This window comes from Suncus etruscus, chromosome 14 (assembly GCF_024139225.1).
Source record: "Suncus etruscus isolate mSunEtr1 chromosome 14, mSunEtr1.pri.cur, whole genome shotgun sequence".
NCBI lineage: Eukaryota > Metazoa > Chordata > Mammalia > Eulipotyphla > Soricidae > Suncus > Suncus etruscus.
The window spans coordinates 66,616,800-66,728,776 of record NC_064861.1 but is presented as its reverse complement, the minus strand read 5'-3'; the positions used below and the strand labels follow the sequence as shown (position 1 = coordinate 66,728,776).

At 41.8% G+C, this 111,977-nt stretch overlaps 1 protein-coding gene, 1 non-coding gene and 1 pseudogene across 2 annotated transcripts; all 3 read right to left on the bottom strand.

The window, feature by feature from the left end:
* Positions 1 to 9,519: 9,519 nt before the first annotated feature.
* Positions 9,520 to 111,255, bottom strand: AP1G1 (adaptor related protein complex 1 subunit gamma 1). The gene is made up of 24 exons (XM_049786488.1): positions 111,130 to 111,255; positions 82,598 to 82,801; positions 61,774 to 61,898; positions 51,282 to 51,423; positions 48,174 to 48,270; positions 46,206 to 46,282; positions 44,997 to 45,005; positions 42,221 to 42,316; positions 41,447 to 41,527; positions 41,191 to 41,289; positions 38,343 to 38,398; positions 37,011 to 37,124; positions 31,822 to 31,962; positions 30,456 to 30,510; positions 26,849 to 26,971; positions 26,630 to 26,719; positions 25,238 to 25,365; positions 23,209 to 23,313; positions 21,328 to 21,469; positions 21,001 to 21,127; positions 16,095 to 16,202; positions 15,825 to 15,985; positions 12,792 to 12,890; positions 9,520 to 10,827 (listed from the first exon to the last, which is right to left on the bottom strand). Exons 2-24 carry the CDS (start codon positions 82,796 to 82,798, stop codon positions 10,726 to 10,728), a joined length of 2,478 nt encoding a protein of 825 aa, XP_049642445.1. The 5' UTR covers positions 82,799 to 82,801; positions 111,130 to 111,255; the 3' UTR covers positions 9,520 to 10,725.
* LOC126028911 (uncharacterized) lies at positions 30,999 to 31,098 on the bottom strand (annotated as a pseudogene).
* On the bottom strand, positions 36,650 to 36,734 carry LOC126028836 (small nucleolar RNA SNORD71). The gene has a single exon (XR_007502535.1). It is a non-coding gene; the product is annotated as a small nucleolar RNA SNORD71 (small nucleolar RNA).
* Positions 111,256 to 111,977: the final 722 nt, after the last annotated feature.

Genomic DNA, 111,977 nt, shown 5'->3' with positions numbered 1-111,977 from the left:
GCAGCCCCGCGGGACCTGCCTGCGTAGCTGCAGGCATCGCAAGCGGGCTGCCCCCACGCAGCCGCCGCCGCGGAATCGCGTCCTCCCGCCCCGGGCACACGGCCAAAGGGAGCCCCCGCTGGTCTCGCTCCGGCTCCCCCTGCAAGGCGGGGAGCTCGGCCGCCGTGTGGAGGAGGGGAGAGGAGCTGCGTGGGTGTGTGTGTGTGTGTGAGGGGAGGGCAGAAGGAGCAGCTGGGCTTGCACCTGTCATACTAGATGGACCCTGCCCTCCTCCTCCGAGGATCTCCTTAACTCACCACCGCTCCCGGACTGATTTCAGTCTTTTTTTCCTTCCAAAATCGACTTCGGAGATGGCTCACCTGACTCAGCAAGCCCCCCCCCCCCCCTTTTTTTTTTTGGTCTTCCTTCTCAGATAAGGAGTTTGCCTTTTCTTCTTCAGGCAAACTCAATGCCCAATCTCTGGATAAAAGGCCAGCTCACTTCCCAGTCCTATGTTTTCATGCCCTTCTCTGCCGTTAGTGAAATGATCCCAACTGTCCACTTAAAGCTGTGATCCTCTCTAGAGCCAGGCTATTCTTAGCAAGGCTAATGCAGAAAATCTTTTATAGATGATCACTTCAGATCCTGCAGTGATAGAAGTTTTGGGAAGGGGCAGAGTGGTCAGCCAACCTAATGCCAAAGATCAGGGCTACTTGAATCTCCCTTCATAGTTCTCTACTCAGTCTTTCTTACTTACCTATGCAATTGAAATTTATATCTGCCTAATAGGAAGATTTTGTGCGTGCATATCAAGTAGTACATATAGTTAGGGGCTCAATAATATAATTCTGAATTAATAATATAATTCTCAATTCCTAAATTATAAAGTTCACTAAACTCATGTTAGATTCCTTGCTAATTCCACTATAAATCTAGAAAACCTTCCGGTTTGGGTGGTTAGTTTTGTTTTTGTTGTTGTTATTGTTTTGCCTTTTTTTTAATTTTTAAATTTTTTTAAATTTATTTTGGTTTTGGGGCAATGCTCCAGAGTTACTCTTGGCTCTGAACTCAGGAACTACTCCTGGTGGGCTGGAGGGACCATCTGGGATTCCTGGGATCAAACCGGAATTGGCCACATGCAAGGCAAATGCCCTACCCACTGTACTATCTCTCCAGCCCTATTTTATTTTAGTGGTATCTCACACGAGGCTACAGTACACTTGCTTTTAAATTTAGATGTTCTCCTTTCACATGTGTGTTTATGACTCCTCATTTATGAACGTGGAAGGTATCAAGTAGTAACAGTAAACAATTATTGAACTTTTATTTTTTTAATTATTGAACTTTAATAATTGATAAAGATGGTATAATGCTATCTATTTGCTAACTATTGCTGCTTCAACTTGCAATGTTTATTGCAAGTTATGTTTACATGTTTACAATATCTGTTTACATAGTTTACATAATCATGTTTACATATGTACATACATATGTATATATACATATGTTTACATATACAATATACTATATGTTTACAGTATCTTGCTTTTTGGATTTTGGAGTCATTACCAAGGGTGTTCAAGGATCTTCATTCAGGACTTACTCCTGGATCTGCACAGTGATCTCTCCTGGTGGGGTTGCCAGAGTTCGAACCCAAGTCAGCAGTGTGCAAGGCAAGTGGCCTTCTTACTATATCATTACTGTGGGCCCTCCCTTGTTTACAGTATTTTAATTTATAAGTTTAAAAAAAGAGGGCCGGGGGCCGGAGAGATAGCATGGAGGGTAAGGCATTTGCCTTTCATGCAGAAGGTCATTGGTTCGAATCCCGGCGTCCCATATGGTCCCCCAAGTCAGCCAGGAGCGATTTCTGAGCATGAAGCCAGGAGTAACCCCTGAGTGCTGCCGGGTGTGACCCAAAAACAAAAAAAAAAAAAAAAAAAAAAAAAAAAAAAAAAAAAAAAAAAAAGAGGGCCGGAGCAATAGCACAGCAGAAGGGCATTTGCCTTTCACATAGCCGATCCAGGACAGACCTGGTTCAATCCCTGGCATCCCATATGGTCCCCTGAGCCAGGAGCGATTTCTGAGCACACAGCCAGGAATAATCCCTGAGCGTCACAGGATGTGGCCCAAAAACCAAAAAATTAACAATAAAAAGTATGAACTCTGAAAATGCAGACTTTGCCCATCTCTAATCTAAGAATTTAAGTCCCACGACATATTTGACTATTACAAAATTTCTATACAAATTAATTCTTCCACAAAGTTTAGTACTTACTTCATTCCATCGCTTGAATTAGTATGTATATATCAAAACTGTGACCTCCAGGGGATGGAGGATACATCCCAGGCTAGCTATAATCCAGTAGTAGAGTATCTGCCTTGTCTTTGTGAGACTCTGGGTTGGACCTCTGGAATCATCAAAATTTAAATAAAGCATCTAGTAGTCTTCATTTCTCTCATTTAATAAAGTAAAACTTACTATCTTGGTCATTCTGGGTACAAAGGGTTTTTTTAATTTGTTTTTTATTTGTTTGTTTTTAAAGAAAGCTCATTCCAGGGGACAGAGCTATAGCACAGCAGTAGGGAGTTCGCCTTGCATGCAGCCCACTGGGACAGACCCGTGTTCAATTCCCGGCATCCTATATGGTCCCCCAAACCTACCAGGAGCGATTTCTGAGTGCAGAGCCAGGGGTTACCCCTGAGCACTGGCTGGTGTGGCACAAAAATCATAAAGAAATTTCTGGGCCCAGATGGATAGCACAGCGGTGTTTGCCTTGCAAGCAGCCGATCCAGGACCAAAGGTGGTTGGTTCGAATCCCCGTGTCCCATATGGTCCCCCGTGCCTGCCAGGAGCTATTTCTGAGCAGACAGCCAGGAGTAACCCCTGAGCACCGCCGGGTGTGACCCAAAAACAAACAAACAAAAAAAAATTCTTTCTAGGCTGGAGCAATAGAACAGCCGGTAGGGCATTTGCCTTGTATGCAGTCAATCCAGGTTCGATTCCAGGCATCCCATATGGCCCCTGTGCCTGTCCAGAACGATTTCTGAGTGCAAAGTCAGGAGTAACCTTTGAACACTGCCAGGTGTGGCCCAAAAACAAAAACAAAAAAAACCCTACCTCTTTCCTATTTTGAAATTAATTCAAGAAACTTAAGAGCTTATAAACTTCTAGCAAGAAAAGAACATAGTTACTGAGTTATGTAAGGGACAATACTAATATGTAGAGAGAAGAAAGGCTTGACCAAGGGCTGACAGGAGATAGAGAGAAAATTGCTTCAGAATTAGTGTTTCTAAAAGCCAATTTTTTGAGGAATGACAAATAATCTTTCCCAGATCTCACAAGCAGTGGCTTTAAATAATCACCTAAAGAGGAAGCATCTTGTCCCAGGACCAAATTTACATTTATGCTGGAAAACAGCCATAGCGAATGACTGTTTTTTTGGTGTTTTTTTTTTTAATTAATGAGATGGGGGATTAAAACATAAATGCAGAATACAGAGGTCAGAGCAATGGTATAGTGGTTGAGGTACTTGCCTTGCAAGTAGCTGATTCAGGTTCCATCTCCAACAAATCATACAGAATCCTGATCCCCTCCAGGAGTGATCGTGAGCAACACTGAGAGTGGCCCAAACACAAAATAGAATATAAACATATACTTAAAAAATGGGGCCAGAGTGAATAGCACAGCAGTAGGGCATTTGCCTTTCAAGCAGCCAACCTGGGATGGACCTAGGTTTGATTCTCAGAATCCTATAAGCCCCCACCTCCACCCCCAGCTTGCCAGGAGCGATTTCTGAGTGCAGAGCCAAGAGTAGCTAACATCTGAGCACTTGGTGTAGCCCATAAATCAAAACAAAAGTATGTATCTATTGCTTTTCCAACAAGAAAAAAAGGAAGATAAGCAGAATAGCATAGCAGTAAATTGTTTTCCTTGTGCAATTTGTCCCAGATTCAATCCCTAGTACCATATATGGTCACCCAAGTCCTACCAGGAAGGATTCCTTAGCACAGCCAGTGTAAACCAAAAAAAAAAAAAAAAAAAGTGTAAAGTCTAGAGAAAAGTTGTTCAACTTTCTTATGCCTGCAGTACTTTGGTCATAGACCAAAGTGGTTGACAATCACTGTCATAAAGTTCTCTGTAAGTCAAGATCCAATTCATAAGTTGTGAGTAGTTGATTGTTTTCTTCTCAAACCATGCACTGCCATTAACATTTTATACTGTTTCAAAGGTTACATATTCATGTTCTTCCCAGTTCAAGGCAGTGTGCATTATGGGTGCCAAGGGTTATGTAACTATAATTTCTGGAAATGGTAAACAGCTGAGGCTAACCCTAAAAATAAATTCCTCTAGGATTTTTTTTTTTGTACAAAAACCCATCTGCCCTCACTGTAGGTTCATCATTATAAAAATCGCTACTAGATCAAGCCAAGACAAAAAGTCATTAGACTCCCTCCTTTATGTCACCTTCCAATAAATGACTATGCATACCTCTTTCCACTTGCAGGCAAAGTCAAAGGGGGGGGGCTCACACAGACACATAAGACAGACACACATGCATATATGTGCTTGTACATTTACTCCAGCTTTTTCCTAATCCTCATTACAAAATGGAAAGTCTGGAAAGGGGAAGTTCACTTGGGGAGGAGGTATAGGGTACATTCTGCAGTGCTCAGGGGTTACTCTTGGCTCTGTGCTCAGAAATCGCTCTTGACAGGCTCAAAGGACCACCATGTGGGATGCTGGAGTTGAACCCGAGTGGGTCCCAGGTTGGCTGTGTGCAAGGCAAATGCCCTCCCCGCTGTGTTATCGCTCTGGCCCTCACATCTGAGTTTGGAAAGGGCTTTGAGAGCTTACTATAATCACTGATTTATCAAGCTACTTCCTACTCCTTTGATGGGAACAAAGTGACCTTTAAGTTTGAGTCTTTTTTGCCCAGGCTGAGCAAATTTAGAAGGCTCTAGTGCAGAGTCACAACCTTGACTGATAGTTTTGGGTTCAAATTAAAAGGCAGTTTCTGGGGGGCCGGAGAGATAGCATGGAGGTAAGGCGTTTGCCCTTCATGCAGGAGATCATCGGTTCGAATCCCAGCACCCCATATGGTCCCCTGTGCCTGCCAGGAGCAATTTCTGAGCCTGGAGCCAGGAATAACCCCTGAGCACTGCAGAGTGTGACCCAAAAACCACAAAAAAAAAAAAAAAAAAAAAAAAAAAGGCAGTTTCTAACCTGACTTCAAGGTCTGAAGTCACTTGTTATTTCCCCCCCCCCCGGGCCACACCCGTTTGATGCTCAGGGGTTACTCCTGGCTAAGTGCTCAGAAACTGCCCCTGGCTTGGGGGGACCATATGGGATACTGGGGGATCGAACCGTGGTCCTTTGCTTGGCTAGCGCTTGCAAGGCAGACACCTTACCTCTAGCGCCACCTCGCCAGCCCTCATTTGTTATTTCTTCAATATGGAGACAACACTGAACCTTGGGAGTAAAATAGCATGGAAACCTTTAAAAATGATCAATATGAATTTGGTCTTTCTAAATTGAAGTTCAAAACTGAGTGTATTACCTACTAAACTTGGCTACTGCAGCTTTTATATTTTCATCTAATTACATGTAGATGAAGTTGTCGACTAAGTTTAATATTAAGAAAAAAATGAATATCAACTAGGCCATATATAAGGAAAGATTATAAAAATGTCACTTATCCAAAAAAAAAAAAAAATGGGGCCGGAGAGATAGCATGGAGGTAAGGCGTTTGCCTTTCATGCAGGAGGTCATCGGTTAGAATCCCGGCGCCCCATATGGTCCCCTGTGCCTGCCAGGAGCAATTTCTGAGCCTGGAGCCAGGAATAACCCCTGAGCACTGCCAGGTGTGACCCAAAAACCAAAAAAAAAAAAAAAAAAAATGTCACTTATCAAACAGTACCAAAGGACACATCTGCATGAATTAGATAAGTGCCAAGGCCTACAAGCTTCCCCAGTGAAAGGACTATCACCGTGTCTTCTCACTCAAGGGACTGAAGTACTCTCGGTCACCTTCCAACTTCCAAACTCCTCTCACTTTTAGAGAATGGTTCATATAAAGTAGATCTTGAAATAGTTTGTTTTGGCTAGTCAAGCCTTCTTCTTCCCAATGATAGAAGCATTTGAATAATTCAAAAATAGAAGCTTATAACTTGAACTGATGATCAACCCTTATCCAAATTTCACCTAGATTTAGAACTTGCCTTGAGAATGGATTTTCTGGAGCAATTAAGCAAGAAAATAGGGGGCCGGAGAGACAGTACATCAGTAGGGCGTTTGCCTTGAACGTGGCCAACCAAGGACGGACCTGGGTTCAATTCCTGGCATCCCATATGGTCCCCTGAACCTGCCAGGAGCCATTTCTGAGCACAGAGCCAGGAGTAACCACTGAGTGCTGCCAGGTATAGTCCAAAAACAAAAAGGCATGAAAATAATAACAGACTTAAAATTTCCAACTGCACTTTTCACTGTAGGTAACTACAAGTGTTTTAAGTTGGTCTAATTCTATTCTTGGTGAGGTTTCTATGTAAAAGATCAGAAAGTTTGGCTCAGAGCTCTGGAATAAGAATCCAAAGCTTCTCTAATCCACTTATAAGAAGCGAGGAAGCAAATTTTAAATCATTGAGTATTGACTTTTTATTATTAGTCCACTGTTCATAATTTGTTTCAACCGAAAGACAATACACACAGCAGAATTCTAATGCATCCCATGTAAATGTTTACATCCATTTTATTCCTCACTCGCCTCTAAAGAATTACCATTTAATTTAAATTTTTTTACATCTCAAAAATATGTCTGCAATAATTAGAACTTCATTAGCTGTCCCACTTGAAACAGCCTTTTTAAAATTTTTACAGTAAAGATGTGATGGGCTTAATGAAAACACAACTTACAACATTATGAAAGAAAAGGGGCCTTTACAGGGACACAGCGGGAGCTCCAAAGGAAAGAGTTCAGATGCTCTTTCCCAGGAAACCCCAAATAGAGAACAAAAACAAAACACACAAAGCGCAACAGCAGGTTCCAAAAACAAAACAAAAAAAAAAAAAAAAAAGAAACTCCAACATGCCATCTTGAAGCCCAAATCAACCTTGTGGAAGGAAGTAATGGTGTGAACTGCCTTGGCATTTGCTTCAGTTTGAGTGTTTCCACATCCTGGAACTCTTTACAGGAGCCACTCACCACTATTGCTTGAAAAGAGTCATTCATATCTGGCTCTACGCACAGCCCCTCTCCCCGGCTGGCCAAAGTTTTTCAAACTTCAGGACTTTCTGAGTCATTCTCCCTTCAGTGATTCTCCCCAGCTCCCAAATTCATGAGTACACAGACCTGTACCACACTCCTGGCCAAGACACAAAGTCCACGACTATCCACTCCTTGCTCTCTACATCCCTGTCTTAGGACAATGTGAATAAAATACATTCATGAGGGGAAAAAAAATAAAACACACATTCAAATTTTCTTTCTTTCCCCTACTTCTCATGACAAGTTATTTCCCAATGCGGAAGGATAATGAAGATGAACCTCAAAAAAACAGTAACTATCCCCTAACTTCCAGCCTACTCTATAACATAAAAATAGAAAGCAAGTTATACAGTAGGTTGAAATTATTCCAATCGCTCATCCTGGACAGTTCGAAAGTCTATATGCTTAAATGAATTGAACAAACAAGGGGAAGGAACCACATTTTCAAGCTAGCAAGAGGAAAAACTCCCCTCTGAAATGTCACTGTGAGGAATGTTTCTTTAAACAAGAAAGGCCTTAAAATGCACAGATGACTGCTATGAGATCTCCCAAGGCTGTCCAGGCACCTCCAGGCAACAGCACTGTGGGAGATTAGATGTTCCTCAGACAGAGCAGAGCCCACGCCAGCAGTTTTCTGAGATTACTTAGATGAATTCTCCCTTAGAAACAATGAGAAAGAAAGGGAGCATATCAGATATAAATTACTCTGAAAGAGGTGGGGAAAGTGAGGTAAAAGTGCTTGTGAAATTGTCCGAGTGTGTGGCCTCACTGCTTGTCACCCCGGAGGTATTAAAACAGCCATGGAACTCACTCTTCTCAGTGGCTCTAAAGGTGTCAATCTATCCAAATCCACTCCCTCTTGGACAGTTAGACTAAGGAAAGAAATTACTAAATGTGCAAGTATCCACAGAAAGGAAGAGGCTTCTCCTTTTTGCAGGAAGACCGAGTGAAAGGAGACCTCATTCTGATCCTAGAAACTAAGGCACGCTGAAGCTTTCAAAGGTCCAATCATTTGGAAAGGTCTTCACACCCACCAGTCTCCTCGGCAGTTATCAGGCCGCCAGTCCTTCAATATGATGCTCAGTTTCATGCTCTAAAATCATGTCAGATTCGCAGCACCCTTGGTATTAAGGCCATGATTTTTATTCCTTCTAGACAAAGCTACAGCTGATCATATAACTCTACCTCAAAAACTAGATCACCCAAGGGGATGCTTTGATACCAGAGCAGACCTTCCAGCCCCATTAGCTAGCACTGTCTTATGGCATAATCTTCAGCAGATTTCTGAGATTCAACTTTGTTCAACTAAAGAAACTTGAGCTGGTTAACTATAAACAGAAGAGAGGAAAATAAAGCCTCTACCACAAAGAGGAATGTTAGACAAAAATCTATTCAAGAAATCCACCATATTATGTTAATCCTATCAAGTTTCACAGCATTAAGTATCCATCCAATGAAATGTCTGCAAAGAAAACTTTAAAGGCTATTTTTTTTCATTGCACAGGCAGAGCAGTTGTATGAAATATAAACTAGTCCACACTTATTTTACTAAAAACTATGCACAAGATAATATTTCATTCTTGAGTCAGTCAACCAATTTACCCAGTGAAGTGGTTTTAGCAGATCTTGCTCTTATATACTATCAGTAAGACCAAAAAATTTCCCCTTTGGAAAAAAAAAGAAAAAATTTCCCCTTTGGAGCCTTTAGGTCAACTCCAGTTTGTCAAATGTTTGGAATACACTAGCATCTGATACAGAGCTAGATTTGACCAGACACTGAAGACTTCTAAGTAAAGGCTTAGTGAAAAGGAGAAAAAAAATGGATATTTTTTTTACCCAAGTTTAAGACCAAAACCAAAGTAGTCCTTATACTGTAATCATACAGTAATGATTGCAAACATTTTAAGAGCAAGGTGGGCCTGATTGTTCATTTCTTCTTCAGAATATCAGACATGGCACCGGTGGAGGAAAATGTACACAGTACATTCAGCATGGAGCACAGGAGTTACCTCACCACATTCCAGCAACTCAAAGCTAAGGTTGAATAATAAAAGGAACCTGTCTAAAAAGCACTCAGCATTCTCACTAGTATACAGAGCTCCAGACCTCAAGACAACAACAATGCAGATATTCATGAGATTAGCCTCAAGAGACCAATTTTTCAGAGTCAGGGAAGGATATTTCTTCCCCTATGGTGTCTGTAAGACTTCCTCAGACATATGGGTCAAGGAAGCTGCAAGGCTCTGTTCCAACACCATAAAGTACAATATAGGAAAGATTTCTTTAACCGTGTGGTCTTTATTTCAGTGCCAGTGTTACAGATACAACACAAATGTTCCAGTTAGAAGAAGGAATTCAAACGGAATGCCAAGGTCCAAGCTAGGCTCAGGAAATAAAAAGGGAGGTTTGCAGTCATGGAGAAGATGACTCCAATATGCTCAGGATGAGCTTGATACTCATTCCTCTTACGGGCAAAGGTGCTTTTGTAAGGAGTCTGATCTTTAAAGTGGAGACCTCCTCTTTCCACCCTTTTACCATAGCTCAACAGGCCAGTTATGGGCTTAAGAGAAACTCAAGGATTTGTGGTGGGAGTAAGGGGATTAATTAATAATTTTGAATAAAATCTTTTAGCCATCGTGTCCACTTTGCACTTTAAGGGAAGTCGATTTTGAAAATAATGGAGAATAATGATGACTACTGCTAAAGAACGGAGAAGGCGCAGGGGGTGGGGCTTGGAAGAGCCTTGAAAATTTCTGTTACAAATGGAGCACCATATCCTTCATGCCAAGTCTCAACCAAAGCTCTTTTTAACTGCATCTGTCCAGTGTTTACAAATAACCTTTCTAAGTCTGACCAGTTCTTGGTAACATACATACATGTGTGTGTCTGTGTGTATACAGCAATGCACAGAAAAGGCCACCAGGAGCCTAATGCCTCTTTCAAACATTGGGGGAACCAGTAGAAAAAGGCGGGGCTCCCTAATGTCCATTGTTACATTTTCTTTCTGAATGCCAGATGTAAAAAGCGCCTGAAGATGGTGACCCAGCTAGTGAGGAATAAATGTCCCACCTTGCCCAGTTCACAGAGAAACACAGTAGAAAGAAGGGGCAACTCTTTGCTGCAGAGACAGAGTGAGTGTTTTCTTGCCAGGTCCTCTCCTCCAGACCAGCTGCTGATTTCCTCAGGGGCCCAGGAATGTTGATTCTGGCTATAAATGTGAGAGGGGTGGAGAAGTACGGAAAAGAAGAAGAGGAAAAGAGTGCAAAGTAGCCTCCAGAAGCAGCCGGCCTCAATAGTGGAGGAGAGGAGATCAGTCTTTAACAATGCTTCAAGATCAGCAACAGCTTTAGGAAAATCCTCCTCGACAGTTCTCTTCAGCTCCTCATGCCCATGGTACAGTTGGGGGGGACTTGCCAGCGATCACAACCTCCTTCCCAGAGTTCCGTTGATTGAGTGGGATAAGAATGAGAATGGTGCTGGACTCTCATTGCCAGGACTGAGGGGGAAAGTTGTTCACCTCTGCTAGATCTTGCATTGCTGAGCCCTTGTGATTATATGTGAGCTTGATCCGCATTCGCAGCTGTTGCTATGAAAAGAAAATTACAAATTAATCGTTGAAATCATATCTCTAGGATCTGGCTAGTTCACACTGACTTCTAATTTTAAGAAAGATCAATTACTATCAAGCAGAGCTTCCCCTTTAAAAAATATTTATATCTGGGCCTGGAGAGATAGCACAGCGGCGTTTGCCTTGCAAGCAGCCAATCCAGGACCAAATGTGGTTGGTTCGAATCCCAGTGTGCCATATGGTCGCCCATGCCTGCCAGGAGCTATTTCTGAGCAGATAGCCAGGAGTAACCCCTGAGCACCGCCGGGTGTGGCCCAAAAACCAAAAACAAAAACAAAAAAAAAGTATATCTGGGCAGGGCCGAGTGATAGCACAGTGGATAGGTCATTTTTTGCCTTGGACATGGCCAAGGCATCCCATATAGTTCCCCAAACCTGCCAGAACTGACACGAGTGCAGAGCCAGGAGCATTACTAGCTGTGGCCCAAAAAAACAAAATATAACAAGAAAGTGTAGATATGGGAAACAAAGACAAAAGCCACCTCATCTTTGGTTGTTAGCTGAAAGGTCCACTAAACCATCTGGGGAAGAAGAAGAAATGCGTCTCCAGAGTATCTCCAGCCCACAGCATGGGCTTTGTCCCTAAATCACACTAGAAGCACAAAGCCTCTTGCAGTTTTAGAGTGACATTTGATGAGAGCGTCACAAAAAGGTATTACTCTCGTATCTAAGTTTCTAGGAAACTATGGTAAGCTATACTTATCTTCACATATACAGACTACCATCAACTCAACATTCAGATACTGTCGTTTTGTTTGAAAAATTGACAGTAAATTTGAACATAGACTTGAGTTGTTCCCAAAGCACAAAAAGAGGGAAAAAAAAAAGAGAGATAACCTTTAAGTGAATGTATTTTTTACTGCAAGTGGCAGATTTCAAAATTGCACTTAAAAAACTTCTACTCTTGTAAAGCAATAGTAGGATAGCAAGTAGAATGTTTCCCTTGCACATGGCCACCCTGGGTTCTGTCTCTAGTACCCCAGATGGTCCCCAGAGCCCTGTCAGGTTTTGACCCCTGAGCAGAGAGCCAAGAGTAATCCCAGAGCACCACAGGGTGGAGTCCAAACCCTAGCCTTAAATAAAAAAAGAAAATTTCTGCTCTATCAAATCATTAAAGGAATTTGTGCTTATATTCTAGGCAGATATTTAAAATTTAGTAAACATCTGAAAGACAAAGTGTTACAAGAAAGACAAAATTATATATTTATCAGATTATTAGAAATGTTTCTGGTTAAGAAATTCTCTATACTATCTTCAAACATTGATAAATAGCTAATTACTATTAAGTGAAGTTAATTTACAGCTTTGAAAATACAAATTAAAATACTGTTTAATTTATATTTGTCAAACTTTTATTTGACTGTTTCATCTAAAACAGCTTCCATTTTACTATGCACACTTAATAATTACAGCTGTAAAAGTGGATCACTGGATCAACAAATGTGTGTGCCACATTTTGCAGCTTATGTATAATCTGGGTCAGAGCTATAGCACAGCAGTAGAGCATTTGCTTTGCACAGAGCTGACCTGGGTTCAATTCCTGGCATCCTATGTGGTCCCCCATAGGCTGCCCTCAAGCGATTTCTGAGCGCAGAGCCGGGAGTAACCCCTGAGCACTGCAGGGTGAGGCCCAAAACAAACAAACAAACAAAAGTATAATATTGCTCCCTCCCTTTCTCAAGAAAAAAAAAAAAAAACCCAGATTGTTAAATATCTAAGTAGGATTTACAAGCTGCATTTTAATAAGATGCCACTTAAACCATTTACTGTATTTATATTCTGTTTATTATCTACAAAAGAACAAAGAGTTCAGATTAGACATTTTCATAGTCTCTTTATGGCTATGAGTCAGAGAAAGTCAGGGAAACAAAGCACAATTTGACAAAAGGAAAATGATTGCACCTTGCTCAAATACTAACTCACCTTCTGTGGGTTCAGAACTTTAATGACTTGTGTGATGGTCCCCGTATTAAATGCTGGGACAACGCTACTGCTAGGAGACAGAAGCTGCAGCTGGAATGTCTGGAGGAACAAAAGGACTCTTCAGAGAAGCAACACACTCAGTCCCATGCCAGTGATGTCAACAAATACAAAGTAAAAGATGCAGACAATGGTTAATGAACCAGATCTGCCTCCTACTACCACCTATTTATTTTCCAGATTCCAACAAATTCATAGTACATCAGGTATCACTTTGTGTTATTTATAAAACCCCACTGTTGGGTTTTTCACCATGAAAACTAGAAACATGCCATTCTCCCCCCTTCCAGTAATAGGAACTTGAGCCTGCCACTTCTCAAAAGTTAACCAACTCTTGGCCTAGCAACTCACTAAGTAGTAACTGATCAATTACAGAGGGGGTAAAAATGAGTCTCATGGCTTAAAAACCCAGAGAAATCTGGTGAGGGCACCTTAAAAAACAAAACTGCTTAGCAGTCATCAATTACAGATCTTAATCCTTTCTGTGTATCTATCTGGCTGGTTGAGATCTACAGATTGGCACTTTGTTTTATATAGCCTGCATTGACTCAGGAGAGAAGCCAGAGAGATAGCTCAGTGGTAGGGCATATACCTTGCACAAGGCCAATCCAGGACCAACCCTGGTTCTATCCCCAGAATCCCATCTGGTCCCCCAAGCTTGCCAGGAGCAATTTTTGAGTGCAGAGCCAAGAGTAACCCCTGAGCACTACCGGATGTGGCCAAAACACATACACATACACAAAAGTCAGGAAAAGTAGGGTACTTAACTTGTACATGGCTGATATGGATTTAATATCTGCACCACCATCCCTTATGGCTCTCTGAGCCCACCAGGAGTGATCCCTGAGCACAGCCATGAATAAACCCTTGGATAGTGGCTGGTGTGACCCCAAAACAAACAAACAAAACCCAAAGCACACATAATTTGTTTAAAGTATGGCCAGACATGACAGAGGCGAAGGAAGGCTGCAGTAATCCAGGATGAGGGGTGGAAGGCTGGGGGGGGGGGGGGTGGGAGGGGAATCAAGTACTGTTCTTTTGTTTGTTTTTGTTTTGTTTGGGGGTGGGTTTTTTTTGGGGGGGGGGTGTCACACCAGTTGCACTCAAAGGCTACTCCTGGCTCTACGCTCAGAATTAACTCCTGGCAGGCTCGGGGGACCAAATGGGATGCCGGGATTCGAACCACCATCCTTCAGCAAGGCAAATGCCCTACCTCCATGCTATCTCTCCAGCCCAGCTCCCAAGTACTGTTCTTAATTTTCATTGTTTACAGGGAAAATTGCTGCAAGCCTGATAAGACAATAAACCATATTGTTACCACAATATAGAATGTGTGCAGATCTTCTATATCAGAGGTTCTTTAAATCCTGGTAGCCTTCTAATTATTAATGGAAGAGAGAAGATAAAAGCAAAGATGAGGGGCCCGGAGAGATAGCACAGCGGTGTTTGCCTTGCAAGCAGCCAATCCAGGACCAAAGGTGGTTGGTTCAAATCCCGGTGTCCCATATGGTCCCCCGTGCCTGCCAGGAGCTATTTCTGAGCAGACAGCCAGTAGTCACCCCTGAGCACCACCGGGTGTGGCCCAAAAACCAAAAAAAAAAAAAAAAAAAAAGCAAAGATGAGGGAAGGCAGGAGATAAAGATGAAGGAAAAGAAGGAAAGAGGTGAGACATTTATCTGATCTTACAGAAAATCCAACAATTACAAGTGTAGAGGTTTTTGTTTTGTTTTTTTTTGTTTTGTTTTGGGGCCACACCTGGTGACTCTCAAGGTTTACTCCTGGCTGTGCACTCAGAAATCACTCCTGGCTCAGGGGACCATATGGGATGCCGGGGATTGAACCCAGGTCTATCCTGGGTCAGCTGCGTGCAAGGCAAATACCCTTCCACTGCACTATAGCTCCCACCCTGTGTAGAGGTTTCTTTTTTGCTGTTTTTTGTAGTTCAGGAATTCACACCCAGGGTTGCATAGATGAAGGCAAGCACTCTACCAGTGAACTATTTCCCTGACAGAAGACATTTGGCCTGTATCTAACGACTATTAGTATGTCCTTTCTTTACTCTCAATCCTATCAATTATAAATATTTATGACCAAGTGAAAAGTATTTACCAAAACGACACTTTGATAAACCACATTAGCTGTAATTTAGTTTAAACTCTAAGAATTAAAATAAATCCTTAGCAAATACATTAAAAAATAAAAATAGGGGGCCAGGCGGTGGCGCTAAAGGTAAGGTGCCTGCCTTGCCTGCGCTAACCTTGGACAGACCGCGGTTCGATCCCCCGGTGTCCCATATGGTCCCCCAAGCCAGGAGCAACTTCTGAGCACATAGCCAGGAGTAACCCCTGAGCGTTACTGGGTGTGGCCCAAAAACCAAAAAAAAAAATAAAATAAAATAAAATAAAATAAAATAAAATAAAATAAAATAAAATAAAAATAGGGCTGGAAGAACCAGCTCACCATATGAATCTCACCACACAAAGTGTAGTGAATGCTGTTAGGGAAATAACTACACACTAACAACTAGCATGACAATGTTAATGAGTGAGAGAAGTAGAATGCCTGTCTCAAATACAGGCAGGAATGGGGAGGCAGAAAGGGGGAACTGGTGGTGGGAAGGTTGCACTGGTGAAGGGCAGTGTTCTGTTTATGACTGAAACCCAACTGCAAGCATGCTTGTAATTATGGTGCTTAAATAAAGATTTTATAAGGGGCCTGGAGAGACAGCACAGCAGTGTCTGCCTTGCAAACAGCCGATCCAGGACCAAAGGTGGTTGGTTCGAATCCCGGTGTCCCATATGGTCCCCTGTGCCTGCCAGGAGCTATTTCTGAGCAGACAGCCAGGTAACCCCTGAGCATCGCCGTGTGTGGCCCAAAAACCAAAAAAAAAAAATTTTTTATAAAAGAAAAAAATAAAAATAAAAACTAGTTCTATCTTTAAACAAAAGAGAAAAGGCCAAGAAGACATAGTGGTACCTTTGGTACTGCAGCCTGGAAAACAAAATCCGTCATATCCAGCTCTGTGCTGTTGGAGGCCTGTATCGTTATCACCGTGACACTGGGGTTGGTGTTTGATCGTTCAAAGGTGAACTCAATCTTCAAGCCATTCTTACTGTAAGCAGTGATGGAGGGGATGCCTTGGAAAGTCAGAGTACGTGTAATTAGTCTAACGCCTGCAGGACTATTTCCTTTCTTTCACGACCACCTCCCCTCACTGCTCAGTGATGGAAACTTTGGTGACCATACCTGTAGCGATGTCATTGAAGAGAGGCTGTGATGAGAGCCCATCCAACAAGAAGGGGGTCTGGGATACCTGTGAGACTGGGGCAGGGGAAGGAGCAGCAGCTGGAGCACCTAAAGATACATTCACACATAAAAACATGTCTTAGTAGCAGGACAAAGCTCACCAATAAAAGGGAGAAAATTATCACAATAACAGGTTAAAGAAAGAAATACCTTATGCAAGTTGTAACAAGCATAAATCATGAAGGGGAAAAAATCACTGAAATGAAAACCCAAAGACTTTTCTTGTTTAGTTTTTATTTTTTGAGGGGGGAAGCACACCTGGTGGTGCTCAGGGGTTACTCCTGACTCTGTGCTCAGAAGCTGAACCTGACAGGCTCAGGAGACCATATGGAATGTCAGGGATCGAACCCAGGTCCATCCCGGGTGAGCAGCGTGCAAGGCAAATGCACTGCTGCTGTGCTATCATTCCGGCCCCTCTAAAGACTTTTTGTTTGTTTTGGGACCATACTTGGTGGTGCTCAGCAATTATTCCTGGTTTTGTGCTCAGGGAACCAGGTGATGCTAGGGATAGAAACCAGGTCACCCACATGCAAGAAAAGCATCCTACCAGCTGTTTAATTGCTGACACACACATATTTCAACACTTTAAAATGAATACTTAAGTTAACTGATACAAATGTAAACTATTTTTTTCTTTTTTTAGCCAGAAAACAAATTTTGCTATAATTGTATGAATATCCAGAATTAGAGGTTACTGTTTACACACCAAAAGGATGAAAAACATGACAGAAAGCAATAGTGTAAGAAATAAAAAGAAACAAAATACTTGTGGTTAAGATGGAAATCTTATAAAAAGATGTTCAATTTTACAGGGTATGAGGAAAATGGAATTTAAAACCACAATGAGCTAAGATACTGTTTTGCAAGAGACAGTATCAAACAATGATGACCTCTTGGTCTTGGATTACAAAACTGAAATTACCAAGTGGCTGGGGAAGGAAGGATATGATGAGGAAGAGACAGTTGTGGTGCAGGGTCTAGAGTATTTTGGTGGTGAAAGTTAAGCGTGCAGTAACTTTGTTTCTTGTTGTTTTAGGGTCATACCTAATAATGCTCCTGGCTCTGTGCTCAGAAATTACTCCCGAGCATTCTTAAGGGAGCATGTAGGATCCAGAGGACTGAACCTAGGTCAAGCAAGACAAGCATCCTAACTGCTGTACTATTACTCAGCCCAAAGATGCAGTAACTTTGTACATCAAGAAATGTAAACAGGGCCCAGAGAGATGGCACAGCGGTGTTTGCCTTGCAAGCAGCCGATCCAGAACCAAAGGTGGTTGGTTCAAATCCCGGTGTCCCATATGGTCCCCCGTGCCTGCCAGGAGCTATTTCTGAGCAGATAGCCAGGAGTAACCCCTGAGCACCGCCGGGTGTGGCCCAAAAACCAAAAACCAAAAAAAAAAAGTAAACATTAGGGGTTAGAGATATAATAGAGTGGGTAGAGTGATTGCCTTGCACAAAGCTGACTCTTCTATCCCCAGCATTGCATATGGTCGCCTATGGCCTCCCTCCCTCCTCCAAGCACAGAAAAAAGAGTAAGCCCTGCTTACATAGCACTGCTATGTGTGACCCAAAAACCAAAGAAAAACCTAGAAAAACCACTGTTCTACTGCAGTGCATATCAATCACCAGTCCTTAGAGCAGACCATGCACGAACTGTCAATCTGTATATATTAAGATTGAAAACCACTGGGTTAGATTATTATAGTATGGGGGTTACATGGAGTTTAAGGTACTTGCCTTTCTGTGATTAACTCTGGTTCGATTCCTGCCACATTAGGTTCCCTGAGCACAGAGGCCAGGAGAAGTCCCTGAGCACTACTAAGTGTGGTCTCAAAACCTTTACCTCCAGATAAAAGTACAGATAACTTTTTGTTGTTTGGGTGAGGGTCTTTGTGCACTCCACACTATGATTTTCAATAGATCTACCCAAATAAGAACAGACTGACGATCCTATGATAGACGGCAAGCATAGAAGAATATGACTAAGAATTGAGAAATCGGGGACAGAGCAGTGGCGCAAGCGATAAGGCATCTGCCTTGCCCACACTAGCCCAGGAGGCTAGCCTAGGACAGATGGTGGTTCGATCCCCCAGCATCCCATAGGGTCCCCTAAGCCAGGAGCGATTTCTGAGTGCCTAGCTAGGAGTAACCCCTGAACATCACTGGGTATGGCCCAAACCAAAAAACAAAAACAAAAACAAATAAAAAAAAAACATTAAAAAAAAAAAAGAATTGAGAAATCAGAATTCTGAAAGACTCAAGAAAATTCAGCAAGGGTCTGGAGTAACAGTACAATGGGTAGGGTATCTGCCTTACTTGTGCTTGATCTGAGTTTCAACACCAACAACCCATATGGATCCCTAAGTCAAACAGGAGTGATTCCTTAGTGCAGAGCCAAGAGTAAGCCCTAAGCACTGCTGGGTATGTCCCCAAAACAAGACCCAAAAAAAATTCAGCACAATAAAAGAGAATCCATTTTATATTTAAACAATTTCAAGTTACATACAAAATTAACCAAAAGATTAAAAGCATTAACAGGGTCAGGGAGGTGACTCAGAGGATTGAAATATAAGCTCTGTATGCATAAGCCCTGCTTTGATCCCCAACACTGAATGGTCCTTCAAGCACCTCAGGAAGTGGCTTCTGAGCCTTTCACAAGCACCAAAAGCACAAATATGTATATCCCAATCCTATCCTTAAAAAAGTACTAACAAAATTAAAGGTAGGATAAACTATATTTATTTTTTTTAAATCTATTTTGGTTTTTGGGTCATACCTGGCAGTGCTCACTCAGGGTTTACTCCTGGCTCTATGCTCAGGAGATGCCGGGATTTGATCCAATGTCCTTCTGCATGCAAGGCAAACGCCCTACCTCCATGCTATCTTTCCGGCCCTGGATAAACTATCTTTAAAAAAGAACAAGCAAGGGACCAGAGTAATAGCAAAGCAGGTAGGGTATTTGCCTTGCACACGATATCCCATATGGTCCCTGAGCCTGTCAGGAATGATTTCTAAGTGCAGAGCCAGAAGTAACCCCTGAATATCACTGGCTGTGGTCCCAAACACCATTCCCCCTCCCCAGAAAATAAAATATCAGTGACAGAAAATATGGAAAGAGCCAGGAGTAATCCCTAAGCATTGCTGAGTGTGGCCCCAAATCAAAACAACAATAAAAAAAAATAGGCAGTTTGGGAAAATTCCAGAAACTGACTGCTCCATTTCTCTATAACAAAGCATGTAATGGGGCTGGAGAGATAGCATGGAGGTAAGGCGTTTGCCCTTCATGCAGGAAGTCATCAGTTCGAATCCCGGCGCCCCATATGGTCCCCCGTGCCTGCCAGGAGCAATTTCTGAGCCTGGAGCCAGGAATAACCCCTGAGCACTGCCGGGTGTGACCCAAAAACCACAAATAAATAAATAAATAAATAAATAAATAAATAAATAAATAAATAAATAAATAAATAAATAAATAAATAAATAAATAAAAAGCATGTAATGCTTCTTTCCTTATATTGAATGATTTAAATTACTTTGTTCGGGATAAAATTGACATGGCATGATGGATTAAAGAATCTAGAGATAAAAATTAATTTAAAACAAATTAAAGACTTAGTAAGGGGACCAGAGAGATAGCACGGAGTTAAGGCATTTGCCTTGCATGCAGAAAGGCGGTGGTTTTAATCCCAGCATCCCATATGGTACCCTGAGTCTGCTAGGAGTGATTCCTGAGCGTAGAGCTAGGAGCCCTGAGCACTGCTGGGTGTGACCCCAAATAAAAGACTTAGCAAGACTTGAAACCATAAATATGAAAGAGCTAGCCTAGAAGTGATGCCATCTACAACACTGGCTTTAGTTAAATCTCAGAGGACTTAACTCCTGAATTAACAAAGACATTTAACAATAACAAGAAACATAGAAGCCAAAAAAGTAAACAGGAAGATAGTAAACTTAAAAAAAAAAAAAAAAAAGAACATGGGGGTCAGAGTGATAGCACAGTGGTAGAGCATTTGCCTTGCAAGTGGCCAACCCGGACGAACCTAGGCTCAATCCCCAGCATCCCATATAGTCCCCAGAGCCTGCCAGGAGCGACTTCTGAGCACAGAGCCAGGAGTAACCCCTGAGCGCCACCAGGTGTGGCCCAAAAAACAAACAAATACACAAAAATATGAACATGACAAGCATTATCTTTTGGGGGGATTCAGGGGCGCATATAGCAATGCTCAGGGGTGCACACAGATACAACATTATCATTTGGAGGGATGAAGGGGTGCATGTAGTAGCGCTTAGGGACAACATACCACACACACACACACACACACACACACACACACACACACACACACACACACACACACACACACACCCCTTTGAAATGTTTCACACCATATGAACCACAATTATGGGAGCCTACTGTTCTAGGAAAAAAATGATTTATAGGGCCCGGAGAGATAGCACAGCGGTGTTTGCCTTGCAAGCAGCCGGTCCAGGACCAAAGGTGGTTGGTTCGAATCCTGGTGTCCCATATGGTCCCCCGTGCCTGCCAAGAGCTATTTCTGAGCACACAGCCAGGAGTAACCCCTGAGCACCGCCAGGTGTGACCCAAAAACCAAAAAAAAAAAAGAAAAAAAAGATTTATATTCTATTCTTTTCAACACACCACACACACATACATACATCTTTGAAATGTTTCACACCATATGAACCACTGCTATGGGAGCCTACTGTTCTAGGAAAAAAAATGATTTATATTCTATTCTTTTCATCACTTCACCTTTCCCACACTCATGTGTCAAAAGGTCATTAGGAATTTTTCCCTACCCAAGCACTAACTCCACTCTGACTTTACCTGTAAGGTTGATGTCTCCCAGTAAATCAAGAAGTTCTCCACCAGCGGAAGCTGGTTTGCTTGTAGGTGCAGTTGGAATAACAGGTGTTATGTCATTTCCTCCCAACAAATCTAATAAATCATTGGCCTAAACAAGAAAATAAAATCTCAATTGACTTATCAGTTGTCTAATTTACATTTAACGCAAATCCCATTGACACTTAAAAATGAGGAAATGGAAGTAGTAATCAATCCCAGAAAAGTAAAGGGACTCAGTATGAGACACATTACAAGGAACCAGGAAATCATCCTTTCCTTGTCTCCCTGGTTAAGCAAGTGTCAAGTTACCTGGCTGGTGGGCTGAGGTCCAGAGGGCGGAGGTTTGGTCTCTAGGGGAACTGGTTCTGTCTCTCCATTTGTCTGTACAATCTCAGTAGGGCCGTTGGTGGTTAGTTTTTCCATGACAGGCATTCTCTCAAGCAAGGCAGACCTGGAAAAGTCTGAAGTGGTTACATTCTAGGCAGTCAACCTAGAGTTCCTGCCCAAAGTAACTAGGATGAAGCCAACATGAAAGACCATCTTCTCTCTCATTTTCCATACACTAAAACAGAAAATTACAAGAATTTCTGGCTACATTAAAAACCAACTTTAAGGAATTTTGAGCAGAAAACTTTTCTACCTAAATAATGAGACTGGAATTTCTCACTGATTGGAATAAGAAAAGTAAATTATAGGAATCACTCTATTTTTTATTTATTTATTTATTTATTTATTTATTTATTTATTTATTTATTTAGTTTTTGGGTTACAACCGGCAGCACTCAGGGGTTACTCCTGGATCTACGCTGAGAAATCGCTCCTGGCAGGCTTTGGGGACCATATGGGATGCCAGGATTCGAACCACTGTCCTTCTGAAAGCAAGGCAAATGCCTTACCTCCATGCTATCACTCCGGCCCCAGGAATCACTCTTAAAACCAGGCAAGAGGAGCAGGAGGAGGACATATACCAACTGTTAATAATCAAATGAGATGCTCATGAAAAAGTACACTTCCCAATGATTAGCCAAATAAATAAAAAGCAAACTTTCCAGGCCAAAAGAAAAAGAGGGGTTTAGAAGATAGCCCAAAGACTAGGACTAGGGAGCACGTTTTTCTTGCATGAGGTCCAGTTCTAACCCCTAGCACTGTATAGACCTCTGAGCATTTTCCAGAGTGGGGAAACAGGAATTTGGCTCATCCATCATGCCATCCCTTCATATGTGAAATACTGAGGTTAATCCATGTCACAAGAAGAAAAAGGGAAATGGAGGGCAAGAAGAGAGCTCAAAATGAAAATCACATGTTTTGCAAGTGGGAAGACCTAGTAGTTTAAGCCACAAAGCTGCTGGGGATGGCCCTGGATACATCATGGTGCAAAAGAAAAGGGGACACTATTAACTTAATTCTTTAGAAGCCAGGCTTAAGAGCAAAATGGACAAAATAGAAGCAGCCAACCAATCAGAACTAAGTAAGATTGAGAAGTTCTGCTAAGAAAGGATATGGAGGGGCTGGAGAGAGAGCACAGTGGTAGGGCGTTTGCCTTGCACACAGCTGATCCAGCACCGACAATGGTTCAAATCCCAGCATCCCATATGGTCCCGAGACTGCCAGGAGCAACTTCTGAACACAGAGCCAGGAGTAGCCCCTGAGCACTGCCAGATGTGACCCAAAATCAAAACAAAACAAGAAGGATATGAAGGGGGATGGAGCAATAGAACAGTGGGTAAGGTGCTTGCCTAGCAGGTGGCCAACACTGGCTTAATTCCTGGCATCTCATATGGTCTTGCCATATGGGATTCCTGAGTGCAGAACCAGAAGTTGTAAGTATCGCTGGGTGTGGCCACAAAACAAACATAAATGTATCTGAAGGGGCCAGAGTGAATGGTATAGCAGATAGGGTGCTTGCCTTGCATATGGTGAACCCATGTTCAATCTACAACATCATATAGGATCCCCCAAGAATTGCCAGGAGAGATCTCAGCACAGAGTCAGGAGTAAGCCCCAAGCCCTGTAAGATGTGCCCCCTCCCTCAAATAAAAAACCAAAACAACAAAAAGAAAGTATTAACATAAATTTATGAATTATTTATTATGAATTATTTATGAATTATTAATTCACCTTTATAAACTACCATGACAAACTCTAAGATGCTAAGAGGCACACATATTGTTCCATTTCTTTCATGCTTACCTCATGTGATCGTATTTCTTAAAAAGTGCATTATATTCTACTGCCCTCTGCTGGAGTTCCACATCAATGCTGCTTCCATAGATTGAAACCACTTTCTTAATTCGGCTTTGGGATAAAAATAACAAAAGAATTCAAATACACCTCCAAAAAGTTCACAAAGAAGCAGAAGCTTTCTGGCTAAAATTATTTAAATACTAGCTTCCTAACTAACATAATCTTACAAAAATAAAATATCATTATTCAACATTACCATTCACCCATATATTTTTACTCAACTGTAAGTCTAGTTCTACAATTTTTTTTTTCTTTTTATTTTAGGGCACACCATGAGATGCTCAGTATATGGTGAAGATCATTCCTGGATATGTTCCAGGGGCCACATGCTAATGAGGATGGAAATCTGGTGCCTTGCACATAAAGCTAACTCTCTAGCCTTATTTCTTTTTTTTTTCCGTTTGTTTGTTTTGGGCCACACCCATTTGATGCTCAGGGGTTACTTCTGGCTAAGGGCTCAGAAATTGCCCCTGGCTTGGGAACCGGGGTCCTTCCTTGGCTAGCGCTTGCAAGGCAGACACCTTACCTCTAGCGCCACCTCTCTAGCCCCTTTAGCCTTACTTCTAACCTCAGATATATCCCATATTCAAAGGTTTGCTAGAAAAATCAATGATTATTTTTTGCTATGAAAGAAATTTTAATCTTTAATTTATTTATTTATATTTTTGGATTACATCCAGAGGCGTTCAGGAATTACTCCTGGCTCTGTGCTCAGAAATTGCTCCTGGCATGAGGGACCATATGGGATGTCAGATCCCTTGTAAAGCAAATGCCCTACCACTCTGCTATCTCTCTGATCCCTCTTTAAATAACTTTAAAATAAGCTTTTCAGGGCCAGAGTGATATAGTTCAGCGATAGGGTGTTTGCCTTGCACACAGTCAACCCAGGAAAGACCCTGATTCGATCCCTGGCATTCCATATGGCACCCAGGAGAGATTTCTGAGATCAGAGCCAGGAGTAACCCCTGAGTGCTAAAGAGTGTGCCCCCCAAAATATATAAAATAAGTTTTTATCACTAAAAAATGGCACAGTACCAGCCTTTTATCAACAAAATCCATGGCTGACATCAAATTCTAATTACAATTTGAATTATTTTTCATAAGGACTTTTACATTAAAAGTAAAACAGATGGATCATAATGCTCCTGAATACTACCAGATCTAACTGTCAATAAATACAGCCCTTGAGTACCATAACACATGAGTAGCCCATGAGCACCACCAGACACGATCCCAAAAAAAACAAATTAATAATAATAATAATGATGATCCTCATGACATCTCAGATTACAATAAATGAGCATCCTCATATGGGGAGGTCATTTCTCTACTTTAAAATAAAAGGCATTAGAAATCTGCTTTTAAAAACAAAACCTGGGGCCGGCGTGGTGGCGCTAGAGGTAAGGTGTCTGCCTTGCCTGCGCTAGCCTAGGACGGACCGAGGTTCGATCCCCCGGCGTCCCATATGGCCCTCCAAGCCAGGAGCGACTTCTGAGCGCATAGCCAGAAGTAACCCCTGAGTGTCACCGGGTGTGCCCCCCCCCCAAAAAAAAAGCCCTGAACCTTCCAAATAGTCAATGGTAGGGAAGGGGGCAGAGAAAATGAAAGGAAATAAATATAAATGAAATGAGAATTAAGCACAAATTAATCATTACTTTGGAACTAGAGGTATATGCTATTCATCTATTCTACTTTCACACCTGCATGAAATTTTTCATAATAAAATGTTTCTAGGGGGCCGGGCGGTGGCGCTGGAGGTCAGGTGCCTGCCTTGCCTGCGCTAGCCTAGGACGGACCGCGGTTCGATCCCCTGGCGTCCCATATGGTCCCCCAAGAAGCCAGGAGCAACTTCTGAGCACATAGCCAGGAGTAACCCCTGAGCGTCACAGGGTGTGGCCCAAAAACCAAAAAAAAAAAAAAATGTTTCTAGAAATCACTAGACAATTCTGCAGGCCCTACTTTTCTTCATACTCACTTTACAGTACAGGTGAAGCGAGTAGAAAGCTTCATAATGGCAGTGAGGGCATAACCTCGGGTCACAGAGGTGGACATATTAGAGATCAGGACACTTTCTAAAATATCCAATACTTCATCCTCTGTAACCTGGAGAGAAATGGAAAAGACAATGTATAGTGTATAATAAGTAAATACCGAACTCTACTATCACTCACAGTATGCCACTAGAAAAACAACCCGGCCACTAATGAAGCTTTTTTCTCTATTTTTTTTTTTGGGGGGGGGGGGGTTGGGTTATATCTTGCAATGTTCAGGGGCTACTACAGTTTCTATGCTCAGGAATCATTTGTGGTGGTGCTTAAGGGACCATATGTGATGCTAGGGATAGAACAAGGGTTAACCATGTGCAAGGACAGTGCCTTAACCCCGAAACTATCTCTATGACACCCATTACCTAAACAAGAGAGAGAGAGAGAATTTATTGAGAGTTGAAAAGCACTCTATACAGTTTCAAGAGAAAAGAAGCTAGGAACTAGTACAGAAAACAGATGCAGGTTTGATTCTTGACACCACATGATCCACTGAGCATCAATAAGTGCAGCCTCGATGCCCCCTGCACCACTGGGTGGCTCAGGTATTCCTGACACTACAAGGCCTGAGAGTGGCATTCATCTATCAAGATTACCATTGGGCTCCTGTACCTCCTTCTCATCACTTGAGAGCACTGCACCAAATTAAGAAAGAAGAGAAAGAGTATAATACATAGAGTTCAAGTACTGTAGCCACACTTCTAAAGCACATCCTTTAATTAGCAAATGAAATATAATGGTCTCATTTCTTGTTTATCAGCTACTGTATAAGAGAAACATTATCAACTGGTCTGATGGGATGAGAGCTGGTCTGCAGTGTCAATTTCTATTTTGAGTCGACACTTAAATACCTTAAGAAAGACCTTATGATGCAATACTTAGAAAAACCTTATGGTACCAGGGATCAAACTCAGCATTCCCCAATATCAAAGCATGATTCCAGTCCTGTGACCCATCTCCAGAGCCCATGTGGTTTTCAACAATCCAATAAATTCATCCAAAAATTAACTATACTTCCTAATTCTCTTGATTATTTAAAAAGTTTTCAAATTGAGGCCAGAGCAGAAACAAAATGGTAGGCCATTTGCTTTGCATGCAGCCAGGCTGGGACAGATCTGGGTTTGATCCCCCATACATATGGTCCCGAGCCTGCCAAGAGTGATTTCTGAGCACAGAGTCAACCATGGTAGTGGTTGTGGACCCCAAACCCAAAAACAAAACAAAAGGCTTTCAAGGTATCAACTTTGCCTCCTCATTGAAAGTTTTCCTTTTGTAATGAAAACATTGTTTCTCCCCTCAATTTAAAATGTGCCCAGGCAAACCTGAATAGGTTCTTCCTCCTCACATTGGCCAGATACAAGGAGGTCACCATATTCTCCTATACACCATGCCGCTACTTGTACCAGAGGTTGCTGTTTAAAAAAAAGAAAGTCACCATTAAAATCTGACAGATTACCTAATGAGAATCAAAGGCATAACCTACAGTGTTGGTAATAAGAATCTACCCAGACAATAGAGAATAAATCAAATGAAGTACTTACTTGTGAATAATCACCAAGAATTGCTTTGTACAAGCGCTGGACAGTATAGGCATGCATCTCCACACTATTGGTTATTAACTGGATCAAATTGGGGACTGCATCATCACGAACATAGCTTCCTGCCTAAAAAGAAATGAACAGTCACCCCAGAAATACACAATCATGAGGGGCCAAAGAGGCAGTGCAGAGGGTTAAGAGTTTGCCTTGCAGAACCAGAGAGGTGGCGCTAGAGGTAAGGCGTGAATGTACTTAATATTTTTGATGATACTTTGGCTACACGTGGTACTCAGAGCTTATTCCTGGCAGTGCTTGAGGGAACATATGGGGTGCTGTGGATGGGACTGAGGTCAGCTGCACATAGGCCAGAACCCTAATCATTGAATGTATTTATCTTCTAAATGTCTCACAGGCCCCTAAATGCATTTCAAAAATTTGGAAACTTAGGGCTTATCTGCTTCCTTCAAATTTTACCTTTTATAGTTTACCTTTACTTAGGACAAAGAGGATATTATTCTGTTTTCTTTTCACAATAAATAATAAATAAATAATAAATAATATAAATACATAAATAAATATAAATAAACTTAAAGGAGTTATGGGGAGCTAACCCAAAGATTGAAGTGCATGCCTGACTTGCACTCAAACCTGGATGTGATCCCTGGTAGCATGTAGCCTCATCAACACCTCTGGTATAGCCTTGATAGCCTCTAGCACCACTGGGGAGATCCCCTCAAACTAAAAAGAAAAAACACCCTTGGACGTAAAAATAGCTGAGAGGCTAGACTCTGGCTAGAACCAGAGTCCTGAGTTTGCTCCCTAGTACTGCATGGTTCCCCCAAGTATTGCTGAGAGCAATTCCAAGCGCTGCTAGGCATTGATTCTCTGCCTGCCCGTGCCCCCTCAGGCCCTTCCCCAAGATTTAAAACTTGGAGGTTTGGGAGTGTAGTTCCGTAGTTAGAACACCTGCTTCATATTTTTGAGGCAGCAGGATCCCTGACGCACAAAATTACAGAAAATTCATATAAGTATATGAGTTAGAGGTTTGATCTGCTTCTAAATCTGGGAATTAGTGCAAATTATATGTTTGAGTACTGTTTTGTGATAATCTTTTAACAAAAGCAATCATATTTAACATTTGTTTTCATGATTGTGTTTTTTGTATGAATTTTTTTGGAGGGGGCCACACCCAGCTGTGCTCAGAGTTTACTCCTAGTTCTGTTCTGAGGGATCACTCTTATCGGTGTATTAGGAATAGAATCTAGGTTAGCCTCATTCAAGGCAAACTCTTTTTATTTTTGTTTCTTTTTTGGGGGGGGGGGGCCATACCCATTTGACACTCAGGGAGTGCTATGCGCTCAGAAATCGCCCCTGACTTGGGAGGACCATTTGGGACACCTGGGAGAATGAGCACTAAATTATCTCCCTTCCCATAAGTCTCCCACTATCATCTTAAATATCATATTAGAAGGTCAGGAAACCAGCCCAAGAATTGGGCATATGCAAACCTGGGTTCACTACTCCTGTATAACATAGCCTATAAGAGTCATGATAAGGGGCCGGGTAGGTGGCGCTGGAGGTAAGGTGTCTCTGCCTTGCAAGTGCTAGCCAAGGAAGGACCTCGGTTCGATCCCCCGGCGTCCCATATGGTCCCCCCAAGCCAGGGGCGATTTCTGAGCACATAGCCAGGAGTAACCCCTGAGCATCAAACGGGTGTGGCCCAAAAACCAAAAAAAAAAAAAAAAGAGTCATGATCAGTGTGGAGTTCATTCTCTCACTCTCATTCTCATTCTCCTTCCTTCCCTCCCTTCCCTCTCTTTCAATACAAACTACTTAGCTTCCCTAGGCTGGCCGGGTGCAGGACTCAGTAACCAAAAGCACAAGGCCTCAAGCTGGATCCCCAGGCCCAGACCACAATGTACCATCCATTCTACACAATTGTGCTCATCACTAACTTTATTTCAGGAGCTGGGAAGATTTATGTACATGAACAGGAGGATAAAGGGCATTTTAATTAGAATAAAGTAGACAGGAAGAAGCTCAAAGGTTTTAAAGTGGGAGGCCTAGTTCGGTCCTATGGTACCCCAACTAGACAAACAAAAATAAAAGTAATGAGTGAGTGATGGACTAAGTGACAGAGCACTTGCTCACATGTGTAGGGAAGGGTTTGACTAAAAAGTGTTAAGTGAAATATGGTATCTCACTCATATTTGTACTACTTTCTAAGCAATCATTTCTTTTTTTGTTTTTGTTTTTGTGACACACCCGGCAGCCCACAGGGGCTACTCCTGGCTCTACACTAAAGAATCACACCCCTTGGGGCCGGGAAGGTGGCGCTAGAGGTAAGGTGTCTGCCTTACAAGCGCTAGCCAAGGAACGGACCGCGGTTCGATCCCCAGGCGTCCCATATGGTCCCCCCAAGCCTGGGGCGATTTCTGAGCACATAGCCAGGAGTAACCCCTGAGCATCAAACGGGTGTGGCCCAAAAACCAAAAAAAAAAAAAAAAAAAAAAAAAGAATCGCACCCCGTCCCCACAGACCAGGATTCAAACCACCATCCTTCTGGATGCAAAGTAAATGCCCTACCACTGTGCTATCTCTCTGCCTGCTAAGCAATCATTTCTTTTCTAAATTAATTAGTCCCAGTAAATCTTAGCTCTGCTATAAAAATTTGAAGATTTACTTTTTTCTTTTCTTTTCTTTCTTTGGGGGGTTTTTGGGCCACACCCAGTGACGCTCAGGGGTTACTCATGGCTAGGTGCTCAGAAATCTCTCCTGGCTTGGGGGACCATATGCAACGCCAGGGTTAGTATGTGCAAGGCAAACGTCCTACCGCTTGCGCCACTGCTCTGGTCCCCTTGAAGATTTACTTTTGAAAAATCATAATTTCAGGGCCGGAGAGATAGCATAGTGGCGTTTGCCTTGCAAGCAGCCATCCCAGGACCAAAGGTGGTTGGTTCAAATCCCAGCATCCCATATGGTCCCCTGTGCCTGCCAGGAGCTATTCCTGAGCAGATAGCCAGGAGTAACCCCTGAGCACCGGCGGGTGTGGCCCAAAAACAAAAACAAAAACAAAAACAAAAACAAAAAAAAGGAAAATCATAATTTCATGTCTAAAATAAATTTAATGACTAGAAAAATCCTTCAATGGCTTTAGATAAAAGAACAACAAAATTCCAACTCATGGAGATCCTTTGTAATTAGCAGCTACACTGACTCTCACTCTGCTGGCTTGCTTGCTTTCCCGTTGCTCTTAGAGCAGACCAGGATCTAAGGATTCGGTAGCACTGATTCATGCTAACTAGCACACTCTGCCCCCACATATTTACATGACTTCTCATTCCACCAAGTTCTCCATTCAGATATTACCTTCATTGAATGATATGACTTCAATTCTCTGCCTAAAATACTTGACCCACTGCTCCATTCTCATCCTCCTCCGCCACACTGCTTTAGTTTCCTCGTAATAGTGTCCCCTGGCCTGACAGAAGAGCACATAACCCTGGTTCTTCCTTCCCACAGAAAGCAAGTAAGCTTCATAAGAACAACATATTATTAACCAACATAACTAGCACGCAGTCTACGCAGACAGAAAAGGCTACTTACTCACCGTTGTCAAAACACGCATAATCGTATCTATATGCCACCGTTTAGAAGGTGCATACCTGAGAAAAGAATGGAGCCATGAGAAAATAATTGGGCTCAAGGACATTATATACTATCCTATTTTTAGTCTATTAGATTAAGGATTATACTTAGATACATTTCACCTTCAAATTTAGCCAAGTTCTTCATTTCAAATGTTTTGACATAACACAAGAGCTAAACCTTGATGTTTCACCTGAACTAAAAAATGAGACTCAGGGGTAGAAAGATGACAAAAGGAAAAGAGAGACTATTCCCTCACCCATGCCATACCCAGATATGGGGGGAAATTACCTTAAATTCACAAGGGGAAAAAAATACACTACTAAATTTTTTGTTTTGTTTTGTTTTGGGTCATACCCGGCAACACTCAGGAGTCACTCCTGGCTCTATGCTCAGAAATCGTCCCTGGCAGGCTCGGGGGACCATATGGGATGCCAGGATTTGAACCACCGTCCTTCTGCATGCAAGGCGAACACCTTACCTCCATGCTATCTCTCTGGCCCCCAAATTTTTTGTTTGTTTTTTTTGGATAGAGGACGTATCAGATATTAAACTGATAAGAACAGATACTACACTTGATCTTAGCCAAAAGGCCAAGAAGCGATTGTTTGTTTTTTTTTTGGAACTACTAAATTTTTATATACCATTTCCTATAAATTTTATGTGGACAATTTAAATGATAAAATATTTCTTCTTCATAAAATGGGATCATGGGGTCAGAGCAATAGTACAGTGGGTAAAAGTGCTTGCCTTGCATACAGCCAACCCAGGTTTGATCTCCAGCACCCTTTATGGTCCCCTGAGCCCACCAGAAGTAATTCCTGAGCACAGAGACAGGAATAAGCCCCGATCATTGTTGGGTATGGCACAATAAAACAAGCAAACAATAAAACAGCAAAGCAGATTTAGATGGAGAATTTTTATAGATCTTTTTCTATAAAGTAGGGAGGAAATCTTAGTATAAATTCTAGCTATAATAACTTGCCCAAAACTCATTTCTGAGGGCTGAAATAAATCTTACATTTTAAACATTTTTTTTTTTTTTTTTTTTTTTTTTTTGGTTTTTGGGCCACACCCGTTTGACGCTCAGGGGTTACTCCTGGCTATGTGCTCAGAAATCGCCCCTGGCTTGGGTGGACCATATGGGACGCCGGGGGATCGAACTGCAGTCCTTCCTTGGCTAGCGCTTGCAAGGCAGACACCTTACCTCCAGCGCCACCTACCCGGCCCCCATTTTAAACATTTTTATACATAACTCTAACCCGATGTTTTAAACATGCTTTCAAAGTACCTAGCACCTTTTTGCAAAGATAAAAATCCAATCTTACTTTTCAGCAGCAAGAAAGATTCCAGATGCACAGTCTGCTTTAAATTCTGGTTCACATGAATCCAGAAAATAAAGTAATTCCTTCATCATGCCTCGGATATTATTCCCATTTACAAGGGCAAAACTCAATTCCATTGCACGCCTTGCAGAGAAAAATAAAGAGTTATTATATTTACAGAAATAACAAACAGACTAACAAACAGACCCAGGTATATTCTCTCTGAACATCAGCCACTGGTAGATGTGTTATTATCTACATATGCATAATTCCCAATCCTGGTACATTAGGTATCAGTTATATTCTGAATCCTCAAGCTTTTCTAGAGAAATCAGAGGAAATACTATTAATGACCAAAAAAGACAATTTGAATTTAAAAATCTAGACTATCGGGGCCGGGCGGTGGCGCTGGAGGTAAGGTGCCTGCCTTGCCTGCGCTAGCCTAGGACGGACCGCGGTTCGATCCCCCGGCGTCCCATATGGTCCCCCAAGAAGCCAGGAGCAACTTCTGAGCGCATAGCCAGGAGTAACCCCTGAGCGTCACAGGGTGTGGCCCCCCCCCAAAAAAAAAAAAAAAATCTAGACTATCAAACTAAAACTTAAAAAGGCTCAAAAAGGGGCCGGAGAGATAGTACAGAGGTAAGGGGTTTGCTTTAGATGCAGCAGGATGGTGGTTCAAATCCCGGCATCCCTTATGGTCCCCCGAGCCTGCCAGGAGTGATTTCTGAGCGTAGAGCTAGGAGTAACCTGTGCGCTGCCAGGTATGACCTAAAAGACAAAACCCCCCCCCCCCAAAAAAAAGAAAGAAAAGAAAAGAAAAAAGGCTCAAAAAGAGAAGCTGCAGAGGCAGTACAGCTGGTAGGGCATTTGCCTTGCATGCAGCTGACCTTGGTTCAATTGCTGACACTATGTATGGGCCAGAGCCTGCCAAGAGTGAATATAGAGTCAGGACTTCATGAACACTGCCAGGTAGGACCCAAAAAGTAAAAGGATTCAAAAGGAGAGGTAATTAAATTAGCCAATGATGTATCTGTGTTATACCTTAATAGTGATAAAGCCAAAGATGGTATACATCTAAATCAAAATGAATTACAGAAAATAAGAATGAAAACAGATTCTGAGGGCATTCCAGCATACAAAAGGCAAATAGCACATATTTGTATTAGTTTTCCCATGAGAACAAAAATGCTGACTGCACAGAAACAGAAATATTATACTGTAATACCAGTTTCTGGAGGAGGGGAAAGAGAGATGTTAAGTTGTTGGTGAGAGACCACAAACTCAGGCTATCAAACAAATGCACACTGAAGATCATTTGGTTAGAGATTATTGTAGCACAATATATTCATTAGTTAATAAAACTGCATTATGTACTTCAAAATTGCTGAGAATAGACCTAAAATGCTTGTAGCCACACATATACACAAATTATGTGGTGTGGCGAAGCTTTTGACTAACAATAAGATAATCATTTCACATTATATAACTCACTATAGTGATATATATAGTTAACTATATATATAGTTATCACTGTAACTATATAACACTACTCACTGTGTACCTTAAGCAATCATATAGATCAATTATATCTAAATAAAGCTGGATATAGGAAGGGGAAATGGAGAAAAATGAAGGTCATTAAAAAAAAAGAACATGTACTATGAGGGCAAAAAAAGGTTGCTAAATCAGAAAGAGATAGTACAGTGGGAGGGTAAGGTGATGGCATGGCACGTAGTCAACTCCAGTTCGATGACAGCATTACACATGATGATGAAGAAACCCTTGCACAAGAAAGTCAGGAGTAAGCCCTGAGCATTGGCAAATGTGGACCAAAAATACAAAAAAAAATTTTTTATAAAGAAATGACTTCTAAATGAGGAATTGGAAGCACTGGGACTAATAGACATATAGGATTCTACATCCAAAACTGCTGAATACACATTCTTCTCCAGTGCACATGGAATATGTTTCAGGAGAGAGGACATGCTGGGACATCATCTGGATATCTCAAGAGTCACAAAAATAGAAATTTTGTTAAATATTTTTTTTCAGGAGGCCCAAGCAATAATAGAGTCAGTAAGATGCTTGCCTTGAACCCAGATGACCCTACTTTGATTTTCAGCATCACATATGGTCCCTAAACACTGCCAAGAGTGATCTCTAAGCATATGTAGAGTCAAGAGAAAGCTCTGGGGCTGGAGAGATAGCATGGAGGTAGGTAGAGAGTTTGCCTCGAATGCAGAAGAAGGGTGGTTCGAATCCCGGCATCCTAATTGGTCCCGAGCCTGCCAGGAGCGATTTCTGAGCATAGAGCCAGGAGTGACCTCTGAGTGCTGCCGGGTGTGACCCAAAAACAAAAACAAACAAACAAAAAAAACCCAAACAAACAAAAAAAGAGAGAAAGCTCTGAGTACTATCAGGCATATATTCCTAAAACCATAAACAACTAAGTATTTTGAGCCATAATGCCATGAAGATAGAAATACATCATAAAAAGTTGAGGAAAGCACAATTTTTGTTTTGAACCACGCCCACAAATGTTCAGGGTTACTCCTATTTTTGCACTCAGGAAATAATTAAAATAAGGGCAGAAATTAATGATGCAGAAATCAAGAAAATAACAGTGAAAGAGAAACCGGGAGCTAGTTCTTCTCCATAAACTAAACTAAACTCGCCCATACATACTACTAAACTGACAAATCTTTAACTCTAGTTAAATTATCTAGTTTTTGGGGCTAGAGAAATAGAATGAAAGTAGGGTGTTTGCCTTGCATGCAGAAGGACGGTGGTTTGAATCCCAGCATCCCATATGGTGTCCCCCCCAGCCTGTCTGGGCAATTTCTGAGCTTAGAGCCAGGAGTAACCCCTGAGCGCTGCCAGGTGTGGCCCAAAAACAAAAAAAGTTTTCTAATTTTCCTCTTCATGAAAGAGAAATAAACCATATTAAAAAATTTGGACCAGAGATGAAAGGGGAGATATTACAACCAATACCTTAGAAATACAAATGAGTCTAAAAGGTTACAACTTTGAACAACTCTGTCACTAAGCAGTCGAGAAACAGATAAATTCTCACAGTCATACAATCCCCCAAAACTGAATTAGGAGAAAGTGGAAAACCTGGACTAGTTACAAGTAAGAAAATAGTAATAGTAACTTCAAGATTCCCCAGCGACAAAAGCCAAGCATTCACCTACAAATTCTACCAAACCTTTAAAGAAAACTTCCTCCAATTACTACACAAGGCTGTTCAGAAGTTCAGAAGTGTCCTAGAAACCTGAATTCATTCTAACAGCTTCTATAAAGTCAAAATTACCCTAAAACCAAAAACACAGATATTACTTAAAAACTATACATTAACATAACTAATGAAGATCAATGCAAATTAATCAACAAATTATCAGTGAATCCCATTCAACAATATATCAAAGGATCATATATCATGATCAAGTGGGATGTAATGATGGATTAATATACACAAATCAATTATCACAAGAAGCTATTAACAAAAGGGAAGATAAAACCATATGATCAACAAATGTAGAAGAAACCTTTTGACAAGATTCAGCGTCCATTCATGATATAAACCATCAAAAAATTAGGGATAGAAGGATCGGACTTTAACAGTCATTTACGACAAAATATAGCCAACATCATACTTAACGGCAAAAAAAAAATAAATAAAACTATTGACGGTTCGGAGGATAGTACAGCAGGTAGGGTGTGTGCCTTGTACGTAGCCAACTGAGGTTCAATCCTTAGAACTTTGATCCCCAGAGCTCTGAAAGAAGAGATCTCTGAGTGTGGAGCCAGGAATTAAGTCCTGAGTACCAGTAGGTGGGGCCCCAAAACAAATTGATTTAAAAAAAAATTCCTTTGCAATCAGATACAAGAATGAATGTCTGTCTACTTTCTCCTCTATTACTCAAAATAGCTTTAAAATTCTCACCATAGCATAAGGAAAATTTTAAAAAATCAACGTGATTCAACTGGAAAGAAGAAGTTAAACTCTCGCTACTTGTAAATGACATAATATTTGTTCTATTTCTATATGCAAATAATGAAATGGAAGTAACAATGACAACCCATTTATAATTATGTTCAAATACATCAACAAAGGACATGAAAATATATGCAATAAAAACTATGTCACTACCAAAGAAAAGAAGATACCAGTAACTGAAAAAATATTCAATTTTCTTGGAGTAGAAGAATTAGCATTGTCAAAATGACCATCCTACCCAAAGCACTATATAGATTTAATGCAAATCCCATAAAAAAGAACATATGAAGGGATTAAAAATAAAAAAAAAGAAGGGCCCGGAGAGATAGCACAGCAGCGTTTGCCTTGCAAGCAGCCAATCCAGGACCAAAGGTGGTTGGTTAGAATCCCGGTGTCCCATATGGTCCCCCGTGCCTGCCAGGAGCTATTCCTGAGCAGACAGCCAGGAGTAACCCCTGAGCAATGCTGGGTGTGGCCCAAAAAACAAAAAAAAAAACAAAAAAAAAAAAAAAAAAAGAAAGAAAAAAGAAAAGAAAAAGAAATTGGTATTTATTAGTCAAGTAACTGTTCTCTGCAAATAAAAGAAACTGAATGCTAATATTTAAGCGAATGGTTTCTGTCATTTTAACATCTTATTTGTTCTGAACGTGTTTTGAACCAAGAGTTCATCAAAGCCAATATGGCAGCTACCAGTAGAGTTACTCAATTGAATAAAAAAATATAGATGTCTTTTGAAAATGATATTTTCTGCCTAATAGTCACACTTTCTTACACTGTTTTAAGAAAAAACAGCTACTTCTAGTACCCTGGGACATAAGTACTGTGAGAAAATGTGTGCTGTCAGCAAGCTGAGTTTCAGCATTGTGATAAAACACTTAGCCGATGGATCACTCCGTACTTCATCCTCCAACACACAAAAAGCACAGTACCTCTGCTGGGTAAACTTTTACTAACTTATCTGAATGTGTTTTAATTACCAAAGAACCAGGGATAATTTCAGTGTACACTTCAGCATTACTAGTGGTCTCCTAGATTCACCTGAATGTCTCCCTGCCATCCTTTCTGAAAATGAACTAGTAGGTAGAGTTCATCTGTAAAAATGACTGACTACATAGAAAGTAAAAATTATCACTCTCAAAACTATTTGCTCATGATCAAGTGAAGGGGCAGGGATATATCAGTAATCTGTTACCGTTTTATTGAGACATCCAAATCTTTTAGACAGTCCACAATTGTACTTCTGTGTCTCTGTACTGCATTATGATCTGTCTGCACAGTCTTCAACAAAGACGTCAGAGCTACATATCTAGATGAAGAAAAGTTACAGAAAAAATTTTAAATGAAATATTCTCTCTTTCTCTTTCACACACACACTCCCCAGTTCTCTCATTCTCAATCTGAGAATTAAAGTGAAATATTCTCTCTCCCCCCCTCCCTCTCCACCCTCTCTCTGTTCTCTCTTGCTCTCTCATACTGTGCTTAGGGGTCACTCCTGGCAATCTGGGCCTCCCACATTTAAAGCATACCCACAGTGTCTGAGCTGGTGCTCTTGCCCTATAACATCTCTCCCTGGCTGAACTGGGGGGCAAGGTAGAGCTCAGGAACAGAATGTTTGTTTCACCTGCATGAAACCCTAAGTTTCTCTCTCTCTCTTTTTTTTTTTTTTTTTTTTTTTGGGTGGGGGAGGCTTTTTTGGAGGGGTCACACCCGGAGAGTTCAGGAGTTACTCCTGGCTCTGTGCTCAGATATTACTCCTGGCAGGCATGGAGGACCATATGAGATGCCGGTATTTGAACCACAGTCGATCCTGAATTAGCAAAAGCCCTACCAGTGTGCTATCTCTCTGGCCTGTGAGGTACAGCATTTCTTTTTTTTTTTTTTTTTTTTTGGTTTTTGGGCCACACCTGGCAGTGCTCAGGGGTTACTCCTGGCTGTCTGCTCAGGAATAGCTCCTGGCAGGCACGGGGGACCATATGGGACACTGGGATTCAAACCAACCACCTTTGGTCCTGGATCGGCTGCTTGCAAGGCAAACACCGCTGTGCTATCTCTCCGGGCCCCATGGGTACAGCATTTCTTAAAGGGAAATAAAAAGAGCAGAGACCAGGAATCTTGTTCAAAGGCTCGGAGCACAAATCCCTGTTTTGATGACTCCCACCTAAGCACAGTATAGCCTCCAAAAAACAACCAGGTAGTGCCCTCAAGGCAACTAAGCACCACCAGATATGACCTTAATTGCCCTCTTGTACTATCTGGGTGACCCTGATATCCTCTAGAACTGGCAGGCTGAGTAAGGAACCACATGTCCATTAGGATGAGTATTGCTGACAGAGCATCCACACCATGGAAATCATTAAAAAAAAAAAAAAAAAAACACAAATATTTTAACTTAAACATTTTAAAACACCAGGCTAAAATTAAAAATTCTAAACCACTCAATAGAACGTAACCTTAAGCAAAATACCTCTTAAAACCTTTGAGTTTAATAACACCAAAATATAAAACAGCTTTTCAATAAACATACCTAATATTCTTGTCATTGTTTAATAAGAAACGACCCAGTATGTTTATGGCAAGGACCTAAATAAAGAGAAATAGCATGTTACAAATATGAGGGAATTAAATGTTTAGATTATTTAAGAATTACAACTTAAGACTTTGATAACAAGCTATTCAAATGTGATGGCACTTTTCAGATTGCTGGGGGGGGGGGGAATATCTAAAGAAAAACTCAAAACTAAATTTTATCTACATAGTAATAGCTGGAAGACTATTTTTTTATTCTAGAGTTTAATAGTTAATATAATATTGTAACAACTTTTGAAAGGGAAATCTGACAATAATTATAAGTATTTCAATAGAAATGAAACCTCTTTCAGCAACTCATTTTCCAGGAATTATATAACAAAATGTACATAATTTGTATGCACACATAAAATTCTAATGCACAACTACTAAAACCACAAATGACAAAGGAATCCTAAATGTCCACAGCAAATATGCCAAACAAATAAGACACAGCCATTCATTAAACTGATTATTATATAGCATTTTTTTTTAAATGAAGGAAAAAATTAAGAGGGTTTGAAGGCCCAGATAGCAGTGCTACCAACCCCAAGACTCCTGACTCCTGACTCCCACCTATCATCTGAGCTATTAATCCAATTCCTAAGCAGCATTGAAAATAAAGGAATTTGGGGCCGGTGAGGATGTGCTAGTGGTAAGGTATCTGCCTTGCAAGTGCTACCCAAGGAAGGACTGCAGTTAGATCCCCCAGAGTCCCAAATGGTCCCCCAAGGGCAGGGGCGATTTCTGAGCGCTTAGCCAGGAGTAAACCCTGAGCAAATGGGTGTGGCCCAAAAAAACAAACAAACAAAAAAAAAAGAGAGAAAGAAAATAAAGGAATTTGAGCAGAGTTGCACAGCAAAGCGTTCATAAAAAGAATAAATTTGCTTTAAAAAAAAATTAATAAAAAAAATAAATTTGCAGGGGTGGATTTGAAATTAAAATACTGAATGCCTAAAACTTTGTTACCAACAAATTTGCAAATCAAAGTGAATAAAAAATTTTTCTAAGGTCAGAACAATAACACAGTGGGTAGGTTGTTTGCCTTGTATACAGCCAACCCAGGTTCCATCCCTGGCATCCCATATGGTCCCCCAAGCCTGTCAGGAGTGATTTCTGAAGTACAGAGCCAGGAGTAACCACTGGGCATCGCCAGGTGTGGCACAAAGACAAAAAAGAAACAAAAAAAAATTTTTTTTGCCTAATAAAAAAAATAAAGTTTATGGTGTAGGGCTATAAGGTCAATGGTTAAGCTCATGCTCTTCATAATTAGGAGGGTTCTGGGTTTAAATTCCCAGCACTGAAAACAAAAAAATCAGTTTTGATAGATGCTTTAACATGGACAAACCTTGAAGACATTATGATATAGGAACTTTATCAGCTATAAAAGGGCAAATATTGGGGGCCAGAGAGATAGCATGGAGGTAAGGCGTTTGCTGAGTGTAGAGCCAGGTGTGGTCCCTGAGCACAGCTGGGAGTGACCCAAAAACAAAAAAACAAACAAAAAAATCCAAAAGAACAAAAAATGTCATAGGTGATTGTCTTGAGTTAGGGGACAGGGATAATATGCAAGAGTCCGTTTGATAGGTGTGGCCTTTCAGTTTGGGAAGAAAAAGTCTAAAGGGGCCATGGAGACAGTACAGGGAGTAGGGCACATGCTTGCCCCAACCTGGATTTGATCCCAGGCCCACACGGCCTCCTGAGCACTGCTGGTTATAAGCCTGGAGACACCTGAGCTCCATCAGGTGTGGCCTGGTGGTCCCCAGCAACAAAGGGCTCCAGCAGCACCCCATCCTTGAGCCTCAACACTGAACCTCTGGCCCGATTGGCCAAGGATCACTGGGAGCAACCCAGACGCTCCATGAATGCACCTGAGAGGCCTAAAACAAAACAAAAAAAGTTCTATAGATGTTTGAATTCTGAGGTACTTTTGTAACTTTCCTACATTCTAAAATTATTTCAAATAAAAATAATTTTTTAAGTGGAGAATAATATAGGTTGGAGAGATAGTACAGCAAGGAAGGTGCTTGCTTTGCACGTGGCCAATCCAGGTTCAATTCTCAGCATCCCATATGGTCCCTCAGCATCACCAGGAGTAATTCCTGAGTGTAAAGCTAGGAATAAGCCCTGAGTATCACAGGGTGTGCCACCCCCCACCCCACCCCAAAAAAGGAGAATAATATACTGGGGCAAACCCTGGCACCCTATATGGTCCCCTGATCCCCACCAGAAGTAACTCCTAAGTGCAGAGCCAGGAAGAGTACTCCCTAAGCACCTCTGGGATAACCCAAAAGTTAAAAAAAAAAAAAGTGGTAATATACACATACAGACATTTGAATAAAATACCTTTGAAAAACATACATTAGAAAATAACTGTACTTCCCACTAAGAACTGAGACATGTACAAATTACAAATTTCCCTTTATTCCTTTTTATACTTCTTTGAGTTTATTTTGTATTTTTAAAATATCTAGCTACTTAAGATATTATCTCAAATATCATGTGTAGTCTGAAATAAGGAGTACAACTGAAATCTTGGCTGCAGTAAAGCCTTATTTTGAAATATTTCCGCCACTCAGTATCTGTGCTTCTAACTATACTATAAGATCTTTCAAATTGTGCCATCAACATTAGATTTCAACAGGAAGAAATGATACTTCAAACACAAAATCAGAGAATTAGACACTCTGCAACATTCTTTCCTAAAAATTCATTTTTCAAATAAGTTCAATTCTATATACTAGATTTAAATTCATTTTATTTAAGTCACATGTTAGTAGAAAGAACAGATTTAAAAAAAGACTTACCCGCAGTCCACTCTCTGATTTAATGTCCATTATAGTCAAAACCGTTTCATAAAGAATAGCATTTCCTACATTTTTACTAGTCTCTGTATTAGTGGCAACCTGAAAAGATAAAAAAAAGTGGTACATAAGGGATAAAGTGACCTTCCACAAAATATCCAAAAGTAATAAAAAAACATTTTCTGATTACAACCACCGAAGAGGTGACACAAAAATTGCTTCATAGAACCATTAAAGAATAGAAGTTTGATCTAGTCACCTGTGCTAAAATATCATTCATAGCTTCACTTGAGTCATCATCATTTCGTCCTAAAATTCTTAGTAACCGCAAAATTCGTACCTAAGATGCAAAAATATGAGACATATCAACAAAACATGCCAATTAAACAGAAATTATGTTTGCCACCAAGGGAATTTTATTTTGCGAAAATTTTTTTTTTTTTTTTTTTTTTTTTTTTTTTTTTTGGGTTTTTTTTTTGGGCCATACCCTGTGAGGCTCAGGGGTTACTCCTGGCTATACGCTCAGAAGTTGCTCCTGGCTTCTTGGGGGACCATATGGGACGCCGGGGGATCGAACCGCGGTCCGTCCTAGGTTAGCGCAGGCAAGGCAGGCACCTTACCTCCAGCGCCACCGCCCGGCCCCTATTTTGCGAAAATTTAAATAGCTTCAACAAGGGTCTTGGATCACATTATTAACAGTTTAAAAAAAATCAAACAATTGTTTTTAATATTATCACTAGATAAGTTATACGTACTTCTGTATCTAAATGATATTCTCAGACACCCCCATGCCTCACTCCATACCTAAAAATACAATCACCTATAAAGCTTTATTAGATTAATAAGCACAATTTTAACTATCACCCTTAATTTTATGTTATTCATCTAATAACATAATAGAATTATAACTAATCATTTACTAAATAACTAGTTTAGTTAACTACCAGTGTTCTACAAATACTAATTTAAGAAAGAAAATTTATCCAATGGTATTAACTTTGTATAACATTTATCCAAAAACTTTAAACCTCACCTGCAAAAAGGGGTCACTGATCCCAGAAACATCATGTTCTGGAGAATATCCGGACATGATGAGATTCTTAAGAATACGAACTAGTTGGGGCACAAGCTGCAGGGAAGAAAAGGCATGCTTAGTAAGTAATTTGGCTTAACAGGTTCAAGCTAAGTCCAAGCAAATAATACAAATAGTAATACAAATAAATTTAGTTAACATTTGATGAATATATTAAGAAATGTTTAGACCAGGAACTCATAAAGAAATATTTTTGCTTTGTTTTGTTTTGTGGTGCTAAGGAGCAATGAATGACTGAAGCCTTCACACATACATCACTTGTACAGAGCTATCAATTACTTTTCTCTCATTGTGTCTAGACTCTCCTTTTCCTATTCCCCAATCCTAAAAGGGAACCAAGTCTGAAACAAAGTCAAGCTATGTGCTAGACGTGCACTCAAATAGAACTCAAAAGAATGCCATTTCTAAATACAAGTGAATTTAACTAATTATGCAGTAACATTTCAGCATGATGTAATTCATAGTTACCTAAATAAAATCTAATGTGAATATCTCCAAGATTAAAACAAACATATGTCATGGAGTTCTGTAAATTCTATAAAGAATCTTTATTAAATCAATTAACTCCGAGCAGATTTATATTAGAAGTAAAAATAGGGGCTGGAGAAATAGCATGGAGGTAAAGCGTTTGCCTGACATGCAGAAGGTCAGTGGTTCAAATCCTGGCATCATCCCATATGGTCTCCAAGCCTGCCAGGAGCTATTTCTGAGCATAGAGCCAGGAGTAACCCCTGAGCACTGCCGGGTGTGACAAAAAAAAAATAATAATAATAATAACAATAATATAATTTTTCTTTCTTTTTGTTGGAGGAGGGGCTTACACCCAGAGATTTTCAGGGGTAAATCCTGACTCTGCACACAGGGATCACACCTGTCAGGGCTAGGGGTGCCATATGAGATGCTGGGGACCAAACCCAGGTTAACCATCTGCAAGGCAAGTGCCCTACCACTGTATATTGGGGCCTCCCAAGTAGTGCTACAAATAAATAAGTAGCTGGGGCTACTACCTATAACTCTTTGTCTGAAGAACTAGAAGCTCAGTCATGGTGATGGCTGGCAGTGCTGAGGCTTCTAGGGTTATTGGCTTCTAAACCCAGCAGTGTTTGGGGCCACATGGTACAGATGTTCAGTCTTAAATCTCTGTATGAGTCCTTGACAACTAAATTGTCTCCCCAGTCCCCCAATAAGAAAATTTCTTTTTTGGGGACAGCACCACTGGGAGGGAGGGAGGGAGAGAGGGAGGGAGGGAGGGAGGGAGGGAGGGAGGGAGGGAGGGAGGGAGGGAAGGAGGGAGAGGAGGGAGAGGAGGGAGAGGAAGGAGAGGAAGGAGAGGAAGGAGAGGAAGGAGAGGAAGGAGAGGAAGGAAGGAAGGAAGGAAGGAAGGAAGGAAGGAAGGAAGGAAGGAAGGAAGGAAGGAAGGAAGGAAGGAAGGAAGGAAGGAAGGAAGGAAGGAAGGAAGGAAGGAAGGAAGGAAGGAAGGAAGGAAGGAAGGAATACTCCTGGCAGACTCAGGGGACCATATGGGATGGAGGGGACTGAACAAGAGTCAGCAGCATGGAAGGCAAGTACCCTACCTGCTGTGCTATTACTCTGACCCCCAATAACAAAAAATTTAAAACTGCCTTAAAATATTGTAATAATAAAAGAAATAAATTAAAAAATGTAATAAGGTGGGGCCGGAGAGATAGCATGGAGGTAAGGCGTTTGCCTTTCATGCAGAAGGACTGTGGTCTGAATCCCGGCATCCCATATGGTCGCCCGTGCCTGCCAGGGGCGATTTCTGAGCATAGAGCCAGGAGTAACCCGAGTGCTGCTGGGTGTAACCCAAAAATAAAAAAAAAAAAATGTAATAAGGTAAGGATCATGTAGTTAAAAAGCTCTACACAAAGAGCAATTTACTATCCTTCCCAATGGTATGTTTTTATACTACACTTATCTTTCATTACTTCTTTACAATCTGCTTTCTATCTTGAGAAGTCCTTTTCTTTAGATATTAAATTCAGACATTGTTTTATTCATAACCCAAAAGATCAGCACACCAACATCACCCTGAGACAACAAAGCACAAATGTTGGGTGTTTAGTGTAATAAATTCTCAGAACTCAGCTTTATTTTTTAAACAATAATGTAGGTTACTGAAACTGATGACAAGAAAAATTAATATGAACGAGAGAAAGGCTGCAGCCAAGAAAATCAGTTGATGCCCATTCTATCTCAAAATTCTTTTAGGCTCCAAATGTTCTAGACAAGACTCAAAGTGGGGACAGAGAATTAAAAGCTCTAAGTCTCTCTTGAAAATTTAGAAGCACACACGGAGTTTTTTAACAGTGTGAGGTTACCGACATAATTCTAAGAGATCTACTTCAAAAGAAGCAGTGTTTTGTGTCCAAGCTTCAAACTGATCTGGAATGGCCATCACCAAAGCCACTAAAAACACTTGAAATTTCTCAAGTGAAGATAAAGGAAGGCAGGGAAAAGGCTTACAATTCAAGAAAGGCTGCAACTGAAATCCATGGCTGATTTTAGAGTCAGGAGTTTGTGACAAGACAAAAAACAAACAAGGGAGTTAGCCAAAACTGTGGGAACAAACAACTCCTAGTGTTAAACACAGCTTGAGCATCAATGTATTTTTAAAAGCTAGAACTGTGGATGGACACGCAAAAGCTCTAAGGATCTAATGCCAGCATGCACCATCTAAAAGAGGGTTAATGCTTACCTTTTCATTCTAACATACAGCAGGATTCCAAACAGATAACAGGAACAAAACATACAAAGCAAGCATTAGGGACAGATAAAGGTCTTGTTCTATTTTATAATAATGTAATCAACAACTAACATCTAAGAATGTCTAAGAGGAAATGAACCCAAATAAGGGACCTTTAAAAAAAAAGTCTCATTAGACCTGAAATACAAAGTAACCTCACACCTCTTTTGGGGAAATCAGCACATTATATAAAAATTAAATGCATAACTACTCAAAGGAACAGCCTTGTTGAGTTCTTCTTATCACTAGAAATAAGTAGAAAAAACAAACTTCCCACTTTAAAATGCTGTAAGAAGGGCCTGGAGAGATAGCCCAGTGGCGTTTGCCTTGCAAGCAGCCGATCCAGGACCAAAAGTTGTTGGTTCGAATCCCGGTGTCCCATATGGTCCCCCGTGCCTGCCAGGAGCTATTTCTGAGCGAACAGCCAGGAGTAACCCCTGAGCACCACCGGGTGTGACCCCCCAAAAAAAAATGCTATAAGAAAAGGAGGGGTGTGGAACTAGTGACAAATTATACAAGTCAATAGCTTGAAAATGAACAGTGGGGGAACCCTAAGTTAAGTCAAAGAAATTTCAAATTTCAGCTTGCATTTTCCATCTTAAAAAAGATCAAAAGATGGGCCGGAGAGATAGCACAGCAGTAAGGTATTTTGCCTTGCATGCAGAAGGACGGTGGTTCGAATCCCGGCATCCCATATGGTCCCCCGAGCCTGCTTGGGGGGCTGGGAGGATTTCTGCGCATACAGCCAGGAATAACCCAAGCGCTGCTGGGTGTAACCCAAAAACCAAAAACCAAAAACCAAAAAAAAAAAAAAAGATAATAAAATGGCAATATAACGCCTGTTTATAGTTTAGTTCCAGGTTACATTTCCTGCCTAGTATATGAAAAAAACACACATACACACACACAGGAAAGATTGGTGTGTTTGTCAATAATAAGAGAAAACTTCTATTATGAAAGAGAAAATAACTGTACAATTGCCAGTTTTTATATGCCAAATTCTGGCTTCCAGCCCTATGACATAGCAGAGCTGATTAAGTCCTTTTGTCAGCTCCCAAGCTTCCTTTCAAAAGAAAATTCTTAAGTCAGAAAGTCATGCATTGTTGGGGAAAATTATTTTTTAATCAAGAAAGGCTTAAGAAAAAACAGAATAGCACCTACCTTTCTGAAATGTGCAAGCATGTCAGGGCTCCGCTCACACATTTCTGTGAGGAGGACTACAGATGTGTGAAGAACACCTGGAACAAGAGAGAACATCACATTTTTAAAATGAGGCTGGATTATTCACCTTCAAAGAACAGGGATTTGAGTTCTGAAAGATCAATTCCAATGGAAGAGTAGCTACCTTTGTTTTTAATCTCTCAAAGAATGTAAGCAATGAGGTAAATATAAAAGAGGAATTTAATAATGACCAACTCAGTCAAGTCAGAATATTTTAAACAATTATGTGACCAAAATTGCTGAAAACCAGCAATACAGGTCTCTCTGAGAGTATCCACAGAGATGCTGACAGTCATAAACTAAGTTATTATCTGCTCCATTATAAATCAATAAGCTCTGATCAAGATATTTAAAGATTATTTCTAGGTAACTCAAAATTAAAAAAAACTTTGGTCAGGACCAGAGTGACAGCACAGCAGGTAGGATATTTGCCTTGCATGTGGCCAGTCTGGGCTTGATTCTGGGCATCCCATAGGTTCCCTGGACACCACTAGGAGTCCCACTGGGTGTAGACCAAAAAACAAGAAAAACGAATTTTTGTTTTGCTCATGGGACCAAGAGACGGTTCTGCCCTACAAGAAAGAGGCCTCTGGTTCACTCCCTAGCACTGCACTGCTGCCTGGTGTACTGTACATGATCCTAGCAACTCTGCAATCTGTAATCCTTGGCACCACCACTCTTTTCTGGCTTCATCGCAACCAGGTATATGGAAGCACCACCACTAGAAAAAGGTGTAACCTCAGTGAGCACAGAAAACAAACAAACATCAAAAAAACTGTGCCATCAGAACATGTGTGATCATCACAACTGAAGAGTCAATGCCCCAAGCAAGCACCATGGCCTGTGCTAAGAACACAACCAGAAGTCCGAGCATAGAGCTAAAGGTGATGTGAGAGCGGCACAGTCATGTATATCTTCAGAGCAACAGAGGGAAAGGAAGGTTAACAATACAGATCCAAATAGATTCAAGCTCCAAAGTAAATGGGATGAACAAAATGAATCTGCCTTTTCTAGTATGAGTGAAAGGAACAATAATTTCACTAAACAGACAAACACCCTAAAAATTCATTTAATCACAATGTTTTGGGTTCTGTTCATTTTAGTTTGATTTTGGTGCCAAGAATTGAATCCAGCGATCTGTCCATGTGTGGCAGGAAGTCTAACAATGAAATGCATCCCTGAACTCTCAAACATACGTTTTAAATTTTCTAGAAATAGGAATAAAGTAATCAATTCAAGTATACCTTACTATAGATATATGTGTGTGTATATATGGATATATACACATATAATATGTATAAGTACCCACTATAAATTCCTACAATTTATTTTTTTTAACTTGATTGATTGATTGGTTTTTAGGCTATACACAGCAGTGCTCAGGGGTTATTCCTGGCTCTTCACTCAGAAATCACCCCTGGCAGGCTAGGGGACCATATGGGATGCCGGGAATTGAACCAGGTCCCTCTCGGGTTGGTTGGCCGTATGCAAGGCAAACGCCCTACTACTGTGCTATCTCTCCGGCCCCAAATTCCTATAAATTCTTAAAGGATTTCATAAATTCAATCTCGTCAATTTTTTAAAAATCACTTTTTCTTTTATTTAAAAATAGCAAACAATCAAAACTTTATACATAAAAAGCAAAATGTACAATACATGGAATTTAATAAGTTAAAATAGCACTATTAATAAATGCCAGTGATCAAAATAATTTTCCACTAAGAATAAATCTCTCGTTATAAAAGTGCTATTAGAGTGAAAGAATGATTAGATCAAGGAGACCTTCCTGGAAAAATGCTTAAGCACAACAGAAAGGCAGCTCCACTGGGCTGAGACTGAAAGGCAACACTGCCCGAAGCCTTTTTTCTCTTCCCTCTCCCTGAAAACTCCCCAAGGGCATCACATTACCATGGTTCTTTTCATTCAATAAATTTTTTGTTGCTGGTAAAAACATCTCCATAAGTTCAGGAACCTTCCTGATGACATGAACAGCACACAGTGCTGCCTATAAAAAATAAAAGGACAAAAGATTTATTTCAAATAAGCCAAGACAACTGATTTTAGTTTTTAAAATCAACAACTTAGGAAATAAAATTTATTTCAAGTAAGCCATGACAACAAATTTCGTAAAAAAAAAAAAAAAGTATCAAATTCAACTACAAGGAAAAATAAAGAACAAAGATATTAGATATTAATTTTTAATTTATTAACTAACTGGTTAGCACTTTCCAATTTATACACCTGCACTAATGAGAACTTATAGCTCAGCTATTCCTTTGTCACACAACACTCAGTAAGTGGACACAAACTTTCTAGACAATGGTTAACATGAAGCTGTCAAACCAGTTAAACATAACTACGTGGATCCTTAGGGAAAAGAAAGATAAAAAAAATTCTATCTGATGATAATCATTTTGAGAAAACCAAGATTTGTTAATTTAACCTGCTCTTATTTAAATAGTAGCTATATCTTTCTCAATTTCCTCCTGGCTGGAGAGATAGTACAGCAGGTAGGGCTTGGACAAGGCCACCTCAGGTAATATCCCCAGCACCTTTTTGGTCCCAGTGCACAAAACCAGGAATAAACTATGAGCACAAGGGGGTATGGCCTAAAAACAAAAGAAACAAAAAAGTGCCCTGCTGGCATCAAGAAACCCATTTGAAAGACACTTGTCTCTATTATCCAACTATGAATATCTTTATAAGTCACAAATATTAAAATAAAAATGATTCTGGTGGAGATTTTGGTTTTTGGGTCACACCCAGCGACGCTCAGGGATTACTCCTGGTTCTACACTCAGAAATTGCTCCTGGCAAGCACAGGGGACCATATGGGATACTGGGATTCAAACCACCTTCTGTCCTGAATAGGCTGCATGCAAGGCAAATACCCTACCGCTGTGCTATCTCTCCAGGCCCCCAAAGTAAATTTTTTAAAAAGATGGTCTTACAACTAAGGGAGGAAAATAGTACATGCAAAGATTTGGGGAGGGAGGGAGTATTTTGATCATTCCTTCAATAATGTAACCATAAATACCATGTGTTGGAGTTGAATAGCATTAAAATTCTACCATAAAAAAATCTTTTTTTTTTTTACTACCTTAAAATTCTTTTTTTTTTTTTCCCTTCCAGTTTTTGAGTCATACCCTGCAGCGCTCATGGGTTACTCCTGGCTCTACGCTCAGAAATTGCTCCTGGCAGGCTCGGGGGACCATAAGGGATGCCGGGATTCAAACCACCATCCTTCTGCATGCAAGGCAAATGTCCTACCTCTATGTTATCTCTCCGGCCCTACCATAACATTCTTTTCTTTCCTTTTTTGGTTTCTGAGTCACACCCTGTGGTGCTCAGGGGTTACTCCTGGCTCTTAGCTCAGAAATTGCCTTTGGCAGGCTCAGGGGAATCGAACTGAGGTCCATCTGGTTGGGTTGGCTATGCAAGACAAACAGCCTACCGCTGTGCTTTTGTTCTGGCCCCATAAATTCTTAATAAAAGGAAAAGATTTCAGCTAATTCTTCCTATTTTGTTTTTATTTTGGAGCCATACCCGGTGACACTCAGGGTTACTCCTGGCTCTGCGCACAGAAATCATTCTTAGGCAGGCTCAGGTGGACCATATGGGATGCCGGGGGGGGGGGGGGGGGAATCGAACCTGGATCCATCGGGGGCGGCTACATGCAAGGCAAAAGCCTTACCGCTGTGCTATCATTCCGGCCCATAATTCTTCCTATGTTCTAATGACAATTTTTTTTTTTTCTAAGCCACAGGAATGCTCTATTTAATGTGATATATGCCACCTGGAGTAGTCCATACATTCTTTAGAGAAAGAACTGGTTTGTAGCCAGCACTAGTGATGTATAATCCTGGAAAACCCTTGAAAATACCTTTCAACACCTCTCCTCTAATCTTACACTGTTTGTTTAGACATTTACTAATACCAACCAGCTGAACGAATGTGTCTGCATTTATTTGTGCACTTACATTTATTAAAGTAACACTGCAGGCTCGCTCTTCAAGCCATGATTCTCTAAGTAATATCTTCCTTGCTTGTTGCATCTACCCATGCTCTCTCTTGAACACTTATTTCCTCTCTTTTTCTCCTTTCATATCTTTCAGAGCAAATTTCATCAAACAAAAAACTATCTCACATCACTAAAATAAAGTAACAATGCAAAGCCAGAGAACTAATTCCACAGCTGAGAGCTCATGCTATGCATGTAAATTGCCCAGGTTCAGTCCTCAGCATCTCATGATCTCCTGAGCAGGGAGCCAGAAGTTAATTGTGGAGCACTCTCAGATGTGGTCTTAAAACCAGCACTATATAAATATACACATTACATAAAATTTAGTCATAAATCATAGAGTCACTTCCTATTTTTAAACTTTATAGCCACCTTATTTAAAAAGGCTTTAGGGGGCCCGGAGAGATAGCACAGTGGCGTTTGCCTTGCAAGCAGCCGATCCAAGACCTAAGGTGGTTGGTTCAAATCCCGGTGTCCCATATGGTCCCCCGTGCCTGCCAGGAGCTATTTCTGAGCAGACAGCCAGGACTAATCCCTGAGCACCGCCGGGTGTGGCCCAAAAACCAAAAATAAATAAATAAATAAATAAATAAATAAATAAATAAATAAATAAATAAATAAATAAATAAATAAATAAATAAATAAAAAAAAAGGCTTTAGGGTCAAACAGCAAAATAATAAAATACATCAACAAATAACAGATAAGTGAATAAAATCATTCCACTGAGATGAATTAATTTCAGAAAGTGGATTCTTTATTATCTCCTAATGCTGGGAACAATGACTGAGCTGGAAGTAAACCTTAAGCACGGCTAGGTCTTATCCAAAAACAAAATAATTAACAAGTAAGCTGAATACATTTACTGCACTGCAAAAGGTCTACTGCACTGTCATTGGTGCTTTCAAACATAAATTTGTAGTCAGGCTGAATTCTCATTTCTGCTAAACAACGCATCCTAATCCAAGCAAAGCTATTTAGTTTCATTAAAAATTACCTTTTTTCTTAAGTAAGAGTTGGAGGTTTTCAAGAGTTTCTCTACTTCCCCTGCAAGATCTCTGCACATCTCTGAGGAGCCCATGCAGCCGAGGGTACAAAGTGCTAGCCCCTGTACATATTGCGTGCTGTGGTTAAGATCACTGCAAGAGAAAGGAAGATGGTGAGAAGGAATGTACTCTGCCCACTGCTCCTATGAAGACACTTCACAAAGTCACAATGCGTAAGACTTTCTCCAGTACAGAAATAGAAGAACTGACTACTGGTTAGAGGCCAAGCACAGGTAGGAGACCTGGATCTGATCTCTGGCATGGAATCAGACCCTACCCTGGCACCACAAGAAGTGACCCATTGACAACCATGTGGGGAGTGCTGAGGTGACTGAGGTCAAAAGCAAACAAGTAAAAAAAAAGATCAAGGTTTATTCCAGCCTTTTCTCTTTTTTTGGTTTTTGGTTTTGGGGTTACACCCAGCAGTGCTCAGGGGTTACTCCTGGCTCTGTGCTCAGAAATCGCTCCTGGCAGGCATGGGGGACCACATAGGATGCCGGGATTTGAACCACCATCTGTCCTGGATGGGCTGTGTCACAGCAAGGCAAACACCCTACTCCACTGGGCTATCTCTCTGGTCCCTCCAGCCCTATTATTAAATCACCAATTCAGTAAACTGGAAGTCCCTCGATAGGCAGAATTTTTTCTTTCTGGTTTTGGGGCCACCCAACAATGCTCAGATAGCACTCCTGGTGGTGTTTAGGGGACCATAGGCAGTGCCAAGAATCCAACCTGGGTTGGCTCAATGCAAGGTGAGTCACTGCTGCCTCACTGTCTCTCAGGCCTGAGATCTATAACTTGAAATGTCTTGAAATACCAAAGCAACAGAAATTAGAACAATTGGGCCCGGAGAGATAGCACAGCGGGCCCGGAGAGATAGCACAGCGGTGTTTGCCTTGCAAGCAGCCGATCCAGGACCTAAGGTGGTTGGTTCCAATCCCGGTGTCCCATATGGTCCCCTGTGCCTGCCAGGAGCTATTTCTGAGCAGACAGCCAGGAGTAACCCCTGAGCATTGCCGGGTGTGGCCCAAAAACCAAAAAAAAAAAGAAAAAAGAAAAGAAAAAAATTAGAACAATTAATAGGAAGTTAGTAGCAGTTCACCTTAGAAAACTCAACAAAACATGAGGTCAGAGAGATAGCACAGTGGTAAGGCGTTTGTCTTGCAAGCAGCCAACACAGACCGTAGTTCAATTCCTGGCAACCCATATGGTCCCTCCGAATCTGTTAGGGGCGATTTCTGAGCACAGAGCCAGGAGTAACCCCTGAACGCTGGTGGGTGTGATCCAAAAACCAAAAAAGAAAACTCAACAAAACATAAAAAGCAAAATAAAGGAGCTGGAGAGAGCAGGTAGAGCGTTTGCCTTGCATGCAGCTGAACAGGTTTGATCCCCACCATCCCATATGGTTCCTGAGCCTGCCACGAATGATTTCTGAACACAGAGCTAGGAGTGACTCTGAGCCGCCACCAAGTGTGGCCCAAAACTCAAAAACCAAAAACCAAAAAAAAAAGTAAGATAAAAGTCAAAACCATCTTTGAAAAACATTTTCAAGTAAATCAGTTATATTTTGAGAAAAGAGAAAAAAAGTAGTGAATTAATGAACAAAGATGGGCTTTCTAGAGGAGAAAGGCAGAGTAACATCCCAGGCTGAGAATGGAGCTAATCTCAATGACAGAGAATGCACCTCTTTAGAAGATTTTTAGGTTTTTTATGACAATAAAAGGTATGCACTAATTAAAATTTTGAAGTGTTTTTATTTTGAAGGGGAACACAGTCCTCAGTAGTCCTCAGGGGTTTCTCCTGACTGTGCACAGGAATCACTCCTGGCAGCACTCAGGGGACCATATGGGATGCAGGGGATCAAACCTGGGTCAACTATGTGCAAGGCAAATATCCTATCCACTGTACTATTCGCCACAGCCCCTAATCAGTTTTATTAATACCAAGGATCTGACCCTGGTCCCATGCATGTAATGCATGTACTTTACCACTGAGCCACATCCCAGTTCTAATTAAGATCTCAAAAACCAGAATATGCTTTAATGCTGCTAAAGAATTTAAGATGACTTATTAAAATCAAATAATAAATAAATAAATAAATAAATAAAGGGGGGGCGGAGAGATAGCACAGCGGTGTTTGCCTTGCAAGCAGCCGATGCAGGACCTAAGGTGGTTGGTTCAAATCCTGGCATCCCATATGATCCCCTGTGCCTGCCAGGAGCTATTTCTGAGCAGATAGCCAGGAGGAACCCATGAGCACCGCCGGGTGTGACCAAAAACAATAAAAAAAAAAAAAAAAAAGATGACTTACTGATATAACACTCAAATTATTTACCTTATATTATAATCTCAGTGTTATATTTATGTCTTCCAAAGAAGAAAAATGTTTACTAAAGTTAGCTAGTAAGATTATATCTAGTGGGGCTGGAGAGATAACATGGAAGTAAGGCGTTTGCCTTGCATGTAGAAGGATGGAGGTTCAAATCCCGACATTCCACATGGTCTCCCAAGCCTGCCAGGAGTGATTTCTAAGCAGAGAGCCAGGAGTAACCCCTGAGCGCTTCTGGGTGTGATCCAAAAACCAAAAAAAAAAAAAAAAAAAAAAAAAAAAAGAAAGAAAAAAAAATTACATCTAGCAAACTAGATATTTAGCATGAATCCCAATATTGGGTGATATATACACCCAATAGAATTTTATGTGTACAAAATTTGTCATTAATTACTATACAAAATTATGTCTTAAAAAGCTGAAATATGAAAACTTGAACTCATATATACATAAAAATCAACTCAATTCAGAAGTGGAAATAGTATATCAATCAGCATTTTTGGGGGGGGAGGGAGTCACACCCAGCAGCGCTCAGGGGTTACTCCTGGCTTTATGCTCAAAAATCGCCCTGGCAGGGGCCGGGCGGTGGCGCTGGAGGTAAGGTTCCTGCCTTGCCTGCGCTAGCCTAGGACGGACCGCGGTTCGATCCCCCGGCGTCCCATATGGTCCCCCAAGAAGCCAGGAGCAACTTCTGAGCGCATAGCCAGGAGTAACCCCTGAGCGTCACAGGGTGTGGCCCAAAAAAACCAAAAAAAAAAAAAAAAAATCGCCCTGGCAGGCACAGGGGATCATATGGGATGCCGGGATTCAAACCACCATCCTTCTGCATGAAAGGCAAACGCCTTACCTCCATGCTATCTCTCCAGCCCCATATCAACCAGACTATTTCTAAGACTTTAATCTTAAATTTAAAGCTTCTTAAACTTCTTCCACTTGCAGCTCTTTCTCACATAAGAAATATAACACGAGGGGCCCAGAGAGATAGCACAGCGGCATTTGCCTTGCAAGCAGCCGATCCAGGACCAAAGGTGATTGGTTCGAATCCCGGTGTCCCATATGGTCCCCCACCCCCACCCCGTGCCTGCCAGGAGCTATTTCTGAGCAGACAGCCAGGAGTAACCCCTGAGCAACGCCGGGTGTGACCCAAAAATCAAAAAAAAAAAAAGAAAAGAAAAGAAAAAAAGAAAGAAAGAAAAGAAAAAGAAAAAGAAATATAACACAGGGCTGAGAGATAGCATGGGGTTAAGGCAGTGTTTGCCTTGCATGTACAAGGATGGTGGTTCAAATCCCGGCATCCCATATAGACCCCCGAGCTTGCCAGGAGCAATTTCTGAGCTCATAGCCAGGACTAACCCCTGAGTGCTGCCGGGTGTGACTCAAAAACAAACAAAAAGAAAGAAAGAAATATAACACAGGGGCCAGATTGATAGCACAGTGATACCTGGGTTTAATCCCAGCATCCCATACAGTCCCCCATGCCCAGTCAGGAGTGACCCCTGAGCACAGAGCCAGGTGTAAGCCTTGAGCATAGCTGGCCTAAAAAGGGCCAGAGAGAGTAAATTCAACAGGTAGAGTGCTAAACTGGCACATGGATAATTCAGGTTTTATCCCCAGCATACCATATGGTCTCCCAGGCCCAAAAGAAGTGATTCCTGAATGCAGAGCCAGGAGTAAGCCCTGAACATAGCTGAATGTAACCCAAAACAACAACAAATGGAGCCAGAGAGTTAGTACAGCAGGCAAGGCACTTGTCTTACATGTGGCCAATCTGGTTTCAAACCCTGGCACCACATATAGTGCCCTGAGCACCTCTAAGAGTAAACCCCTGAGTGCAGAGCCAGGAGTAATACCACCAGGTGCAGCTTCAAAATAAAAAAATAAATAAAAAGAAGAAATACAACACAGGCATCCTGGAAGCTGGAGAGATAGTATGGAGGTAGGGTATTTGCCTTGCATGCAGAAGGACGGTGGTTCGAATCCTGGCATCCCATATGGTCCCTGAGCCTGCCAGGAGCAATTTCTGAGCGTAAAGCCAGGAGTGACCCCTGAGGGCTACAGGGTGTGACCCAAAAAACAAAAAAAAGCATCCATAGAAACCTCAGATTCATTAACATATTCAATTTTAATTAATTTTATTCCAATGCATATTCAGGAATCTTTTACTGCCACCAAAGTTTTCACAATATCCACATTTAAACATGCAATCCACAGTTTATGAAGTTAGGTCTTAGTTCATATATTCTAAAAGTGAGATTCACAGACAGGTATCTACAAGTTCCCAAGTGTATTTCAAGGGGCCCGTGAGTTACATACTTTTTTTCACAAAACACATAATCAATTGATATGATCATGATGGTACAAGTATGATGCAAGATACTACTGGTACATTTACACAAATCATAGCAGCGGCACCAAACCATACAAATAGTAATTGTATTCAATGCTACACTCTCACCATGGGGGATAAGGGAGAACAAAGAAAGGGAAGAAAGGAAGGAATGGAGATGGGAAATGAAAGAAGGGAGGGAGGGAATGGAGAAGGGAGGATGGGAGGAAGTTGGTTCATTAGAAACTGTCTGTGATGGGTTAAGGAGATATGCTTACATGTGTAAAGGCACTGGATTTATCCTTGGCACCACACTATCTTCACCCCAAAGCAGTGTGCTAAATGTGACCTTGCCCTAAAATAAAACCGACCAGCACAAAGCAGCAAAATAATTAGTACGATGAAATTTTGACTCTTACAGACACATTTTTTTGTTTTGTTTTTTGGTCACACCAATGCTCAGGGATTGGTTATTCCCTGCTCTATACTCAGGAATTACTTTTCCTGGGCTGGGAGACCATATGGTTTCAGGATTAGAGCCTGAGTGGAGTATGCAAGGCAAGTATCCTACCCATTATACTATCTCTCTGGCCCTCAGACACATTTTTGATCATCTGTATGATAGAATGGGAGTGTGCCTAAAGCCCTACTGTAGCACACTGAAAGTGATCTTAGAGATAAAAGCAAAAACATTTGCTTATCTGACAGCTGAACTATGTACTAGTTGCATTTTAAACAAATGTTCTTATTTGCAAACTAGCTGATAATCTCATTAAGAAGAAGGTATTTGGGCCCGGAGAGATAGCACAGCAGCGTTTGCCTTGTAAGCAGCAGATCCAGGACCAAAGGTGGTTGGTTCGAATCCCGGTGTCCCATATGGTCCCCCGTGCCTGCCAGGAGCTATTTCTGAGCAGACAGCCAGGAGCAACCCCTGAGCACTGCTGGGTGTGGCCCAAAAACCAAAAAAAAAGAAGAAGAAGGTATTTGACAAGCATTTTCCAGAAGCAAACCTATCCCTTTAAGAGCACAAATGACAGTATTTGTTGTCAATGATAAAGCCAGTAACACTACTAATACTAATAATAAATCATGTCCAGAAGCCAGAATGTAACATGTATTGAGTACATAACTACCATACTCCAGGTACTGAATTGAGGCCCTGGCCATTGTGTGGCCTCCAGGAACTTCCTGATCACCTCATCTCAGGCCTGCACTGCCAAGTCAAGTATATGGAGCAGTGCCTGGCCCCACCTCTGCCACTCTGCCGGAGGTGACCTCTATTCATAAAGAAGAATATATCCCAGGGCCGGAGAGATAGCATGGAGATAAGGTATTTGCCTTCCATGCAGAAGGTCGGTGGTTCAAATCCCGGCATCCCATATGGTCCCCTGAGCCTGCCAGGAGTAACCCCTGAGCGCTGCTGGGTGTGACCCAAAAACCAAAAAAAAAAAAAAAAAAAAAAGAATATATCCCATTTTAAGACTCAATTCAGAGATCTTTGATGTCTTAGAGATTTTCTAAATCAATGAACAATGGGGTGTTTACTGTGGAAGTGGTTCCAAGTAGGCAACCCTGGATTATTACCCGGGCCACCCTGGTAGTTCTCAGGGGTCTCCTGGACTGCACTATGTGATGCTCATGTGTAGCGTCAAGGGAGCAAACCAGGTTCAGTCAAGTGCAAAGCACATGCTATCTATCTAGCCTCCATACATTCTTTATTAAGGTTGTATACTACAGGGGCCGGAGAGATAGCATGGAGGCCCGGTGTTTGCCTTGCATGAAGAAGGATGGTGGTTCGAATCCCAGCATCCTATGTGGTCCCCCACGCCTGCCAGGAGCAATTTCTGAGCATAGAGCCAGGAGTAACCCCTGAGCTCGACCAGGTGTGATCCAAAAACAAAACAAACAAAAACAAACAAAAACATTATATACTACAATGTCCTATAATACAAACTAAAAATAGACCCACCAAAAAAACTCACTCAGGCTCGGGTATTTGGCCATACCCCTCATTCAAGAATCATATGAGATACTACATTTAAAGAGTATCAACGTGAGAGCGGAGCAATAGCACAGCAGCAGGATATTTGCCTTGCAAGTTGCAGACCCAGGACGGACATAGGTTTGATCCCCAACATCCCATCCCATATGGTCCCCCCAAGCCTGCCAGGAGCAATTTCTGAGCAAAGAACTAGGAGTAACCCCTGAGCACGCCAGGTGTACCCCCATTCCGCAAAAAAAAAAAAGATAATAATAATAAAGAGTATCAAAGTAAAAAAAAAAAACACATTCCTGATGAAACCTGAATACTTCAGGCCGGAGTCCTGTCAAGAACACCCAACCCATAACACTCCCCTCCTACACCAAATAACTACAATAATAATCCTAACAGTTTTACCCAAAAATAAACAAACAAACAAACAAACAAACCAGAATGATCCCAAATCCTTTCACTTAGACATTGTTCTGTTTTGTTTTTGTTTTGAGACCACACATGGCAGCACTCAGGGGTTACTCATGGCTTGTCGCTCAGGTATTGTTCCTGGCAGGCTCGGGGGACCATATGGGATGCCAGAGATCAAACCCAGGTTGGTCACATGCACGGCAAATGCCCTACCCGCTGTACTTTCTCTCCGACCCTCACTTGAACATTTAGGTTGACCAAAGTACTAGGTCAATTCCCAATTATGAAAAAAAAAAAAAAACTCTACTAAATTCACTTGTAGGTCTTCTTAAAATTAAATATAAAAATTTCTTCCCTGTTATGTGTCTCATTTCTTCAGTTTTATTAACCTGCTTCCCAACACCTGAGTTTGGTATTAACTCTCTAATAGGAATTCGTTGCTATGAAGAACCACTAATAGCAGCATGTGACTAAAGGTTCAAAGGTTCAAGAAACAGGGGCAACAGAGCATGCATGCAATAATGACAATTAAAAATGAACTCAGAGGGGGCCGGAGAGATAGCATGGAAGTAAGGCATTTGCCTTGCATACAGAAGGACGGTGGTTCGAATCCCGGCATTCCATATGGTCCCCCGAGCCTGCCAGAAGCAATTTCTGAGTATAGAGCCAGGAGTAACTCCTGAGCGCTGCCGGGTGTGACCCCCCTCCCCCCCCAAAAAAAAAGGACTCAGAGGCCTGTCCAGAGCCAGTGTGGGAAAGTCACTTGGAACACCCAGAATGTAACCTTAGTGACATTTCTATTTCTTTGTAACACATCATTCCAAGTTCCCAAGAAATATGCAATAAATACATGTTAAATAAATGAAACAACTTAGTGTTTTTTTATTAATATCGACATCCAGGTCAAAAGACTAAATATTCCCAAGATTAAGTTCACAGATTCAGGGGCCGGGCGGTGGCGCTGGAGGTAAGGTGCCTGCCTTACCTGCGCTAGCCTTGGAAGGACCGCGGTTCGATCCCCCGGCATCCCATATGGTCCCCCAAGCCAGGAGCAGCTTCTGAGCGCATAGCCAGGAGTAACCCCTGAGCGTCACCGGGTGTGGCCCAAAAAAAAAAAAAAAGTTCACAGATTCAATGTAATTAAGTGATAGTCTACATTTTTTTTTGGGCCACACCCGTTTGACGCTCAGGGGTTACTCCTGGCTATGTGCTCAGAAATCGCCCCTGGCTTGGGGGGACCATATGGGACGCCGGGGGATCGAACCGCGGTCCTTTCCTTGGCTAGCGCTTGTAAGGCAGACACCTTACCTCTAGCGCCACCTTCCGGGCCCCGATAGTCTACATTTATAAATACTTAATCATTCTCATTTTGAAATGTATCATTATTAACTGGAAAATTTTAATTAAGACATTATACATGGGCCCGGAGAGATAGCACAGCGGCCAATCCAGGACCTAAGGTGGTTGGTTCGAATCCCGGTGTCCCATATGGTCCACCGTGCCTGCCAGGAGCTATTTCTGAGCAGACAGCCAGGAGTAACCCCTGAGCACCACCGGGTGTGGCCCAAAAACCAAAAACAAAAAAAAACAAAAAAAAAGACATTATACAGCACAGGAAAATCTGAATTCAATTGTATTAATTTAGCTTTTTATTGAGCCATCCCCAGCAATGTTCAGAGGTTACTCCTGGCTCTACACTCAAGTATCACACCTAGAAGTATTCAGGGGATCATATGGGATGACAAGGATCAGATCCAGGTTGACCATATACAAAGCCCGTGCCCTCCCTTCTGTACCGACATTCAGGCACTAATGCATATAAATTTGATCATATGTGTATGTGTATCCGTGTGTGTGCATGTATCCTTACCACTTTCTGTCAAAAACAGAAACATTTTAAAAATGAAGAAGATATGTAAAAAGAAAATTAAGTTGCTAGACACCCAGAATCAAACCAAAAAGGACCTTTAACCATGTCAGGCCATCAGAATTTCTATAACTTTCTAGTAACTTATTTAGAATGGATATTTAAAAAAAAGTAATTCCCTGCTTTTGTCCTCTATTGTCTCCACATAGCAAACACAATTTATAAATTTATATAGTCAGTATGCAGCCATTCAAGAAGTAAGAATCATGCACAGAACTTCACAGGGCTAGGTTGAAATTATATGTAAGTGACATCTTGAATTAGTCACAATCAATCAGGACTCTTTAAATTTTTAGTAATATTTCTCTTTAATAAATGTAACATTCTGAGGCCGGAGAGATAGCACAGTGGTAAGGCATTTGCCTTGCATGCGGAAGGACGGTTCAAATTCCGGCATCCCATATGGTCCCCCGAGCCTGCTGGGGGCAATTTCTGAGCATAGAGCCAGAAGTAGCCCCTGAGTGCTGCTGGGTGTGACCCAAAAATAAATAAATAAATAGATAAATAGATAAATAAATGTAACATTTTATTCCTGATAGGCAAAAGTAAAAATATAAACAAGCTCAGAATTAATTAATACCTTTTATATTCTGTAAAAGTTCAAACACAGGTCAGAGATAGCCCAAAGGGCTGAGTGCATGTTTTGCATGTTGGAGAACAGGGCTCAATCTCTGATAGCAATGTTCCCCCGAGCATCTATTTCTATGAGTAACCCCTGAAAACAGAACTGGGAATAACCCCTGAGCACCACCAAGTGTAACCCAAAAGCTCTCATCCCTCATACCTCTAAGTTCAATTTATTGCGTTGCTGGCCTGGGTTCTTTTTTTTTTTTTTTTTTTTGGTTTTTGGTTTTTGGTTTTTGGGCCACACCCGGCAGTGCTCAGGGGTTACTCCTGGCTGTCTGCTCAGAAATAGCTCCTGGCAGGCACGGGGGACCATATGGGTCACCGGGATTCGAACCAACCACCTTTGGTCCTGGATCGGGCTGCTTACAAGGCAAATGCCGCTGTTCTTATTCCTGAAGAAGCCAAACAAAACCCTCTTTTACTTAAATTATCCCGCAGGAAAGGCTGTCGGCTGCGGCAGCATTTCCCAATTTTGGGACCACATCCACCAGTGTCAGGATTTATTCCTGGCCCTGAACTCAGGAATCACTCCTGGTAAGTTTCCGGGGACCATATATGTGGTGCTGGGATTTCAACCCGGGTCAGCTGTATACAAGGCAAATTCCCTACCCTTTGCACTATCTCTTCAGCCCTCCTCATAGAAGTCACAACTGTTTGCTTTACCTCTTTACATATAATTTACTGAATATGCATGTGTGTGTATATGTGTTTGCATACGTGTAACAATTTAAATATATTCTATATAGAAATAACAAATCAGCAAGCAAACTATGTTATATGAAAGAACTAACTGACAAAGGAGTTACTGGAAGGCAGAAGGGAAGACTCACTTCTTGATACAGTTGGTCATGAGAAGGTGGACATCTTGCCTTTCATCTAAAAGCAGCATGGCCCCTAAATAGCCAATGCGTTTGTCTGTGAATTTCTGAGAGGCGATAAGTTTCAGGCACTCCAACTGCAAATTAAAGAAAAGAAGAAAACAAAATTAAGAAATCACAATCAAAATCTAGACAATCAATGTTCTAACCTAGAGGTTGACTAAAGTAAACAGATATCATTTATATCAAAATAATAAAAGCCAAAACATATAATCATTGAGTATTTTGATAAAATTAATGAAGCTCTAGAGTAGATTATCTTTACTAGTCCTATGATATTCACTAATCTATGCAGCTTGCCTTTTTTGTTTGTTTGTTTTGGTTTTTGGGTCACGCCTGGCAGCGCTCAGGGGTTACTACTGGCTCTACTCTCAGAAATAGCTGGCAGGCTCGGGGGACCATATGGGATGCCAGGATTTGAACCACTGTCCTTCTGCATACAAGGCAAATGCCTTACCTCCATGCTACCTCTCCACGCCCCTACCCTTTTCTGTCCTTACCTCTACACTTATTCAAATCTACATTAGTACATTAGGGGAGAGTGCACAGCCAGCTGTGCTCAGGGGTTACTCCTCCTACACTCAGAAATCATTCCTGTCAGGCTCAGAGTATATATAGTGCCAGGGACTGAACCTGAATCAGTCACATGCAAGCCAAGTGCCCTACCAAGACTATCTTTCCGGCAACCATAATACATGAGCTTTAAATCATGTTTGTAGTAAAAGCTCCTATTTTCTTTCTTTATTTGGGGAGGAGGTTAGGGCTACACCCAGTGACACTCCTAGCTCTTTGCTCAGAGCTCCTAGCAGACTCAAGGGAACAGCCTGCTCCTAACAGATTCAAGGAACTATATGGGATGCCGGGGATTGAACCAGGGTCCATCCCGGGTCGGCCACGTGAAAGGCAAATACCCTACCCACTGTGCTATATCTCTGGCCCCAAAAGCTCCTATTTCTTTCTTTTCTTTTTTTCTTTTTTTTTTTTTTTTTTTTTTTTGGGGTTTTGGGTTTTGGGTTTTGGGCCACACCCGGCGGTGCTCAGGGGTTACTCCTGGCTATCTGCTCAGAAATCGCTCCTGACAGGCACGGGGACCATATGGGACTCCGGGATTCGAACCAACCACCTTAGGTCCTGGATCGGCTGCTTGCAAGGCAAATGCCGCTGTGCTATCTTTCCGGCCCCAAAAGCTCCTATTTCTATAACAGTAGTTAATAACTGAAAATAAGTCAGAGAGCCAAACTGTTTTCAAAAGGCCTCATCCTCCATTCCTCCATCAGTCAACCCCATCAAGGGCAATATTACAACAGTCCTAAAGATCAAGAAGATCAGGAACTAAAGAAGAGATGTACAGTAACTGAAAGTTTAAAACAAGTACTACTAAGGGAGAAGTGAGGTTTTGGTATCAGAGAAATTTTTCAGAAAAAAATCTCTAATGCAAACAGACTAAAAGGGTTTTTGTTGGCAGGGAGAGGGATGTATAGTTCCAGCATATTTATGTAACTGTTAAAGGCCAGAGCTAAGGTTGTAGCTCAGTAGTAAAAGCACTTGCTCATATGTGTGAGGTGCCCTGGATTTGATTCCCAACATCATCAGAAACAAATACATAAAACTATTAGAAACCCCCAGAGCTTAAGGGTCCTTATATTTTTTTCTAATAAGCCTTTCTTGACTATCACTTTGATATACTTTAGAAAGTGATTCCATGGGGCCGGAGCAGTGGTGCAAGCTGTAAATGTTTGCCTTGCATGCGCTAACCTAGGATGGACCGCAGTTCGATCCCCCTGTGTCCCATTTGGTTCCCCAAGCCAGGAGCGATTTCTGAGTGCACAGCCAGGAGTAACACCTGAGCGTCACCAGGTGTGGCCCAAAAACAAACAAACAAAAAAGAAAGTGATTCAAAATGCAAAAGGCCAATTATTAACTCCAATTTAAATATCTTATTTAAATTTTTTATAATGCAGACTTACTGATTTACGAATCTTGTTAACAAAAATGTTTCAGGGGGGCCTGGAGAGAGAGCACAGAGGCTTTTGCCTTGCAAGCAGCCGATCCAGGATCCAGGACCAAAGGTGGTTGGTTCGAATCCCGGTGTCCCATATGGTCCCCCGTGCCTGCCAGGAGCTATTTCTGAGCAGACAGCCAGGAGTAACCCCTGAGCACTGCCGGGTGTGGCCCAAAAACCAAAAACAAAACAAAACAAAAGTTTCAGGGGCCGAAGAGATAGCAAGGAGGTAAGGCGTTTGCCTTTCATGCAGAAGTCATCGGTTCGAATCCCAGCATCCCATATGGTCCCCCGTGCCTGCCAGGAGCAATTTCTGAGCATGAAGCCAGGAGTAACCCCTGAGCACTGTTGGGTATGACCCAAAAAACACACACACACAAAAAAAAGTTTCAGATATAGAATGTTATTAGACTACACCATTAGCAGAGGGTATGCTATATTAGACCCTCCAAGGTGAATATTTTTAATAATTTCTTTATTTAAGCACCATGTTTGCAATTGGGTTTCAATCATAAAATGCATACCCCCCTTTGCCAGTGCAACTTTCCTGCAACCAATGTCCATCCCCACTTCCCTCCTCCCCCATCCTCTGCCTGTCTTTGACAGGCATTGTATTTCTCTATCACTAACCAAGATGAGTTTTTTTTTCCAAATTCTTTTCTTATTTAGAATCACTGCAACCCCAATAAAGGGGACTCAATCAGACTTGCACACTAAGAATCTGAACATACCACGAGGCTACTTTCCATATACATTTGCTTGTACAGTCCTGAGCAAAACTGAGGAAAATAAGTTTATAGAATTACTTCGGGAGGCAGGGGCCGGGCGGTGGCGCTGGAGGTAAGGTGCCTGCCTTGCCTGCACTAGCCTAGGACGGACCGCGGTTCGATCCCCCGGTGCCCCATATGGTCCCCCAAGAAGCCAGGAGCAACTTCTGAGCGCATAGCCAGGAGTAACCCCTGAGACTCACAGGGTGTGGCCCAAAAACCAAAAAAAAAAAAAAAAAAAGAATTACTTCGGGAGGTAAAGCAACAGTACTAAAGTTAGGCCTGGCTCTGTACTCAGGAATGACCTCTGGCAGTGCTCAGGCAGATCCCATGAGCATGACTGGATGTGGCCCAATAGCAAACTAAAACAAACAAAAAAAAAATGCAGTAAGTAAAACATAGCTAAAAACTAAATAGAAAAAGAGAATTAAAATTTAGATGAGCAAACCTGAAAAGCAATCCTTTATAGTATTCCTCACTGGAATGGTAACTATGTCTCAAGATAATGACAAAATTGAGAGAAAATACAAAATTGCATGATTGAAAACGGCATCTGAAATACATCCTGCCAGGTTACTCAGTGGCAGAGCATATAGATGCCTTGCTCTGATGCCCTGGGTTTGAACTTCAGTACTATATACTTTTAATATAATTATTTTAAAAATAGAAGGGATTACAATGCAGGGTAAATAAATGTGAGGGCTAGGAAATCCATTAGAGAGCCACTAGAACTAAAATCTCAACACTTTCAAGAGTTGAAGATCAGAAGAAAAGTAGAAATCAATAAAAGGTATACGTTCCTTAGGTCACAAGCCCACACTCATCCAGCACTGAAAATTCCACCTGAAACTTTTGGGGATATCTTAAAAACAAATTCTTTACATGAATCATCATAATAAACACAGTTATATAATTGTTCATGACTGAGTTTCAGTCACACAATATCCAAAACCCTTCACCAGGGCACATTTCCCACCACCAAAATTTCAGTTTTCCTTCTGTCCTTTCTCTGCCCTCCTCAGAACTGACTCTGAAAGACATTCATTTTCCTTCTCTCTTTCTCTCTCTCTCCCCCCATTCTTTTAGATACTGTATTCTTTGCAATACTGTTAATGAAGGGATATAGTACATATCACTTTATCTCCTTTCAGAAATAGTTCTAACTCACAAATCTAACATATTCCCTGAGACAGCGTTATACAGTCTAGCTTTATATTCACACCACCAGAAAGGGTGTGTGATTCGATCTCTTATGCAGAGTTAAAAGGCGTGACAAATTTGGAAAAATATACTTGCAATTCAGTGCTCACTCCAACTACTGATGTACCAAGACTGTCTAGAGTAGGGGGGCCAGAGCGATAGCACAGCGGTAGGGTGCTTGCCTTGCATTCGGTGGACCCGCCACATGGTCCCTTGAGCCCGTCAGAAGGGATTTTTGAGCAGAGCCAGGAGTAACTCCTGAGCGCTGCCGTTTGTGGCCAAAAAAATTAAAAACAAAAGAAGATACAGAGTAGGTTAGCAGGTCACCTCACTACACAAGGATGATCAGCAAATTAGTGAAGTGTTCAAAGAAATAAATTCATTTCAAAGACAGGAAATCCACCCTGACTTTAAAGAAAGACCAACAACCCACTACAAAAATAGACAAAGAATTTATATAGTTCACAGAAAACAAAATTAGTATGTTCATAGTTTCATTTCCTTATAAATTGAAAATGGGGGGGGGCATTTTATAGAGTGGTAGGGTGCTTTCTTTGCATGCCACCGACGCAGGTTTGATCCCCAGCATTCCATAGGGAATCCTGAGCATTGCCAGGAAATTCTCAAGTGCAGAGCCAGGAGTAACCCCTGAGCATTGCCAGGTTACAAAAACAACAGCAACAGCAACTACCGAACAATATAAAGCAACAACAGAAACAGTGAATTATCACTAAACTAAAGGATGATATACATAGCATATACATACAAAATACTCAGCAGAACAATACTCAGACATTTGTTTTGGGGTCACTGAGAAATGCTCAGGGTTCACCCCTGAAAGGGGCTCAGGGGACTAATAAAAAAGTAAAGGAGGGAACAGAGAGATAGCACAGCACCTGCAGCCGACCCTGGAGGGACCAGGTTTGATTCCCAGTATCCCATATGGTCTGAGCCTGCAAGGAGTGATTTCTGAGCGAAGAGCCAGGAATAACCCATGAGCGCCGCTGGGTGTGGTCCAAAAACCATCAATCAATAATTAAATCAATAAACTTTTAAAAAAAGAGTAAATAGGGGCCGAGAGATAGCATGGAGGTAAGGTGTTTGCCTCTCATGCAGAAGGACGGTGGTTCGAATCCCGGCATCCCATATGGTTCCCTGTGCCTGCCAGGAGCGATTTCTGAGCATGGAGCCAGGAGTGACCCATGAGCGCTGCTGGGTGTGACCCAAAAACATCAACAACAAAAAGAGTAAATAGTAATAGTAACTTCTTTTTTTGGGGGGGGGGCCACACCCGGTAACGCTCAGGGGTTACTCCTGGCTATGTGCTCAGAAGTTGCTCCTGGCTTGGGGGACCATATGGGACACCGGGGGATCGAACCGCTGTCCGTCCAAGGCTAGCGCAGGCAAGGCAGGCACCTTACCTTTAGCGCCACCGCCCGGCCTGTAATAGTAACTTCTTAAATGCTTAAGAACTTCTTTTTTTTTGTTTGTTTTTTTGTTTTTTGTTTTTGGGCCACACCCGGCGGTGCTCAGGGGTTACTCCTGGCTGTCTGCTCAGAAATAGCTTCTGCTCAGAAATAGCTCCTGGCAGGCACTGGGGACCATATGGGACACCGGGATTCGAACCAACCACCTTAGGTCCTGGATCGGCTGCTTGCAAGGCAAACGCCGCTGTGCTATCTCTCTGGGCCCTTAAGAACTTCTTAAACTTCAGTACTTCTTAAAGGCCTAGGAACAATTAGTGTGCAGTTCTTTTCTACCTGTGATGTGGTGCTTGTTAGAAAATGTTTACTTTGGGACTGGAGGGACAGCACAGCGGTAGGGCATTTGCCTTGCACGTGGCTGATCCAGAATGAACCTCGGTTCGATCCCTGGCGTCCCATATGGTCCCCCAAGCCAGGAGCGATTTCTTTTTTTTTTTTTAATATTTTATTAAAACACTTTGATTACAAACATGATTGTGGTTGGGTTTCAGTCATGTAAAGAACACCCCCCTTCACCAGTGCAACATTCCCAACACCAGTGTCCTGAATCTCCCTCACCCCTGCCTATTCTCTAGACAGGCTTTCTATTTCCCTCATACATTCTCATTGTTAGGATAGTTCACACTGTAGTTATTTCTCTAACTAAACTCATCACTCTTTGTGGTGAGCTTCATGAGGTGAGCTATAACTTCCAGCCCTCCTCTCTTTTGTCTCTGGAAATTATTATTGCAAGAATGTCTTTCATTTTTCTTAAAACTCAAAGATGAGTGAGACCATTCTGCGTCTTTCTGCCAGGAGTGATTTCTAAGTATATAGACAGGAGTAACCCCTGAGTGCCACCGGGTGTGGTCCAAAAACAAAAAAGCAAAAATTTTACTTTGGGCCAGAGCCATAGTAGAGTGGATAGAGTACTTGCCTTGCTTGCTGCCATCCCACATTTGATCCCCAGTACCCTATATGATAACTCAAGCCTGCCAAGAGTGATCCCTAAGCACTGCCAAGTGTGCCCCCAGACCTCCTCCAAAAAGCTTACTTTTTCTACTGATAGGTACATGATAACTATGCTTGGGTTTTGGGTAAACGTTTTGCTGAGTTATTTTGTGTTCTTCACTACTATCAGCTTCTTCCTCACCAACAAACTACTCAATACAACAATCTTTCATTTTTGTTATTGTTTTTTGTTATTGGGCCATGTCTAACAGTGCTCAGGAGTTATTTCTGCTCTGCACTCAGGAATCATTACTGGCAGATTAGAAGGTTAGGGGGTCAAACCTGAGTTGGCCATGTGTAAGGCAAGGACCCTCCTCACTGTACTATCATTCCACCTTACAGTAATTTTTCTTAATCTTTCTCCCTCCACCTTCCATCCAACAGGTTGACTATAATAACTCAGTTACTCACAGACCTTTTTTTTTCTTTTGGGTCATACAATTGGCCCAACAATGCTCAGGGATTACTTCTGATAGATTCAGGGGACCGTGTGGGGTACCAGAGATATAACCCTGGTTGGCCTACCCTTTGTACTATCTCTCTACTCCAACTCACAAATTTTTATTTTTATATTTATTCCCCAACTATTTTCAGTCACTAATTTTGCTTTACTATATTAAAAACTGTTTTTGTTTCGTTGTGTTGCTTTTTCTTTTTTAGGCCACACTCTGTGTATGGCTCAGGGTTTACTCCTGGCTATGCACTCAGAAATTGCTCCTGGCTTGGGGGACCATATGGGACGCATGGGATCGAACCATGGTCCTTCCTGGATCAGCCCCATGCAAGGCAAATGCCCTTACTGCTCTGCTATCGCTCCGGCCCTAATATATTAAAAACTCTGTACAAGCCAATGTATTAGGCATTCTCCTTGACACACACTTAGAAGGACAATATAAGAAAAACAAGATTTGAATACATATTATAAAGTATGATCTATAAGATAGGCACTTGTGAAACTTGTGAAAACACATTGGCTAGAGTCCTCAGGTTAGAATCAGTTTTTTGTTTTGTTTTTTTTGGGGGGGCCACACCCATTTGACACTCAGGGGTTACTCCTGGCTATGCGCTCAGAAATCACTCCTGACTTGGGGGGACCATATGGGATGGCAGGGAATCGAAACGTGGTTTGTTCTAGGCTAGCGCTTGCAAGGCACCTATAGTGCCACTGCTCCGGCCCCTAGAATCAGTTTAAAAAAAAAAACAAACACATTAAAGTTATTTAGAAACCTTTAGCTCTTTACATCTGATATGAAGAAATAGAAACCAATCTGAATTAGGAGCTGTACCTTTCTGAGTATGAATCTAGATAAGAAAGTTAAGTTATTTCAACCATGTCAGGTCTTTGTTAGGTAATAAAGCTGTATCAGTGAAAGCAACTTAATAACTTTGTCCTCCATTCCTTGCTCTTTGCAAGCAGTCATATTTCATTCTTTATAGTTGATCCTTGAAGTAGGCTCAGAATTCTCAGCAAAGCATTCCAGTCATTCACTAGCCACAAACCTAAGAAGTTATAAACCCTCTTTGGAACAAAAGCAGTGCTTTATGAAGTGGTTCCCAGATCTGACCAAAATCACTTTGAGAACTATGAAAAATATGTAACTTCAAGTCATTCTTTTGGAGGAGCTTTGAGGCAGGGCCCTGCAATTTAATTTTTACTAACTTCCCAGATGAGTGTTATTGTTCCCATTTCTCCTGCATTGTTGTTTCAAAGTAATTTTTTCTTTTTAAGGGAGGTGCCATCCCAAGTAGTATTCAGGAGGCCTTGAGGCATTCTGAGTATTCTTGCCAATTAGGCTGACAGGTTAAGGTTTGGGCATGGGGACACACCCCACAGTGCTAGGCAGACCATACGGTGTTGGGAATCAAGCTGGAGTCGGGTCATTCAAGGTATGCACACTGTTTGATTTCCCTGGCCCTCAAGGCAATTTTTAAAAGGGGACATTTATTAAGTTGGAGTGATTCTACAGAAGGTCTGGCACTTGCTTCACATATAGCCAACCAAGATTTGATCCTTGGAATCATATAGCCCCCCAAGAGTGATCCCTGAGCACCTTAAGGTGTGTCCCTCCAATCTATCCCCCCAATGCCAAAGAAATCAGGGGAAGTTTATCAGTTTTCTAACTTTGTTAACATTTTTTCTAGAACAAGTACAAATATTACCTTTCATCAACAGTCAATCTGACTATCCTTTAGAAAAAAAGCTGTACCCGTTTTGTTAGCTTTTAGAACAATTTTCCAGAAGGTCACATGCCCATATACATTGGCTTTTAAATTTAACACTATGAGCTTTATGACGTGTATATGATCACCTTGCTAAGGAGATGAAATAAAAATTATGTAAACAATGGATCTGCAATTAATTAGTTAGGTCTTTCAAATTTACCTTTTTTTGCTTTAATGTTCAGAAATAACTTTCTTTTTATTTTTCTTGTTTTTATTTATTTATTTTTTATTTTTGGTTTTTAGATCACAGCTGGTGGGACTCAGGGGTTACTCCTGGCAGGCACGGAGGACTATATGGGATGCCAGGATTTGAACCACCATCCAATCTGGGTCGTCTGTATGCAAGGCAAACGCCCTACTGCTGTGCTCTCTCTCCGGCCCCGCAGAAATAATTCCTTTTTTTTTAAATATCTTTATTTAAACACCTTGATTACAAATATGATTGTAGTTGGGTTTCAGTCATGTAAAGAACACCCTCCTTGGGCCCAGAGAGATAGCATAGTGGCGTTTGCCTTGCAAGCAGCCGATCCAGGACCAAAGGTGGTTGATTCGAATCCCGGTGTCCCATATGGTCCCCCGTGCCTGCCAGGAGCTATTTCTGAGCAGACAGCCAGGAATAACCCCTGAGCAACGCCGGGTGTGGCCCAAAAACCAAAAAAAAAAAAAAAAAAAAAAAGAACACCCTCCTTCACCAGTGCAACATTTCCATCACCAATGTCCCAAATCTCCCTCCTTCCCACCCCACCCCCGCCAGTACTAGAGACAGGCTTTCTACTTCCCTCATTCATTCACATTGTTATGATAATTGTCAGTGAGAAATAATTTCTAACTTAGACAAAAACAACTTTGAAGACCAAATTTATAGTTGCTTTACCAATTCTACAAATTTTATATTGTAACCAAGCAACAAAATTTATACCGAACTTGTGCTTTCTTCTGATGGAGGAGGGAAACCAACGCAAGTACTTCCTATTATATTCTTTTATTTCTCTTGAGAGAATTTATTATGAAATATTTCACTCAGATATGTACAAAATTAATAAAACTCATGACTCAGAATTTAACAAATTCTAACATTCTACGTTTTAATTATTTACAGTAAAACAGTTTCACTTAGGAAATATGAAAGTAGGGTCAGAGATCAAGAAAGGAAAGGTGGGAAAAGAAAAGAGGAAGACGGGCCCAGAGAGATAGCACAGCGGCGTTTGCCTTGCATGCAGCCGATTCAGGACCAAAGGTGGTTGGTTCGAATCCCGGTGTCCCAGGTGTCCCATATGGTCCCCCGTGCCTGCCAGGAGCTATTTCTGAGCCGACAGCCAGGAGTAACCCCTGAGCACCGCCGAGTGTGACCCAAAAACTAAAAAAAAAAATAAAGAAAGACAGAAAAAGAAAAGAGGAAGACGTAGATGGAAAGAAGACGACTCACAAAGTAAAGGAGAAATTATGTTTCCTAAGCTGGGATGCAGGGAACTCCAGAAAGAAGGGCACCAATTTTAAATGTTCAAATATTTCAAATTCATTATTATTGAAGTCATTGTGTACTTTGCCTCAATCCCATTTTAACCTTTTCTGGAGTATTAAAAAAACTCAAAAGATTGTACAGGGCTAGAATGATAGTACAGCAGGTATGGCACTTCCTTTGTAGGCAACCAACCTGGATTCAATCCCAGCACTCCATATGGTCACATGTGCCTGCCAGGAGTGATCCCTGAGCACAAAGCCAGGAGTAACCCAAGTATCTCCAGGTAAAGCCAAAGAATAAATTAAAAAGTTGTCATCATCACTTCTTTCTCCCTCCCCTCCCTCCTTCCTTTCCCGCAACACTTCAGTCTCACTTTTTCTTATTTTTCCCCCTTCCCCCCTTTTTTTCTCCTTATTTCTTAACTTCCTTTCCCTCCTCCACCAAAATGAAATAAGAAAAAAAAGTTGCCATCATTACCATGATAAACTATATCGTTCTATACTCTATCATTTTCATTCATCATCCCTGAATATTACAACCAATTAAGCTGATCCAAAAAGTCATCTATTTCTATACAATCAATGTGTTGAATGTATCACTACTTACCTACTCTTTTTTATTTTAAGTGAATCACAGTATTTTTATTAAAACAAATTTAGAAATATGTGAAAAGAGGAGTGGAGGAGACAGAGGAGAGTTGTTCAAGAAAAAAAAAATAGTCCTGAAAAAACGTAATTTTATTGTAGTTTTTGGGCCAAACCCAGAATTGCTCAGGACTCTCTCAGGAATCCGATGGTTTCAAGGGACTATACGGGATGCCAGGGACCAAACCCAAGCCAGCTGCATGCAAGGCAAGCACCCTACCTAATGTACTATCAATAAGACCCCATAAATATTTTCTTTTAAACAGAAAGGAAGTATAAATATTCAGGTTTTGTTCTTCTAACTTGATTTAGCAAATGTATTTCATTTTATCTTCTAGGTATTCATATAAATTTTCAAATTTTCATCCAAAGGCATAATTGGTACTAGTGAATGTCTTTTTTTTGGGGGGGGGGCACACCTGGCAGCACTCAGGAATTACTCCTGGTTTTACGCGCAGAAATCACTCCTGGTAGACTTGGAGGACCATATGGGATGCCAAGGATCGAACCTGGGTTAGCCGCGTGCAAGGCAAATGCCCTAACGGCTGTGCTATCATTCTGGCCCCTGAGTGAATGTCTTTTATCATATTGGTAGAACTGATAATCATCAAGGAGTTATTAAATGTTATTTTTCTTTTTTTTGGGGGGGGGGGGTTTGGGTCACACCCGGCATTGCTCAGGGGTTACTCCTGGCTGTCTGCTCAGAAATAGCTCCTGGCAGGCACGGGGGACCATATGGGACACCGGGATTCGTACCAACCACCTTTGGTCCTGGATCGGCTGCTTGCAAGGCAAATGCTGCTGTGCTATCTCTCCGGGCCCTAAATGTTATTTTTCTAATGGTACCATTACTTCTTCATTTATAAGCTGAAAGACTCCTATTACGTAATCAAATACCCATGAGAAAATCTTTCAGAATTCAGTACTTTATAAAAATAGTTTATCTAGGGGCCGGAGAGATAGCATGGAGGTAAGGCGTTTGCCTTTCATGCAGGAGGTCATCGGTTCGAATCCCGGCGTCCCATATGGTCGTTTCCCCCCCCCCTCCCCCGTGCCTGCCAGGAGCAATTTCTGAGCCTGGAGCCAGGAATAACCCCTGAGTACTGCCGGGTGTGACCCAAAAACCACAAAAACAAAAACAAAAAAAAAATAGTTTATCTAATATCCTTGAGAAAATAAGTATTTGAAGTTTTGGTTCATACTTTTGTTTTGTTTTGGGGCACAGCCAGTAATGCTTACTCCTGGCTCTGCACTCAGAAATCATTCGCTCCTAGTGGTACTCAAGGTTCAGGCACTGAATCTGGGCCAGCCGAGTGCACGGCAGAGCCCTACGTGCTGTACTATTGTTCCTGGCCATTATTTGAAGATGTTTGATGCAGGAGATAAAAAGTTGACATTTTGATGATCATTCTTCCCTTCCTTTGGAAGGGATAGAAGGAGAGGATGCAGTCTGAGTGGTAAAAAAAAAAATCACCAATATTATTAATGTACTTTTGTGTCAAGATAACAATTAGCATTAGCTTCCTCAGAAAGGAGTTAGAGTTCTTTTCTCTAATTCTTTTTTCATTAGACTACAAGTTCTAAAACGAATGCTGTTAGAAATTGTCAGAAATATGTTACATGCTATAATATACCTCTTGATTGCCTTTTCTTACTTCAAACAATACTTGTTTAAACTTGAAATCACAGACTTGATTTAATTGCTTTTGAAAAAGACATCCTGTGGAATTAAATCTTTTTCATTAAAACCTCATTTCACTTAAAAAAAAAAAAGTTGACATTTATTAATTTACTTAACTCTTGTTCTGTAAGATTGTCTCCATTTTAAACATGAAAAAACTAAGGCATAGCAATATCAAGTATCTTTTTTCCTTTCTTTCTTTCTTTCTTTCTTTCTTTCTTTCTTTCTTTCTTTCTTTCTTTCTTTCTCTTTCTTTCTTTCTTTCTTTCTTTCTTTCTTTCTTTCTTTCTTTCTTTCTTTCTTTCTTTCTCTTTCTTTCTTTCTTTCTTTCTTTCTTTCTTTCTTTTTTTTTTTTTTGGTTTTTTTTTTTTTGGTTTTTGGTTTTTGGGTCACCCGACAGCGCTCAGGGGTTACTCCTGGCTCTAGGCTCAGAAATCACTCCTGGCAGGCACAGGGACATATGGGATGCCAGGATCCGAACCACCATCCTTCTGCATCTAAGGCAAAAGCCTTACTGCTGTGCTATCTCTCCAGCCCCTAAATATCTTATTTTTTAATGATTTATTTAAGCACTATGGTTACAAAATTGTTAGCAATTTTATGGTTTCAGCCATAAAATGCACACCCCCTTCACCAGTACACCATTCCCACCGCCAATGTCCCCCATTTCTCTCCTCCCCGATTTCTGCCTGTCTTTGAGACAGGTATTATATTTCTCTATCATTGTCATGGTAGTTGTTAGTGTAGTTATATCTCTAACTACTATACTGACTACTCTTGGTGGTATGCTTCATACAATGGGCTGGTCCTTCCTGCCCTCATTTCTATTGTCTCTGGGTATTACTACTATTATTGCTTTTTATTTTTCTTAAATCCCACAGATGAGTGAGAAGATTCTGTGTTTCTCTCTCCCTCCGACTTATTTCTTCAACATAATTGTCTCCATGTCCATCCAGGTATAAGTAAATTTCATGACTTCATTTTTTTCTGATAGCTGCATAGTGTTCCATTATATAGATGTACCACAGTTTCTTTAGCCATCCATCTGTTGTTGGGTATCTGAGTAGTTTCTATATTTTGGATATTGTAAAAAGCACTGCAAAATTAAATATCTTATTCAAAATCACAGATAAGAGTCCATAGCAACAGCACAGGGGGAGGGCATTTGCCTGGCATGTAGCTGACCTAGGTTTGATCCCCATCATCCTATATGGTTCCTTGAGTACTGCCAGGAGTAATTTCTTAGTGCAGAGTCAGGAGTAACCATGGAGAGGGGGCCAAAAATGAAATTAAAGAAAAAAAATCACACAGGGGCCCGGAGAGATAGCACAGCGGCATTTGCCTTGCAAGCAGCCGATCCAGGACCAAAGGTTGTTGGTTCGAATCCTGGTGTCCCATATGGTCCCCCGTGCCTGCCAGGAGCTATTTCTGAGCAGACAGCCAGGAGTAACCCCTGAGCACCGCCGGGTGTGACCCAAAAACCAAAAAAAAAAAAAAAAAAAAAAAAAAAAAAAATCACACAGATAGTAAATAACAAAAATAGAAGTCCATCTATGAAGAAAACTTATTCTTGATTTCTGATAACTATACAACAATTTTTTTTTTTTTGGTTTTTGGTTTTTGGGTTACACCTGGTGGCTCTCAGGGTTTACCTCTGACTCTTTGCTCAGAAATTTCTTCTAGCAGGTATGGGGACTATATGGGATGCTGGGATTCGAACCACCATCCGTCCTGGATCAGCTACATGCAAGGCAAACGCCTACCGCTGTGCTATCTCTCTGGCCCCTACAACAATTTTCTACCAGTCTTAGCTGCCACATCAACTGTACTGGCTTGATGATCTGAATTCTTCCTTTACCATTACTTTATAGTACAAAGTTTATACTATTCTTTTCCTCTTTTAAATAGATGCCATCTTGGGCTAGGGATGTAGTTCAGTGATAGAGTACTTGCCCTGTTAATTCTGACACCCCCAACTTCCCCCTCACACACACATAAGATGCCACCTTAAAAGCTAGAGAGACAGTACAGGGTTATGCACTTTACATACAGCCAGCTCTGGTTCATGCTTTATGATACAGCACTGGATGTGACCCAAATATAAGTAAGATGCCATCTCATGTCATATATACTGTAAGGCCCTTGGAATAAACTGCTACTTACATACATAAACTCAATCTAAGGAATGAATACATTTCAAAGTCACTAAGATGGGGCAGGGATACAGCTAAGGAGGCAATGCCATGCCTAGTAGCCCCAAGTCTCTGAACTGGCTCCTCAGCACTCAAGGTTTTCAAGAAGCTCTGCTGTAACCTCAATATAACTCTGGCAGCCCTCAGCATATCTGCTACAATATAAAACATTGAAACTTTGGATCCAGGAATGTGGCTTACTAGCAGAACACTTGCTTTTGCATGTGTTCAATTCCTGGCAGCACCTGGTCCCCCATATACGGCCAGGAGCGACTTCTGAGCACCATCCAAGATGGGAGCACCATCCAAGCATTGTCAGGTTAGCCCAAAATATAAAACATTAAAAATTGTCTTATTTAGCATTAAGATAAATGATTTAAAATATTAAAATTGTATTTTAATTCAGTAAAAAAGTTATTTGTATGTAAGATTTCTTTTCCTTTTTTTCTTTTTTTTGGTTTTTGGGTCACACCTGGCTGCGCTCAGGGGTTACTCTGGCTTAGCACTCAGAAATCACTTCTGGCATGCATGAGGGACCATATGGGATGTCGGGATTCGATCCACCATCAGTTCTGGATCGCCTGTGTGCAAGGCAAATGCCCTACCACTGTGCTATCTCTCTGGCCCCTGTAAGATTTCTAATCTCCTTAACTGATTATATAAATTTAAACAAGTCAGTTAAGTTCTGAATTTGTTTTATTTATAATATGAGGCCACTGCTTTTGCAATGGACTTCATTATAAAACATAAGACTCTCAAATGTGACTACTAAAAATATTTTAATTATGGTTCTGGCTATATTTTATTTCTATTGGACAGTCTCATACTAGATACTGTAATAAAAAAGTTAAAAGGAATAGGTTATTAGTTTCAACGACACATTTTATTCAACCTTAACCCAATGGATCTATAATAATCACTTCAACATATAATCAACCATAAAAATCATTAGATATTTTACATCTTTCTTTTGTTCTAAGGTTTTACACTTAACAGAATAGCTTACATTGTACACTGCATTTCCATCAGAATACTTCAACTGTAGTGAAATACCATAAAATTCACAGTTGATAAGGTAGATTAACATATCTAAGTTGAATAAAACATACCTAAAAATTTTACAATACTGCAGACCCACATTCTTTTTCCTTTAGTACTTGCCTCAGCTGAGATCTAGTGACTACCATAAGAAACAGTGTAGACGTGGGGCTAGAGTGATAGTAAGAGGTTTTGCCTTAAATGCAACCAACTTGGTTTGATCCCCAGCACTGCATACGAACCCCTAATGCCAGCTAGGAGCAATCTCCAGAACACCACAAGGTATGGCCCAAAAAGAAAACAAAACAAAGCAAAACAAAAAACAAAGTAATCATTTTTTTTTTTTTTTTTGGTTTTTGGGTTTGGGGTTTGGGGTTTTGGGCTTTTTTGGGCCACACCCAGCGGCTCTTGGGGGTTACTCTTGGCTCTACGCTCAGAACTCGCTCCTGGCATTCTTGAGTATTCATTCAAACACAAAAAACAGGAAGACAAAAATAAATAAATAAATAAATAAATAAATAAATAAATAAATAAATAAATAAATAAATAAATAAAAATAGAAGAAACAAAAAATAAAAAAAAGAAATTATTGTATCTCCAATAAAGTCATTAATACAGCAAAAAAAAATTTCAAAGTTAAGATATCAGCAAGGGGACTTCTGAGAATTATGTTATGGATTGTCCTTCCACTGTAACTTTACCTTGTCCTCTTTCTTTGCATCCTTCTTCTCATAATTAAAAATAAAAAAATTAAAAAAAAGAAAAGAAAATTATTGTATCTCCAATAAAGTCATTAATACAGCAAAAAAAAAAATAGAAGAAACAGGAAGACTTGAAATTATGATTTCTACTGCCACTCAGACAAATCTTTACATTTTTCTTGGTACCAAATTGCCTGTTTTCTTGAATAGCAATACTTCCCACCTAAGAATCAAATGTTCTAGATCAGAGGAGTAGAACACAGGTCATGGGAACCTGCATTATAAGCATGAGGCCAGTATGATCCTGAGTCTTGCATGCCCCATCCCACCCACCCCACCCCTGCCACACCACTGAATGTGCAAGGCCCAAGCAGACTACATTCTCATGGCCTGTGGGGCCCCTGAGCACTTCCTGGGAGCAATGAACAAACAAATAAAAATAAATAAAAATAAATTGAATGTTTTACCAAATGATTAAACTCCAAAAACATTAAGGATATTAACTATATAGTTCATTTTATCTAAAGATAATACAAGAACAAACCTTAGGAATATAAGTATCTTCCTTAGTTATATAAAGTTTCCATAATGTAATAGTGCTTGTCTTTGAATTTAAAAATTAATATTCTCCTCCACCTCCATCTGACTATTTTTAAGTCTAATATTACAATAATTCTGTCCTAATGTTTTCAATTTAAAACCAATTAACAAGTTATTTGCTTTTATACTTCCTAGACAAACATAAAACTAACCCAAGTCGGTCTTTTTCCTTTTCTTTCTTTTTCAAATTAGATGAGGAAGACGAACAGGTCATGCTCAGGAGAATCATTCTTGAAGGTGCTTGGGGAAAGACACAGTGACAGAGACAAGCAAGGCAAATGCCTTAACCTCTGTAGTATGTCTCTGGATATTCAAATCAATCTTACAAGATACAATTCTATTTTGCTGTGTTTTGTTTTGGGACCACACCCAGCAGTGTTCAGGAATTACTTCTGGCTCTACACTCAGGATTCACCCCTGTGGACAAGGCAAGTACCCTGTCCACTGTACTATCAGTGCTGCCCCAGTTCCTTTTTTTTTTTTAATCAGGTGCTGAGTTTAGCTCCTTTTATTAAAGTTATTGAATTAAATAGGCAAGAAGTTAATGGTTATCCTTTCAGATATACAACAAACATACCAAAATATTAACAAGTTATTCTTTTTTTTTTTTTTTTTTTTGGTTTTTTGGTTTTTTGGGCCACACCCGGTGATGCTCAGGGGTTACTCCTGGCTATGCGCTCAGAAGTCACTCCTGGCTTGGGGGACCATATGGGACGCCGGGGTATAGAACCGCGGTCCATCCAGGGCTAGCGCAGGCAAGGCAGACACCTTACCTCTAGCGCCACCGCCCGGCCCTTAACAAGTTATTCTTCTTTTAATTTTTTTTTATAATATAAGGAATAGAAACCAGGGCTTCACAAATGCAAGGAAAGTGCTTTACCACTGAACTACATCCTTGCCCTCAATAGTTAACTTTTATTTATTTGTTTATTTATTTTGGTTTTTTGGATCACACCCGGCACACTCAGGGGTTACTCCTGGCTCCACACTCAGAAATCGCTCCTGGCAGGCTCAGGGGACCATATGGGATACCAGGATTCAAACCAATGACCTTCTGCATGAAAGGCAAATGCCTTACCTCCATGCCATCTCTCCGGCCCCAATAGTTAACTTTTAAAAAGTGTAGAAACAGGGATGGTATTTCCTCCTTCTACCTTGCACGTTTTAATTTTGGCAGAGAGATAGCATGGGGGTAGGGCATTTGCCTTATATGCAGAAGGCATCCCACATGGTCCTCTGAGCCTGCCAGGAGCGATTTCTAAGCATAAAGCCAGGAGTAACCCCTGAGCACTGCCAGGTGTGACCCAAAACAAAAACAAAAATAAACAAAAAAAATACAATGTAGGGGCCAGAGATAGCATGGAGGTAGGGCATTTGCCTTGCATGCAGAAGGATGGTGGTTCAAATCCCAGCATCCCATATGGTCCCCCAAGCCTGCCAGGAGTGATTTCTGAGCGTAGAGCCAGGAGTAACCCCTGAGCGCTGGCATGTGTGACCCAGAAACCAAAAAAAAGTTTTAAGAAAAATAAAAGTCATTTTTGTAACAATCCTCAGAGACAATTAGAGGAGAGCTGGAACACCAGCTCACTCCATGAAGCTCACCACAAGAGTGGTGAGCACAGTTATAGAAATAACTACACTGAGAACTACCATAATCAAGTGAAAGAATGAGGGAACTGGAAAGCCTGTCTGGAGTACAGGTGGGGGTGGGGTGGGATGGAGGGAGATTTGGGACTTTGGTGGCGGGAATGTTGCACTGGTGAAGAGGGGTGATCTTTATATGACTGAAACCTTATCACAATCATTTATGTAATCAAGATATTCAAATAAAGAGAAAGAAAAAAAAAAGATTTAAAAAAAAAACCAAAAAAAAAAAAAAGTAAGTGTATAATAAAATGTTAAAGTGAAATAAAATTTAATATCATTAATAATAAAAAAACTCACAATACTTTTCTCTGTGACTCAATCCCTTCTATCAAGTTTAAACTAGGAAAAAAGAAACCACTTATCAGGGCCAGAGAGATAGCATAGTGGTAGGACATTTACCTGGCATGCAGCCGACCTGGGAGGAACGCGGTTCGATTCCCAGCACCCATATGGTCCCCCAGCCTGCCAAGGGTGACTTCTGAGTGAAGAGCTAGAAGTAACTCCTGAGTACCACTGGGTATGAGCCAACAACCAATCAATCAATTAATCAATACATAAATAAAGTTTAAAAATAGAAACCACTTATCACAGAGAATATCTCAAAGCCCAAAATGCTATTTCAAACAGTAAACATTTTGTATGTGAAGAGATTTAGAAGGCAAGCCGGGGCCGGGAAGGTGGCGCTAGAGGTAAGGTGTCTACCTTGCAAGCGCTAGATAGGAGGGACCCGCGGTTCGATCCCCCGGCGTCCCATATGGTCCCCCAGGCCAGGGGCGATTTCTGAGCTCATAGCCAGGAGTAACCCCTGAGCGTCAAACGGGTGTGGCCCAAAAACCAAAAAAAAAAAAAAAAAAAAGAAGGCAAGCCTACAAAAAGGTTGAGCAATCAAGGCATCAGAAAACCAGGTAAGATACTTTAATACCAAAAAAAAAAAAAAAAAAAAAAAAAGATACTTTAATACCGTTACTTGGCAAACATATTTTTTTCCGTTTTTCCTTTTATTTATTTATTTATTTTGAGTTTTTGGACACACCCACCCATGCTCAGCAATTACTCCTGGTTTTCCATTCAAGATATCTCCTAGCAAGGCTTGGGGAAACACATGAACTATCATAGATCTAATCCAGGTTGACAGCATGCGAGACAAGCACTCTGTCTGCTATACTATTTCTCAGTCCCTTATACAAGACATGTGCTCTATCACTGAGCTACCCTAATTTCTGGCCCTAATTCTTTAACTTAAAAACATGGGGCCAAAGAGCTAGCACAGTGGTAGGGCGCTTGCCTTGCATGCAGCCCATTCAGGACAGTCAAATGTTCGAATCTTGGCATGGTCCCCCGTGCCTGCCAGGAGTGATTTCTGAGTGCAGAGCCAGGAGTAACCCCTGAGCACCACTGGGTATGACCCAAAAGCAAAAAATATGTTGTGTAGGGTCTGGAGCGAGTGACAGCACAGCTGGTAGGGCGTTTACGTTGCACAAGGCCAACCCAGGTTTGATCTCCAGCATTCCGTAAGTGATTTCTGAGTGGAGAGCAAGGAATAACCTGAGTGCCACTGGGTATGGCCCAAAAACAAAAAAATTTTAAAAAAATGTTGTGCACTTTCCTCCTTAAATAATAACATTCATAATACAGGACTAGAGACAGTGTAGGGGTAAAACACTTGCCTTGCATGTAGCTGGTTCTGGTTCAATCCCCAGTATCCCATGTTCCCTTAAGCACCACTGGGAGAGATCCCAAGCACTGACAAGTATAACCTCCCCAAAATTAAAAAAAATATATATTTATTGAACATGCACATAGAAAATAGGTAGAATGTTTTAACTACTCGTTATAAGTCAGACCCATTGCAAAAACAATCACAATATACACTGATTAATCGTGGTCCAGTTTTAAGTAAGTTATATACCAGCATCAAAATGCACAAGTCACATAAAAAGAGATTTGTAACAGAAGGAGAATTCATGGTGAGATCGTACGTTTCCAAGTACGAAGATTTCTTTCTTTTAATTCAACTTAATTTCACAAAAATGATAGCTTGTAGAGGCTATCAAAATACCTCCTTGAGAGAGAAAATGGACAACCTTGAGCTATGGTCATTCAAACAAGAGTATTCTTTTTAGGTGTGATCTGAGCCCAGCCTACCTGTCCAAAGTGAGCAGGGTAGCCCAGCATGTGCATATATAGTAATTTTGCCACATTCCGACACCGGTATGTATTGTCTTCTTCTCTAAAAGATGACCGGATTGCAGCACATTCTTTCTGGATCATTTCTCGTTCCTCGGCTTGAGTTCGGGCTGTCCGGATGGTCCGGATCAGCTCCCGCAATCTGATGGGGGCTGGCATCCTCTAGATATGGAAAGACATCAAATTAAAATGTTGGTATTTTTGCTACCAAAACCATTAACACAATTTCTCCATAAATTTCTCTTTTTAAAAAAAAATCAATATATATCCATGGGGCCAGAGAGATAGCATGGAGGTAGGGCGTTTGCTTTGCATGCAGAAGGATGGTGGTTCGAATTCCGGCATCCTATATGGTCCCACAAGCCTGTCAGGAGAGATTTCTGAGCATAGAGCCAGGAGTAACCCCTGAGCGCTGCCGGGTGTGACCCAAAAACCAAGAACAAAACAAAAAAAAAGATATCCAGCAAATGTTTTAGCAAAGCTGAATTTAAGACAGAACACAAATTAAAATATTAAATATTAAATTATGCAAAACAGGGCCAGAGAAGTAAGTAGTACAGGGTTAAGACAATTGTCTTACATGTAATAGTTGACCCCAGGTAGGACCCCAGCACCACATATGATCTTCTGAGCATCTCTAGGAATAATCTCTGAGTAAGGAATCAGGAATAACCCATGAGCACTGCCAGGTATGGCCAAAAACCAAAAAATGAAATTAAGCAAAGTAACCAATATGTGAAGTTTTATCCCCATAAAACATTGTAGGAAGTAACTCAACCCAAATCTCTAGTCAATTTTTAAAGTAGTATGGTTAGGCAATGTCTATCTAACCTTATGAAAGATAAGACATTTTCTTTTTTTTTTTGGTTTTTGGGCCACACCCGTTTGACACTCAGGGGTTACTCCTGGCTATGTGCTCAGAAATCGCCCCTGGCTTGGGTGGACCATATGGGACGCCGGGGGATCGAACCGCGGTCCTTCCTTGGCTAGCGCTTACAAGGCAGACACCTTACCTCCAGCGCCACCTACCCGGCCCCATGATAAGACATTTTCTGCTCTTATCATCATAGCTCACAAGTCTGAGGGGCCAGAGCGGTGGCGCAAGGGGTAAGGTGTCTGTCTTGCCCACGATACCCTAGAACGGCCTACAGTTCAATTACCCCCTCTCCCCCGCTTCCCATATGGTCCCCCAAACCAGGAGAGATTTTCTGAGCGCATAGTCAGGAGTAACCCCTGAATATCACCGGGTGTGGCCCAAAAACTAAAACCAAAACAAAACAACTAAAGTCTCTTGGGCCCGGAGAGATAGTACAGCAGCATTTGCCTTGCAAGCAGCCGATCCAGGACCAAAGGTGGTTGGTTCGAATCCCAGTGTCCCATATGGTCCCCCGTGCCTGTCAGGAGCTATTTCTGAGCAGACAGCCAGGAGTCACCCTGAGCAATGCTGGGTGTGGCCCAAAAACAAAACAAAAAAAAAAGTCTCAGATGAATATTGAATATCTCCCTAAAAAAGCCCTATTTCAAACTTTAAGAGAGAAGACTAATTGTCAGTATAATAAAGCCTTTCCAAAAGGGCAGTAGTCATTACTATTACTGAATATTCTTTGAAAATATGATTAAAAATAGTAAACCAATCTCAAAGAAAATTGGTTGTATTCCTTTTTTTTTTTTTTTTTTTTTTGGTTTTTGGTTTTTGGGTCACACCCGACAGTGCTCAGGGGCTACTCCTGGCTCTACACTCAGAAATCACCTCCAGCAGGCTCAGAGAACCATATGGGATGCCGGGATTCAAACCACCTACCTTCTGCATGAAAGGCAAATGCCCTACCTCCATGCTATCTCTCCGGCCCCTGATTTGTACTCTTTTTCTTTCTTTTTTTTTTTTTTTTGGGGGGGGGGGGGGGGAGAGCCACACCCAGCATTGCTCAGGGGTGACTCCTGGCTGTCTGCTCAGAAATAGCTCCTGGCAGGCACGGGGGACCATATGGGACACCGGTATTCGAGCTAACCACCTTTGGTCCTGGATCGGCTGCTTGCAAGGCAAACACCGCTGTGCTATCTCTCCGGGCCCGCGGTTTGTATTCTTAATATTATGCTTGCATATTTTAACGCGGTTTGTATTCTTAATATTATGCTTGCATATTTTAAAAGAAGAAATTTATAGAAGACCTACTATACAGCAATATATTATAAAAATAAATTTATATTAACTAGCAGGAGAGGCCAGGGAGTTAGAACAGTAGGTAAGGTGCCCTTCTTGCCCCCCTTAGTATCGCCAGAAATGATTCCTAAGTGCAGTCAGGAGTAATCTGCCACACTGCCAGGTGTGACCCCACCACCAAAAAAATAAATAAATAAATAAATAAATAAATAAATAAATAAATAAATAAATAAATAAAGAGAGAAAGTTTAGGAATATATAGATGGTCAAACTCATTTTCAACAAAAAGGCCAAAATTATTCAGAGGAACAAGGGTTGGTAATCAACAAATGATACTAGGGTAACTGGTTATCTATGTAGTAGGAAAAGTTAACCTTGGCCTATAATACACATTTAAAAAAAATTCTTGTTAGGGAGCTTTAAGTCTGTTGGTTGGTAAAAGAGCACAGCTTTGTATATTTGAGGCTCTGAAATTAATCCCTGGAACCAAAAGTCAACCCAATAAAAACACACACAAAAATTAAACTCCAACTGACTCATGGACTTAAACATCAAAGTAAAAAATTAAAAGCTTTTATAAGAAAACCCAGGATGAGATATGTGACTCAAGTGGTGTTATACAGATGCAAAAGAAAAAAATTGGAGGGGGACAAGAACAATAGCACAGAAGTGGGGCATTTGCCAACCAGGCAATGCAGCCAACCAGGTTCAATTCCAGGCATCCCAAAAGGTCCTCCAAGCCTGCCAGGAGCAATTTCTAAGTGCAAAGCCAGGAGTAACCCCTGAGCATCGATGGGTGTGGCCCCAAAACCATAATAAATAAATAAATAAATAAATAAATAAATAAATAAATAAATAAATAAATAAATAAGACGTTAGGCCTTTTAAAAAAAATTAGAAGTTGGGGAGCCATACCTAGCAAGACTCAGGGGTCACTCCTGCCTCTACACTGAGGAATTATTCCTGGCAATGTTTCAGAGACCATATGGGATACTGAGGATTGAACCCAGGTTAAATGCATGCAAAGTAAGTGCCCTATCCATTGTACTATGTCTCTAGCCTGCATATGCAAAATCTAAGGTAAGTAAAATCAATATGCTACAGAGAATTAACTAGCTTAATATATCTTTGAAAAACATTATGCTATTAGAGATCTTTTTTTTTTTTTTTTTTTTTGTGGTTTTTGGGTCACACCCGGCAGTGCTCAGGGGTTACTCCTGACTCCATGCTCAGAAATTGCTCCTGGCAGGCACAGGGGACCATATGGGACCCCGGGATTCGAACCGATGACCTTCTGCATGAAAGGCAATCGCCTTACCTCCATGCTATCTCTCCGGCCCCGCTATTAGAGATCTTAGCAATCAATAAACAGAAAGTTAATTTTAACTATTCAAAGCACAGTACTTCTACTTTTAAAAACAATCTTATTTCGGAGCCAGAGAGATAGCACAGCGGCATTTGCCTTACAAGCAGCCGATCCAGGACCTGAGGTGGTTGGTTCGAATCCCGGTGCCCCATATGGTCCCCCGTGCCTGCCAGGAGTATTTCTGAGCAAATAGCCAGGAGTAACCCCTGAGCACAGCTGGGTGTGACCCAAAAGCCAAAAGAAGAAAGGTAAACAAAAGAAGAGGGAGGGAGGGAGGGAGGGAGGGAGGGAGGGAGGGAGGGAGGGAGGGAGGGAGGGAGGGAGGGAAGGAAGGAAGGAAGGAAGGAAGGAAGGAAGGAAGGAAGGAAGGAAGGAAGGAAGGAAGGAAGGAAGGAAGGAAGGAAGGAAGGAAGGAAGGAAGGAAGGAAGGAACTTATTATATGAAGACCTCAATAACTATAAAGCAAAGAATAATGGGGGAGGACATCGGTGATAGGAATGCTGCACCGTTGAAGGGGTGTGTCCTTTATATGACTGAAACCCAACTACAATCATGTCTGTAATCAAGGTGCTTAAATAAAGATTAAAAAGAAGAGGGGGAAAAAAAAAGAAGAGGGACCGGAGAGCTAGCATGCCTTGAATGCAAAAGGATGGTGGTTTGAATCCCGGCATCCCATATGGTCCCCCAAGTCTGCCAAGAGTGATTTCTGAGCATAGAGCCAGGAGTAACCCCTGAGCGCTACTGGGTGTGACCCAAAAACCCAAAAAAAAAAAAGAAGAAGAAGAAGAAGAATGGGGGAGGACTCTGAATTCACTCGCAAAATGTCAAATTCACTTAGAAGGGAAAAAAAGAAATATGTTAACTGAAAACAAATTCTCAGCCAACAATCACAACAGCATAAATACATTGTTATATGACTAGCTTCTATGGAGAAAACTGGGGATCCAGCCTATTAACTACCTTGTATGAGGTTACAGAATTAGTTACTAGCCTGACTCATGCATGTCTCATGATTCCTCCTCTTGGCACTCTTCCTCTTCCTTCAATACTATGCTGCTCCAGTTTAGAGTCAAGAAGAGAAAAGGTGTCAAGAGCTATGACAACTTACAACTATTTGATTTCTTTCTATATCACTATTTATAGATTTAAGATATATCTGTATCTTTCTATAGCTATAACAAAAGAAACTATCTTAACAAGAATGAGAAACAAAATTAGCCTAGAAAAGGAAGACTTTCATCTATTTCAGAAAATAAATCTAACATCAAAACTAGAAGGTTGAGGGGCCAGAGAGAGAGCATAAAGGTAGGACGTTTGCCTTGCATACAGAAGGACGGTGATTCGAATCCTGGCATTCCGTACGGTTCCCTGAGCCTGTCAGGAGCGATTTCTGAGGGTAGAGCCAGAAATGACCCCTGAGCACTGCCAAATGTGACCCAAAAACCAAAAACAAACAAACAAAAAACCCTAGAAGGTTGAGTTTAATTTCAGAAAGATGAACACTGGCTCATGTCTCTCTCCAAACACAACTAGACAATATCAAAAAAATTTAAGACCCCTTTCTGATCCAATAATCAAAGAAAGAATGATCAAGGACAACAGATGTCCTCTTTTAGCTTTTTCTTTTCTTTTTTTTTTGATTTTGTTTTTGTTTTTGGATCACACCTGGCAGCGTTCAGGGGTTACTCCTGGCTCCATGCTCAGAAATCACTCCTGGCAGGCTCAGGGGACCATATGGGATGCAGGGATTCGAACCAATGACCTTCTGCATGAAAGGCAAACACCCTCCATGCTATCTCTCCAGCCCCTCTTTTAGCTTTTTCTTCTTTTCATTCCCTCCACTTCAATATATAGGCAATTACACAAAGATAGTCACCTAAAAATTGTGGAAGAAAAACTGCAATAAAACATAACAATCCTAAGAGCAAACTGTGCTTCAAAGGAAAGTTAAAAAAAAACAAACATACATGTAGCAAAAGCTGCCATATATGAAAGAAAAATAACAGATTCCCAATCATAATGAGAAATTTCAACATGACTCTGTCCTTAAGTAAATATATCAGCACAGGCATTGTATTATTGTATTCTCTGCCTGGCTGCTGGGCTAGTATAGTATGAATAGAAATCCACATTGGTCAAAATAAAAATTATTAATAAATAAAATGAATAGAAACCACTTTTGAACATAGTTGAATTAAAAAATCAGAAATAGGAGCCAGAGAGGTGGCACTAGAGGTAAGGTGTCTGCCTTGCATGTGCTAGTCTAGGACGGACTGGTGTTCCATATGGTCCCCCAAGCCAGGAGTAATTTCTGAGTGCATAGCCAGGAGTAACCCCTGAACGTCACCAGATGTGGCCAAAAAACAAACAAAAAAATCAGTAACAAAAAAAACTGAAAAAAAATCTATGAATTTCTTGGAAATTAATACATTCCCAAATAGTCCCTGGATAGAAAATGAGGTATCAAGAAATTAGTAAACACACTAAACCAAGTAAAAACACATTATTTAAAATTTGTGTTAATTACTAAAGCAGTGCTTAGAGGGATATATCTGTTATTAAATGACTTATGTTATAACAAAAGAAACATCTCAAGCAATATTGTACTTAAAAAAAATTTGGGAATGGAGTGATAGTACAGCAAACAGGTAGGATGTTTGCCTTGCATGTGGCTGACCTGGGTTCAATCCCAGACTCCCAAAATATGGTCTCCTGAGCCAACCAGGAAAAACCCCTGGGCAGCACTGGATGTAGGGGAGGGAGGGAGATGGGGGGGAGTGGAGGGGAGGGGAGGGGAGGGGGGAGGGGAGGGGGGAGGGGAGGGGGGAGGGGAGGGGAGGGGAGGAGGGGAGGGGAGGAGAGGAGGGGAGGGGAGGGGAGGGGAGGAGGGGAGGGGAGGGGAGGGAAGGGGAGGGGAGGGGAGGGGAGGGGAGGGGAGGGGAGGGGAGGGGAGGGGAGGGGAGAGGAGGGAGAGTAAGAGAGAGAGAATAAAAAAGTTTTAAGGAGCCAAGTCAAATAAGTCAAAAGTTGATTCTTTAAAAAGATCAATAATATCTATAAACCTCTGGCCAGATTATAAATAACAGAAGTTACAGTATCAGGAATAAAAGAGGAAATATCATCAAAAATATTAAATATAAAATTAGGTACTACTAGGGGCTGGAGAGATAGTACAGCAAGTAGGACACTAGCCTTGCAAGCAGACAATCCAAGTTCATTCTCTGACATCCCATATGTTTCTCTGAGCACCACTAAGAGTAATTCCTGAGTACAGAGCCAGGAGTAAACCCTGAACATCATTAGGTATAGCCCCAAAACTAAAAATAATAATAAAATATAGGGCCAGAGTGATAGCACAGCAAGAAGAGTGTTTGCCATGCACGCAACTGACCCAGGACCAACCCAGGTTCAATCTCCAGCATTCCATAAGGTCCCCCGAGCCTACCAGAAGTGATTTCTGAGCGCAGAGTCGAGATAACCCTTGAACACCGCTGGGAGTGGCCCAAAATCCCTAATAATAATAATAATAATAATAATAATAACAACAACAACAACAACAACAACAACAACAATAATAATACAATACTGGGGCCAGAGAGATAGCATGGAGGTAAGGCGTTTGCTTTGCATGCAGAAGGACAGTGGTTCGAATCCTGGCATCCCATATGGTCCCTCGAGCCTGCTGGGGGCAATTTCTGAGCGTAGAACCAGGAGTAGCCCCTGAGTGCTGCCGGGTGTGGCCCAGGAACCAAATAATAATAATAATAATAATAATAGAATATGATAAGTAACTCACTGCATATAATATCCATATGCAAAGAAAAGTAAATCTTTAAAAGAAATGTTTTATTTCTTTAAAGTTTTTCTAGAGAAAGAATACAGGACGTAAGATATTTGCCAAACTTTTGATCCCTGGCACTGCATAGCAGGGGTCTCAAACTCAATTTACCTGGGGGCCGCAGGAGGCAAAGTCGGGGTGATCCTTGAGTGCAAAGTCAGTAGTAAGCCTTGAACATTGGGGTGTGTGACCCAAACAACTAAAACAAAACAAAAAAAGATTCCTCAAGGGCAGGGCCACAAAATGTTGTATGGAGGGCCGCAAACGGCCCGCTGGCTGCGAGTTTGAGACCTCTGGCATATAGTGTCCCAAGAACTGCCGTGGGTCACTTCTGAGCAGTCAGGTATAGTCCCTGAACACTGCCAAATGTAGCATCAAAAAAATTTATTTTGGGGTGCTGGAGAGATAACACAGTGGTAAGGTGTTTTGCCTTGAACCACGAATGGTGGTTCAAATCCCAGCATCCCATATGGTCCCCTTAGCCTACCAAGAGCAATTTCTGAGCTCAGAGCCAGGAGTAACCCCTGAGGACTGCAGGGTGTGACCCAAAAACCAAAAGTGTGTATGTGAATGTGTATATATATACATATATATACATTTATATACACATATACATATACATATATATACACACAAAAAAAAGTAACCCCTGAGCACTGCTGGGTGTGACCCAAAAACAAAAAGTATATATATAAAACCTGATATAAATATTGAACCTTAAACATTAACTCACAATGGATCATAGATCTAAACATAAAGTTAAAAACTCTTCAGTAAATAGGGGGAAAAATCATGTCCTTGAGCCAGAGTGGCAGCAGTACAGTTTTTAGCTAGGGTGCTTGCAGTTATTAGGATCCTCAGCACTCCATATGGTCCCTCCACTGTGCACTGTCAGGAGTAGCTCCTGAGCACAGAGCCAGTAAGCTCTAAGCACCACTGGTGTGGCCCAAAATGCAAAAAAAAAATAGTAACAACAATTCATGACCTGAAATTTAGCCAAAATCTGGAAACAATTCAAGTGTCCAAAAACAGATGACTAGATGAAGAAACTAGGGGAAGGAGGGAGGGACACACATGCATACGTGTCCATATATGCAGCAGAGTAATATTCAGCTTTTAGAAAAAAATGAAATAATGCAATTTGCTGTAATTCAGAGGGAACTGTATAGTATCATACTCACTGAAGTTAGATGGAGAAAAGCAAATAGAATGATCTCTTATATGTGGGAATGGATGGGAAGATTAGGATGGTGGACACTGGGACAATAATGAAGGAATGTGACACAAAGAAAGTGGTGAAATCCTATCATTAAGTAAACCACAGTACCAAAACAAAAAATTTTATATGGTTTTTGGGACACACTCAGAGATGCTCAAGGCTGAGTCCTGACTCTGCATGCAGGGCTCATTTCTGGAAAGCTCAGGGAACCAAATGGAGTGCTGGGGGTTGAATCCAGGTTGGCCAAATGCATGGCTAGAACCCTACCCCACTGTACTATCACTGCAACCAACCACTCCTAAATTTTGTTAATAAAAATATTAAAAATCTCTGGGGGCTGGAGTGATAGTACAGCGGGTCGGACATTTGCCTTGCACGCGCAGACCAGGGTTAAATCCCCAGCATTCCGTAAGGTCTCTAGAGAGCCTGCCAGGAGTGATTCCTAAGTGCAGAACCAGGAGTACCTCAAGTGCTGACAGCTGTGGCCAAAAAAAAAAACAACTCTATAGCACTACAAAAAAATGATAGCCACATAAAAAGATTTTAGGAGCCAGAGTGATAGCACAGTGATAGGGCGTTTGCCTTGCACATAGCCGATCTGAGACAAACTGGGTTTGATCCCCTGGCATCCCACATGGTCCCCCGAGCCTGCCAGGAGCGGTTTCTGAGCGAAGATCCAGGAGTAACCCGAATAACCCCTGAACGCTGCTGGGTGTGGACCAAAAACCAAAAACCAAAACAAAATAAACTTTAATTTGTGAGATAATCAGCTTATGAAATTCAGTAAGATGTGGGGGGTGTCCTAGGGATGTGGTTCAAACAATGAAGCACATACCTAGCATTTGGGACTCTAGCTTGAATTCTGTCACCATATAGGCCCCTGTCCTGCCAGGATTACACCCTAAACTCTAGTTGGTTTGTCACCCACAATTCAAAAATATTTTTTCTTTGTTTTTTGTTTTTCGGCCACACCCGTTTGATGCTCAGGCGTTAGTCCTGGCTAAGCGCTCAGAAAGTGCCCCTGGCTTGGGGGGACCATATGGGTCGCCGGGGGATTGAACCGCGGTCCTTCCTTGGATAGCGCTTGCAAGGCAGATACCTTACCTCTAGCGCCACCTCACCGGCCCCCAAAAAATAATTTTTAATTGAATAGTTGCATAGTTAATTTACTGTGTGTTCCACACCTGACTAAATTTACCACCTTGACTCTTCCTGTCATTTCTTCTTTACATATAATCACTTACATCTCATACTGCAATGGTTTTTTTTTAAAACTTTATTTATTGACTGATTTTCGGGCTACACCCAGTGGTGCTCAGGGGTCACTCCTGGCTCTGCCCCAGAAATCGCCCCTAGTAGCCTGGAAATCAAACCAGGTCTGTCCCCAGCTGGCTGCATGCAAGGCAAATGCCTCTAACGCTGTGCTATCTCTCCGGCCCCTAGTATTGCAATGCTTTTTATTCAATACCTAAGTATCCATACAGGTGGCATACAGATGTTATCAAAATAAAATGTTCCTTTACCTCTTGAAAACTAATAAAAACCAGTGTTTATTTATTTGTACAAGAATGACAAGGATGGGGCCGGGCGGTGGCGCAAGAGGTAAGGTGCCTGCCTTGCCTGCGCTAGCCTTGGACGGACCACGATTCAATCCCCCGGCGTCCCATATGGTCCCCCAAGCCAGGAGCAGCTTCTGAGCGCATAGCCAGGAGTAACCCCTGAGCGTTACCGGGTGTGGCCCAAAAACCAAAAACCAAAAAAAAAAAAAAAAAAAGAATGACAAGGATGCAGCCAGAGAGATAATACTGGTAGTAAGACACTTGCAGTGCATACAACAGACCTCATTTTGATTCTGATACCAGATGATCCCCCAAACACCACCCTCCAACAGAACTGAGAGTACTCTTGATCACTGGAGGTGTGGCTCAAACCCCCCAAAAGTATTTTTTTTGAAAAGAGCGAAGAAAAACTAAAATAAGACTTTCTAAAATATATTTGGGAAATGTGACTCAAAATGCTAGAATCTAGTTTATGAAAGTGAAATTTTCTTTGATAATAAAAATCATAAAATAGAACCCATTTTTGAAAACTTCAGTACAAAGTAGGACAATTTATACAAGAGGTAAGAGACACCTGCCTTGTATGCAGCAGACACTGGTTCCATCCCAGCAATACAAGGAAGCATTCCTAAGTGGAGTCAGGATGTGGCCCTGAGGCAGGCAGGCAGGCAGGCAGGCAGGCAGGCAGGCAGGCAGACAGACAGACAACAGACAGACACACAGACACAGACACACACACACACACACACACACACACACACACACACACACACACAGACTTTGAAGCTTACACTAGATTACAAATTTTTAAGCACCAAGGCAAAATATGGCCACATATTTACTCCTAAAAAATATCTTTATGGGACCAGAGAGATAGCATGGAGGCAGGGTGTTTGCCTTGCATGCAGAAGGACGGTGGTTCGAATCCTGGCGTCCCATATGGTCCCCCAAGCCTGCCAGGAGCGATTTCTTAGCGTAGAGCCAGGAATAACCCCTGAGCACCGCTGGGTGTGGCCCAAAAACAAAAATTAAAAAAAAAAAAAACCATTTACGGAATAAAAACTTTCCTCATTATAATAAAAGCAACATCACAGCGATGATTACCCTTTTAATCTTTGAAATGCCAATACAAACATAAACCTCCCTAAGACCAGTTCCTTGTTTGTTTTATTCATCCCAGTTTTCACTTTGCCTAAGAGTAAGAACTTGATTAATACCGTATTTATTGAAATACAAATGCTGAAAAAGTCCTCTATAGCAAATGTACTAGTTTCAGGAGCCCAAGACAGCAAAGAAAATGAGCCATGTGCTCTACTACTTGAGCTATCTTCCCAATCCAGAGGGGGAAAAAAAGCAAGTTTTTGTTTTCTGTTTTGTTTTTATTTTTGTGAGCAATTTCTCAAGCAGTGCTCAGGAAGTCCAGGAGTTCCATTGGTGATTCTCAGCCAATCAGGCCAGGCCAGCAGCTCAATGAAAAGGTCTGAAGATGCAATGTTGCTTGTGCCTTAAAGGTCTAGGATCCCCAGGCCACCCAATAGTGCAAAAGGCCTCCAGGCCCACACCCAACAGTGTTCAGTAGCTTCCATGGCTGCATCTGGAGATGTTTAGGGGACCATGTGATGCCAGAAGTCAAATCCAAGGAATGCATGCTAAGCATGAGTTCTGACCAATGAACTATCTCCCAACTTCCCAAATCTTCAGTGTTTCCTTTGCTTTGGGTTTTTGGTGGGTGTGAGGGTCACCCCTAGCCGTGTGTAAGCACCCCAAGCTTTGCACTCAGGGATCACTCCTGGTGGTGCTCAAGTGGCTATATGAGGTGCTGGGAAATTGAATCCAAGTCAACCATAGATAGGCAAAGCATGTACCTTACCATCTATAATAACTCTGGCGCCCTCAAAATCTTTATATTTTTTAAATTATAACCTGTAGGGTATAATAAAATTCAAGTAAAAGTATTTATTTGTGCTTGCAATGAGTATATGCCTTTTTAATAATTCTGTATATTTTTTGGTCTCTTTCAAAAAAGATTAACTTGGCTTAAAATTTTTTTTGCTCTGAAAATTCAAACTAATCAGATTTAGAGGAATAAAACAGTAGCTTGGACCACTTGCCTTGCAAGCATATGGCCATGAGTTCAAATCCCATCAAACCCCTGATGTTCCTTCCACATGTGCCAAGCATGAGCCTGGCAGCTCTGCTACTGAGATCCTTGGCACTGAGAGTCACTTTCAACTGCATTACAGCCAAGTGCGAGGAGCCCAACCAAAGAGGTGATAATCATAACAACTACAAAGATGTATGAAAGGAGTCAGGCAGACAGTACAGTAGGGAGGGCATTTGTCTTGAAAACGGTCAACCTGGGTTCAATCCCCAGAAACACATATGGTCCTCGGAACCCAAAGTCAGGAGTAATGCCTGAACATGGAGCCAGGAGTAAGCCCTAAGAACCACTGGGTGTGGCCAACAAATAAAATAAAATAAATAATAATAACAAAACCCTATGTGAGCACTATGGCAGAACTGCAATTCCTTGTGAGTATGCACATAAACTCTGGCACAGCACTCTACAAACACTATATCCATAATATGTATACTTCAACTAACAATGTGACCAACAGGACACAAAAGTGCAAGGACCTCAATTAAAATGGATTGAAAACCTCAGTGAGTACTGTTGCACTGGTGAAGGGGGCTGTTCTTTACATGACTGAAACCTAATCACAATCATGTTTGTAATAAGATGTTTAAATAAAGATATTATTAAAAAAAAAAACACTTAAGGGGCCAGAGAGATAGCACAGCGGTGTTTGCCTTGCAAGCAGCCGATCCAGAACCTAAGGTGGTTGGTTCGAATCCCAGCATCCCATATGGTCCCCCGTGCCTGCCAGGAGCTATTTCTGAGCAGATAGCCAGGAGTAACCCGAGCATAGCCGGGTGTGGCCCAAAAACCAAAAAAAAAAAGGAAGTGAGGAAGTACCATCAACTGATGTTTTACCCCCAATAAACACCACAGATATAAACAAAGGTGCAGGGGAGTCAGAGAGAGAAAGCACAGCACGTAGGGCACCTGCATAGCATGCAGTCAACCTGGGTTCAATCCCCAGCATCCGATATGATCTCCTGAACACTCTAGGAGTGATTCCTGAGTACAGAGCGAGGAGTAAGCAATGAGCATCACTGGATGTAACTCAAAAACAAAACAAAACAAAGAGGAGCACCACAAGTCTAGTGTATAAGCATCACAACATCATCATCATCATCATCATCATCAAACACACACACACACACACAAATTGGGGCAGGAGCAGTCACGCAAGCAGTAAGCCATCTGCCTTGCTGGCGCTAGCCTAAGGCAGACAGCAGTTCGTTCCCCCGTTGTCCCATATAGTCCCTGAAGCCAAGAGAGATTTCTGAGCGCATAGCCAGGAGTAATCCCTCAGTGTGTGTGGCCCAAAAACCAAAAAAAAAAAAAAAATTAAGCCTTGTACTAGGTATTGGGAGACAATACCTGCCACTGCAAAGAAAAGAAAAAAGCACTTATTCAAAAATAAAAATCCGGGGCCAGAGAGATAGCATGGAGGTAAGGCGTGTTTGCCTTGCATGCAGAAGGTCAGTGGTTCAAATCCCGGCATCCCATATGGTCCCCTGAGCCTGCCAGGAACGATTTCTGAGTGTAGAGTCAGGAGTAACCCCTGAGCACTGCCGGGTGTGACCCAAAAATAAATAAATAAATAAATAAATAAATTCAAACAAATCAACAAAAAGCAAAAACATGGATAAAATAAAACCAGATATTTTCAAAATAACATGGTATTCATCCTGAAAATATATCAACATTTATCTAAGGAGAATTTTCTAAAGATTTCCTTTACAAGTGATCTAAGTACAGCAACTAAAGAATGCAAACAGTAGTGACAATGCAACCAAATGTGCAGGCTCTACAACATAATGCCTCAACATCCAGCAAGCACAAAAGCAAGATAACCAAGTACTACAGCCAGGCATGCATGTAATCCCTAGTCACTGCAATAAGAACAAATGGAAGTGGGGAGGGATTAAGACAAATAATTTATTATTGGGGCCTGGGCCCTTGATGCCTCTGAATACCTTGAGTGCAGTCCCAACACCACTGCCTAGAGCCTAGCAGCTCAGCCATCTGGGTTCCCAGGTGCCACAACCTGGGATTTCTGACTACGCCATAATTAAAGGCATAAAGCCAAGCAAGTGCGAGCTCTGGTAAAGACACGCGTAAGTAGCAACCAAGCCCTGGTGAACTCCAATCAGGATGTGCACAAGCATCTGAACTACAAGCATATAACCCCAAGCAAGCAGGCATACAAGTGGCATGTCCAAGTGTGCCAGCACCACAGATAAACATGTGAGCACTAAAACCAGATGTGCAACTCCTGGTGCACACCACAACCAGGCATGAGTGTATCCCCAGTCATCACAACATCAACAAAGAAGTGACAAGCCATGAAGGAGTGATCTGGAAGGAGAAAGGGACAAAGGTGATTCAATATAAACATAACAAATTTTCTCTAGCATATCCTTTATGAATCCAAGTTTTGATAATTCTTGATGCAAAAAAGAAAAGGCAGAATGGTAGTAGTCCTTGGAAAAGTAAAGATTCATTTTTTCATTCATTTTTGTCATTGGATAGGGAGAGGGAAGTTCCACTGCAAAAATGTCAAAAACTGGAGCCCAAAAGGTAGGTGGAGCAAGCCATAAGGCGTCTGCGTGCGCTAGCCTAGGACGGACGGTGGTTCGATCCCCCGGCATGCCATATGGTCCCCCAAGCCAGAAGCTATTTCTGAGCACATAGCCACGAGTAACCCCCTGAGTGTCACCGGGTGTGGCTCTCCCAAAAAAAAGTGGAAAAAAAAAAGTGTCAAAAACTATAAAGAAGGGCTGGGGAAAAGCTCAGGTGGAGCACGTACCTTGCATGTATCAGGACCTCAGTCTAATCCCAGCAGTATAGCCATCAGGCTTTAAGTACTGAACCATTAGGCCTTCATCCAGGCCAGGGGTGGACCCAGAACACCACTGCTCTAGAGATCTACCTAACACCAGCAGCAACCCCAGCAAAGAAAAAATTATTTATAAAATGTCTAGGAAAGAGAGCCAGAGAGACAGCACAGCGGTAGGGCATTAGCCTTGCAGGTGGCCGACCCAAGACCAACAGTGGTTTGAAACTCGGCATCCCATAGGTCCCCCGTGCCTACCAGGAGTGATTTCTGAGCAGAGAGCCAGGAGTAACCCCTGAGCGCCATTAGGTGTGACCCAAAAAACAAAGAAAAAAGTTTAGGAATGGACCAGAGACATAGCATAGAGACTAAGGCACTTGCCTTGCACACAGATGATCCTGGCTCAACCCCCAGTCTCACATATGGTACCCCAAGGACCATCCTGAGCACAGTGCCAAGAGGAAGCCCTGAGCAACAAAGACATGTTATGGCCCAAAGACAAACATATCATCAAGAATAAAAGCAAATGGGGCCAGAGCGATAGCACAGCGTTTGCCTTGCATGCGGCCAACACAGGACTGACCCAGGTTCGATTCCTGGCATCCCATGTGGTTCCCCAAGCCTGCCAGGAGCAATTTCTGAGTGCAGAGCCAGGAATAACCCTGAGCGCCACTGGGTGTGACCCAAAAGCCAAAAAAAAAAAGAGAGGAGAGGGGAGGGGAGGGGAGGGGAGGGGAGGGGAGGGGAGGGGAGGGGAGGGGAGGGGAGGGGAGGGGAGAGGAGAGAAAAAAGACAAGACAAGACAAGACAAGACAAGAAAAGAAAAGAAAAGAAAAGAAAAGAAAAGAAAAGAAAAGAAAAGAAAAGAAAAGAAAAGAAAAGAAAAGAAAAGAAACAGAGACAGAGAGTCAGGGGCTAGAGCAATAGTATAGTGATGGAGCGTTTGCCTTGCACACTGCCAACCCAGTTTCAATCCCCGGCATACTTATTGTATCACTTTGTAGTTACAAACTATGGAAACAACTTAAATGTGCAAAGGAAATTAGCTAAATAATGCAAGGTACATCCACATTACTAGACACAATAGGAATATTTAGAATAACAAGACCAGGATCTCCGGCATCCCATATGGTCCCCCAAGTCAGGAGCGATTTCTGAGCGCATAGCCAGGAGTCCCCTGAGCATCACCAGGTGTGAGCCCCCCAAAAAATAGATAAAATTACAATTACCATAGGTATCTTCTTTTTGTAAAAACAAAGAATTCTCATATATGCACATTACACTAGTATATATTGTTTGGCCAAATGCAGAAATAATTAAATATACCCAAATACCTAGTAAAACTATTGTAATAATGAAGAAGCTGAGGAAAACAAACTGCTTTTTTAAAATGTCTTACTTATTATAAAGGACAGCTATTATTTTGTAAATTAAAAATACTAAAAAGTGTACACAACACGGTAGGGGTCAAAAGCAACAGCAAATAGTGCAATTAATAAATTTCCAGTTGGAGGATAAAGATTGAAGAATTCAAGATATATTGATTTCCTCAGCACAATAAATTACATAATAAGTATTCAAAAAAAGGAAGATAGCAAGAAGAGTATATTCCTTTGCTGTCACTTGAAGTTTCTGCCTAAGAGCTGGAAGAGAGTTCAAAAGGCTTAAGTGCACACTTTGAATGAACATTTTAGTTCCCAGAGCACCCCTGAGCACCTCTGGTCACAAGCCCTAAAACACCAAGCAGCACAAGGCATAGCCCAAGAATAGGGGATTAGGAGAGCAAATGAATACATTCCAAGAAAAAAAAGGTCAATTTCAGAAGCAAGAATCATAACTGGAAGGGCTGAGTACATGCTCAGTGTGCAGAGATCTAGGTAGGAAGGACAAGTTTAATCCCCAGCATGGTCCCTAAACACAAGGTACTCTGACCACCACCAATGACTGGGACATGAGTAGCCCCCAAGTACTCCCAAATATGATCCCAAGGGGCCGGAGAGGTGGCGCTAGAGGTAAAGTGTCTGCCTTGCAAGCGCTAGCCAACGAAGGACCACGGTTCGATCCCCCGGCGTCCCACATGGTCTCCCCAAGCCAGGGGCAATTTCTGAGCCCTTAGCCAGGAGTAACCCCTGAGCATCAAACGGGTGTGGCCCAAAAAAACAAAACAAAACAAAACAAAAACAAAAACAAAAATATGATCCCAAAATAGAATTCCAAGCCAAGATTTAAACATCTAAATATTATTTTTTGGAATTGAGAGTGTAGTTCAGTGGTACAACACTTGCTTTCCAATTATGAGGCCCTGGCACCACAGAAGAAAAACTAAGTATTTCAAACACGTGAACACAAGATTTTAACTATTTTCCTTTAAAAGGAAAGAGACCACATAAAACTGTACTGGGGCAGGGGGTGGAGGATGGCAATGCTCAGTTCACAACGTTGAGGTTTAAATTCTCAGGGGCCACCAGGGCCCCTCCAGTGGTGCGAGGGGGGGTGAAATTCTGAGAATAAGACTCAGGACCTCACACATGTTAGGTATGTGCTCTAACGGTATGTGCTTTAACACATGAGCTATCTTCACTGATGCTGCATTTGCTTTCTAAACCCAAATTTGAAACTTCAATGGAATCAGCCTACCAATCAAATGATCTTCAGTAGATTCCCAGAGTCCCAGATTCTAGTTGACTCTAGCACTGATCAATCACCAGGCCTGAATAACTAAATACTTTTTTCTTATTTTCTTTTTTTTTTCTTTTTTTTTTTTTTTTTTTTTTGGTTTTTGGGCCACACCGTGTTACGCTCAGGGGTTACTCCTGGCTATGCGCTCAGAAGTTGCTCCTGGCTTCTTGGGGGACCATATGGGACGCCGGGGGATCGAACCGCGGTCCGTCCTAGGCTAGCGCAGGCAAGGCAGGCACCTTACCTCCAGCGCCACCGCCCGGCCCCTTTTTTCTTATTTTCATTCCTATCATCTTTATTCTGCAAACCTGCTCTTTTATGTAAGGCACTATACTATATATACAGAAGAAATGTCCTCCAAAAACTCCAGGAAAAAAAGTCAATTAAACATGTACTAAAAAGTGCCACACCTCTTTTTTGCCTGCAGGGAAGAGAAAGAGGAATAAATTCACTAGGTGGAAGGGAAGAAGAAAAGCATTCCAGGTATAGTCAGAACAGGTACTTTGAAAACTTGAAAATAAAAGAACACAGTGTATTCAGAGAACAGCAAAAAATTAAGCATATATAAGTAAAAATAGTACAACCAAAGGCTATTAAAATATAATTGTAAGCTAATTCTTTATTCTTAAATAAACAATATTACTTATTAATTTCTAATAATATAAAGTTTCTTTTTATTTTTTTGTTCATGGATCATACTTGGCAGGGCTCAGGGTTATTCTCAGTTATGTGCCAGAGATTAAACCTGGGTCTACCACATGCAAAGCATACATATAAGCCATTGAGCTATTTTTCTAGCTCTTTATTTAAAAACAGAAAAGGTTTTATAAGAGAACTGTGTACACTTGAGAACCAAAGTGCAAGTATAACCTAAAAGCATGATTTGTAAATAAGGCAGTTTACTAAAATCACAGATAAATATTAAAGAGTCCAGGTACAGACTGGACTAAACAAGAGCGACCCAAACTTATTCCAGGGGCTTATGGGAGCAAGGGGAAATCGGCTTAAATGGCTGGAGCAAATGTTTTTGCAAGCGAAAAGCTCAGGATTGATCCCTAGTACTTGACCCTTTACATCTGAGAATTTTGTTTGCTTGTTAGTTTTTGTTTGGGGTCCAACACCCTGCTGCGCTCAGAGGTTACTCCTGACTCTGAACTCAGAAATCACTCCTGACTGGCTCAGGGGACCATATGAGAAGCAGAGATAGACCCCAAATCGGCCCCATGCAAGCAAAAGCCCTACCAGCTGTGCTATCATTCAGCACCAATCTGAGAATATTTTTACACACAGACAGGAACATAGGTATATAAAACAGACATAAATTTTAAAAATTACTGAAAATAAACCATAAAAGTTTTTATTTTAAAGCAAATTGGAGGTGACATGCCTCCAGGCCAAGGAGATCATTGAATGGCTAAAGTGCAGGTTTTGTGTACTGAGTTTGCTCCCAGCACGAAATAGTCCCCACCAAGAGCAGCCTCTTATCCTCAATCAGCACTGATAGGTATGACTCAAAAACAGAAAAGTTATTTGCACCCCTCCCAAGGGGGCTGACACCAGTAATTTAAGAAGTTAAGTTCTGGGGCCGGCGAGGTGGCGCTAGAGGTAAGGTGTCTGCCTTGCAAGTGCTAGTCAAGGAAGAACCGCAGTTTGATCCCCCAGCGTTCCATATGGTCCCCCCAAGCCAGGGGTGATTTCTGAGCGCTTAGCCAGGAGTAACCCGAGTGTCAAATGAGTGTGGCCCGGGAAAAAAAAAAGAAGCTAAGTTCTAGATCAGTCTTGATCAAAGTGGACAATATGGGGGCCGGAGAGATAGCATGGAGGTAATGCGTTTGCCTTTCATGCAGGTCATTGGTTGGAATCTCGGCATCCCATATGGTCCCCTGAGCCTGCCAGGAGCAATTTCTGAGCATGGAGCCAGGAGTAACCCCTGAGCGCGGCTGGGTGTGACCCAAAAATCAAAAACAAACAAACAAACAAAAAAAACGTGGACAATACTCGGGCTGGAGTGACAGACAGGGCTGCCTTGCACGCAGCTGAAGCAAGTTCATCCTGTATAGTATCTCAAGCCTACCAAAAGTAAGTTCTGAGTGCAGAGCGAGGGAGGGAGGGAGGGAGGGAGGGTTAGTTTGATGTCCAGGGTAATCTGGGGCCACTTTCTAGCTGTTCACTTAAAAAAGGAATAGATATCCAGAGGGGGATGTAGAACATTTTATTTTTCTACAAAGAGGGCGGTAACCAAAAACTTGGGAATCCTCTGGTCTACAGAGTAACTTCATAATATAGTTTCTAAAAAATAAATAATACAGTTTCTAAAGGAAATCCAGAACCCAGGCCTTCCCTGATGGAGACATACACGTTTTATTTTTAATCACATACATTGGGAGCAAGGTAAATGTTCAAAAGGTTGAAGCCCGGGGCCGGAGAGATAGCATGGAGGTAAGGCGTTTGCCTTTCATGCAGGAGGTCATCGGTTCGAATCCCGGCGCCCCATATGGTCCCCCGTGCCTGCCAGGAGCAATTTCTGAGCCTGGATCCAGGAATAACCCCTGAGCACTACCGGGTGTGACCCAAAAACTACAAAAAAAAAAAAAAAAAAAAAAAAAAAAAAGGTTGAAGCCCATGCTCTCTGCATGCAGAAGCCCTAGTTTCAGTCCCCTGCATGTCACTGTCTCCTGATTATCTCCAAGAGACTGCTGAGCATCAAGCCTAGAGTAACTTCCAAGCAATTCTGGTTCTTTCTCCTTAAAACAGCTTTCCTTTCAAAAGTCTATCAAAAACCTTATATTGTCAAAAACTCAAGTAACTCTTTTTTTTTGGTTTTTTTTTTTGGGGGGGTCACATCCGGCAGCACTTAGGGGACCACATGGGATTCAGGGATTCGAACCATGGTCCTTCTGCATGAAAGGCAGACACCTTACCTCCGTGCTATCTCTCTGGCCCCAAGCTCAAGTAACTCTTAACGACTAGTAGTGTGCCTTATTATTTCTAGTCTCCCATTTATCTCACATTAATATTTTCACTATATTTTAAAAGCATGACATTTTTTCTTTCTATTTTCTTTTTTCTGCTTGTTTGTTTTTTTGGGGGGGGTTGGGCCACACACGTTTTATGCTCAGGGGTTACTCCTAGCTAAGCGCTCAGAAATCGCCCCTGGCTTGGGGGGATCATATGAGATGCCAGGGGATAGAACCGTGGTCCTTCCTTGGCTAGTCCTTCCTTGACTAGCACTTGCGAGGCAGACACCTTACCTCTAGCGCCACCTCACCGGCCCTCTTTCTATTTTCTATTTTGCTTGTTTGTTTTTGTTTTGGGGCTACACCCAGTGAAGCTCAGGATTACGCCTGGCTATGCATTCAGAAATCGCTCCTGGCTTGGGGGACCTTATAGGATGCCAGGGATCGAACAAGGTCCGTCCTGGATCAGACACTTGCAAGGCAAATGCCTTACTGCTATGCTATAGCTCTGCCCCTCTATTTTCTATTTTTTAAACAACTTTGCTTTTTATCATTTTGAAACAAATGTATTATGATCAGTTATGTCAACTACGTGATACATTTTCTTTAAATAAATTTTTAAAAATCAAAAAATAAATAAAAGCATCACTTTTCAGTAAGTGGGAAGGGAACCAATTCCCAGGACAGAACAATTGTACAGCAGACAAGGCACTTGCCTTGCTCTGCACTCAGAAATAGCTCCTGGCAGGCTCAGGGGACCATATGGGATGCTGGGAATTGAACCCAGGTCCATCCCAGGTCGACCATGTGCAAGGCAAATGCCCTACGGCTGTGCTATCATGTGGCTCAGGCCCTTCCATCAAGGTTTGATCCCCTGATACTGTTTCCTCCAACCCCCAGCCTGCCAGGAGTGATCCCAAAGCAAAGTCAAGACTAAACCCTGGGGCTGGAGAGATAGCATGAGGTAGGTAGGGCATTTGCCTTGCATGCAGAAGGACAGTGGTTCAAATCCCAAATCCTGGCATCCATAAATATGGGCCCCTGAGCCTGCCAGGAGCGATTTCTGAATGTAGAGCCAGGAGTACTGAGCACTGCCAGGTGTGACCCAAAAACAAAACAAAAACAAAAGAGAGAGAGAGAGAAAGACAGAGTAAGCCCTCAGGGACCGGAGAAATAGCACATCATTGCCTTGCACTCAGCCACCCAGAATGAACCCAGGTTCTATTCCTGGCATCCCATATAATCCCCCGAACCTGCTAGGAGTTATTTCTGAGCACAGTGCCAGGAGTAACCCCTGAGAGCTGCCACCGTGTATTGCCCAAAAATCAAATAATAATAATAATAATAATAATAATAATAATAATAATAATAATAATAGTAAACCCTGAGAGCCAGAGTAAGGGAAAGCATTTGCCTTGCACACTGCCAACCAGGGACAGACCGGATTTGATTTCCAGCATCCTGTATGGTCCTCTGAGACTGCCAGGAGTGACTTCTGAGCACAGAACCAGAAGTAACCCCTAAGCATCACTCACTGTGTGTGGTCCAAAAACAAAACAAAACAAAAAAAGAGTAAATCCTGAGCACCACCAGGCATGACACCAAAACAAAATATTAATGTCCCTTCATTTTCTTCTCTTTTTTTTGGTATTTTTTGGGGGTTCACACCCGGCAGTTCTCAGGGGTTACTCCTGGCTCTGTGCTCAGACATCGCCCCTGGCAGCCATGGGGGACCATATGGGATGCCGGGATTCGAACCACCATCCTTCTGCATGCAAGGCAAATGCCCTACCTCCATGCTATCTCTCCGGCCCCTCCCTTTCTTTTCTTAAGCTTAAAATTGAACCATTTCCAATATTAAATGTATAATAGTTTCACTAAATTAGTGGCATATTTTACTGAGCTAAATAAAATTTTGATATTTACAATTTTTTTGATATTTACAAAATTTGACTATTATAATCAAGTAGTGCACACTGTCGATTCTATAAATCTTAAAATTTTTCGGCTCTGGGTCACACCCAGAAGTGCTCAGGGCATAATTCCTGGTTCTGCACTCATACTCCTGGCTTGGGGGACCATATGAAGTGGCAGCAATCAAATCCAGGTCATCCACCTAGAGGCAAGCACCCAGCCTCCTGAATCTTAATTTTAACCTAGAAGTTCATAATGGAAGAACTGCAAATATTTTTACAATCTAAAAATCTAAATTCAAATATTTCTCTTATTTGCTCTTTCTACAAAGAATCCAGACCATTACCTCAAAACCAGACAGGCTGAACAAGCTAGGACTCTCATACAAGTAAGCTATAGTGCACAAAACTGAAAATCAGATTACACTATGAGTTACACTGTAACAACAGAAAAGGGGTAAAAATTAAGTACTAGTCAATTAATATGCCTTTAGTTATTCATAAAGTACAAAGGTCACATATATTTTCCCCCACTTTCTAAAAACTAATGTGATTTCCTTACAGACTATTTTTGTTGACCTTTAGAACATTCATTTACTCTTTCCAATGTTCTTACATTGTTGGGTTTTTCTTTTTTGGTTTTTCTTTTGGTTTGGTTTTGTTTTGGGGCCACAACCAGGCGTTCAGGGATTACTCCTACCTCTACACTCAGAAATCACTCCTGGCAGGTTCTAACCTGGGTCCATCCCGGGCCGGCTGCCTGCAAGGAAAACGCCTACCACTGTACCATCACTCGGCCCCATGGTTTGTTTGTTTTGTTTGTTTCTTAAAAGGTTAGCAAGCAGGGACCGGAGAAATAGCACAGCGGTGTTTGCCTTGCAGGCAACCGACCTAGGACCTAAGGTGGTTGGTTCGAATCTCGGTGTCCCATATGGTCCCCTGTGCCTGCCAGGAGCTATTTCTGAACAGACAGCCAGGAGTAACCCCTGAGCACCGCCGGGTGTGGTCCAAAAAAACAAAAAAATAAAAGATTAAAAAAAAAAAAAAAAGGTTAGCAAGCAGGGCCGGAGCAATATCACAGCGTTTAGGGCTTTTTGCCTTGAACACAACTGATGCAAGTTCGATCCTTGGCATTCTATATGGTCTCCCTAGCCTGCCAGGAATAATTTCTGAGTGCATGGCCAGGAGTAAACCCTGAGCACTGGCAGCTTCAAATAAAATGCCTAATAAAATTATCTTTCCCATTTGGGGGTGGAGGAGCCAAACGTGGTGATGCTAAGGGGTTACTCCTAGGTATGCGCTCAGCAGTCGCTCCTGATAGGCTGAGGGGACCATGTGAGACACCAGGAGATTGAACCAAGGTCGTCCTAGGTTAGTGCATGTAAGGCAGATGCCCTACCACTTGCGCCACCGCTCTAGCTCCGTCATTCCCATTTTTAATCATATTATCCTAAACCTTGCCTTTTTATAGCAAAGAATTAGTTAATACTGACCCAACAAGTTTGGCCAGGGCAGTTTCTGTTTTATTTTGCACTTTTGGACTCCTCAAACTTTGATTTTTTTTTTCTAATAACAAGAGCCCATGCTAAATTAAATCATTTGTGTAACTCCACTAACTCCTGCAGGGCAGGAGGGGACTTTATTACTTTATTATTACTTTTCCCCTTCTCTTTCCTTTGTTGTTGCCATGTCCCAGGTCAAAGGTCTGATATGGCAAGGGAGATCTTCACAGCAGTACCAGCATAGCATCACTAATGTGGGCGGTGCCAGGTGGCAAACTCAAGTTCCATACATGCAAGGCAAGCTCTCTACATCAAGCAAGATCAAGCCCAAGAAGAAACTTATACATTACTTCTAAGATAAAAATTATTGCATTGGAGCTGGAGAGGTGGCGCAAGTGGTAGGGCGTTTGCCTCATACACGCTATCCCAGAACAGACCACAGTTTGATGTTCTGGTGTCCCATATGGTCCCCCAATCCAGGAGCGATTTTTGAGAGCAAAGCCAGGAGTAATACCTGAGCATCACTGGGTGTGGCCCAAAAAGCGGGGGAAAAAATAAAAAAGATAAAAGAAATAACTGCAGCTATTAAAAATTGATTTTCGGGCCCGGAGAAATAGCACAGCGGCGTTTGCCTTGCAAGCAGCCCATCCAGGACCAAAGGTGGTTGGTTCGAATCTCGGTGTCCCATATGGTCCCCCGTGCCTGCCAGGTGCTATTTCTGAGCAGACAGCCAGGGGTAACCCCTGAGCACCGCCGGGTGTGACCAAAAAAAAAAATTTTTTTTTTGATTTTCCACATAGAAAACATAGAAAAAGAAAAGGCTACAAGGACTAAATGCTTCTTGCTCTGCATGCAGGAGGCCCAAGTTAGATCCCCAGTCCTTGACCATAGAGAAGCACCTGGGGCAACAGGCAAGTGTAAAAGTCCTCAGATTTAGACAAAGATAAAATTTTCAAAGTATACAGCCAGAAAATATTATGGCTCAGGTTAATCCAAAAGTTCTTTTAATTGCATACTTGCTTGTTAGTAAAAGTAAAAATAGGAGAGGGGAGAAGAAATAAAAAAGAACTGGAAACAATTATAAAGCAAAGAAAGACTGAATAACAATCACACTGAAAACAGCTCAACTGCTGTAATTTGAAGTTCTGCCTTCTTTAAAGCCTTTCTCCAAAGCTTTAAACTTTTCATATAATTAAGTTCTGTTATATACATTTTTAAATCCGTGTTAAATGCAAATAAAAGGATTAAACATTCTAAAATCTATTTTGGAACAGATTCCCAATTCAGGTTTTTTTTTAATTAAAAGTAATCTTTCTGAAAATACTAGGTTTTTGTTACATTTATATAAGGTTTTTACCAATCATAAAGAAGCCATATTTTGTTTTGGCATGTCACTGATTTAAAAATTGCTTTTAAAATAATGAAATGTCACCAAGGCTTTGCTTTTAATTTTGTGCTTAATCAATTATAAAACTGACCCTCCAACTTAGAACTAATGTCACTGACACAATCATATTAAAGAAACAATTGCTCCTCAAGAAACTGTGGTTTCTTTAAAAACAAAAAGTTAATTTCAAGTATAATACAAATGACCTTAAACAAGTAGATATTTAAGTGTGTGCTGATAAATGAATGGTGTGCTACACAGTACTGTTTATAATTTGTAAGGCTATAGGACACTTTCTCTAATTCAATGCAAACTACCTGAGAATGAATGAGATGCACCATGTAATGAACTGAATTAAAGTATGCCCATAAAATAGGTCTTCAAAAATGTAGCTTTAAAAGCATAACTCTGAAATGGAAATGGAACGTTTCAGCAAGTACTTAGTAAAAGAATGTGAATTCCATGGAGGTACAGTTTTGACAGTTCCCCTAAACCAAGAGACACTCCACAGCTTCAGAGCAAATACACAAATAGTAACTAACATATTTCTGAACGTTCTCCTTTAAAGAAATAAAGTACACTGACTACTTAAAATAAAAAACATTCTGACTTCTGAGACATGTGACCAGTAGTAACAGAATGTATTTTATCTAGAAAACAAGTTAGAATAATGCACTTACACCTGGATTCAAAGTACTAAAAGAACTATCAAGTTATTAATTTACATTTCAGCAGTCAGTAGGAAGTAAAATCACATAGGTTACTTCTCTTTGCCAATAACGAGGGGGGCTGTGGGAGGGGGGAAAAACCGAAATGAAACAGAGATGATTCAAACACACTCGCCCAACTCGAAATGTAGGAAATTAGTAAAACGCTGTTTATGCTTATGCAAACTATACTGTAAACTTACTTTATGGAATGGGATGAAAGTGGTGACTTACGAGGACCCGGAGATTTTACTTTTAAACACCACCCCAAAAAAAGTTGCTGTATCAATCAGTACAGGGAACAGCAAGAGCGAACTAGTTTAAAAGAAAATCTTGGGGGCCGGAGAGATAGCAAGGAGGTAAGGCGTTTGTTTGCCTTTCATGCAGGAGGTCATCGGTTCGAATCCCGGCGCCCCATATGGTCCCCCGTGCCTGCCAGGAGCAATTTCTGAGCCTGGAGCCAGGAATAACCCCTGAGCACTGCCGGGTGTGACCAAAAACCACACACATACACACACACACACAAAAAAAAGAAAATCCATTAATTCCCCAGAAAATCCCAACAAGCGAGGATGATTCAAGCTTTTTTTGTTTTTTGAAGACTGCAAACAAAGATCATCGTTGCACAAAACATCTGAAAGTTAACAAGAGCAAGCAAATATCCTCTCAGAACCCTCTCTCTGCTTAACCAGCAAACAGGATCCCAATCCCACCATACACAGAAGTTCTTTTACACTTGCGTCCAACTAACCATGTTAAAGGGGGAGCTTTCCACTTCCACACTTGAGCAGACGAAACACCAAGAAAACGACCCCAAAATAAATAAATAAATAAATAAATAAATAAATAAATAAATAAAAAGTCGCTGAGTGTTCCGCAGCAGCCAGGAACCCAGCAGCGTCCTAGGAATCCACCCGAAAGGCAATTAATGATCTGACAGCGTCCACGCTAGCGACCCAGGCACCCCCAAGGCCAGGTAACCGGTTTGAGAAAGCATCTACTGCAGAAGAAAGTAAAGTAAGTACTACAGGGCTCGACCTATCTCAGCTACTAAACATCCCCAAGGGGAAGTGCTTCTCAATTCTTTTCTGTCAAGCCCTCCTAGGAAGAAGAAAACATTTTTCGCGCCCCCCCCCCGTGTGACTGTAAATAGTATCTTTGTTAAAAAAAAAAAAAAAACTTTAACCTGCAAAACAAAAATACATAAAACAATTTGAGCTGATTTTTTAATCAGAGGCGACGTCTGGATGAATGGCTGCAATGAGCCCGTTTTGCAAGGCAGAGCTTTGCAAGCGGGTTGGAAGCAGGACACAGCAACTCTCCAACAGCTCCAGAAGACACACACAGAGACATAAACACGGGGCTGAGCTCGTCATGACAGCGTTTGCCGAGGTCAAACGCGGCCCCCCTGGACGGGGCCTGGCGCCCCACTACTTGAGAATATCACTGCCAGGGTGGAATGGCCAAACCCTCCGGCCCAAGGAGGGAGTCGAGATCGCGAGCATCCTCGTCCCTCCGGGTACGACCGGGGAGTTGGAGACCAAGTAAAAAATAAAAAATAAAAAATAAATTTTTTTAAAACAAGGTTAAGCAGCGAGTGCTCGCAACGGGGGTTAAGTTTCCCCAAAGACACCAAATTCCGAAAGAAAACACGATCCTGGCAAGAATAGGAAATCGGGGACGGAGCGGGGGGGGGGGGGGAGAAAGAAAAAGTTATTCGGGGAGCTTAGGAGGCTCGGGGGGCCGGAGAAGACGGCGCTGCAGGGGTGCCTGAAGGAGGGGAGAGGGAGTCGGGCCGGGTCCGAGGGGAGACACGCTGCAGCGGGTGGCGGGGCGAGGCTCCCCGGGAGGAGAAGAGGCGGCGAGGAGGCGAGGGGGCGCCCCCCATGGAGCCTCCCAAGTCACCAGCACCTGCCAGGCCGAGGCTCGCGGGGCCACGGCGGGCCCGGCCGAGGAGGCCTCGCTGGGGAAGCGGACGCTGAAGTCAGCCAGCCAGCCGAGACACACAGACACGCAGGGTCCAGCCGGGGAAGTGGGGGGGGGGCTCACCAGAACCTCCGCACGGCTCCCCCACTGCCCCCATACACCCCTCCCGGGCCTGGGGGACTGCCTGCCCGCTGACAGTCCCAAAGCTTCCGGCAGGGCGGCCGAGCGCGCAGCAGAAGCCGCCGCCCAGCTCGCCCGTCCATCCGCCCGACTCCGCGCCGCCGAGTGACGAGTGACGAGACACTCACCGGCCCGACACCTCGCAGGGAGACCAGCAGCAGCTCCGGGGGCGGCGGCGGCAGCGGCGGCAGGAACCGAACATCCAAGATGGCGGCTCCCTCGGCCTCACCACCGCTACCGCAGGCGGAGGGATCCGCTCGGGGAGGGAAGGGACGGGAGCTTTTTTTTTTTTTTTTTAACTCCCTTCACACGCCAGCACGGGCACTTCCGGTCCGGCGGGCCGCTCTAGCTCTCTCTCTTCCTCTCGATGCCTCTTCTCGCCCGGGCCTCTTTTTTTTTTTTTTTCCGCTCACGGGGGTGGGGGCGGGCGGGAATACCCCGCCGAGGACTATTTGTCAAGGAGGAGGCGACTGCCGCTCGCTCCAAGCAGAAAGCAGGGCGACGACGACGCCGAGCCCGGCGGAGCCACAGAGAGGGGTCGGGGCTGTCACTGATGACGCGAGACGCAGCTGCCGAGTCACCGCGGCGAGGAGTGTGCGCGGAAATAAAAAGATCCGGCCGACCCCCGAAGCCCGCGGACTTTTGGTTCCGCTCGACGGGTTGGGCAGGGGGAGGAAGAGAAGAAGGGAGGGGTCGCCAGGGTTGAGGGGCGGAAACGGAGAATCCCGGAAGGGGCGGGGATTAAGAAAGGGGCGCGGTTGAGGAAGGGGCGTGGCTAACCGGGTAAGCGCTGTGACAGGAGGCGACGTGACCCGTTGAGGCCAGCTGAGCCTGAATTCATAATCCAGGCTAATCCTCCCATCTTTTTTGCCTCCTCACCTTTGACACTTCGGTTTTGTCTTTAGGGGACAGTCAGGAACACGTTCCTGTTGATCTTGGTTTGACGAGATGACGCAGAATGGAGTCCCAAGCTCAG

Bases quoted from the DNA above. Each gene is read 5' to 3' on its own strand.
- AP1G1 (XM_049786488.1), bottom strand. From the start codon at position 82,798: ATGCCAGCCCCCATCAGATTGCGGGAGCTGATCCGGACCATCCGGACA. The intron at 26,972-30,455 runs GTGAGTAAGTAG...ATTTCTTTTTAG, and splicing joins TTATGCGTGTTTTGACAACG to GCAGGAAGCTATGTTCGTGA. The intron at 23,314-25,237 runs GTGAGTATGAAG...TTTATCCCAAAG, and splicing joins CGCTTCACCTGTACTGTAAA to CCGAATTAAGAAAGTGGTTT.